This window comes from Nomascus leucogenys, chromosome 10 (genome assembly GCF_006542625.1).
Source record: "Nomascus leucogenys isolate Asia chromosome 10, Asia_NLE_v1, whole genome shotgun sequence".
Lineage (NCBI taxonomy): Eukaryota > Metazoa > Chordata > Mammalia > Primates > Hylobatidae > Nomascus > Nomascus leucogenys.
Window position 1 is genome coordinate 77,733,712 of NC_044390.1, and position 112,452 is coordinate 77,846,163.

The window sequence follows — 112,452 nt, forward strand, 5'->3', positions numbered from 1 at the left end:
TTGGGTACCTCCTAAATAAGCCCATTCAGAATGGAGAGGCTTTCCTAAATCTTAGGGTCTCCAGGTCATTTTGTAGCATTACAGTGGATTTGCTTTGTTTTCCCCTTTAAGATGTCTAAATTATTTTACTTAATTTTTGTAAAAGATTTTTGTCTTTAAATAAGTTCTTAGGCCTGGCGTGGTGGCTCATGCCTGTAATCCCAGCTCTTTGGGAGGCTCAGGTGGGAGGATCACTTGAGGCCAGGAGTTTGTGACTAGCCTGATCAACATAGTGAGACCCCCTCTCTACAAAAAATAATAAAAGGTATTAAGTGTTCATTTGTCCCCTTTATCACAATACAGCAGACAGAAGTTATCTGGCAACGTTGTGAGATGCAGCTAAAACAAAAAAGGTGAAGCCAGTGTTGACAGAGTCTGGATAGAGAGAATTCAGAGACAGTGATCTCACAGATCCCTGTGCTCCTTCGAAACACCCACGTTAGTGGCGTTGGGACGGTGCTTCCCAAATTTCCGTCCAACTCATCTGCTTGCATCGGGACATTTGTTAAAAATATTTATTCCTGGCTGGGAGTGGTGGCCCACGCCTCTAATCCCAACTACTCAGGACTCAGGAGGCTGAAGCACGTGGATCACTTGAACCCAGGAGTTCGAGACCTGTCTGGGCGACGGAGGGAGACCTCGTCTCTACAAAAAAAAATACAAAAATTAGCTGGGTATGGTGGCGCGCGCCTGAGTTCCCAGCTACTCAGGAGGCTGAAGTGGGAGGATTGCTTGAGCCCCAGAGGTCGAGGCTGCAGTGAGCCGAGATCGCGCTACTGCACTCCAGCCTGGGCGACAGAGTGAGACCCTGTCTCAAAAAAAAATCCCCCAAAAACTGATTCCTGGGTCCTGCCCTAAACTTACCGACTCAGGATGCCCTGAGGTGGTACCTGGAAATCCGTCTTTTTTTTTTTTTTTGGTTGAGACAGAGTCTCGCACTGTTGCCCAGGCTGGAGTGCAGTGGCACGCTCACGGCTCACTGTAGCCTTCACCTCCCGGGTTCAAGCGATTCTCCCGCCTCAGCCTCCCGAGTAGCTGGAACTACAGAAAATCTGCATTTTTTAAGCAAGCGCCGCAGACCGGTTGGGAACCACAGCCGGGATTTACACGCCCCTCGTTTACGCCAGCATCACACCCGCTCACTATTGCTCGCCCCTGTGCCTGCCATCGCTGCCTCACCCAGGCTCCGCCCTCCGTCCTCATCCGGGATCCGCCCCCTGCCTCATACAGGCTTGGACCCCGTCAGTCTCCTGCAGCTTCTGGCGGCTTCGCAAGCCCCTTCCCGTGATGCCCCGCGCCTGGCTGTCGCGGTTGCCGGGCAACGCGCGGTCCCGGTCGCGGGCCTCGCTGGGACCCTCTGGGAGATGAGGCCGCGAGGTCTCCCGCCGCTCCTGGTGGTGCTCCTGGGCTGCTGGGCCTCCGTGAGCGCCCAGACTGAGGCCACCCCGGCGGTGACGACAGAGGGCCTCAACTCCACCGAGGCAGCCCTGGCCACTTTCGGAACTTCCCCGTCGACCAGGCCCCCCGGGACTCCCACGGCTCCAGGGCCCTCCTCGGGCCCCAGGCCTACCCCGGTCACGGACGGTGGGTACCATGTGCCAGCTCCTGGGGTCCCCAGTGATCCAACCTCAAGGGGGCAGCCCCGGTGAGGACGTAATAATGATAGCTAACGCTTATAGAGCACTTACTGTGTGGAGACACTGCTGAGTGTTCCGTAAACGTCCGTTCTCTAAACAATAACCCTGAGAGGTAGCTGTTACTATCACTGTCAGGTAAATGAGAAAACCAGGTCTCAGAGTTTAAGTGGGACGGTATCAAACCTTTGAAAATACTTGAAGTGGTCCCAGACAACAGTGATGCAAAGAGCAATAATGAATGAATCCTTGCAGCCCAAGACGAAATTCAGTAGAGACAATGGTGGAAATTAGTGCCTAGGCTGCACTGAACTTGCACTTAAAGAGAGGCCAAAGGTCTATCTTACTAAATGTGACTATGTTAAGACCCTTGTCTGTTGACCTGAATTCTAAAAACCCACGATTCCTCCTGTGTTGAATTGGAGGTGGAAAGCTATTGAGGGAGGGGTTACGCTTACTTCTTAGGAGTCATATTTAGGGATAATTATCATTTTTTTCAGAAAATTATTGTTTAGTTCTAGAATTACACATTTAGTGGAAATATTTTATAATCTAATTTGACGTTTGGCTGGCGCCGTGGCTCACGCCTGTAATCTCAGCACTTTGGGAGGTCAAGTCGGGTGGATTGCTTGAGGTAGGAGTTCAAGATCAGCCTGGTCAAAATGGCGAAACCCAGTCTCTACTAAAAATAGAAAAAATAGCCGGGCATGGTGGTGCATGCCTGTAATCCCAGCTACTCGGGAGGCTGAGGCAGGAGAATCGCTTGAACCCATGAGGCAGAGGTTGCAGTAATTACCACTGCACTCCAGACTGGGCGACAGAGCAAGACTGTCTCCAAAAAAAAAAATTGACGTGGATGACTTCACTGAATGACTGTGACCCGTTAAGATTGAGTGCAAAACTTTGTGAATATGCCTTTTCCTGAGATGAGAGTTCATAGCAGCTGATTCTTAAAGTGGTTCATGATCTCAAAAAAAGTTTTTAAAATTTTCCGATTGTGTGAATTGAGAGTAACCCCAATAGATATGCAGTACTTTTAATCTTTTTTTCAGTCTTTCTTTTTGAGACAAGGTCTCGCTCTGTTACCCAGGCTGGAGTGCAGTGGCGTGATTATATCTCACTTAAGTCTCAATCTGCTGGGCTCAAGGGATCCTTCTGCCTCGGCCTCCAGAGTAGCTGGAACCACAGGTGTGCTCCCCCGGCTTGCTTATTTTATTTTATTTTTAGTAGAGATGAGATCTCGCTGTGTTGTTCAGGCTGATCTCAAACTCCTGGGCTCAAGTGATCCTCCCACCTTGGCCTTCCAAAGTGCTGGGATTACAGGTGTAAACAACTGTGCCTAGCCTATCCCTTCTTAAGATCTTTTCTCAAATTGATTAAGGCTCGGTATTAGTAAGTAAAAAAGTCATCAGCTGATATCTTGAACTCTAGGACTTAACTTCAGTTACTGAACCTTTATTTCTCCAAAAGCTCTCCTTTCTGAATTATGAGTAATCTGAAAGAAAAAGTACAGAGAAATATATGTGCTATTTTAATATATAAACAGAGCTCTGTTTTATATTTAAATTGTTGATTTGATGAATTAGTAGGGAAGTTAAATCAGTGATAAACTGGGACAGAATAAAGCCAAGTATTCAATGCCTGAAACTCTTTAAGGTTTTTGGACTGGATTGTCTTTTATTCATGTGAGTACTCCATCTGTTAATGCATTTCCTCTCCAAAATCAAGCTATGCTTGAAACATCGTTATTATAGCATGTGTTCAAGGCTGTTTTTCCAGTATAGGGGATGAATTTGTGCTTGTCCTCACACTTTATTCTTTTTTGGATACAGGGTCTCACTCTGTCACTCAGGCTGGAGTATAGTGGCATGATCACAGCTCACTGCAGCCTCGACCTCCTAGGCTCAGGTGATCTTCCCATCTGAGACTCCCGGGTAGCTGGAACTACAGGTGCATGCCACCATGCCCGGCTAATTTTTTGTAGAGATGGGGTTTCGCCATGTTGCCCAGGCTGGTCTCGAACTCCTGGCCTCAAGTGATTGCCCACCTAGGCCTCCCATAGTGTTAGGATTACAGGCTTGAGCCACTGCACTCTGCCAGTTGCCTGTCTTCACCTTTTTGAAGGACCTCTCTTTAGACTTGTGACAGTAATAACTCATTTGTTAACTGTTCACTGTGTGGCAGACACTGTGCTAAGCATTTCACCTATGATGTATCTCATTTAATCCTTACAACAACTCCGTGATGAGGGTACTGTTATCCCCATTTTTCAGGTGGGTAAATTATTTGCCTAATTTTAGGACACACAGCTTGTAGATATCGGAGCAGGAGGCTGACTCTGAGTGAAGAACTGGATGGAAAATTGCAGGTGGCTTCAGGCAGTGTTGGGAGAAGAGTGATAACCCTTCATCTTGAATCTGGGCTCTGTTCATTTGTACCCTGCTCTACAAGCCAGGTGTGCAGATGCGATAGGAGGCAAGAGCAGCTGAGTGCTACTTAGACCTGACAGGGGCTGAACAGCTACTTGTTGGATGATTAATTACACTCGCATCCTGGGTAGAAACCTTTTTCCTAAGTGGAGTTATTAAACACTATTGCTTCGTCCTTAGTGGTCTTATAGCTACCTATAAGGGCTTTAAGTTTTGAAAACAAAGCAAGATAGTAATTTTAAACATACAGAGAACCTGAAGCACTTTTTATTTTTTACATTAGCCTGCATAAGTTGTGTCATTTTACTAAGCACATAGAAGAGTTCTCAACTAGAGAGAAGCACTGTAAACTTTAGGGGGAAAGCTTTTGTGTCTTAGACTAAGAAATCATCGCATATTAACAAAACCTTCCCCTTCACCTCACACATTTTTTTGTGCAGAGTGCATTATACCTTTTACGGGGTACTCTTTTTTTTTTTTTTAATCACCCAGGCTGGAGTGCAGTGGCGCAGTCTCAGCTCACTGCAACCTCCACCTCCCAGGTTCAAGCGATTCTCCTCCCTCAGCCTCCCAAGTAGCTGGGATTACAGCTATGCGCCACCATGCCTGGCTAATTTTTTTGGTATTTTTAGTAGAGATGGGGTTTTACTACGTTGGCCAGGCTAGTCTCGAACTCCTAACCTCAGGGGATCCACTCTTCTCAGCCTTCCAGAGTGCTAGGATTACAAGCGTGAGCTATGGGATACATTTTTCTTTTCTCTTTTTCTTTTCTTTTCTTTTTTTTTTTTTTTGAGATGGAGTCTTGCCCTGTCACCCAGGCTGGAGTGCAGTGGCATGATCTCGGCTCACTGCAGCCTCTGCCTCCTGGGTTCAGGCGATTCTTCTGCCTCAGCCTCCTGAGTAGCTGGGACTACGGGTGTGTGCCACCACACCCGACTAATTTTTGTATTTTCAGTAGAGATGGAGTTTTACCATATTGGCCAGGCTGGTCTCGACCTCCTGACCTCATGATCCCCCTGCCTCAGCCTCCCAAAGTGTTGGGATTACAGGTGTGAGGCCGCTGTGGGGTACATTTTTCTAAAGCTCCTTTTTATCGTGAAATAATTCATACGTACAAGTAAGAATGTTGGGTGGACACTAGCAGCATTTGCTTCAGATTCCTTTTTTGTTATTTTTGTTTTTTGGCTTGAGATCTTTTTTTTTTTTTTTTGAGATGGAGTCTCACTCTGTCATCCAGGCTGGAGTGCAGTGGTGTGATCTCGGTTTACTGCAACCTCTGCCTTCTGGGTTCAAACGATTCTCCTGCCTCAGCCTCCCTGAGTAGCTGAGATTACAGGTGCCCACCACCATGCCTGGCTAATTTTTGTATTTTTTTTTTTTTTTTTTTTGAGATGGAGTCTCGCTCTGTCGCCCAGGCTGGAGTGCAGTGACACGATCTCAGCTCACTGCAAGCCCCGCCTCCTGGGTTCACGCCATTCTCCTGCCTCAGCCTCCCCAGTAGCTGGGACTACAGGTGCCCGCCACCACACTCAGCTAGTTTTTGTGTTTTTAGTAGAGACGGGGTTTCACCGTGTTAGCCAGGATGGTCTTCATCTCCTGACTTTTTGATCCGCCTGCCTGGTCCTCCCAAAGTGCTGGGATTACAGGCATGAACCACCGCGCCCAGCCTAATTTTTGTATTTTTAATAGAGACAGGGTTTAACCATGTTGGCCAGGGCGGTCTCAAACTCCTGACCTCAAGTGATCTGCCCACCTCCCAAAGTGCGGGAATTACAGGTGTGAGCCACCGTGCCTGGTTTGAAATCTTCTTTTGAAAAAGAAAACATTACAGATAAGATTGAAGGTTGATCTTACTTCTTCCCTTCCAGCAATAATTGCAACCATAAATTCATTCTCTATTTTTTTAAAAGGGTTTTCTTTTCCTTATTTGACAGAATAAAATAGAGAATTAAAAATCCAGATAATTATCTTTGTTACAAAGCGGCAAAGAAAAATCATCCTTATTAATGATTACAAGTTGACCAGGAGTGGTGGCTCACGCCTGTAATCCCAGCACTTTGGGTGGCTAAGGCCAGCGGATCACTTGAGGTCAGGAGTTCGAGACCAGCCTGGCCAACATGGTGAAACCCCGTCTTCACTAAAAATACAGAAAAAAAAAAAAAAAAGTTGGGCATGGTAGTGCATGCCTGTAATCCCAGCTACTCAGGAGGCTGAGGCAGGAGAATAGCTTGAACCCAGGAGGTGGAGGTTGCAGTGAGCCAAGATTGCATCATTGCACTCTAGCCTGGGCAACAAGAGCCGAAACTCCTTTTAAAAAAATAAAAATAAATAAAATAATTAAAAGTTGTGAAGTGGGGGGGATTCCTACCCCGCCCGCATACCTTATTGTCTAAATCACCAAAGACATTCTGAGCACCTGAGCCGGTATGATTCTTGGCCAAGGGTCTGTGAATATGAGTTCAGCTTTAAAGCAGCAGGTTATACGTGAAGAGAGGGGCAAGGTTGAAAAGCCTCTTTCCTGAAGGTTAAAGTGGGCCCTTCCTCTGAATCGTAATCTCCAGAGACGGGGCTTAAGGACTTTGGAGTTTTAAACTGGTGGTTCTTATGGTCAGGCAAATGGTTTAGGGGTGCTTGTTCTTAAACTTGTCTAATTATAAGCATCACCTGGAAAGTTTCTGAAAACTGCAAATGCCTGGGTTTCATATTCATCTTACCAAATCAGCATCTCTGTAGGCAAAGCACTAACAGAACTTTCCAAGCGAGTCAGATCATTAGCCACTTTGGGGAAACCTCTGATTGTGGGATGCTCAAACTGACTCATTTCCACTTCACAAATTTCCCCCAAAGTGCAATAGGAAAAATAAAATGGACCTTTTGTATGAAGTTGACTTATAGTTTACTGCGGTGGCAGGGGGCAGTCACCACCTGCTGATGTTGATGCTCTGGATCCTACCCCTCTTTTTTCTGCAGTTGCTGCTCTGTGTGTCTGTGACTTATCCCCAGCACAGTGTGACGTCAACTGCTGCTGTGATCCTGACTGCAGCTCCATGGATTTCAGTGTCTTTTCTGCCTGCTCAGTTCCAGTTGTCACGTAAGTTTACGTATGACACATGCAATTTTGAAAAAATTTGACCAGGATAATACAATTTGGAGAAAGGGAAAACTTTTCCAGGCTTAAAAACCCAAACCTGATTTCCGGTGTTTTGCGTTGTTCTGAAGCCATACCGTCCAAACTAATATGTAAAAAAGTAGCTATGCCTGGCAGGGCGCAGTGGCTCACGCCTGTAATCCCAGCACTTTGGGAGGCTGAGGTGGGCGGATCACGAGGTCAGGAGATTGAAACCATTCTGGCTAACACGGTGAAACCCCGTCTCTACTAAAAATCCAAAAAAATTAGCCGGGCATGGTGGCGGGCACCTGTGGTCCTGGCTACTCGGGAGGCTGAGGCAGGAGAATGGCGTGAACCTGGGAGGCGGAGCTCGCAGTGAGCGGAGATCGCGCTACTGCACTCCAGTCTGGGCGACAGAGCAAGACTCATTCTCAAAAAAAAAAAAAAAGTAGCTATCCCTTACTTGCGTTCAGCCAGGTGACTGTGCAGGCACAAGAGAAGAGAGAATATACATTAAAATAATGTAATGAAACCTCTGTGTTTGAAGATTGAATTACATTTCAATTTGAGTTGTAAACAGACAGTGGTCACATTTTTTGTATCAGTGAATTAGTATAGCCTAGGGTGAAAAGTGCAGTTTAATTTCACAGCTTTTGTTGTGGACATAGTATTTGTAACAAAAAATTAGGTAAGAAATCTTTGTACTTTTCTGATATGTAAATCTACCAGGAATTCTCACAGTTCGCATTGTATAGAACAATGAAAAATGACATTCCCAGCTGATTATAAGGTAAAGAAATAATCTGTTCTGAATGATCTCTTATAATTGAGATTTCAAGGCTTTTTTTTTTTTTGAGACAGAGTCTCGCTCTGTCGCCCAGGCTGGAGTGCAGTGGCGCAATCTCGGCTCACTGCAAGCTCCGCCTCCCGGGTTCACGCCATTCTCCTGCCTCAGCCTCTCTGAGTAGCTGGGACTACAGGCGCCCGCCACCACGCCCGGCTAATTTTTTTGTATTTTTTTTTTTTTTTTTTAGTAGAGATGGGGTTTCAACGTGTTAGCCAGGATGGTCTCGATCTCCTGACCTCGTGATCCACCCACCTCGGCCTCCCAAAGTGCAGTGATTACAAGCGTGAGCCACCACGCCCGGCCTTTTTTTTTTTTTTTTTTTTTTTTTTTTTTTTGAGATGGAGTCTCACTCTGTTGCCCAGGCTGGAGTGCAGTGGTGCGATAGTGGCTCACTGCAACCTCCGCCTCCTGGCTTCAAGCAATTCTCCTGTCTCAGCGTCCTGAGTAGCTGGGACTATAGGTGCACACCACGATGCCTGGCGTATTTTTAGTAGAGCCGAGGTTTCACCATATTGGTCAGGCTGGTCTTGAACTCCTGACCTCAGGTGATCCGCCCGCCTTGGCCTCCCAAAGTGCTGGGATTTCAGGTGTAAGCCAACGCGCCCAGCTTCAAGGCTTTTTGAAAAACTGGCAGCACTTAGAAGAGGCTCATTAATTCAGGATGGGACCAACTTAGTATTCAGAGATAGCTAATTTAAATTTAGCCTTATAGCAAGTTTTAGCAATTGATACTTGATAGGTGAACCCTTTTAAGAAGAACAATGGGTTTTTCCTGTGAGAAACTATTTTATTGACCAGCGGGATTTTGAGCCTATTTAGTATTGTAAAAATGCTCAGAGAACAGGGCAATGTAGTCAGATTAATTTTCTGGCTACCTGGCCTGTAGCATGTTTCAGTATTTGTTGAAAATCATTCTGTTTTCCTCCCTTAGTAAATACAGGAGCCTGAAAGTGAGATTTCACCTGGCCGAACGCAAATAAGGGATAGCTACTTTTTTTTCTTTTTTTTTTTGAGACTGAGTCTTGCTCTGTCGCCAAGGCTAGATGCAGTAGCGCGATCTCCGCTCACTGCAAGCTCCGCCTCCCGGGTTCACGCCATTCTCCTGCCTCAGCCTCCCGAGTAGCCGGGACCACAGGTGCCTACCACCATGCCCGGCGGCTTGGGGCTATTTTTTTTTTTTTTTTGAGACACAGTCTTGCTCTGTCGCCCAGGCTGGAGTGCAGTGGCTCCATCTTGACTCACTGCAACCTCCGCCTGCTGGGTTCAAGCAATTTTCGTGCCTCAGCCTCCCAGGGAGCTGGGACTACAGGCATGTGCCACCACGCCCAGCTAATTTTTTGTATTTTTAGTAGAGACAGGGTTTCACCGTGTTAGCCAGGCTGGTCTCGAACTCCTGACCTCTTGATCTACCCACCTTGGCCTCCCAAAGTGCTGGGATTACAGACGTGAGCCACTGTGCCCAGCCTGGAAGATCTCTTTACTCCTTAACCATTAGTGCCTAGTAGAGCTCCTGCCACATAGTGGGCCCTCATTAAGAATGAGTTGAATTGGCCAGGCACAGTGTCTCACACCTGTAATCCCAGCACTTTGGGAGGCTGAGGCGTGTGGATTACTTGAGGTCAGGAGTTCGAGACCAGCCTGGCCAAGATAGTGAAACCCCGTCTCTACTAAAAATACAAAAATTAGCTGGGCATGGTGGTGGGTGCCTGTAATCCCAGCTACTCAGGGGGCTGAGGTGGGAGAATCGCTTGAACCTGGGAGGCAGAGGTTGCAGGAGCCAAGATCACACCGTTGCACTCTAGCCTGGGCAACAAGAGCGAAACTCCATCAAAAAAAAAAAATAATAATAATGAGTTGAATGGATGAATGAATTTCTCCCTTCCACCTCTAACTGATTTCCTAGTGTCCCTTTTTGACTTCCTCTACCATTAGTCTTTTAGGCCGACACCAGGCCAAAAACCTGGAGGCTCCCCTGACCCCTGCCTCTTCCTTTCCTTTTCCTGTCTCAGCAGTCTTTCCTTTCTCCCCACCTTTCTTGAGCACCTCCTGAATGCACTTTCCTGCCTTCAAAGAGCTTACCGTCGAGTAAGGGAGACAGGAGTGGATGGCAGTTTCTACATTAAGCATGATGAGAAGGCAGAGGAATGGCATCTAACTCAGCCCACTAAGGAATGCTCCCCAGAAAACAGGAGCTGAGCTGGGTCCTGAAGGACACGTGGAAGATGGTCAGGATGGACTGAGGGGAAGGGCATTCCAGGCAGAGGGAACTGCATGGACAGAGATGGGGGGATGCGGGATGGCTTGCTTAACTGCAGGTAACTCAGTGTGGCCAGAAGAGGGGTGGGGTGAGAGGAGTGTAGCAAAGAGATCGGGGGTCGGGTCCCCAGGGGCCTTGTGTGTATGCTAAGGGGTTTGGACTCTGTCCTGAAGTCCACAGGGCCTGGGTTGTAAGAGGATCAGATTCCCATCTTATGTAATTCTGCAGCAGCATGTGCAGTGGATCACAAGGCCAAGCCTGGTGGCAAGTAAAAAGCTATTAAGCTATTGCAGATGCAGATTAACGGTTTCCCTCCCCACCTTCCCCAAAAGCTGTGACAGTGGGGCTAGGGAGAAGTATCTAGATCTGATGGTGATTCTGAAATACTGCACAGGATTGGGGATGTGGCTGACTGGAGGGGAATAAGGAGTCCCATTCTGTGGCGTCTTCCATCACTCTAGCCCTCATGGTCGTCCATCCCTGCTCCTACTTTATGAGCTCACACCTCATCCTGTCAGGCACTCACTAAAAGACCTTCAGAAGTTCTCATTATCTATAGGCTTCTTAGCCTGGATTCAGATTCATTCCCACCTTCTTTCAGAGCCTATCGCCTGCTACCAGCCATCTCAAATCCATTCCATCCCAACCTTAGTACTCAGAGTTTCCCAAAGACTATAAGTCGTTACCCAGCCTTGGCCATTGCCGTTCTTGCACTTGGATTTGCTTCCCATTCCTACTGTCTGTCTGATTTCTACTTATCCTTTAAGGCCCAGTAAAAACTGAATGATAATATCCAGTCTTGGCAAGAGTACAGGGAAATAGGCACTCTTACTACAGTGTTGGTGAGAATGTATATTGTGCCCTTCTAGAGGGCAATCTGGGAGTGTGTCTCAGAAGCTTTAAATAATGTTACCTGCCTTTTGGTTTAGCAGTTCCACTTCAGGAAACATATCCTAAGGAAACAACTGGAGACAGTCATAAAGATGTATGTATAAGGATGTCATTATAGCATTACATATAATTGGGGAAAATTAGAAACCTAAACCTAAACCAATGAGCATAGCTCGCTGCAACCTTGCTCCTGGGCTCAAGCAGTCCTCCTACCTCAATCTCCCAAGTAGTTAGAACTATGGGCATCTACCAGCATGCCGGGCTAATTTTTTCTTTGTTTTTTTGTAGAGATAGGGGTCTGTGTTGCCCAGGCTGGTGTTGAACTCCTGGCCTCAAGTGATCCTCCCCAGCCTCCCAAAATGCAGAGATTACAGGCATGAGCCACGGTAGTTGGCCTGTACCATATCCATATCTATATTGGTTAAACAAATTGGGGTATTAATAGGCTGGTATACGATGATGAAGCCACTTAGTATAATATTGTAAGTGCATATTAAGAATTATATATTAAGTGAGAAAAGCCTCAAAACAGTATGTAGAATATAGTCCCATTTTTATTATGACTCTATACCATTATCTATCTGTCTGTCCAGCTGTCTATTTTTTTTTTTTTTTTTTTTTTTTAGAGACAAAGTCTCACTTTGTTGCCCAGGCTGGTCTTGAACTCCTGGCTTCAAGTGATCCTCCTGCCATGGCCTCCCAAGGTACTGGCATTGTAGGCGTGAGCCACTGTGCCCAGCCTCTATATTTTTTTGAGACAGGTCTTGCTCTGTCACCCAGGCTGGAGTGCAGTGACATGATCATAGCTCACTGTAACCTTGCTCCTGGGCTCAAGCAGTCCTCCTACCTCAGCCTCCCAAGTAGTTAGTACTACAGACATCTGCCAGCATGCCGGGCTAATTTTTTCTTTGTTTTTTGTAGCGATAGGGGTCTATGTTGCACAGGCTGGTCTTGAACTCCTGGCCTCAAGTGATACTCCCCAGCCTCCCAAAATGCTGGGATTACAGGCATGAGCCACGATGCTTGGCCTGTATCTGTATCTATAGCAAATTGATTGGGGTTTGTCAAATCTGGGATTGGTTGAAGACTTGAAGACTTAACTCATAACTTCTTTTTTTTTTTTTTTTTTGGAGAGAGAGTCTCACTCTGTCGCCCAGGCTGGAATGCAGTGGCACGATCTTGGCTCACTGCAACCTCCCAGGTTCAAGCAATACTCCTGCCTCAGTCTCCCCAGCAGCTGGAACTACAGGCGCATGCCACCATGCCTGGCTAATTTATTTTTGTATTTTTAATAGAGACGGTTTCGCCATGTTGGCCAGGCTGGTCTTGAATGCCTGACCTGAGGTGATCCGCTCTCCTCGGCCTCCCAAAGTCTGGGATTACAGGCATGATCTACTGTGCCTGGCCCTGTACCATAACTTCTAAGCATTAAACCTTCCTGATGGCTCCACATTTTCTTATTCTCACAGTCCTTTGAAGACAGCTTTATTCTAAAGACAAGGAATTTGGATCTATTCTGCGTACTTTTAAACAATCTGAAGGTCTGCAAAATTTTATCTAATTGATGCTATCAGAGTTTATAAAGTTCATTGACATAAAAATTATACCCTGATCTATGTTCTTGACAAGATTTCCTTAAAGATTATTCTACTTGTCTCAATTTTGTTCTTTTCTGTTAGAGGAAAAAATTTTAAATGCCAACCTTTTTCTTTTTTAAAAAGAGACGAGGATCTCACTATGTTGCCAGACTGGCCTCGAACTCCTAACCTCAAGTGATCCTCCCATCTTAACCTCCTGAGTAGTTGGTAATACAGGTGCATGCTACTGTGACTGGCCCAAATGCAAAATATTTTAACACAGAATAAACTAAATAAAAATGGATTCAGCCAGGTGTGGTGACTCATGCCTGTAATCCCAGCACTTTGGGAGGCTGAGGCAGGTGGATCATCTGAGGTAAGGAGTTTGAGACCAGCCTGGCCAACGTGGTGAAACCCTGTCCCTAATAAAAATACAAAAATTAGCCAGGCATGGCAGTGCACACCTGTAGTCCCAGCTACTCGGGAGGCTGAGGCAGGAGAATCACTTGAACCTGGGATGCAGAGGTTGCAGTGAGCTGAGATCATGCCACTGCACTCCAGCCTGGGAGGGTGAGACTTTGCATCTCAAAAAAAAGGATTCATTTTTTTTTTTTTTGAGATGGAGTCTCACTCTGTCACCAGGCTTGAGTGCAGTGGCGTGATCTCGGGTCACTGCAACCTCTGCCTCTTGGGTTCAAGCGATGTTCGTGCCTCAGCCTCCCTAGTAGCTGGGATTACAGGCACACGCCACCACGCCCAGCTAATTTTTGTATTTTTAGTAGAGATGGGGTTTTACCATCTTGGCCAGGCTGGTCTCGATCTCCTGACCTTGTGATCCGCCTGCCTCGGCCTCCCAAAGTGCTGGGATTACAGGTGTGAGCCACCGTGCCCAGCTGGATTTAATTCTAATGTCATGCTTTCATAAATATCCTCCACGTAACTGTTAACATAGTACAGTACAAGCATCTGACAGTTTTTAAATAATCTTGCTAAGATTGTGTGCTTATGTCTTGTGACTTTGTATTATTATTTTTTTAATTTTCAGGGGCGACAGCCAGTTTTGTAGTCAAAAAGCAGCCATCTATTCATTGAATTTTACAGCAAACCCACCTCAAAGAGTATTTAAACTTGTTGACCAGATTAATCCATCTATTTTCTGCATTCATATTACAAACTGTAAGTATTTGACATTGATATATTTTGTGAAACTCTGGAAAATTTTTCTCAAAGTTATGGAAAAATGTCTCAGATTTCTTTTATGATTATAATTATGATTTTTTTGAGACAGAGTCTTGCTCTGTCACCCAGGCTGGAGTACAGTGGCGCAATCTCGGCTCACTGCAACCTCCACCTCCCAGATTCAAGTGATTCTCCTGCCTCAGCCTACTGAGTAGCTGGGATTACAGGCGCCTGCCACTATGCCTGGATAATTTTTGTGTGTGGTTTTTTTTGTTTGTTTGTTTGTTTTTTTTGAGACGGAGTTTTGCTCTTGTTGCCCAGGCTGGAGTACAATGGCTGGATCTCGGCTCATCACAAATCCTCCACCTCTTGGGTTCAAACGAGTTCCTGCCTCAGCCTCCCAAGTAGCTGGGATTATGGGCATGGGCCACCATGCCCGGCCAGTTTTGTATTTTTAGTAGAGACGGGGTTTCTCCATGTTGGTCAGGCTGGTCTCAAACTCCCGACCTCAGGTGATCCACCTGCCTTGGCCTCCCAAAGTGCTGGGATTACAGGCGTGAGCCACTGTGCCCAGCCCTATTATTACTATTTTTTCTTTCTTTCTTTTTTTTTTTTTTGAGACAGAGTCTCACTCTGTTGCCCAGGTTGGAATGCAGTGGCATGTTCTCAGCTCATTGCAACCTCTGCCTCCCGGGTTCAAGTGATTCTTCTGCCTCAGCCGTCCGAGTAGCTGAGATTACAGGCACCCACCACCACACCCAGCTAATTTTTTATTTTTAGTAGAGACAGGGTTTCACCATGTTGGCCAGGCTGGTCTCAAACTCCTGACCTTAAATGATCCTCCTGCCTCGGCCTCTCAAAATGCCGAGATTACAGGTGTGAGCTGCCTCGTCCAGCCCTCAGTTAGATTTAAAGCAATTATTCTATGTTTTGCTATATGTATAGTGTATATCTTTAGAGACCATTTCACAGGTAATAGGAAGTAACTTTATAGACCTATGGGCATGCACATTTTCTTTAAAAGTAATTATGCTTGTGTAGTTGTCTTTTGAAAGCTTATACTTATCTCAAAGGTGTTTATAATATGCAGACATACATAGGAATCTAGGTTTCTATATATACATGTGTTTTTTTAACTTTATTTCCTCCTGGTTTAATGGTTGAAAATCAGGCTCAGCTTTGAACATTACCTGTGGTTTCTATTTCCTTTTTTTCTTTTATTTTTACTAAGAATATTTGCATGAAAACAGGATCTTTATTTTTATCTGAGCATTTAGCTCAAATATATGTTTAGATCCAAAGTACATGTAAAATGTTATCAGGATATCAAAGATCAGAGACACATTTATGCTTTTTGTCAATTAAACTCTCATATTTTCAGAATATCTTTATAGATTTTGGTTTTGTTCTCTCGTGATTGAAAACAGGCAGATGCTCTGTGTGATTTGTAATCTGAAGTGATAACTGGCCAGTGACTGTCAGGTTCTCTGTCGTAACACCAGCCCAGTGAACATGCCAGCCTGCTCCCTTCTCTCTCTTCTGTGAACAGCACATTTTACTCCAGGACTTTCACAGTGGCTGTGTGAGAGTAGAAATCAGATTCTTTCATTCCCATAGCCATCTGGAGAGAGCTTCTCCTTACAGGTTGATACAGCAGACTCATCAGTCCAGGGGCTAGAGAAAAAGACAGATTATTACTGGCTTCTGTTGTGCTGTTTACTTGTAGGTGCTACAGACTATTACTTCCCCATTATTAGAAGAAGCAGGCTGAGTCTGGAGGTCCTGTTTATTTAATAAGCTTTAAAAAATCCTGGGAGAAGTGAATATGGAAAAATACACTTTTTTTTTTTTTTTTTTTGAGATGGAGTCTCGCTATGTTGCCCAGGCTGGAGTACAGTGGTGCTATCTCAGCTCACTGCAACCTCTGCCTGCTGGGTTTCAGCAATTCTCCTGCCTCAGCCTCCCGAGTAGCTGGGATTACAGGTGCGCACCACCATGCCTGGCTAATTTTGTATTTTTAGTAGAGACAGGGTTTCACCATGTTGGCCAGGCTGGTCTCAAACTCCTGACCTCAGGCGATCCGCCCACCTTGGCCTCCCAAAGCGTTGAGATTATAGGCGTGAGCCAGTGCTCCCAGCCAAGACACTGTTTGTTTTTTACATCAGCCTTGATGCTATTAAAAACTGTTTCCAAAACCTTTATATAGGTCATACGTATTATACATATATTTTATACTGATTTAAAATACTGTTTTTTTTTTAAAAAAACAGATAAACCTGCATTATCCTTTATTAATCCAGAAGTACCTGATGAAAACAATTTTGATACATTGATGAAAACATCTGATGGTTTTACATTGAATGCTGAATCATATATTTCCTTCACAACCAAACTGGATATTCCTACTGCTGCTAAATATGAGGTGAGCCTGAACTTGATTGATTCTTTTCATCCCATCACAAATGTCTTTCCTTGTAAGTTAATTTTCAAGGTTACCAGGAAAACTGGCTTCCTTGAGACAGAGTTGATATTATAGACTAAAAAACTTAATGTTCATGCCTACAAATCAAAGATCATGAAAATTAAAACTGAATATTTGAAGATGGATTAAAGACTTAAATGTAAGACCTAAAACCATATAAACCCTAGAAGAAAACCCAGGCAATACCATTCAGGACATAGACATGGGCAAAGACTTCATGAGTAAAACAACCAAAAGCAATGGCAACAAAAACCAAAATTGACAAATGGGATCTAATTAAACTAAAGAGCTTCTGCACAGCAAAAGAAACCATCATCAGAGTGAACAGGTGACCTACAGAATGGGAAAACATTTTTGCAATCTATCCATATGACAAAGGGCTAATATCCAGAATCTACAAGGAACTAAATAAATTTACAAGAAAAACACAACCCCATCAAAAACTGGGTGAAGGATATGAACAGACACTTTTCAAAAGAAGACATTTAAGTGGCCAACAAACCTATGAAAAAAGGCTCATCATCACTGGTCATTAGAGAAATGCAAATCAAAACCGCAATCAGATACCATCTCACGCCAGTTAGAATGATGATTATTAAAAAGTCAGGAAACAACAGGTGCTGGAGAGGATGTGGAGAAATAGGAACGCTTTTACACTGTTGGGTGGGAGTGTAAATTATTTCAACCATTGTGGAAGACAGTGTGGCAATTCCTCAAGGATCTAGAACCTGAAATACCATTTGACCCAGCAATTCCATTACTGAGTGTATACCCAAAGGATTATAAATCATTCTATAAAGACACATGCACACGTATGTTTATTGCAGCACTATTCACGATAGCAAAGACTTGGAACCAACCCAAATGTCCATCAATGATAGACTGGATGAAGAAAATGTGGCACATATACAACATGGAATACTAAGCAGCCATAAAAAAGGATGAGTTCATGTCCTTTGCAGGGACATGGATGAAGCTGGAAACCATCATTCTCAGCAAACTAACACAGGAACAGAAAACCAAACATCGCATGTTCTCACTCATAAGTGGGAGTTGAACAATGAGAACACATGGACACAGGGAGGGGAACATCACACACAGGGGCCTGTCGGAGGGTGTTGGGCTAGGGGAGGGGATAGCATTAGGAGACACACCTAATGTAGGTGATGGGTTGATGAGTGCAGTAAACCACCATGGCACATGTATACCTATGTAACAAAGCTGTATGTTCTGCACCCGTTATCCCAGAACTTATAATAATAAAAATAAAACAATATTTGAATGCTGAATAGAGGATTTAAGGTTGTTTATTCTTTGATAAACTTGTAATTTGTCTCTTCAGAGTTCTTTGTTCTCCTGAACCTTAAAATATGTAGCAAAATGCTTGAGGCATGTTGCTGAGATCATGGAGTAGATTGGTTGGTTGCCCGGTCATCTTCTCAAAATTGTATTTAGTTTTACAGATTTTGGAAGATGTGTGCTGTTTTATGTCTGTTCAGTAGTACACCTTTAAATGCGACACATATTAACTGAATGAACCTTCTTTTGGAAGCATCTTTTTAAAAGCAAAGTATAAAAGCAACATGTACTAGTTCTAAAAGTTCAAAGTATAGAGGCATATAAGTAAAAGTTGAAAGATCCCTGTATCCATTAAAATTCATACTGCAAATCACTTTGAAAAGATTGGTGTGTATTCTTCCTGATTTTTAAATATGTCTATTATAATGTATATATGGTGTTGTATAGAAGTGGGATTTATAGGTATCCACATTGTTCTAGAAAATTCCTTTTTCAGTGATAAATCATGTGCATCTTCCCATGTCAATATAAAATTTACCATTGAGCATTTTCCATGTGCCAGGCACTGTGAAGAGCTTTTCAGGCATTACTTCATGCACCCCCCTGGGAGGGATGCACCATTGTCTCCATTTACCTGATGAGAAAAACTTAGGCACAGGAAAGTAACTTGTCAGAACTAGTGATAGAGCTGCGTTGTTGTCTTGTTTTTTTTTTTTTTGAGACGGAGTCTTGCTCTGTCGCCCAGGCTGGAGTGCAGTGGCGTGATCTTGGCTCACTGCAACCTCCGCCTCTCAGGTTCAAGCAATTCTCCCACCTCAGCCTCCCAAGTAGCTGGGATTGCAGGCACCTGCCATCATGATCATCTAATTTTTGTATTTTTGTAGAGACAGGGTTTCACCATGTTGGCCAGGCTGGTCTTAAACTCCTGACCTCAGGTGATCTGCTTGCCTCGGCCTCCCAAAGTGCTGGGATTACAGATGTGAGCCACCGCACCCAGCCTAGAGCTGCAGTTTACAAAATATTCTTGGCTGGGCACAGTGGCTCACGCCTATAATCCCAGCACTTTGGGAGGCTGAGGCGGGCAAATCACTTGAGGTCAGGAGTTCCACACCAGCCTGGACAATATAGTGAAACCCCATGTCTACTAAAAATACAAAAATTAGCTGGGTGTGGTGGTGCATGCCTGTAGTTCCAGCTACTTGGAAGGCTGAGGCATGAGGATCGCTTGAACCCAGGAAGCAGAGGTTGCAGTGAGCTGAGATCATGCCACTGCACTCCAGCCTGGGCAACAGAGCAAGACTCCATCTCAAAAACAAACAAACAAACAAACCCAAAATATTCTTTTCCGTGTATGTATCTGAGCTGTTCCACTCTTAACAGACCTGTTTCCAGTTTTTGCTGTTATCCACAATGAACATTCTCATATATACATACATTTTTGTACACTTCACTGATTAAATCCTTAGGATACATTCCTATAAATGAGTTAGTTTGGTAAAAATGAATGGAAAATTTAAATATTGATACCAGATTGCCCTCCAGAAAAATTGCAGTGCTTTACACTCCCAGCTCCAGTGAGTGGAAGGAGTTGTTTCCCATACTCCTGCTGGCACTAAAGCGTTTGGATAAACTTTCAAGTTTGAGAAAATTGGCTATAAGCCTAATAGCTATTAATCTGGGTTTTGAAGATTGGAAAATAATTTTGTGGGGTTTGGTTTTGGGAACGAAGGCATTCTTTCATAAAATTGATTCATAAAAAATTGATTTTTATGATTTTAATGTATACTGTATATGTTATTTAAATAATTAATGCTAGCGAAAAATAATTATCTCACCCCTGTGTCCGGCCACCTAGTTTCTGTCTGCAGAGGCAGACTGTTATGCCATTGTCTCATGTACCCTTCCGGAGAAATTCCATGACTAAGAAGCCTGCAAATACAGTAACATGCACATACAGAAACACACATCCTCTTAAAAATGGCGACACAACTAGATGTGAGCTTCTTGAGGGCAAGGACCACATCTGTTTTTTGCTCATCACTGTGTCCCTGATGCCTGCAGTGCTGCTTGGCACATTGTGGGTGCCCAGTAAGTGTTGAATGAATACCTTAATTACACCATAATGACTGTTGGTTATTGTGTTTGCAGTACGGGGTTCCTCTGCAGACTTCGGATTCGTTTCTGAGATTTCCTTCGTCCCTGACATCATCTCTGTGCACTGATAATAACCCTGCAGGTAAGAAAGTGGCCATTCTTCTTTCCTTAGACATTTGCTGTTATTATTAGGTTGGTGGAAAAGTAGTTGCGGTTTTTGCCGTTAAAAGTAATGACCAAAATCGCAATTATTTTTGCACCAACTTAATACTTTACATTTGTAGTAGTCATAATTAAACAGGCCTCGTAACTAAAAACAGAATCTTCAGGTTAAAAGAGGCCTCAAAGGTCATGTAGTTCAATTTCCCACCCAGGGCCAGTCTTTTCTACCACATGCAGTCACTGCTTGAGCACTTGTAGTGATGGGGAACTGACTACCTGAAAACAGCTCACTCAATTGTTTAACACTTCCAGTTGTTGGAAAGTTCTAAAGCATATCAACAGCTAACCATTATTAAGCACTTAGTGTGTTCTGGGTATTGTGTTAAGTGCTTGCATGTGTTTTCCCTTAAATCCTCTCTGTAATCCCTTGAGGCCAGATTAGTGTCTCCATTTTTTAGAGCAAGAAACAGAGATGTGCAGTTTCTTGTTCAGGCTCACTCAGGCGGTGGTGGAGAGGGGATGGACCCCATGCAGTTGGCCTGCAGCCTGTGCTCCCCTATGCTCCTCTCCATTCAGGAGCCTCCAAGAGTTTGCAGAATGGCCCCCAGGCAGTGGAAGGCAGCAGGCTTGGCTCTCCCATCCCCAAGGGGCCTCACTATGAAGAAGCTAAGTAATGGATGATAGGAAAATGTATTCTGCTGAAAAGACAATCTTGCACACACAAAGAACAGTGTAAATTAAAACCAAACCAAAGGCTGGGTGCGGCGGCTAATGCCTGTAATCCCAGCACTTTGGGAGGCTGAGGTGGGCAGATTGCTTGAGATTAGGAGTTTGAGCCTGGGCAACATAGCGAAACCCTGTATTTATAAAAAATACAAAAATTAGACATAGTGGTGCACATCTATAGTTCCAGCTACTCAGGAGGCTGAGGTAGGAGGATTGCTTGACCCAGGAGGTGGAGGTGGCAGTGAGCTGAAATCGCACCGCTGCACTCCATCCTGGGTGACAGAACAAGACTCTGTCTCAAAGAAAAAAAAAAGAAAACAAAACCAAAAACAACTCCCCCTCCCCCGCAACAAAACCTAAAAACCAAACGGAGATACCATTTTCCCCTGTCAGATTGGCAAAACTAAAAAAAACTGAAGCTGTGGGGAAATAGGCACTCCACCTACATAGCTGGTAAGACTGTAAATTGGTACAACCTTGGTGAAGGGCAACTTAGCAATTTGTATCCAGATTACAAATGAATGTGCTCTTCAACCCAGCTGTTCTACTTCCAGGAGTTGATCCTACAGAAATGCTGGCCAACATGCAAAATAATAGATTGCAGCATTGTTGGTGATAGCAAAGATGGAGACAACTTAAGTGTTCATTAATAGGGAACTAGTATAATAATTATGCCACATCTATAATATAATACTAATTATCCCCAAGAAAGGAGGAGCTGCTTCATGTAAAGACAGGCCAATCTCCAAGATATATTGTTCAGTGAACAAAATGAGGGGCAGAATAGTGTATATATTGTACATTTGTTTCCAAAAGGGGGAAGAAATAATAATAAAAATATGTGTATATTTTTTACACACATATTTGCTTTTATTTCCATAGAATATTTCTAGAAAGATACACAAGAAGCCTCATGCCAGTTGCCTCTGGAGAAGGGGACTGGTGGTAGCTGGGGGGCAGGACAAGAATTGGAGGGGGATTTACTCATTATCTTTTTGTACTTTTTGAATTTTGAATCTCATGAATGTATTACCTTTTTGAAAAATAATTTAAAACATTGTAGGCCAGGTGCACTGGTTCACACCTGTAATCCCAGCACTGTGGGAGGCCGAGGCGAGAGGATCACTTGAGGTCAGGAGTTTGAGATCAGTCTGGGCAACACTGTGAAACCTTGTGTCTACTAAAAAAACAAAACAAAACAAAACAACAACAAAATTGTATATCTGTGTTGTAACTTATTTTACAGTTTTACCTAGATTAAAATTTTTTAGTTGCCATTGGAAAATTGAAAAATTTCTTCTCTTTTTTATTTTTTTTTCCTTGGGAATGTTAATGATTTCCAGCGTTTCTGGTGAACCAGGCTGTTAAGTGCACCAGAAAAATAAATTTAGAACAGTGTGAAGAAATTGAAGCCCTCAGCATGGCTTTTTACAGCAGCCCGGAAATTCTGAGGGTAAGAATTATTTTGAAGTGGAACTTACTCATTAGGTATGTTTCTGTTCTTTCTGCGCTTTTAAAATATGACAAGTACAGAATAATTTCAGTATGTGATTGATACTCGAGTTTAAATTTCTCCAGTACTTTTGTATCAGTGATTATTGAAATAATCCTTTAAATAATTTTTATTTTTATATAGTTAGCTCATATTTTGCTTTTGTTGATTTTTTTCTTTCATTCATTTTGATGGTAACCAATATCTGTCTCCTGAATAAAAACAAATCTTTACTAATAACTAAAAACTTTAGAAATCATAAAAACATCTTCATGTCTGTGACAGAAATAATCGTATCAGCCCCAAAAAGGGCTCTCTCTCAGAAACAGGCCAGAAAATAAGAGGAAATCCACTTTCTGGTTGGCAGATGACACAGGCAGTCAGGAAAGAACAGGAAATGGGAGAAGTGGGCACGATGGTGAAGGGGCCCCTTCTCTCTGGTTGCAGTGATTGAACCCTAAACTGAAGAAATGAGTGAGGCCACTGGCCCACATGACAGATGAGATGGAGGGTGGTAAGGGAAGAAGACTTTTTTCAATGATTAAAAACCATATGATAGGCTGAGGCAGGAGGATCACTTGAGGCTAAGAGTTCAAGAACCAGCCTGGGCAACATAATGAGATCCTGTCCCTACAAAAAATAAAAAAAAACTTTTGTGGCATGGTTGTGCACACCTGTGGTCCCAGCTACTCAGGAGGCTAAGGCAGGAGGATCACTTGAGCCTAAGAGGCTGAGGTTGCGGTGAGCTAAGGTTGCGGTGAGCTAAGGTTGCAGTGAGCTATGATCGCACTCCAGCCTGGGTGACAGAGTGAGACCTGGTCTCTAACAAAACAAAACAACCCCCCCCACCGCCAGAAACATACGATTATTGTCAAAGGGGTCCCCTTCCCAATTTCCTTTTTATGAGGGTTACTGGGGTAGGGTGGTTCATGGCACCATTATTTATCTGGACTTCAGTTTTTAGGATCAAATTTAACCTTTCCCTCTCCCCTCATTTTCTCTCTCCCTCTCTTGTGTAAGTCAGCCATCTAGGCTTGTGAATTCTTCTAGTTAGCTTGAGCTCACAGTTGTCTTGAAGTAATTCCTTGGGCATCCAGGTACAGTTCTCTTGGAGCACAGGTCTCTACAAACAGGTCTATTTGTCTCTCTCACCACGTTTCCCAGTGGGCCCTTCAGAAAGAAAGCTGCGGCTCTACTAGGGAGGCAAGAGCTTGTCATTGAGGAGGCTTGGGCCAGAGGCAGGAAGACCAGTTAGGAGGCTGTGGAAATCGCCTGGGCAAGCATTGGTGGCCTTCCAGCAAGGACAGGTGCAGTGAGAGTGACCAGGAGTACAAGAACTGTGCTTCCCACAGTGCTTATGGCCGTGAGACCATGTGGAAGTATACAATAATGACCCTGGAGCATGGAGCCTTCCTGAGACTAGCTTGGTGAGCTTCCACCTGGAGGAAATGAAGATAGAAGGAAAATGCAATGTGACCTCTTTGATTAGGACATAGATTCAAACACATGCAGATGGGAAGTCTTGATCAAGGAAATTCTGTTTTCTTCTTTGTGAAACCTTTAATAAGATGAATATACTCTTCAACTCAAGATCTGAAAAAGCAATGAAAATACTTCTTTTTGTTTACTTAACACAATTTTTTGTGGTTTCTTTTTATCTAGGTACCTGATTCAAGAACAAAGGTAAGAGTATTTATTTATTTTTGTAATAGAAAGTAGGATAGTTTATAATACTGTCTTATTTCTGAGCCCTTTTAAATGAATACAGTTACAATTAGAAGGGGACCTTGTTGCCAAAAGCAAATACATTTGCCAAAAAGCAAGTAGAAGTGCAGTAGGGAAACTCCTTAGTGGGAGTCACACTTCTGGGCTTTCCAGCTGCCTCTGTTGTTGTGGTTTTGTATTCTTCCATGGTTCAGTGACACCACTGTCGTGACCAGCAGTGGGTGTGATTGACTTCTAGACATTAAGGCTGTCCCTTGCTCCCTTCTTGGTCTCTTGTTAAGAAAGCTGTCCAGCTCCCAGGATGCTGCCCGTCCCACTTTGGCCAGTGGGTGTCCATACCGTGTGGGAGGCGTGCCCCATGGTGTACCTTCAGGGCTTTATTTGAGGGTGGGTTCTTTTCAAAGCCTTATCGCCCCAGCCCAGGGTTCTACTTGGTTGTGGTCAGGATGCCAGGGTCTCTTCGTGGCTATGTCAGAAGGAATGTGGATCCCTCACCCCTTATTCTAGGGTTTGCATCCTAGGCCTGCCTGTGAACACAGTCCCCATGGAGGCCTGAGTTGGTGGCTTTGTCATAGTTTCCCACCCTGTGGAATTGGCCAGCCTAGGTTCAAACCTCAGCTTTGCCATTATTTTCTTGTCTGACTGACACCGTGGTCTCCCTTTGTTGAGTGGATGGTAAGCGTCCGTGCAGAGGTGTGACACAAGGCCAAGTGGGAGAAGCACATGAGGTGCTGGTGCGGCATCTGCGCATGGGATGCACTCGGGATGGGAATACACTGGCTGTGATTGACTTCACTGATGCTCTGCCTACAAACATGTTTGAGGGAGATGTTTGAAAGGAAATAGCCATGTGACTTTGGGTCTTATAGAACGGTGTGTAGGGCTGGATCCCGTCTTCTGTGAAGGGTGGGAAACCCTATTATGAGGAATGATGGATGTTACTTGTGTTTTCAAACTTGTTTTAGTTATAGAGATCCTTTCTTAAATGCAGTCTGAAGCGGAACCCTCCCTAGAGTGTAACACAGACTGAATGTGGAGCTGTGCTGGTTGGAGCAGGGATGGGGCCTGAAGCCCTCCACCTGCCCAGTCTCCTTCTCTGTCCTCTTTGGTCCCAGTGAAGAACCCTAGGGCTCCCGGGAATGCAGTGTGAAAGTCATGCAATGGGCTAGGTCTCACCTCCCTCCAACCCCTAGAGGGTGCTTGGATATTACCACTCAAAACTGGAACCGTCTGTGGGGGCAGCAGCCCTATCAGCCTTGTTCAAGATATATGTCCTTATTTCTAACGCAGCATCCAGTATGTACTGGGCACTCAATGAGTTATGTATTTAGTGATGAATGACTAGGAAGGAGGTGGGTCCATTCAGGGTGGGAAGACCTATTATGAGGAATGTGATGGATGTTACTGGAAGGCTTGGAGCAGGTGCCGGGACTGTTCTAAGTGCTGTACATGTCCGACGTCTTTGAATCCTCTTGGCTGTCCTAGGAGGTAGGTTCAGTTACTGTCACTCTCTGGCAGATGAGTCACAGGAGATGAATGAGCTTGCCCATGGCTGCACAGCTGGGAAGTGGCAGAGCTGGGACAGGGATCTAGGTGGTCTGGCCCCAGGGACCTTATACTTTACCACCATACTGGGCCAGCTCTACTCTGTGAGCCCATGTGACAGGCTTCACACACTTTCCTTCTTTGCATCCTGTGGACACACAGGACATGGCAGACTGGGACTTCCAACTTAGGTCTGTGTGACACCAAAGGTTGTGCTCTAAAGGACAAGCACGTAAACTAATAGTAAATTTGTTAAAAATGTTCTTAAGAAGCAGATTTTAAGGTTAGAGGATCAGGAGTATAGAAACTCGTTCTAATCTCCCCACTAAGTGAAGACTGTTATGATTGCCTGGAATCATTGTCAGTATCTGTGGAGCCATCAGCGAAAGATTCCAGGGTAGCCCTGTAGTTTCATTGAGTATGTTGGAGTTCTTTACCAGTGTGTGGTTTGGGAATGGTATGTGGTGGAAGAGGAATCAAGGAAATCAGCACAGCCCTACTGTTTCCTTCTTGTGACAGTTGAGTGAGCTGTTGAGACGAGGGCAGCTCCTGCCATTGACACCAGGACTCTCCAAAGCTCATTGACACTGAGTCCTTCGGTTTTTGCCAATTCCATGCACACACCATGGAAGTGGCTCCAGCAGAGGCTGCTATGGCAGGCTATGCTCTTTCTTGGAACCCGGTGTCATTGCTGAATCAGGGGCTGCTATGCACAGAGTATGGAACCTGGGGTTGCCCTTGTGTTAAACAAGAGCTAATTGAATCACAGCCTAGGACCCCCTCCATGCTGAAACCCCTAGGTGCGGCATGTGATGCAGAGGGCCTCACACTGGCTAGCATTGCCCTTCTGCCATTCTCGTCACATGACAGCTCACGTCTTTGTTACTGAGTCATGTCACTTTCTTCTATGAGAGGTTTTGACTCACAGGTCTTCTCGGTCATGGGAGCAGACACTTAAGGACTGCTTATTTATCTCTAAAATAACTGCTTAAATACTTGGTCATTTTGAATTATAAACAGCATGGTGCATGATTGAGTGCAAGTTCAAAGTGGTATAAACAACTATTAATAGATACATGAGGCTCCTTCCTCAACAGTGGTTTCCAAGAATTGAAGTTTAGAGCAAATGACAGATTCATCCCATAGTACGAGGAGGCCCAGCTACCTTTAGAGGATGGCTTGATGCCTTGTTACTCTGCTGGTGGTGGCCATGAATGCAAAATGTCCTTTAATAGCACTGGGATAAACAAGGCTTCCCTGGTGCTGCTGAAAACGTTTGTCTGTGTCTGTTTTTTTTGCTCATAATCCCACCACCCAGAGAAACCACTGTGTGTGTGTGTGTGTGTGTGCGTGTATGTGTGTGTGTGCATGCTTGCGCTTGTATGGAAGTTGTGTATAAATTGGGCCAAATGAATATTCAGGGGTGTGTGGGGGCTTAAGGATATGTATCCTGGGCCTGCTTGTGAATGTGCATGTGTGGGTATGGAGTGTGTAGGAGTTGTGTTTTGGAGGTGAGGATATATATGTGCACTTGACAGTGTGATGGAGTTTTGTGTGTATTTGAGATATAATTCACATACCATAAAACTCACCCTTTTAAAGTATACAATTCTGTGGTTTTTAGTATAGTCACAGGTCGTGCAACCATCACCACTAATTCCAGAACATTTCCATCACCCCAAAAAGGAGCCCTGTGTTAGCAGTCACTCCTCATTCTTCCCCAGCTCTGTCCCCCATCCCCTGGCAACCACCGATCTACTTTTCGTCTCCATGGGTTTGCCTACTTGGACATTCCGTATAAATGGAATTAGAACTGTGGCCTTTTGTGTCTGGCTTCTATGACTTAGCATGTTTTTAAGATTCATCTGTACTGTGGCATGTATTAGTACTATTTTTAGGGATGAGTCATATGCCTTTGTAAGGCTAGACTTTGTATTTATCCATTCATCAGTTGATGGACATTTAGGTGGTTTTTGGTTTTAGCTATTATGATAGTGCAGCTGTGCCAACATTTTTTTTTTTTGAGTAGAAGATATTTATTTTGTAGAAATATATACTTTTCAGACCATTTCAGTTAAAACAGTAATGATATTAATGGAATCTGTCTTATTAAGGAAGTGAATCAACTCAACAAGAAGCTAAGAGTCACAGTCTATGATTTTGAGTCACCTAGACAGTTTTCCAGAGTCATCACTAACCTTGTCTTAAGACATAGCGTGTTGTCTTCATTTATCTTAAAGTATATCACAGAATCCCTGAGATAAAATTAGTTATCATTATAAAGCCATATAAAAAGAAACTAAAACTAACTAAAACGAAAAACAAAAGGCAGCCTGGGCGACATGGTGAGACCCCATCTCTACAAAACATTCTTTTAAAACTTAGCCTGGCATGGTGGCATGCATATGTGGTCCCAGCTACTCAAGGAGGCTGAGGCAGGAGAATCACCCGAGCCCAGGAGTTCAAGACTGCAATGAACTGTGATTGCATCAGTGCACTCCAGCCTACGTGACAGGGAAAGACCCTATATCTTATTATAAAAATAAAATAACTAAAAATTAAAAAATAAAAACAAAAGGAAAATATTTTCACTTACAATCTCTTTACTGGGATACAACAGCTGTTTTCATTTTTCTTTTCTTTTTTTTTTTTTTTTTTTTTTTGAGACGAAGTCTTGCTCTGTCGCCCAGGCTGGAGTGCAGTGGTGTGATCTTGGCTCACTGCACCCTCTGCCTCCCGGGCTCAAGCGGTTCTCCTGCCTCAGCCTCCCGAGTAGCTGGGATTACAGGCATGCATTGCCATGCCCAGCTAATTTTTATATTTTTAGTAGAGATGGGGTTTCACCATGTTGGCCAGGATGGTCTCAATCTCCTGACTTTGTGATCCGCCCACCTTGGCCTCCCAAAGTGCTGGGATTACAGGTGTGAGCCACTGCGCCCAGCCTGTTTTCATTTTTTAATATTTCTTTTATTACCTACTTTTTTAAGGGGAGATGGATATCACAAGTCTCCTAGCAAGAACCTGTCAATAGACAGGTTTCCAAAAGGAAGAGAGTCATGATCGTACTGGATAAATCTAAACGAATGATTGAATTTTAGTTAAATTCTTCTGAATATACTCTGCTGTAAAATGGGGATCATTTTTGAAGTGAACCTCTTAATCTAAGTACTTTCTGTTTTTGTTTCCTCTTTTTTTTTTTTTTTAATTATACTTTAGGGTTTTAGGGTACATGTGCACAATGTGCAGGTTTGTTACATATGTATCCATGTGCCATGTTGATTTCCTGAACCCATTAACTCATCATTTAGCATTAGGTGTATCTCCTAATGCTGTCCCTCCCCCCTCCCCCCACCCCACAACAGTCCCCGGAGTGTGATGTTCCCCTTCCTGTGTCCATGAGTTCTCATTGTTCAATTCCCACCTATGAGTGAGAACATGCGGTGTTTGGTTTTTTGTCCTTGGGATAGTTTACTGAGAATGATGTTTTCCAGTTTCATCCATGTCCCTACAAAGGACACGAACTCATCATTTTTTATGGCTGCATAGTATTCCATGGTGTATATGTGCCACATTTTCTTAATCCAGTCTATTGTTGTTGGACATTTGGGTTGGTTCCAACTCTTTGCTATTGTGAATAGTGCCGCAATAAACATACGTGTGCATGTGTCTTTATAGCAGCATGATTTATAGTCCTTTGGGTATATACCCAGTAATGGGATGGCTGGGTCAAATGGTATTTCTAGTTCTAGATCCCTGAGGAATCGCCACACTGACTTCCACAATGGTTGAACTAGTTTACAGTCCCACCAACAGTGTAAAAGTGTTCCTATTTCTCCACATCCTCTCCAGCACTTGTTGTTTCCTGACTTTTTAATGATGGCCATTCTAACTGGTGTGAGATGGTATCTCACTGTGGTTTTGATTTGCATTTCTCTGATGGCCAGTGATGATGAGCATTTCTTCATGTGTTTTTTGGCTGCATAAATGTCTTCTTTTGAGAAGTGTCTGTTCATGTCCTTCGCCCACTTTTTGATGGGGTTGTTTGTTTTTTTCTTGTAAATTTGTTTGAGTTCATTGTAGATTCTGAATATTAGCCCTTTGTCAGATGAGTTGGTTGCAAAAATTTTCTCCCATTCTGTAGGTTGCCTGTTCACTCTGATGGTAGTTTCTTTTGCTGTGCAGAAGCTCTTTAGTTTAATGAGATCCCATTTGTCAATTTTGCCTTTTGTTGCCATTGCTTTTGGTGTTTTAGACATGAAGTCCTTGCCCACGCCTATGTCCTGAATGGTATTGCCTAGGTTTTCTTGTAGGATTTTAATGGTTTTAGGTCTAACACATAAGTCTTTAATCCATCTTGAATTAATTTTTGTATAAGGTGTAAGCCTCCAGCTTTGTTCTTTTGGCTTAGGACTGACTTGGCGATGCGGGCTCTTTTTTGGTTCCATATGAACTTTAAAGTAGTTTTTTCCAATTCTGTGAAGAAAGTCATTGGTAGCTTGATGGGGATGGCATTGAATCTATAAATTACCTTGGGCAGTATGGCCATTTTCACGATATTGATTCTTCCAACCCATGAGCATGGAATGTTCTTCCATTTGTTTGTATCCTCTTTTATTTCATTGAGCAGTGGTTTGTAGTTCTCCTTGAAGAGGTCCTTCACATCCCTTGTAAGTTGGATTCCTAGGTATTTTATTCTCTTTGAAGCAATTGTGAATGGGAGTTCACTCATGATTTGGCTCTCTGTTTGTCTGTTATTGGTGTACAAGAATGCTTGTGATTTTTGTACATTAATTTTGTATCCTGAGACTTTGCTGAAGTTGCTAATCAGCTTAAGGAGGTTTTGGGCTGAGACAATGGGGTTTTCTAGATATACAATCATGTCATCTGCAAACAGGGACAATTTGACTTCCTCTTTTCCAAATTGAATACCCTTTATTTCCTTCTCCTGCCTGATTGCTCTGGCCAGAACTTCCAGCACTATGTTGAATAGGAGTGGTGAGAGAGGGCATCCCCCTGTCTTGTGCCAGTTTTCAGAGGGAATGCTTCCAGTTTTTGCCCATTCAGTATGATATTGGCTGTGGGTTTGTCATAGATAGCTCTTATTATTTTGAGATATGTCCCATCAATACCTAATTTATTGAGAGTTTTTAGCATGAAGGGTTGTTGAATTTTGTCAAAGGCCTTTTCTGCATCTATTGAGATAATCATGTGGTTTTTGTCTTTGGTTCTGTTTATATGCTGGATTACATTTATTGATTTGCGTATGTTGAACCAGCCTTGCATCCCAGGGATGAAGCCCACTTGATTATGGTGGACAAGCTTTTTGATGTGCTGCTGGATTCGGTTTGCCAGTATTTTACTGAGGATTTTTGCATCAATGTTCATCAGGGATATTGGTCTGAAATTCTCTTTTTTGGTTATGTCTGCCAGGCTTTGGTATCAGGACGATGCTGGCTTCGTAAAATGTGTTAGGGAGGATTCCCTCTTTTTCTATCAATTGGAATAGTTTCAGAAGGAATGGTACCAGTTCCTCCTTGTACCTCTGGTAGAATTCAGCTGTGAATCCATCAGGTCCTGGACTCTTTTTGGTTGGTAAGCTATTGATTGTTGCCACAATTTCAGAACCTGTTATTGGTCTATTCAGAGATTCAACTTCTTCCTGGTTTAGTCTTGGGAGGGTGTATTTGTCGAGGAATTTATCCATTTCTTCTAGATTTTCTAGTTTATTTGCATAGAGGTGTTTGTAGTATTCTCTGATGGTAGATTGTATTTCTGTGGGATTGGTGGTGATATCCCCTTTTTCATTTTTTATTGCATCTATTTGATTCTTCTCTCTTTTGTTCTTTATTAGTCTTGCTAGCGGTCCATCAATTTTGTTGATCTTTTCAAAAAACCAGCTCCTGGATTCATTAATTTTTTGAAGGGTTTTTTGTGTCTCTATTTCCTTCAGTTCTGCTCTGATTTTAGTTATTTCTAGCCTTCTGCTAGCTTTTGAATGTGTTTGCTCTTGCTTTTCTAGTTCTTTTAATTGTGATGTTAGGGTGTCAATTTTGGATCTTTCCTGCTTTCTCTTGTGGGCATTTAGTGCTATAAATTTCCCTCTACACACTGCTTTGAACGTGTCCCAGAGATTCTGGTATGTTGTGTCTTTGTTCTCGTTGGTTTCAAAGAACATCTTTATTTCTGCCTTCATTTCATTATGTACCCAATAGTCATTCACGAGCAGGTTGTTCAGTTTCCATGTAGTTGAGCGGTTTTGAGTGAGTTTCTTAATCCTGAGTTCTAGTTTGATTGCACTGTGGTCTGAAAGACAGTTTGTTATAATTTCTGTTCTTTTACATTTGCTGAGGAGAGCTTTACTTCCAACTATGTGGTCAATTTTGGAATAGGTGTGGTGTCGTGCTGAAAAAAATGTATATTCTGTTGACCTGGGGTGGAGAGTTCTGTAGATGTCTATTAGGTCCACTTTATGTAGAGCTGAGTTCAATTCCTGGATATCCTTGTTAACTTTCTGTCTCGTTGATCTGTCTAATGTTGACAGTGGGGTGTTAAAATCTCCCATTATTATTGTGTGGGAGTTTAAGTCCCTTTGTAGGTCACTGAGGACTTGCTTTATGAATCTGGGTGCTCCTGTGTTGGGTGCATATATATTTAGGATAGTTAGCTCTTCTTGTTGAATTGATCCCTTTACCATTATGTAATGGCCTTCTTTGTCTCTTTTGATCTTTGTTGGTTTAAAGTCTATTTTATCAGAGACTAGGATTGCAACCCCTGCCTTTTTTTGTTTTCCAGTTGCTTGATAGATCTTCCTCCATCCCTTTATTTTGAGTCTATGTGTGTCTCTGCACGTGAGATGGGTTTCCTGAATACAGCACACTGATGGGTCCTGACTCCTTATCCAGTTTGCCAGTCTGTGTCTTTTGATTGGAGCATTTAGCCCATTTACATTAAACGTTAATATTGTTATGTGTGAATCTGAACCTGTCATTATGATGTTAGTTGGTTATTTTGCTCGTTAGTTGCTATAGTTTCTTCCTAGCTCGATGGTCTTTACAATTTGGCATGTTTTTGCAGTGGCTGGTACCGGTTGTTCCTTTCCATGTTTAGTGCTTCCTTCAGGAGCTCTTTTAGGGCAGGCCTGGTGGTGACAAAATCACTCAGCATTTGCTTGTCTGTAAAGTATTTTATTTCTCCTTCACTTATGAAGCTTAGTTTGGCGGATAGGAAATTCTGGGTTGAAAATTCTTTTCTTTAAGAATGTTGAATATCGGCCCCCACTCTCTTCTGGCTTGTAGAGTTTCTGCTGAGAAATCAGCTGTTAGTCTGATGGGCTTCCCTTTGTGGGTAACCCGACCTTTCTCTCTGGCTGCCCTTAACATTTTTCCTTCATTTCAACTTTGGTGAATCTGACAATTATGTGTCTTGGAGTTGCTCTTCTCGAGGAGTATCTTTGTGGCATTCTCTGTATTTCCTGAATCTGAATGCTGGCCTGCTTTGCTAGATTGGGGAAGTTCTCCTGGATAATATCTTGCAGAGTGTTTTCCAACTTGGTTCCATTCTCCCCATCATTTTCAGGTACACCAATCAGACGTAGGTTTGGTCTTTTCACATAGTCCCAAATTTCTTGGAGGCTTTGTTCATTTCTTTTTATTCTTTTTTCTCTAAACTTCCCTTCTCTCTTCATTTCATTCATTTCATCTTCCATCAGCGATACCCTTTCTTCCAGTTGATCGCATCTGCTACTGAGGCTTCTGCAATCTTCGCGTAGTTCTCGAAACTTGGCTTTCAGCTCCATCAGCTCCTTTAAGCCCTTCTCTCCATTGGTTATTCTAGTTATCCATTCTTCTAATTTTTTTTCAAAGTTTTTAACTTCTTTGCTATTGTTTTGAATTTCCTCCCGTAGCTCAGAGTAGTTTGATCGTCTGAAGCCTTCTTCTCTCAACTTGTCAAAGTCATCCTCCATCCAGCTTTGTTCCGTTGCTGGTGAGGAACTGCGTTCCTTTGGAGGAGGAGAGGTGCTCTGTTTTTTAGAGTTTCCAGTTTTTGTGTTCTGTTTTTTCCCCATCTTTGTGGTTTTATCTACTTTTGGTCTTTGATGATGGTGATGTACAGATGGGTTTTTGGTGTGGATGTCCTTTCTGTTTGTTAGTTTTCCTTCTACCAGACAGGACCCTCAGCTGCAGGTCTGTTGGAGTTTACTAGAGGTCCACTCCAGACCCTGTTTGGCTGGGTGTCAGCAGCGGTGGCTGCAGAACAGCGGATTTTCGTGAGACGACAAATTCAGCTGTCTGATAGTTCCTCTGAAAGTTTTGTCTCAGAGGAGTACCCGGCTGAATGAGGTGTCAGTCTGTCCCTACTGGGGCGGTGCCTCCCAGTTAGGCTGCTCAGGGGTGAGGGACCCACTTTAGGAGGCAGTCTGTCCGTTCTCAGATCTCCAGCTGCGTGCTGGGAGAACCTCTACTCTCTTCAAAGCTGTCAGTCAGACAGGGACATTTAAGTCTGTGGAGTTTCTTGCTGAGTTTTTGTTTGTCTGTGCCCTGCCCCCAGAGGTGGAGCCTACAGAGGCAGGCAGGCCTCCTTGAGCTGTGGTGGGCTCCACCCAGTTCGAGCTTCCTGGCTGCTTTGTTTACCTAAGCAAGCCTGGGCAATGGCGGGCGCCCCTCCCCCAGCCTCGCTGCCGCCTTGCAGCTTGATCTCAGACTGCTGTGCTAGCAATCAGCCAGACTCCGTGGGCATAGGACCCTCCGAGCCAGGTGTGGGACACAATCTCCTACTGTGCCGTTTTCCAGGCCCGTTGGAAAAGCGCAGTATTAGGATGGGACTGACCCGATATTCCAGGTGCCGTCTGTTTCCCCTTTCTTTGACTAGGAAAGGGAACTCCCTGACCCCTTGCGCTTCCCGAGTGAGGCAATGCCTTGCCCTGCTTCGGCTCGCGCACAGTGCGCTTCACCGACTGTCCTGTACCCACTGTTAGGCACTCCCTAGTGAGATGAAACCGGTACCTCAAGCAGAAATGCAGAAATCATCCGTCTTCTGTGTCGCTGGGGCTGGGAGCTGGAGACCGGAGCTGTTCCTATTCGGCCATCTTGGCTCCACCCCCAGCTGTGCCAACATTTGTGTACAAGTTTTTGTGTAAACTTTATGTTTTCAGAGGTAACTACTTTTAAAGTTTTGGTTATATCCTCTCAAGTATTTTCTTTGTGAATGTATATATGTTTATTACTTTTGCAAATGTGGATCATAGTATACACATTGTTGTGTAGCATGCTTCCCCCTACTTGGCCATATATCAGGGGAGGTTTCTTTCCAGTTGGTTTTTATTTTAGCCCATCCTCCCTGGGTAGAGCGTCTTCAACACTCCAGGTCTTCACTCTGCAGGTCCCTATCACTGTTCAGTCCATCGTCATTCAGTCTCTAAATAAAACGCTCACCCGACGGGAAGACACTAATGTGCTGCAGCCGGCTCTCGTCAACGCTGGACACTTTAGCCTTTGCATGAATGTTGTTCTTGAGGTAGGTGCCAAATTTGGCTTTGAGAGCTTGTCTGTGGCAGATTTAAGCCTCCTGTTGCGCTGGGGTAACTGGACGCCCTCCGAGGATGCTCTGCTCAGCCTATGGTGTGGCTTTTCTTGGCTCAGCTGCCTGCTTATCTTCCTGCTGTCTCATCAAAGGACACCTCTTGTCTCCACAAACTTGGCGACTTGCCGGAATACATCAAAATATTTTTGTTGTTGCTGTTTTTGTTTTAACATGTTTCCTCTGCAGAGGTAGGCTTATTACATTCTGCTTGGACCAGCTTATGTGGAACTTCTGTAATTGGGCAGAGTGGCTCAGATGACCCTGTCTGCTTGGGGTGGTGCTGAGGGAACACCTCTCATAATCCAACTGGACAGCAGAGCAAGGCTTCAACACATGGAGAAACGGGAAAGATTTGCTATCTATGGGTGTTTTCAGTTATTCATACAGCTTCTGAAATGTAATGGAACAGGTATATTTAGAGTATCATTTTGTTTTTAGGTAAAGTACAGCCTCACATACACAGATGCAGGTGAAGTCACCAAAGCTGATCTCTCATTCCTTCTGGGGACAGTTAGCAGCGTAGTGGTCCCACTGCAGCAAAAGTTTGAAATTCATTTTCTTCAGGTAAGGTTGATCAATTTGGCATAAGTATTTAATTGCCAAGTTAAAAAGAAATAATGACTTCTCAGTGGATAAAACTGAATTTCTAAGTATTGCATCCAAGCCTTTGTAGTGAACAGAGGGCTTTGTGTAGCCTGTGCGTTTGTAATGAAACCAAGCATTCTCCTTGTATCTTTTTTCCTTTTAGGAAAAGATTCCCTTCCACATTAGCTTGTTCTTTTACAGTATGATGTACTCCTACACCTGGCAGATGTATTTATAGTTCTGAGTAGGGAGGGAGAAATTCTTTTATTGGTTGGTAATTCCAGATTTTATTATGAAAGAAGCATTTTTCTCCCTGCCATTTCCTTATTAAAATGAGAATTATTTGGGGGCATTTCTGCATTGTCTTTCAGGAAAATACTAAGCCAGTCCCTCTCAGTGGAAACCCTGGTTATGTCGTGGGGCTCCCATTAGCTGCTGGATTCCAGCCTCATAAGGGATATCCTTTTTGGTTCTGTAGAGGGTGGATTTATTCCTCTGTCCATGTGCGTGGGCTGCACTGCTCTTTATCGCTGAGGCTCCCCTGGGTTGCTTGTGGGAAGGAGAGAGCAGTCCAGGCCGAGCTTCCTGCAGGCGGCTCTGGTGGGCGGCCAGTCTGGCTACACAGCAGGTGGGCTGGGGGGAGACTGGCAGTTGGGGGTGAGACACCACGTCCTGGGAAAATATCAGTGTCTTTTTTTTTTTAAATCTCCTTTTTTTTTTTTCAGCCTGCCATTAAGCCACAAAATATGTCAGTGTTTTACAACGAAAATCTTAAGAGAGAAAAGTCGACATTTAAACGTTTTTAATTTCACATTTAAACAGACACTCCTAAACAGATTAAGTGATTTTGAAAATTTAGAATTTCGAAGGGCCAGTTTCTGAGAATTTTTCTTCTGAGAATCCATTTATTAAGGAAAATAGAACTGTTTTTTTGCCTGCTCCTGGGAAATAGCTGTCAAAATCCCAGCGGCCCAGAAAAAGTGTATTTGGGTCTCCCTCATGTCACACAAGTGACACTGTCTTCTTACCTGAGAACCAGGTGCTCTAGCACTAGGCAGTTGTCCCTTAACTGTCTGTGAATGTCTGGGATTATTCAGACCACAAATAGATACGGACAGCTTACTATTCTTCATAGCACAACTGAGCAAGACTGCTTAGCACTAGAGGGGGTCCGGACCCCAGTATTATTTGGTTACACTATGCAATCTGGCTGTAAACTAAGGTAAAAGAATCACTTGTTTCTATTTGAACTTGTGCTGATCAGAAAACAAAGCATTCTCACTTTTCCCCATTTTAATCAAATCTCTGCATCAGCTGATGAGCTCACATGAAAGCCACATATGGTATATCATCATGCATGAATAGTAGCAAAACTGTTACAATCATTTTTGTTATTAAATACGGCAAAGCAAAAATTTCAAGGCTTTGTATGTTTCTTTTTCTTTTTTTAAGAGATGGGGTCTCGCTCTGTCTCCTAGGCTGGAGTACAGTGGCGCCATTATAGCTCACTGCAGCCCTGACCTCCTGGGCTCAAGGGATCCCGCCTCAGTCTCCCAAGTAGTTGGGACTACAGGCATGCACCACCACACCAGGCCTTTTTTTTTTTTTTTTTTTTGAGACGAAGTCTTGCTCTGTCACCCAGTCTGGAGTGCAGTGGTATAATTTCAACTCACTGCAACCTCTGCCTCAGGGTTCAAGCAATTCTCCTGCCTCAGCCTCCTGAGTAGCTGGGACTACAGGCATGTGCCAACATGCCCAGCTAAATTTTGTATTTTTAGTAGAGACAGGGTTTTACCATGGTGGCCAGGCTGGTCTCAAACTCCTGACCTCAGGTGATCTGCCTGCCTTGGCCTCCCAAGGTGCTGGGATTACAGGTGTGAGCCACCATGCCTGGCCTAATATTTTTGAATTTTTTTTTTTTTTTTTTTGTAGAGACAGAGTCTCACTATGTTGCCCAGGCTGATGTTGAATTCCTGGGCTCAAGCAATCTCCCATCTCAGCCTCCTAAAGTTCCGGGATTACAGATGTGAGCCACTGTGCCTGGCCCGTATGTTTCATTTTTAAGGTTGTTTAGCATTTGAGTTCACAGCAAAAATATTTCCCCTGAGAATATTTCCTATGTTTCTCAATTTTAATATACACAGCACATCAAAACCAGTGAGAGGAAGCCTGAATATGATCTGTTTTTATCTTATCAAATATGTACATAATGTAAAATACCAAACAGCTCTGCATGGCTTGTTATAAAAATAGTTCTTACCCTCATTTGCCCCACCTTGGAGGCAACCACTTTCAACTCTTGTAGCTGTTTTTTTCAAATTCTACCCCCAAATCTTGAAATAACCTGCATATAATGCTACTTCTTGATTTTTTTGGTTTTATGAATTTTTTATTGAGTTTCCATTAAGGAAGACAAAGGTTTGGCTCTTTCCCCTTCATCCCCTACCTCATGACCCACACACTTCCCGCATCTTCCCAGGGTCATTGGATCATTATTTTGGTTAGATCAATATTTACCATTTACTTATATTATTTTTTGAGACAGGGTCTCCCCCTGTTGCCTAGGCTGGAGTGCAGTGGTGTGATCAGGCTCACTGCAGCCTCGGCCTACAGGCTCAAGCAATCCTCCTGCTTCAGCCTCCTAATAGCTGGGACCACATGTGGGTGCCATCACACCTGGCTAATTTTTAAAATTTTAGTAGAGACAGGGTCTCCCTTTGTTTCCCAGGCTGGTCTCGAACTCCTGGGCTCAAGTGCTCCTCTTGCTTCAGCCTCCCAACATGTTGGGATTACAGGTGTGAGCCACCACATCCAGCCACCATTTACATTATTAGTTCTGATCCATTTAGACCAGCATTTCTCAAAGGGAGAGGGTTCCATGGAATACATTTCCACAAGACATCAGTAGGGGTAGGTCTATGGTCCAATACGTTTGGGAAACACCAAATTAAAGTTAAAACAATGGTTCCTTCCTGTATTGCTCATCAGAGCCTTTAATAGGCAAATGTGCCTCAGGAGGGACATGGGGATGTGGAGGTTCAATGCTTCCCCAACTTTGGCCATGAAACCCTTCTTTTTTTTTTTTTTTTTTTTTTTTTTTTGAGACGGAGTCTTGCTCTGTCGCCCAGGCTGGAGTGCAGTGGCGCAATCTTGGCTCACTGCAAGCTCCGCCTCCCGGGTTCACGCCATTCTCCTGCCTCAGCCTCTCCGAGTAGCTGGGACTACAGGCGCCAGCCACCACGCCCGGCTAATTTTTTTGTATTTTTAGTAGAGACGGGGTTTCACCATGAAACCCTTCTTGTACAGATCTTCAGTGGAACACAGTTTGGGAAACATTGTTTTAGACTCATCATCTCGCAGTTCAAGATTTTGCAAAGTTAGAGACTCTTTAGCTTCTGTCAGATAATCCCTCTTTTGGAGAGCGAGAAGATAATGAAACTGGGAAGGAATGAAACTGCTAGTGGGGCTGGGAGCGGTGGCTCACGCCTGTAATCCCAGCACTTTGGGAGGCCGATGTGGGCAGATCACCTGAGGTCGGGAGTTTGAGACCAGCCTGGCCAACATGGTGAAACCCCGTCTCTACTAAAAATACAAAAAAATTAGCCAGGCATGGTGGTGGGCGCCTGTAGTCCCAGCTACTCAGGAGGCTGAGGCAGGAGAATCACTTGAACCTGGGAGGCAGTGGTTGCAGTGAGCCAAGATTGCCTCATTGTACTCCAGGCTGGGCAACAGAGCAAACTCTATCTCAAAACAAAACAAAACAAAAAACCAAAAATCAAAAATTAAAAAACAAAAAACTGCTGGTGGGCTGGGTGTGGCGGCTCACTCCTGTAGTCCCAGCACTCTGGGAGGATTGCATGAGCCCAGGAGTTTGAGGCTGCAGGGAGCTATGATGGTGCCACTGCACTGCAGCTTGGGCATCAGAGTGAGACCTTATTTCAAAAACAAATAAATAAAGGGAAGGAAAGGAAGAAGAAAATAAAGAAAAACTGCTGGTGGATGAACAACCACTCAAGCCTCATTCAGTTGACTTCTTTTTCCTTTACCAAGACTGACTGGAGCTCTCCCGTGTCAGCTCGTAGCACAGAAGGTGAAGAGCCTGCTGTGGGGCCAGGGCTTCCCAGATTACGTGGCCCCTTTTGGAAATTCCCAGGCCCAGGACATGCTGGACTGGGTGCCCATCCACTTCTTCACCCAATCATTCAACAGGAAGGTAAAGGGGAGAAGGTACAGGTTCCATGCTAGCGGTCTTTCTCTTCCAGGTGGTGTGATGAAGGCAGCCGGGGAAGCCAGCTGTTAAGGAGGCAGGATGGCCCTGAGTGGGAGCGCCGGCTGAATCTTGAATACTGATTTTTGCCCCTTGTTAGCAATGTTGCCTCTGGCCAGCAGTTTTATGGCTTTGAGCCTCTGTTTTCATCTGTGAAATGGGAACGCTAGTCATAGTGAGTGAATGGCCTCATGGGGCATTGAGAGGGTTAAGTGAGGTAACATGTGGCCCTAGGCATGGTGCCTAGTGGTCCATAAATGGGAACCACTGTGATCCTCATCCTGTTGCTACCATCATTGTGATTGTTGGTGTCCCCCGAGCCCTCTCCAGGCATCTCATGACACGATAGACGAATGTTGAGTCTTGTATCAAAAGACTGAGACTTCCTTCCATGCACGTGGCTGTCCCACCCATTGTCCCCTGGTCTACACAGGCAGCCCACACCTGAGAGTTTTCACTGCCACAGTTCCTCACAGAGTTGAATGGAAGTTGGCCATCCTACAGATAGGTTCCCGGTCACATGTGATGCTTCTGCCCACCTTTTTCTTTTGTCTTAGCAGTCAGCGTGTGGGCCGGCCCTGGCCCAGAGGCGTGCTCTCCATCTTAGCCTGTAATTGCCCAGCTTGTTCTTGTCACGCTTTCTTCAGACCTCTCATTATCCTCTCCGAATATTTCTAGCATGGGCATAATGGGGGTGAGGACTGCTCATTTCTCTGATCCACCCTCCCACCGAGGCCAGCAGAGACCCGGGATTACTCAGTCCCTGCCGTTCCACTGCGAAGTCTTGGCTCAACTCTCCCACCAGAACCAGGCACATTGCTTCTGGCTTCTTGGCCATGGGTGAAGACATGCATTTATTACTCCTCTTCAGAAGGGAAGACACGAGTTGGGAGGAGAGGCAGCAGTGCGCACATGGCACCGTCAGGGTCTGTGCTGATCCTGGGTGCTCAGAGGGCCTGCAGCAGCGGGTTTTGTACCAACTCTGCCGGCAACCCAGGTAGAGGCAGGCACGAGCACCTGCTAAACTCAGTTTCCACCAGCTGCATGCTGCATTGTCTCCTAAGAACAGGATATTTGAGAGGATTGTTCAGCCTGCGCGGTTTTTAAAGGCAGTTTCAAGCTAAGGAATTCCATCAGTGCTTTTTTCGCAGCCACCAAATTTAGCAGGCCTGTGAGGTTTTCATATCCTGAAGAGATGTATTTTAAAGCTTTTTTTTAATGAAAAAATGTCAGACATACACAAAAGTAGAATAGTACCATGGAGTCCCCACGTACCCAGCCTGCAGCTTCAACAGTTACCACATTTGCCAACTGGAGAGACTGCCAAGGCAGGAAAAAGCCATGGAAGGCCCACGGCCCCTTTTTTCCTTGGGTCAGAGGCCTTAGAGTCGGCTGCCAAAGCAGCCAACCAAAGGGGCAGCTCAGCTCCTTCATGGCACCAGCAGTGTTCCTGATGCAGATGAAGAGTTGATGTCTTTGACAATATATGGACACTGCCTGGATACCCAGATGCCACATCTTAATTGCCAATTGATGAAATTAGATAAGTGAGAAGAAAGCACTTAAATTTCCCCTCAGAGCATTTTAACATGACATGCAATCAGGTTTTATTTGTCTGCTAATAATTATTTCTCCCCCTCCATCCCTCCTACCAGTTTCTTTCCTGAAGTCTGTGAGGCAGGTATAAACAGGTAGATGAAGTTAGAGCAGTTATGGCCCTAAAGGGTCCACAGTTGGGTATCGGCACTACCGCAGTTTCAGGTGATGTCGGCCTTTTTAGAAATAGGAGGAGATGGAAAAATTACGCTTCAGCTGTTAAAAATATTTTTGGGGCATTTACTTTAAAACATGTACATTCTCTAAGCTGTTTTTATCTGAACTTGTAGAGTCTATTCATTTTCTTGTTCAGAACATTTTGTAATATGTGAAACCTTTTATAATTAAAATTCTGAACTGCAGATTAAGTCTGACTTGCAGTTGTGTAAGATTCTAATGGATTAACAGCATTTTGTTTTGCAGGATTCCTGCCAGCTCCCAGGGGCTTTGGTTATAGAAGTGAAGTGGACTAAATACGGATCCCTACTGAATCCACAGGCCAAAATAGTCAATGTAACTGCAAATCTAATTTCATCCTCCTTTCCTGAGGTAGGCCTAACCTAGTTTAAAGCCATAGGTTAAGACAGAAGTCCAGACACAACTCAAGTGTGGTAGGTGACAGGTATTACTTTGTGAAAAAGATTATAATTTAAACGATGGGGGTTCATAAAATATTTCAGCAGTCATTCTTTTACTTAGAAACACTGACGATGGTTCTGTTTATATTAGCATTCTGGTTTAGATTGGATCTTTAAAATTCTCATGAAAATTATGATATTCATGTGTTAATCAGACACCCTGGTAAAATTGTTTCTCTCATCCAAGTTAATAGACAATTAGTGCTCCAGGACCTATCAGATTCATGAACTGACAGTAGTTGAGTGAGGAAGAGAATGAAAAGTGTCTCATTGTTGTCATTCTGGGAGCACACTGGAGGGTGGGCCTTGCATCTCTGTTTGTTACAGGCCAACTCAGGAAATGAAAGGACGATTCTTATTTCCACTGCGGTTACGTTTGTGGATGTGTCTGCACCTGCAGAGGCAGGCTTCAGAGCTCCGCCAGCCATCAATGCCAGGCTGCCCTTTAACTTCTTCTTCCCGTTTGTTTGACGTAAGTGAGGAAACTACGCCTCTCCTCTGAGGTCATCCCCTTTGGAAAGTGTGCATGTGGGGCTAGAAGTCCCTAGGGGACACTGCATTTTATACTTTTTGAGGGTCTCGCTTTGTCGCCCAGGCTGGAGTGCAGTGATGTGATCATGGCTCACTGCAGCCTTGACCTCCTGGGCTCAAGCGATCCTCCCACCTCAGCCTCCTAATAGCTGGGACTACAGGTGCACACCACAACACCTGGCTAATTTTAATATATTTTGTAGAGATGGGGTCTTGCTGTGTTGACCAGGCTGGTCTCAAACTCCTGGGCTCAGGTGCTCCTCCTGCCTCGGCCTCTGAAAGTGCTGAGATTACAGGTGTGAGCCACCATGCCTGGCCTTATTATACGTCTAACCTTTGAGATTGCCTCCAAACCAGCACACTGCCCTTCTCCACTCCCTTCCCGCCTTTTTTCCTTTTGGAAATGTTATTCTGTCTGACTTTTGAATGGGGAATATGCTTAACACATAGGTCATAGACAGAACCCAAAAAGTCTTTGGGGAGATGGTAAAGAAAATGAACAGGACTTGAAGCAGCAGAGGCACAGGAGATTTGGCCAGTTCATTCATCCCCTGCTTTGAGTTATTTTAAAAATACTCAGTTCAGGTTTTTTCCTTTTTGGGTCCGGTTGAAATGAGTACAAGAAATAGCAAAATATTAGATAAAATCATGCGAGAAGAGTACACAGCCTTACAAGGGGATCTTCCCCCAAATACCATGTTAATTATAGTGGAGTCTTGGGTCTAATTGCCATTTCTACACCAGGCACTGTAGCTAGCTTGCTCTCTGACTGGCAGGCTGGTATGGGTGCCACAGGGGAAAGAATACAGTAGGAGGGTCCAGGGGAAAGAGAGGTTTATTTTATACAGTAATTGTACAGTAATTGAGGAAAAATGTTGTCAGGTGGCAGAACGCAATGGAGCCACCTAGAAGCTGGCTGATGCAGCTGGGGCACACAGAGGAGGGGCCTGGGTACCCCTTTTGGGGAAACCGAGACAAGGGAAGCTATTTAGAACAGCTTGAAAATAAGAGACTTTTCTAGAATGGGGTGGCAGCTAAAGTAGCTTCTTTTTCTTTCTTTCAGAATGCTCAGATACATCAGTTCCTTAAACATCAGTTCCTTAATATACATGTGAAATTTGAAAACTGTACATTCGGTGAGATTAAATTTTATATACAACTAGCAATTGTCCAGCTTTGTTGCTCATTATTTTCAAGCAAGGCTAAAGTGTTCAACATGAGAAAATGTGATACATTTGATACAGTGCGGGGGTGGGAATGGATGGGCAGCTCTTGGTGGTACTGGACTTCCACAAGGCCGTGTCCACCCAGAATCCATGCTGGCAGGAGGGAGGCAGAGGCATCAAACCAAACCTCTCACCAGGCAGCCCAGGAGGGGCAGCTGTTCCTCTTGTGACAGCACAGGCCCATGAGGCAGTGTCTTCTCTTTGAGGGGAGCTGGTCCGAGTCTAGTTCACTTCCCCAACAAGTCCATGCTGTCGCAATAGCTTGTTAAGTCTTTCAATTTCTTGTTCCTATTGCAAAAGCAGACAAACACTGGAATTTACTTTGAGCCTCGCCAGGAATGTGACAATCATTCAGTGAGCCCCAGGCACAGGACCACAGAGATGAATGAAAGCTACACTGTCTGTGGCATTCAGTCTGCTGAGGAGACTGCTAAAATCAGATAGGCTCCACTAAGCAGCAGTGACAGCAGTGAGAAGACAAAGGTGGGGGACGTGGCAGAGCCCTGGGATGTGGGGGTGGGCACAGCTTCAGGGAGGATGTGACTCCTTGGTTGGATCTGAAAGGACAAGGCAGGCTCAGCCCAGGGAAGGGCGCTCTAGGCACATGAGCAGCGCTGTGCTGCAAGCGGGTGCTGCAGCAGAGGCCAGCTTCCCAGATGTCTTTTTTTTTTTTTTTTTTTTTTTTGAGACAGAGTTTTGCTCTTGTTGCTCAGGCTGGAGTGCAATGGCGCGATCTTGGCTCATCGCAACCTCCGCCTCCCAGGTTCAAGCGATTCTCCTGCCTCAGCCTCCTGAGTAGCTAGGATTGCAGGCATGTGCCACCACGCCTGGCTAATTTTTTATTTTTAGTAGAGACAGGGTTTCTCCATGTTGGTCAGGCTGGTCTCGAACTCTGGACCTCAGGTGATCCACCTGCCTTGGCCTCCCAAAGTGCTGGGATTACAGGCATGAGCCACCACGCCCGGTACCCAGATGTGTCATCTTACCTTCTCAGAGCAGCTGAACTCAAGGTGTTGAATCTTGGCGGCCAATTGTACATTCATCTGTTTTAACCTTAAGAGTTGCCGTTCTGAACGTGTCTTAACTGAGATGATAATCCCTGAAATAAAATTGGGGGTCTCAGTGATACTGGTTTCTAACTTAACCACTCAGGAAAAAAATCTGTATTCTTACACCTGTATAGAGTTTGGAGGAGTGGTGACAGACACGCGAGACAGTCATCACTTTAGGGCATCAGAACTGGGAGGTCAGGGTTTCGTGTCTGAGTTACTTGGTACCCAGTTATGCAGTATCTCTCTTTAGCTGGCATGGCTGAGAAATCCTTAAAAATAATCACTGACAAGATGAGCATTAGGCTTCTTAACCTAGAACCTGTTCACAATCACATGGGTGCATAGCAGCGGTGTTCATAGATGCCACGAAAGCACAGGCTGGGAAATGCCCCCTTTCCCTATAACAGGCATCTTCTGTAGGAACTGAAAGGCTTTTTTTCTTTCCTTTGACAAGAGTCCAGTTTTTTTTTCTGTTTTTTGTTTTTTTGAGAGGGGGTCTCGCTCTGTCACCCAGGCTGGGGTGCAGTGGCACAGTCTTGGCTTATTGCAGCCTCCAAATCCTGGGCTCAAGCGATCCTCCCACCTCAGCCTCCCCAGTGGCTGGGACTACATGTGTGCACCACCACACCCAACTGATGTTTGTATTTTTTTTTTTTGTAGAGATGGAGTTTCACCATGTTGCCCAGGTTGGTCTCAAACTCCTGGGCTCAAGTGATCCTCCTGCCTCAGCCTCCCAAATTGCAGGGATTATAGGCATGACCACTGCACCCAACCTGTTTTTTATTTGCTTGACGTAAACCTGCTCATAACCAGCTCCTAAAGGGCTGAAGAGGAAGAAGGGAGGAGAGGGAGGTGAAGGGGCAGAGGGGAGGCCTCCATAACAGGAGCCACTGTGAGCTCAGGCACCCAGAGTGACTGCGCAGCCAGGCCTCGGATGTATGCCTGAGCCCCCACTCTCCATCCACAGCCTGGGAGTGCAGGAGACCTACCATTGATGATCCGGGCCACCCGCCACAGCCGAAGCAGAATCAGCAGGCCCAGAGCCTCAAACTCGTGCTTCTGGAACAGGAGGACAAGATCGAGGACGAATGAGACCACCACCACGACGGCATCCAGGATCTCAAACTTGTGGTGAAAGAACTCCAGGCGGAAGACAAATAACTTAAAGATAATCTCTATCATAAAAAAGGCCAAGATGGTGATGCTCATGTAGTGGAATACCTGAAGGGGACAAGGAACCACAGTCAGGGGAGATTGGGCCTCTGGGAGGTCAAGCTGCCCTCGCATGCACCTGCCTGGTCACCAGCAAGATAATTCATCTGTTGGACAAATCCAGATGCCCAGTGCTGGAAACACAGCTGTGAACACCACAGATGAGGCACCTGCTCTCTAAAGGGCAATTAGGCAATGTCAGAATTAAAGCATCCTCTAGACCCTTTGGACCAGCAATTCCATGGCTAAGAACTTACCCTACAGCTGAGCTCCTGCGTGCACAGGGACTAAGGATATTTACTGCAGCACTGTTTGCAGAACAAATACTTTCTGCATTGTTTGTAAGACAACAGAAATGTCCATTAGACAAAAATGTCCATTAGAAGTTACTCTTGAAATGAATGGTGGCACCTCCATATGGGGCCCTAAGGACACAGTTGTTAAAATGATTAAGCTGGGTGTGGTGGCTCGAGCCAACAGTCCCAGTTACTCAGGAGGCTAGGTGAGGCCTCCTGCCTAGAGCCCAGTTTGAGGCCAGTCTGGGCAACACAGCAAGACCCCATCTCTAAAATAACTGAATGAATGAATGGAGGCAGATCCATATGTTCCAATTAGAGTGATCACCGAGGTAGGTGGAAAGTGAAAAGCGTTCCGAGATCTTGATCTTGTCCTAGCTGGGCACAGTGGCTCATGCCTGTAATCCCAGCACTTTGGGAGGCCAAGGCAGGCAGATCTCCTGAGGTCCGGAGTTTGAGACCACCTTGGCCAACATGGTGAAAACCTGTCTCTACTAAAAAAATACAAAAACTTAGCCAGGCGTGGTGGTGCATGCCTGTAGTCCCAGCTATTTGGGAGGCTTAGGAGAATTGCTTGAACCCGGAGGAGAGGTTGCAGTGAGCCAAGATTGCACCACTGCACTCCAGCCTGGGTGACAAGTGAGACTCTGTCTCAAAAAATTAAAATATAAAATAAAATATAAAGTAAAATAACCAGTCCTCACACCAAGATAACCATTTCCAGATCTGGGGCAGGGGAGGTACAATGTGGGCAAGGACGTCTTGTGCCAGAAAGCAAGGAAGTCTTCAAAGACATCACAGAGTCATGTCAACAGGACCCAGCAGTCAGCTTGAAGAGGCTCACAGTGACAACATTTGGGACAATCTGAACATTGAAAAGAATGACTGAGATTGATTGTAACACAGTGAATAAAAAAAATTCAGTGTGGCACATACACCCATGCACACATACACACACGTGGGAAAACAGGGAAGTGCTTTTTTTATAGAAGAGTACTGACTACTAAATGTAGAAGGAAAGACAGAAAATCACCATTTTGCATTCCCTAGTGTAGTCACTGACTCAGGCAAGGATCACCAACAGATGCCAACTGGGGAAGAGGATATTTGCATGCTACCAAAGCAGTACTGGGCAGATCATTTACCACTGCAACGGGAAAAATGCCCCTGGCCAGTGGAGCAGTCCAGCATTTACTACCTAAATCAAGTGACCCAACTGAGTGGGACCCCTGGCGTGGTGTGCCTCCTGAAAATGCCACATCCAGAACATCGCCAGCCAATGAGGACTCCCTGCTGATCAAGCCCTGGACCTAACCGTGGTGTGCAGGAAATAAAGAAACAAGGCAGGAGACCTCAAAATCATCAGACAAATCCAGAACATGGGACATTCTACTGGCTGGGCTCTTCCAAGAGTCATTGTCATGAAGGAAAAAGAAAAGCAGGAGGATTTCTCTAGATTAAGAAAGCCCAGGGAGGCCGGGTGCAGTGGCTCACACCTGTAATCCCAGCACTTTGGGAGTTCAAGACCAGCCTGGGCAACACAAGGAAACCCTGTTTCTACAAAAAGTTTAAAAATTAGCTAGGTGTGGTGGTGCATGTGTGTGGTTCTAGCTACTCAGGAGGCTGAGGTGGGAGGAAGGCTTGAGCCCATGAGATCAAGGCTACAGTGAGCTGTTAGGTGCTCCTGCACTCCAGCCTGGGTGACAGAGCAAGACTGTCTCAAGTAAAAAAAAAAATAAAAAATTCCAAGGAGACATAACCAAATAGAATATTGGAATTCTCTATCCTAGTTTGAAAAAAAGTGCCATTAAAGACATTCCTGGGCTGGGCACAGTGGCTCTTGCCTGTAATCCCAGCACTTTGGGAGGCCAAAGTGGGCAGATCACTTGAGGTCAGGAGTTCGATACCAGCCTGGCCAACATGGTGAACTCTCATCTCTACTAAAAATACAAAAATTAGCTGGGTGTGGTGGCGGGCACCTGTAATCCCAGTTACTCTGGAGCCGGAGGCAGGAGAATCGCTTGAACTCAGGAGGCGGACGTTGCAGTGAGATGAGATAGTGCCACTGCACTCCAGCCTGGGCGATAGAGACTGTCTCAAAAAAATAAAAAGAGACATTTGGGATGAGTGAATAAAAGTGGTTGTTAGGTGAGACTATTGATCTTATTTTAGGTCTGATGATGCTCTCATGGCTCCATGGGAGAAAAACCTTATTAGGCACGTTGAAGTATTTAGGAGTGAAGGGTTGTGATGTCAAATGGCCAGATGGAAACGTGTGTGCATCTGTGGGGATGTATAGTGACAACGCAAACACAGCAAAATGTGTCTTTGCCATTTTTCATAAAAAGTTGAGAGAAAAAAAGACAATAAGTATGGCAGGTATGTTAATGGATTCTATTAAAAATAGAGGAAGAGAGCCAAGTGCAGTGTCACACGCCTGTAATCCCAGCACTTTGGGAAGCAGAGGTGGGTGGATCACTTGAGCCCTGGGGTTCAAGACCCAGTCTCTGAGAAACATGAAAACAATTATTTAGGAGAAAACAGATGGACAGGGAAGATTCTCCTTCTATGCCGGCATAGGAGATGTCACAGGGCTGCCTCTGGGAAAGGTATCAGGAAGAAGTTTAATATTTCCTTCTGCCTTTTTCACCACTTGCAAAGACATACATTTGCATATCAATTCCATTTTGTTTTTCCAAAAAAGGGCATGGCGGGGGTTGGGGGGGGGAAATGCCTTTTTTTTTTTTTTTTTTCTGGAGACAGTTTTGCTCTTGTTGCCCGGGCTGGAGTGCAGTGGCGCTATCTTGGCTCACTGTAACCTCTGCCTCTGGGGTTCAAGCAATTCTCCTGCCTCAGCCTCCTGAGTAGCTGCGATTACAGGCGTGCACCACCACGCCCAGCTACTTGTATGTATTTTTAGTAGAGATGGGGTTTCATTATGTTGGCCAGGCTGGTCTCGAACTCCTGACCTCAGGTGATCCACCCACCTTGTCCTCCCAAAGTGCAGAGACTACAGGTGTGAGCCACCATGCCCAGCCAGGGATGATTTTAACTCTCCTGATCTCCTCCCTTGGCACTGAGACAGGGTGTGTCCACCACCCTTTGGGTGAACATCTGGGATGGGCTTAGTAACTGAATCAGTGAATAAACAGCACATCTCCTGATGGCCCAGCAAGGGGACCATGCAGACCATCAACAGAAGACAGGAGGAATGCCCCTCCTGACCCAGAGATGGCAGAGTGGATCCACCCCACGTGCTCCAGCTCACTAGCCTAGCATCGCCCAGGATTCCAGCCATCATGTGAAACAAGGTTTCCTGCTTGTAGTAAATGCTAATCCATAATCTGGAAAGGAAGATGAAAACACCTATCAAACTACCACAGACCTTGCTACTCCAAGTGAGGTGTCAGCTGCTCCACTCTGCACCCCTTCTGTGCAGATAACACAAGCAAAACATATCAGTAAGACCCCAGAAAAGCTGTCAACCCCTACCCTGGCAGCATAGTCATTCTTGTCGGGCTCGATGATCTTCAGGTCCAGGATGAGCTCAGCAAGCACCAGGAGGGCATCCAGAACCACCAAGCAGATGATGATGACCTGTGGGCCAAGGGAAGGTGCCAGAGACCATGAGACCCACACAGAGGCCCTCCGTCTCCCATCATTAAGAGCTGGCTTGGAAGCATGTGGGTGAAACCACTGGGCAAAGCCATTAAGGATGGGAGGCTACTGCCATAGCTCGCCAGAGGCCCCACCAGGATGGAGGCTGTGCAGGGCCAGCTCCTCTCTGATAGAAGCTGCCAGCCTCCTTCCTGCCATCCTCCTGGCCTGCTCTGCCTCTAGGCGCTGCCCACCCTCCCTGCCCTCCCAGAACATCTCTGGCTCATTTTCTGACCTTTGGTCACTGTTTCTCAGATACCACCTCTCAAACCAAACTGCCCATACCTAGATGGCAACAAATAATCAGGTTTTTAATTTTTTTATTATTATTATTTTTTGAGACAGACTCTTGTTCTGTCATCCAGGCTGGAGTACAGTGGCATGATCTCACCTCACTGCAACCTCCGCCTCCTGAGTTCAAGCAATTCTCCTACTTCAGCCTCCCGAGTAGCTGGGATAACAGGCACACACCACCATGCCTGGCGAATTTTTGTATTTTTAGTAGAGACGGTGTTTCACCATGTTGGCAGGCTGGTCTCAAGCTCCTAACCCCAAGTGATCCACCTACCTTGGCCTCCCAAAGTGCTGAGATTACAGGCGTGAGCCACCGTGCCCAGGCAAGTTTGTATTTTTCTATTCCTGGGGACTGCTGTTGCTGGGGTGCTCACAGAACAGATGCTCAATAAATAATTCAACACAGCCCTGCCTTGGCAGTCTGAGTCCTGGAAGGGACCTTGGGGACTGCCGACTGCAGGTTCCTCGGCTACAGGGACGGCTGCTGTGCTTACAAACCAGCTTCTGCCCGGAGATGTGAGGTGCCTGCCCCAGCTCACGTGTGCTCACAGTGGGTGAAGAGGGTGAAGGGGAGAAGAGTCCCAGTGTCCTGGAGAATTCAGGAGAGCTGCTATGGGAAACACAGCCTGGTGGGCTTTGTGATGGGCTGACAGAGGACAGGTGGGGAGCAGTGTGGAGTGGGTGGGTGGTCTCACTGATGGCGGCTGTGGGAAGCAGCTGGTGGTGATGGCAGTCACGGTGACAGCTGGTGATGATGTTGGCGAGGGCACTGATGGCAGGGTGGAGGTGACAGCATTGGGGATACCATAATGGCAGTGGAAATGCAGCAGTGGGAGGAGCCCCAAAGGACCTCGAGTGACCCCTCTCTTCCCTTGGAAATTCCAGGCCATCACCGTCCCCCCCAGGGCCTTGCTGCTCACACTGTCAGATCAGTAGATTCTGGCCTCTGAAAAAATTAATCTGCCATTATCTTGGCAATTTCTGCAGTTTCAGGTTAAAATTAAACAAGTTCAGGCCTCTGCCAGAACAGACTATTAATCCTTTGATCCTTTCAACCTGTAGGTAATTATTTCAGTAATTATTTTATGACGTGGTTTCTTGTGAATATTGCATGGCAAATTGCTTTGTAATGAAGTTTTCACACATATTCAAATTCAGCAAGCTTAATAAAGGTGCAAGCCTTTAGTGGGGTTTTTGTTGTTGTTTTTCCTTGGTTTTATTTTGGAACTAAAGGGATCTGAGAGCTCATGTGAGGTAAAACCAAGCCGCAGAGCTACAAGGAACAGACCCAATATTCAGCAATGAAAAGGATGAGGTTCTGACCCACGCTACTATGAAATCGTCATACTAAGTGAAAGAAGGCAGACAGACAAGATCACACATTATATGATCCCATCTAATGAAATGTCCAGAAATGGCAAATCCAGAGACAGAATGCAGGTTCACAGTTGCCCAGGGCTGGGGGAGGGGGAATGGGGAGTGACTGCTAATGGGTACCAGGTTTCCATTTGAAAATGCTCTGGGGCTGGGCATGGTGGCTCATGCCTGTAATCCCAGCACTTTGGGAGGCTGAGGCGGGCAGATCACCTGAGGTCAGGAGTTCGAGACCAGCCTGGCTAACATAGTGAAACCCTATTTCTACCAAAAATACAGAAAATTAGCTGGGCATGGTGGTGTGTGCCTGTAATCCCAGCCACTTGGGAGGCTGAGGTAGGAGAATCGCTTCAACCTGGGAGGCGGAGGTTGCCGTGAGCCGAGATCGCACCATTCCAGTCCAGCTTGGGCAACGAGCGAAACTCCGTCTCAAAAAGAAAAAAGAAAAAAAAAAAAAGAAAATGCTCTGGAACTAGATAGTGGTGACTTGTACAACACTGTGAATGTGTTAAATAAATGCCACAGAATCATTTACTTAAAAATGATTGTTATGTGAATCTCACCTCAATTTAAAAAAGAAACAATGCAAAAGAAAAATGAGAGACAGACCAACCCAAGGTCACAAAACTACAATGCCAGGGTAATAACCCCGGCCTCTATGAAAATTCATCCTTGGGGCCCTGAATCTGCCGGTTCACAGGGAGTGTTGCTTCTAAGGGGAACCAGGTCACAAGGAAAATTGCTGAGAATTCAGAGAAGCTGCTTCGTTCCAAATCCTCACCCTGGCAAAGACTGCAGAGTCCGCGCCGTGGGGCGGCCAGTCCTGGGCTCAGCTCCCAGCTCCCCCATCTGCCTGGACCTTGGACACATCTCTCAATGCTGGAAGCTTCAACGCCCTCTCAGGGAAAATGGGGTGGGCCACATTTTCTACCCCAGAGCAACAATGGGAGCATGATGTGAGTGAAGTATGAAGAGCGCTTAGCACAGGGCTGGCCTGCGGTGCATGGGAATGAAAATGAAGCTCCCTGACTCCTGGGACCACTTTCCCTTGGCTCGACTCTGTCCTGTCATTCATGGCTTCCTTGGGCCCTGAATCACCCCATATTCTCTCCCTTGGTTGTGCCATCCCATGTAAGAAGGGACCGCAGTTAACTATTAATATATCAAGCACCTTGGCCATCTCAAACCACCCAAGAAAGGGATCCCAGGAGCTTCCTGGATGCCGATCCTACCTGCACAGACTACAACCCCTGAGCCTCACCACCTACTCCAGTGTGGCCTCACTGCTGCCACCAAGTCCCTCTACAAATCTGATCTCCCACCCACACACTTAGAGCTTTCAAAGGCAGCCCATGACCTGTGGATGACCTTCCCTGGCCTCTTCTCTTGCCAGTTGTCTGCTGGTGACACCCACACCCGATCCACGTGCACCCTTCTCAATTCCTGCAATGCTGCCGGTCCTCGGCAAATGAAGCCCCTCTACCTGGAAGCCTCCCACGCCATCCATCCGTGGGGCTCACTCCTGCTCAGCATGCAGGTGTCACCTCCTCTGACTCAAGTCCCTGATCAGGTCCCCCCACCCCCAGGACCTCTCAGAGCCCCCCCTCCTTCCTGTGGAGGGCTTCTCTCTATTTGTAACCAATGTGTGTCTCGGTGATGGCTCCTATCATTCCTGCCTCTCTGCAGCCTGCCAAATCCTCAATGAGGGCAAAGATGTGTCTGCCACATTTGTCACTGTACACAGCAGGTGCTCAATAAGTGACTGTTGGGTGGGTGAATAAACACCTCCACTCACTTTATGACAGGCATTCATCTTTTTCCCCAGCAGGAGTGTCTCTGGGTGTCCCAGCTCAGGGACCAGTCCCCAGCCCTAAGCCCAGGCAGGAGGGGGATATCCTGATGGGGCGGCCCAGGGCTCCGTTGCAGCTGCAAGGAAGCTGGTTCTTTCCTTCTGCTCCTGAAATTGAGGGTTTGGGATTTCAGCCCCAACAACTTAATAGCATGTTTCCTTTCCCATCACAGCCACAGAGAAGCTGGGTCGCCAGGCGCTCTGGCATGTCAGCTGGCTTGCTTTGCTGCTTTCAGCCACACAAGAGTGGGGGAAAAAAAGACCAAAATAAATTTTTTTTCTCTTTTACCCTGGAATAAAGTCAGCGATGGAAGAGGCAAGGGCTACATTTCTCTGCTTCCAGAAGAGGGACAGGGTCTATTTCAGCCACACAAGTGTGGGGGAAACAAAAAGACCAAAATACATTTTTTTTCTCTTTTACCCTGGAATAAAGTCAGTGATGGAAGAGGCAAGGGCTACATTTCTCTGCTTCCAGAAGAGGGACGGGTCTATTTTGTTTGGGGACACCTGCAGTAGCATCCCCCAAATGCCCACCTTTGAGAACTGTGTGCTTCCCTGTGGTCCCCAGACCTGTGCCCTCCCGGGACTTGAATGTGTTTCCAGGCACCCAGACATAGGCTCTGCCACCTTGGGGATGGGGATTGGGTCCAGAGAGGGCTGACCAGACTCCACTTGCATTTGTCCTTCAAAATCAGAAATGTCCTTCTAGACTGTGTACGGTGGCTCACGCCTGTAATCACAGCACTTTGGGAGGCCAAGATGGGAGGATCACTTGAGGCCAGGAATTCGAGACCAGCCTGGGCAACATAGCAAGATCCTATCTCTTAAAAAAAAAAAGCCCTTCTAAATGGCGGGACATGGCCAGGCATAGTGGCTCACGCCTGTAATCCCAGCACTTTGGGAGGCTGAGATGGGTGGATCACTTGAGGTCAGGAGTTTGAGACCAGCCTGGCCAATATGGTGAAACCCCATCTCTACCAAAAATACAAAAATTAGCCAGGTGTGGTGGCAGGCACCTGTAATCCCAGCTACTTGGGAGGCTGAGGCAGGAGGATAGCTTGAACCCAGGAAGCAGAGGTTGCAGTGAGCTGAGATCATGCCACTGCACTCCAGCCTGGGTGACAGAGCAAGACTCTGTCTCCAATCAATCAATCAATCAATCAATGGCAGGACAGTTGGCCGGGCGCGGTGGCTAATCCCTGTAATCCCAGCACTTTGGGAGGCTGAGGTGGGTGGATCACCTGAGGTCAGGGGTTCAAGACCAGCCTGACCAACATAGTGAAACCCTGTCTCTACTAAAAATGCAAAATTAGCCAGGCGTGGTGGCAGGCGCCTATAATCCCAGCTACTCAGGAGGCTGAGGCAGGAGAATTGCTTGAACTCCACAGAAAGTTCAGTTCCCTTTGCTCGTCTGTGAGGACCACCCCAGCTCTGCTTTCTCCCTGCAACCACGCCTGGAGGCTATCAGCAGTGGGCTAAGGCCAGGACAGGCAGGTATTTTGGGCATCACTCCACAAGAGAGACTGAGGCCCCCAGCGTGATGGGTCTCCATGAGGCAGGGGAGCCTCTGGCACTGAGTGTTCGCAGAGTGAATGGATGAGTGTTTTTTCTGTCTGTTTTTTACCCTTTATTTACTTTTTTTGTGTGTGGTAAAATTTGCATAACGTAAAATTTATCATTTTAAAGTTGGTGTAAAATTTAGTGACATTCAGTCCATTCACAAGGTTGTGTAACCATCACCACTATAATTCCAGAACATTTTCATCTCCTCAGATGGAAACACTCCCACCTGTGGCAGCCGCCAATCTGCTTCCTGTCTCTATGGATTTGCCTGTTCTAGACATTTTGTATCAATGGAATCCTACACTCTGGCCTTTTGTGTCTGGCTTCTTTCCCTCAGCACCATGTTTTCAAGGTTCATCCACATTGTGGCATGGATCAGCACTTCTTTGCTTTTGATGTTGGAATCATATTCCACTGTATGGATAGAACACATTCGGTTTAACACTCATCCATTGGTGGACCTTTTACTTTTGGATCATGGCTCTTTTCTCCCTGACAACTTGAGATCTGCCTACTGCGTTCCCAGCACGGTACAGGGTCCCCGGCACGTTGTAGGTGCTGGGCAAACACTTGTAGAATGAATGAGGCAGTGGCCAAACGGGCTCAGCCTGGCCACCTGCCTCACATTCCCTGATGGCTCTCCTGCCAGCTCTGGGTATCCCAGACTCCTGCCCCACCTACCTGAAACCTGTGGGAGCTGAACAGTTTCCTCAACGTGCCCCTGAAGTCAAGGGGGGCCCTGGGCGCGGGGCCAGGGGCAGGGGCAGCGTCAGGGGCTGCAGCTCTGCCTTCCTCGCCTGAGGCTGGTGTGGGTGGTTGCTGCTCCTCCTCCTCCTCGTCCTCTTCATTCTCCCATTTCTTGTAGTTGATGTTCCAGGCATGGTAGTCATCCCCCACGACCGTGAAGTGCCTTAAGAACTTGCTCATCCTCTCAGCGGGAGCCACCTTGGCCCTGCGGGTGACTGCCTAGAAGGCGGAGACAGAGAGCAAGAGCTTCAGGCAGTTGGCCACTCAGAGCCCACATGGCCCAGGCTGGGCCAGGCCACTGCAGGTGAAGATGGTCCTGGGTGCTTAGAACCCCCTGCAAGCAGAGACCATGAGGTCACGGTGGTTTCTCATGCTTTTATTTTTGGAATCCAGGGTCTCAGTGTCTATGAGGCAACAGGAAACTCCTGCCCCCAGCAGGCCTGTCACTGTGGTCTGGTTGGCAGTAACCAACGGAATCAGTACTGCAGCCCGGCCCCAGAACACCCGCCACGGGCCCATGTATGAATACCGGAAGGGCCGCCCCAAGGTTCAGAGACATTACAACCTGGAAACTGGAGGGGCCAGTGGGCAGGGCGTGGGGAGGGGAAGCCAAAAGTAAAAGTACCCAGAGTTTCATAGAGAAGTCACGAGATCCCCACCCATCACGCCACACATCCTGACGGGCGCATGGCAGACAGACATTTTCCAAGTTCAGCCAGTGCTATTCACACAGACAGTTGTTTAAAGCAAAAGCAAGTATCCCTGTGCCCTCTCTCCACTTTACCCAACTTGCCCTACCAGGTATCAAATTTACATAAAGTTAAATAATTGAAATGTATAGGTAGGAGTGCAAGAACAGGCTACATGACTACTGGAACAGGAAGAGAGAGCTTAATGTCCCTGAGGGAGCCTAGAGGAGATGGGGTGGCCGTCCAGACTCACGGGAAAGAAAGGCTGGAGAGGCTGGGACACCTGGCTTTCTCAATAGGAAAAAAAATCCATTCCCCACCTTGCCCCCCCCACAGAATATATCTGAGATGCACTTACATGAATGTGTAAAGTGTATTTAAAAAGGAACAACTTAAAAAGTCTTAGAACAAAATGCAGGCCAGTAACTTCATGAGCTTAGGATAGGAAAAGATTGCTTAAATAACAGAAAACACCACAAAATAGGCTGCGTATGGTGGCTCATGCCTATAATCCCAGCACTCATCCCATGGGCTAAGGTAAGTGGATTCCCTGAGGTCAGGAGTTTGAGACCAGCCTGGCCAACATGGCGAGACCCCATCTTTACAAAAAATACAAAAATTAGCTGGGTATGGTGGCGCATGCCTGTAATCCCAGCTACTCAGGAGGCTGAGGCCCCAGAATCGCTTGAAGCTGGGAGGCGGAGGTTGCAGTGAGCCAAGATCACGCCACTGCACTCTAGCCTGGGCAACAAGTTGAGACCCTGTCTCAAAACACAAATGAACAACACAAAAACAAACACAAAATACATAGATTTGACTGCATCAAAACTAAAAGCTTTACTATGACACCTTCCACCCCCAACACCCTACAAAGTTATAAGACATACCACAGACAGGGTTAAATATTTACAATGTATGTGATAGACAAAGAGTAACCAGAATATATAAAGAAATCTTATAAATCAAAAAGAGAAAGAAAAACTCCATGGAAAACCGGGCAGTGGACGTTAACAGGCAGGTCATGTAAGAGAAAACTCAAATAGCCAAGATGCTTATCCCCAATACTACTCAGAAAAACGCAGCGTGAAGTAACAATAGCACATCTTTTCACTCCTCAGGTTGGCAAGAGTCTTAAAGTCTACATCAAATATTGGTGAGGGCGTGAAGCAATGGGGTCTCTTGAACACTGAAGACAGAAACAGGCACCAGCACCATCATTTTGGGGAGAAATTTGGCATGATCTTGTCAAGTTGAAGTTGTGTGTATCTTTCTGAATGATCTAGTGATTCTATCCCTACATAGGGTCCAAAGAGAAACTTGGGCACATGTGCTCAAATTGGTGACATGTTCAAAAATGTTCATTGCAAATATTCACCTAGTTGGGCAGGTGTGGTAGCTCACACCTGTAATCCCCACACTTTGGGAGGCTGAGGTGGGAGGATTGCTTGAGCCCAGGAGCTGAGACCAGCCTGGGCAATATGGCAAGACCCTGTCTCCAGAAAAATAAAAAAAATTAGCCAGGCATGGTAGCATACCTGTAGTCCCAGCTACTTGGGAGGCTGAGGCAGGAGGAGTGCTTGAGCTTGGGAGGTCGAGGCTGCAGTAAGCCATGTTCTCCAGCGTGGGCAACAGAGTGAGACTCTGTCTCGAAAAAAAAAAGAAAAAGAAAAAGAAAATTTATCTACATGTGGGAGATAGAGGAATGAATATTCTCTGTTCATGTAATGGGACACTATATAGCAGTTAAAATGAAATAACTGCGTCTCAGTATGTCACTGGTGATGCTCATGTGTACCCACTCGGCAGCACTGAATACAGTAGACCAATCACTTCTTTCTTCAAATGCTTCCTTCATTGGCTTCTGGGATGCCACAGCCTTCTGGTTTTCCTCCTACCTCAGTGGTCGTTTCCTGTTAGTTTCTTTTGGCCAGTGGATATCTTAGAGGAAGACTTTACATTCAATTTTTTCTTTTTTTTTTTTTTTTTAAAAAGGATCTCACTTGTCACCCAGGCTAGATGCAGGGGTGCAATCATAGCTCACTACAGTCTTGAATTCCTGGGCTCAAGCAATTCTCCTGCCTCAGCCTCCCAGGTAGTTTGGACTATGGCACACTATAAAGTATCTGACTAATTAAAACAATTATTTTTTTTAGAGATGGGGTCTTGCTATGTTGCCCAGGCTGGTCTTAAACTCCTGGGCTAAAACAACCTTCCAGCCTCAGCTTCCCGAGTAGCTGGGATTACGGGTACATGACACGGTGTCTGGCTTACATTTAAGTATTAAGTACAACTGTATACCCAGCACCTAGAAAAATGCCTTGCACTTAACAGACACTCAAAAATACTGTTTGTTAAGCAACAATGAATCTAGCAATGTGGATAGCTCCTTAAAAATGTGGATTGTAGAAGAAAGATATGGAAGAATAAGAACAATGTCATACCACTTAAGTAAAAATGTTAAATATATGGAAAATATTATATATTGTTTTGGAATGTGTAAAAGCATGAGTGTAAACATACACAAGAATGAGATTTCTGCTTCTGGCCTTATTACACTATAGAGTAACTAATAACAGATTATCCCTCCTGCCATAACCAATTATAAAACTGGATAAAATATGTGAAATTTACTGTGATCCCTTAGAGAAGAAAAATGAATGAGGCAAACCCTACAATCATCCTGGCTTTGTGCCTGGAGGTAATTTCTGGACTGTGAAGGCAAAGACTACAGTTCAAAGCTACTGAGTCTCCCTCCCTTCGGGAATCTGCATGGCAATGTACCAAAAATAGGAAAGCTATGCAGAGGAGGAGACCCCAAAATATGGACTTTGGCTGAGTCCTAAACATCGTGTATGTGGAACAAGATTTCATGAGGCAGGGAAAAATATAACTTTCAGGAAAAAAACCCCTTGGGGTGCTGTGAGCTGAACAACTACCAGAGATTACATAGGACTGGGTTGGGAGATATGTAAATTCCCAGCAGCCAGAGTAGAGAGACCTCATTGAACACCCTAAGCATTCAGCAGAAATCCCAGAAAAATTATGCCTTATGAGTAGACCTAATCTAGCTTTATAGGAAGGGCCACGTTATACTCATCCCAACAAAGCTTAAAAATAAGCCTTGAAATGAACAAGCTGATCCCCAAGTAAATTTACTGCCTGTTGGAACAAAACTCAATACTTTATTAGGAAGACAACAACATAAACTCAACATCATAGATGCATACTGTCTAGCATACAATAAAAATTACTAGACAGATAAAGCTGAAAAATGTGGCCCACAACTAATAAAAAAAATCAGCTGATAGAAGATTAAAAATGGTTGGGCACAGTGGCTCATGCCTGTAATCCCAGCACTTTGGGAGGCCGAGGTGGGCAGATCACCTAAGGTCGGGAGTTCGAGACCAGCCTGACCAACATGGAGAAACCTCATCTCTACTAAAAATACAAAATTAGCTGGGTGTGGTGGCACATGTCTGTAATCCCAGCTACTTGGGAGGCTGAGGCAAAAGAATTGCTTGAACCTGGGAAGCAGAGGTTGCAGTGAGCTGAGATCACACCATTGCACTCCAGCCTGGGCAACAAGAGTGAAACTCTGTCTCAAAAATAAAAATAAAAATGTACAGAGATAATAGAACTGGCCAAGAAAGACTCGAAAACAGATATTACAAATATATTCAAGGATTTCAAGGAAAACATAAACTTAATGAGGGAACAAATAAAAATCTTAATAGAGAAATGGAACCTACAAAAAAGATACACATGGCTGGGCATGGTGGCTCACTTGTGTAATCTCATCACTTTGGGAGGCCAAGGTGGGCAGATCACCTGAGGTCAGGAGTTCAAGACCAGCCTGACCAACATGGAGAAACCCCATCTCTACTAAAAATACAAAATTAACTGGGCATCATGTCACATGCCTGTAATCCCAGCTACTCAGGAGGCTGAGGCAGGAGAATCACTTGAACCCGGGAGGTGGAGGTTGTGGTAAGCCGAGATTGCACCATTGCACTCCAGCCTGGGCAACAAGAGTGAAACTCCATCTCACAAAAAAAAAAAGAAGGAAAATAAAAAGATCCAGATGGATATTTTAGAACTGAAAAATATATATACGAAATGAAAAATCACTGGATGGGCTTAACAGCTGATAACATATTACCAAAGAAAAGATCAACGAGGCTGGGCACAGTGGCTCATGCCTGTAATCCCAGCACTTTAGGAGGCCCAGGCGGGTGGATCACAAGGTCAGGAGATCGAGACCATCCTGGCTAACAGGGTGAAACCCCATGTCTACTTAAAAAAAATACAAAAAAATTAGCCAGGCATAGTGGCCGGCGCCTGTAGTCCCAGCTACTCAGGAGGCTGAGGCAGGAGAATGGCGTGAACCCAGGAGATGGAGGTTGCAGTGAGCCCAGATAGCGCCACTGCACTCCAGCCTGGGCGACAGAGTGAGACTCTGCCTAAAAAAAAAAAAAAGAAAAGATCAATGAACTTAAAGACAAGGTAACAGAAAACATCAACTGGAAACACAGGGAGAAAAAAAAGCTGAAAGGAAAAATAAACAGAGCCCCAGGGACCATATCTACTAGTTTAACATAGGTGTACCTGTAGTGCATGGCCCTCCAGGAACTGGCATCTCTCCTTCCCCACCGCCTCCTCACCACACTCCAGCCACCCTTCTGTCCCTCTGATGCTCCACACTGAGCCATCATGCAGGCTTTCCCTCAACCTGGAATACTCTTCTCCCTACTCTGAGCTTCACTTACTCTTACTTATGCTTGAAATGTCAGCTAAAATGTCAGTTCCTCAAAGAGGCCCTTCCTCACCCCTAAAATCTAAATCAGTTCCCCTCCCATTTATAACCTCTCCTCCCACTTTTCCTTCGAGAACCCTTATCCTAGTTTCTAACTAGAAACTGTTTTGTGCAGCCACATATTTTTCTCCCTCCTCACTAGCATTTACCCTGCATGAAGGTAGGGTCTGTGTCCCCTGAGTCTTGTGTGACACCTGACCTTGAGCAGAAGCCCATCATGCACCTGTTGGCTGGGGGCACTGGTACCTCATCTCCCATGCTGGACTCATCTCAGCCGGACCAAACATCTCTGGACTCCCAGGGCTGGCGAGGGCCAGGATATACTGAAGCTCTCCAGGCAACCACTGGCCATAATTCCTTTCTTTTTGAGACAAAGTCTTGTTCTTATTCCCCAGGCTGGAGTGCAGTGGAGCTCAGCTCACTGCAACCTCCACCTCCTGGGTTCAAGTGATTCTCCTGCCTCAGCCTCCCGAGTAGCTTGGATTACAGGCGCTGTCAACATGCCTGGCTAATTTTTGTAATTTTAGTAGAGACAGGGTTTCACCATGTTGGCCAAGCTGGTCTCGAACTCCTGACCTCAGGTGATCCGCCCGCCTCTGCCTCTCAAAGTGCTGGGATTACAGGCGTGAGCCACTGTACCTGGCCATAATTCCCTTTTTTGAACAAGGTCTCGCTCTGTCACCCAGGCTGTGCTGTAGTGTGCAATCACGGTTCACTGCAGCCTTGACCTCCAGGGATCAAGCAATCCTCCCACAAAAGCCTCCTGAGTAGCTGGAACTACAGGCACATACCATCACACTCGGCTAATTTTTTGTATTTTTTTGTAGAGGCAGGGTTTTGCTATGTTGCCCAGGCTGGTCTCAAACTCCTGGGCTCAAGTGATCCACCCGCCTCAGTCTCCCAAAGTTCTGGGATTACAGGCATGAGCCACCACGCCCAACCCCATACTTTCCTTTGGAAACACCTTACCTGGCAGACAAGAGCAGCCTGTCCTATTTCTCAGTAGTGTGGGAACCTCAAGGTGCTTTGCAAAAACCGCATTTATATTTTACAGAAGAGGAAATTTTTCTTTCTGAAAACTTGCAACCGGTGAAGAAGCAACTTTTAGTACTTTGGGATGAAAATATCTAGGGCACTCAGCAGAGCAGAAAACATTTCTGGTTTTCAGTCAAGAGTCTGTCATGCCAGAAGCAGCAAAGTTCCAGAAAAGGGCAAAGATGGGGTTGATCAAGAGAATGTGGTGGGCCTTGACTCAGCAGCTTCATCATGCATCCCAGACTCCTAGCATTCATGGACAGACTGATCCTGCCACCACGCCCAGCTAACTTTTGTAATTTTAGTAGTGTGGCGCACAGAGCACCTGCCTCGGTGCCTGGCTCAGAGCAGCCCCCACCTCTGGAAGTGCCAGCTATGATCATCCCTTAGCAACAAAAACTCACCTGGGCATGGTAGCTCACACCTGCAATCCCAGCACTTTGGGAGGCCAAGATGGGCGGATCACTTCAGATCAAGAGTTTGAGACCAGCCTGACCAACATGGCAAAACCCCATCTCTATTAAAAACAAAAAAAATAGCCAGGCATGGTGGTGGGCCTGTAATCCCAGCTACTTGGGAGGCTGAGGCACGAGAATTGCTTGAACCTAGGAGGCAGAGGTTGCAGTGAGCCAAGATCATGCCACTGCACTCCAGCCTGGGCGACAGAGTGAGACCGTCTCAAGAAAACAAAACAAAAAACCCCAAAACTCCTCTCCTCCAGCTTCATCACCATCCTTGGATATTTCACTTCTCTGCCCACTGCCTGCCTCTGCATCCCTCAGGCTGTTAAGTTACATGAGCTGATACAGCCGCTTTGTGGCTTAAGTGACACTGAGGTGTGTTTCTGTCACTTATAACCCCAAAAGTCTACAGGTGGAGTTGCTGATGCGGGACAGCCCCACAGCTCCATCTCCAGTGCAAGAATCCTTGCTGTCCCCACTGTACCCTGATGCTCCTCTGAGGTCACCTTTCCATATTAAAGCCTGTGACTGTGGCTCCAGCCTGCCTGACTGTCCCACACTCTGACGCTGTTGAATCTGTTCTGCTTGGCAATCTCGCCCCCTGCTTCTCCTATCTCTGGCCGCCCTCCTCAGCCTCCTGCACCATGTCCCTGCCCCACACCAGGAGTCCTGGAGACCTCAGCCCTGACCCTGTCCTCGGGCCGGTGACTCTCTCTTTGGGGGTCTTAGCACACCTTTGTTCTCGGTGCCATTCACGTTCAAATCAAAGACTCCAGTCTGATGTTCAAGATCCTGCTGAGTCATTGGTTTGCTGTGACCCAACTGAACTGATTTCTTACCTTTCTTTCCCAGTCCACTCCTCCTTCCACATCCCCTAGGGCACGCTGACCTGGCTGCCCAGGCCAAGAACAGAAAATCGTCCTCGGCTCCTCCCGCTCCCTCACACCCCATCAGTTTCACTTCCTGAACCTGGCTGGCACTCCATCGTCCCCTCTCCCTCACCAGAGCCTGCCCTGACCCTTCCTCCATCTGCCTGCGGCCAGGTCCTCCTTCTCCAATGCCAACCTGACTGTGTCCCTGCTGTGCAGCGACCCCCATGCCCACAACTGCCTTGGGGATCAAGTCCCAGCTGTCTTGGCTTCCCCAGGCCCTGGTCTCCCTGCCGGCCTTATTCCTTCCTAGCACCCTGCCTCTGCCACCCTCCAGCCACCTGGAACTTGCAGTTCTAGAGAGGACCACGCTCTCTTGCTTCTAGGACCCTGCAGGGCCTGTCCCCATCCCATCTATCTTCCAGGTCTTACACCTAGATTTTACCTTCCCTGGGAGGCCTTCCTTAATTCTCCCTCACCCCAGTTGGGGGTGTACGTCACGCCATCTTAACAACCACTGGGACACTGTCCCCACCACACTGGGCTGCGAATGCTGGGAGGGCAGAGACTCTTCCTCAGTCACAGGGAAGAGGCTCAAGAAATGGTTAAGAGGCTGGGTGCAGTGGCTCACACCTGTAATCCTAGCACTTAGGGAGGCCGAGACGGGCAGATCACTTGATGTCAGGAGCTCGAGACCAGCCTGACCAACAGGGTGAAACCCCATCTCTACTAAAAGTACAAAAATTAGCCGGGCGTGGTGGCACATGCCTGTAATCCCAGCTACCTGGGAGGCTGAGGCTGCAGTGAGCCAAGATTGCGCCCCTGCACTCCAGCCTGGCTGACAGAGCGAGACTCCATCTCAAAAAAAAAAAAAAAAAAAAGAAAAAAGAAACGGTTAATAAATGAATGAATTAACAAAATCTTAGGCACTGCTCCTTCAAGGTAAACATATTGCTGACCTCTTTTACAGGTATTAGACCAGAAAAACTACCACCTGGGAGAGAAGGGGAAAGTGAAAAAGACAGACCTAGAAGCGAAGGAGAGAAAAGCATTTTGTGGATGCCTATTTTTACAGGCTCTGAAGCCGCCATCTGTGGGAGGGGGAAAGTCCCTAGTTCATTGTTATCCAACAATCGGAGAAAAAGGTACTTTTGAAGAAAGTCAGCCAACTCCCAACTCCCATGGCCTGATGTCCCTTCAGTTTCCATTTCCCTGTTCCCTCCCAGAGCTATTTTGGGGAACTTGATTTACATATTAACTACCACCCTCACCCCAAAACTCTAAGACACAATGGCAGCAACATGTATTACTATGGTTGCTTATTTTATCACACCTCATATCATCTCAGCATGCTGCTAACTTCCTTCCATGCACTATTTCATTTCAACTCCTAACAACCCTGAGGTTGAGGCCATCCTTTAGGGTCCTGGTGAGGGGGGGCCTTGTCCAAGGTCACACACTGTGGGGAACTGGAAAAGCAGGCTCTGCCCCTGGGCTCCATGACTTGGAGACTGTGTTCTAGAAAACACAGCTGCCAGAAAGCCAGGCAGCCAGTGACTGGAGAGCCACCTGCTCAGAGGGTAGAGTAGGTGGAATTGTGCACACCCTCCTAACAATTCCTGTCCCCCTGGACCCTTAGAATGTGACCTTATTTGGAATGTAGGTCTTTGCAGATGTAACTGAAGATGTTAAGATGAACTCATACTGGATTTAGGGTGGGCCCTAAATCCGGTTACTGGTGTCCTTATAAAAAGAGAAAAGGGGCCAGGCACGGTAGCTCACGCCTATAATCCTAGCACTTTGGGAGGCTGAAGTGGATGGATCCCTTGAGGTCAAGAGTTCAAGACCAGCGTGGCCAATACGGCGAAACCCCGTCTCTACTAAAAATACAAAAATTGGCCAGGCACAGTGGCTCATGCCTGTAATCCCAGCACTTTGAGAGGCCAGGGTGGACAGATGGCCTGAGGTCAGGAGTTCGAGACCAGCCTGCTCAACACAGTGAAAACCCGTCTCTACTAAAAATACAAAAGTTAGAGGGGCGTGGTGGTGGGTGCCTGTAATCCTAGCTACTCAGGAGGCTAAAGCAAGAGAATCGCTTGAACTCAAGAGGCTGCAGTGAGCCGAGATCACGCCACTGCACTCCAGCCTGGGCAACAGAGCAAGACTCTATCTCAAAAAATATAAATAAATAAATAAAATAATTAGCCAGGCATGGTGGCAGGTGCCTGTAATCCTGGCTACTGAGGAGGTTGCAGTGAGCCGAGATCATGCCATTGCACTCCAGCCTAGGAGACTGAGACTCGGTCTCAAAAAAAAAAAAAAAAAGGACACACAGAGGGTAAGGTCACGTGAAGGTCACAGAGGTCAGAATGATATGTCCACAAGCCAAAGACTGCCAGCAACGCCAGAGGCTGGGACGGAGGCCTGGGACAGATCTCCCCATTCCAAAGCCTCCAGGAGCCAGTCCTGCCAACACCTTGATTTTGGGCTTCTGGTTTCTGGAACTGGTGAGAATGAGTTCCTGTTGTTGAAGCCCCCCCAGTCTGTAGTAATTTGTTACAGCAGCCACAGGAAACCAGGACAGAGGGTGTGTGCCCGAGTTAGCCAGGATGGTCTGTAGGCCAGGTACTGTCTTTCCCTTTATCTTTCTGGGCCACACATTTCTTCTGGACTCCAAGGAGAAAGCCGGCTTCTTCAGGGCCCAAAACCACCTGGAGAAAGCCCGATTCTGCAGCCAACAACAGTGACAGCGGCTCCTTTTTCTCAGAGCCCACTGGTCACACCACCTGCTGTCGCTTGATACTTTTAATGCTCCTAGGTAGGCAGGGAGGGTAGGTGAAGTCTCTCCATTTTGCAGAAGGGGAAACTGAGGCCTGGGGAGGAGAGACTGCTTGCCTGAAGTCACACCGTGCCACACATTGTGGCAGGGTGACAGAGGCAGAGGGAAGTGGGCACTCCTGTATGCCAGCTGTTGGGCATGTAAATGGGCGTACTCTTCCTAGGAGGGTAACAGGGCAGTTCATCTTTTAAAAAAATATTTGAGTCTCTCTGATGTGCCAGGCTTGGGGACAAAGGAGGGGATTGGCCCTAAACCAATTTATATCAAAATTTTATTTCCTTTTTATTGAGATGGGATCTCATTTTGTTGTTCAGGCTGGAGTGCAGCCTCAAACTCCTGGGCTCAAGCAATCCTGCCTCATCCTCCCAAGTGGCTACGACTACAGGTGCGTGCCACCATGGCTACCTTGGTTTCTATCAACATTTAAAAGTCCTTATTACTTGACTTTACAAGAGACTCCCATGTGCACACGGGTGCTTGCTCCAGTCCTGCTTCAATAGCCCAAAACTGGAAACCACCTCAAAGTCTGTTGCCCAGGACACCATGGAAGACCCACACCACAGAGAACCACACCACTGTGTGGCAGGCCTGTAGACCTCATGCACCCACAGGGAAAGGGGTCTGCAATCTATAATTATGGGAAAACTGACAAAATCAACCCCAACTCCCAGGAGGAGAGAGGGACTAGGTTGGTGGGTGAAACTTTGCATTTTTTTCTAATAGGTTTGGCTGATACCAAACATATTAGGTATGATTTGGTTTGGCTGTGTCCCCACCCAAATCTCAACTTGAATTATATCTCCCAGAATTCCCATGTGTTGTGGGAGGCACCCAGGGGGAGGTAATTGAATCATGGGGGCCAATCTTTCCCATGTGATTCTCATGATAGTGAACAAGTCTCACAAGATCTGATGGGTTTATCAGGGGTTTCTGTTTTTGCTTCTAATTTTCTCTTGCTGCCACCACATAAGAAGTGCCTTTCACCTCCCGCCATGATTCTGAGGCCTCCCCAGCCATGAGGAACTGTAAGTCCAATTAAACCTCTTTTTCTCCCCAGTCTCAGGTGTGTCTTTATCAGCAGTGTGAAAACTAATACAGTAAATTGGTACCAGTAGAGTGGGACATTGCTGAAAAGATACCTGAAAATGTGGAACCAACTTTGGAACTGGGTATCAGGCAGAGGCTGGAATAGTTTGGAGGGCTCAGAAGAAGACAGAAAGGTGTGGGAAAGTGTGGAACTTCAAGAGACTTGTTGAATGACTTCGCCCAAAATGCTGATAGTGATCTGGACAATAAGGTCCAGGCTGAGGTGGTCTCAGATGCAGATGAGGAACTTTTTGGCAACTGGAGTAAAGGTGACTTTTGGCATGTTTTAGCAAAGAGCTGGCAGCATTTTGCCCCTGCCATAGAGATTTGTGGAGCTTTGAACTTGAGAAAGATGATTTAGGATATCTGGCAGAAGAAATTTCTAAGCAACAAAGCATTCAGTGCCTGCTGTTAAAGGCATTCAGTTGTATAAGGGAAGCAAAGCATAAAAGTTTGGAAAATTTGCAGCCTGATGATGTGATAGAAAAGAAAAACCCATTTTCTAGGGAGAAATTCAAGCCAGCTACAGAAATTTCCATAAATAGCAAGGAGCCTAATGTTAATCCCCAAGATCTTGGGAAAATGTCTCCAGGCCATGTCAGAGACCTTCACAGCAGTCCCTCCCATCACAGGCCTGGAGGCCCAGGAGGAAAAAGTGGTCTCATGGGCCTAGGGACTTGGTGCCCTGTGTCCAGCTGCTCCAGCTGTGGCTGAAATGGGCCAACATACAGCTCAGGCTCTGGCTTCAGAGGGTGGAAGCCCCAAGCTTTGGCAGCTTCCATGTGGTGTTGAGCCTGCAGGTGCACAGAAGTCAAGAATTGAGGTTTGGGAACTTCCGCCTAGATTTCAGATGTTTGGAAATGCCTGGATGCCCAGGCAAAAGTTTGCTGCAGGGGCAGGGCCCTCATGGAGAGCCTCTGCTAGGGCAGTGCAGAAGGGAAGTGTGGGGTGGGAGTACCCACACGAGTCCCTTCTGGGGCATCACCTAGTAGAGCTGTGAGAAGAGGGCCACAGTCCTCCAGACCCCAGAATGGTAGATCCACCGATAGCTTGCACCACATACCTGGAAAAGCTGCAGACACTTAATGTCAGCTCATGAAAACAGCCAGGAGGTGGGTTATACCCTGCAAAGCCACAGGGGCCCAAGACTATGGGAGCCTACCTCTTGTATCAGCCTGACCTGGATGTGAGACATGGAGTCAAAGGAGATCATTTTGAAGCCTTAGAATTTGACTGCTCCACTGGATTTCAGACTTGCATGGACCATGTAACTGTTTTGTTTTGGCCAATTTCTCCCATTAGGAACAGCTGTATTTACTCAATACCTGTACCCTCACTGCATCTAGGAAGTAACTAGCTTGTTTTGATTTTTACAGGCTCTTAGGCAAAAGGGACTTGGTTTGTCTCAGATGAGACTTTGGACTGTGGACTTTCGGGCTAATGATGAAATAAGACTTTGGGGGACTGTTGGGAAGGCATGATTAGTTTTAAAATGTGAGGATATGAGATTTGAAGGGGTCGGGGCAGAATGATGTAGTTTGGCTGTGTCCCCACCCAAATCTCAACTTGAATTGTATCTTCCAGAATTCCCATGTGTTGTGGGAAGGACCCAGGGGGAGGTAATTGAATCATGGGGGCCAATCTTTCCCATGCTATTCTCGTGATAGCAAATAAGTCTCACAAGATCCGATGGGTTTATCGGGGTTTCTGCTTTTGCTTCTCTCTCATCATCTCTTGCTGCCACCATGTAAGTGCCTTTCGTCTCCTGCCATGATTCTGAGGCCTCGCCAGCCATGTGGAACTATAAGTCCAATTAAACCTCTTTTTCTTCCCAGTCTCAGGTATGTCTTTATCAGCAGCATGAAAACAAAGTTTATCCCTAAGAAATTGCCATTTTTGGAGTGAGATCCACCCTGCAGGGAGTTAAGTGGTGAATGAAGTATTTAGTGGAGGTGGGAAGAGAAGGAACCAATATACTCATAACTGGAATCCCTGAATAAGGAAATGAGATTAATAGACTAGAACAAAGATATAATTCAAGAAAACTTCTCTGATATAAAAGAGGACTTAAAAATGCCATCTTTGTAGATAAACACTAGAAGAAATTGATAATTTCATATAATTCAACCTAATATATACCTGTTTGCTGTTTTAATTTATTATGCTATACATATGTTCACGTAGAGTTGTTAAAAAACAAACATAAAGCTGGGTGTGGTGGCTCATACCTGTAATCCCAGCACTTTGGGAGGCCAAGGCTGGGGATCACCTGAGGTTAGGAGTTTAAGACCAGCTTGGCCAATGTGGGGAAACCCCGTCTCTACTAAAAATACAAAAATTAGCCAGGTGTGGTGGCGTGTGCCTGTAGTCCCAGCTACTTGGGAGGCTGAGGCAGGGGAATCACTTGAACCCGGGAGGCGGAGGTTGCAGTGAGCTGAGATCACGCCACTGCACTCTGGCCTGGGCGACAGCGCAAGACTCCATCTCAAAAGAAACAGAAAATCAAAAAAAAAAAAAAATAATAATAATAAGTAAGTGATAAAGCCAGCACAGGAACTCAAGTCCACCAGCTTTGTTCTTTTCTCTGCCAATACGGAGAAAAAAATGGCAGAAAAGTAGATTTTTTTTTCAGCAACAAAAATGATATTTTAGAGATGGGACTGGGAGTGGTGGCTCATGCCTGTAATCCCAGCACTTTAAGAGGCTGAGGCGGGTGGATTGCTTGAGCCCAGGAGTTCAAGACCAGCCTGGCCAACATGGTGAAACTCTATCTCTACTAAAAATACAAAAGTTAGCTGGGGATGGTGGTGGTGCATGCCTATAATCCCAGCTACTTGGGAGGCTGAGGCATGAGAATCGCTTGAACCTGGGAGGCGGAGGTTTCAGTGAGCCGAGATAATGCCATTGCACTCCAGCCAGGACAACAGAACAAGATTCTTGTTCTTGTCTCAATAATAATAAAATAAATAAGAGATGGGATCAAGGTTCTGAGATGCAGTCTTACCTCCCTTAGCAGAGGAGCAAACTGAGGCCTGCAACATGGTAACCACCACCTGTCAAGTGGACAGTCCACAGACTTGCAGCCAGGTGTGCTGCTTCCTGGTCCAGGGTCTTAACGCCACTCAGGCAGGGCCAGAGCAGCTGTCTCCAGTCCTAGCTTCACTCACCCTCCCCTATAGCCCTATCCAGCACTAAGCCTGGTGCATTTCAGCAACTAAATGACCCCTGATCTGCCACCTACTTCCCCCACCCTCTGCCACTGCCCTGGCCAACCCCCTGCCTCACTTGGAGGCTGTCGCAACTCCTTTCTGCTCTCTCCTTCCCTGCTGCATTCTCCATCAGCTGCAGGAGAGCATCCCTCCAAGCTTGACTACATCACTCCCTGTGCAGAAAAGGGCCAGCCCAGTGGTCCCAAGGCTGCCTTCCTCAGACAGGCCTGCCTGGCCTCCACTGGCATCTGGAAACTTGGACTTCTGGAAAATCCCCACCATTCCCTGATAAGAGCAGCTCACTGTGCCTAGACGGCTTGTGGAAACAGCATGGTTTATGCTGAACTCCTGCTTTCCTTTGGAGAGTCTGGAACCTTTCTAAGTGCCAGGCAGAGGGTACCTCTGTGCCCAGCTCCAATGAAAACTCTGGGCACTGGGTCTCTAAGGAACTGCTCTGCTTGCAAACACTTCACACATCTTGTCACAACTCCCTGCTGGAGGAATTAAGTGTGACCCCAAGGACCTCTGCCCCCAACCCAGGAGAAGGCTCTGGAAGCTTGCACCAGGTTTCTTCTGAACTTCACCCCACGTGCCTTTTCCCTTTACTGATTTTAATTTCAATCCTTTTGCAGCAATTAATCTGAGCCAGGAGCACGTCTGCATGCGAGTCCCACGGGTCCTCCTAGTGAGTCATTGACGCTGGGCACAGGGTCTCGGGGACCCTGACACACTTCCTTATTTAAAACTTTTGGCTGGGTGCAGTCACTCACACCTGTAATCCCAGCACTTTGGGAGGCTGAGGAGGATCACTGAGTTCAGGAGTTCAAGACCAGCCTGGGCAACAGAGTGAGACTCCATCTCTACAAAAAAATCTAAAAATTAACCAGGTGTGGTGGTGCTTGCCTCTGGTCCCAGTTACTTGGGAGACTGAGAAAGGGGGATTGCTTGAGCCCAGAATGTCAAGGCTGCAGTGGGCTGTGATCGTGTCACTGCACTCCAGCGTGGGTGATACAGCAAGACCTCGTCTCTTAAAAAAAAAAAAAAAAAAAAAAAAAAAAAAAGACACCAATGCCTCCCAGAAGCCTACTCCTGTTTTGCACGCTCTATCTAGCCTCTATCTGCCCATCTTCTCACCTTCCCTCTCACCTCTCTCCCCACTCTGGCCACATTGTCTCCTTTGAGCCTTTCATACTTGGCTGGTTTCTCCAACCACAGGACCTTTGCACACGTGACTTCTTTTGCATAGAATGTGCAACCCCCTTTCACCCTGTCCTCTATCTTCTTCTTCATCTCAGCTCTCAGGAGCTGGCCAGGCCTTCCCCATCACACTCTCATGTGGCCCAGCTGTTCACAGCATGATCTCTGTGCCTGGCAGACCACAGGCTCCTGTTGAACCTACCTCCTGGATGGTGGAAGGCGGAATGAAACCCCTGAGCAAATCTCTTCTCTGTGGGGAGGCAAGAGGACTCCAGGCAGCAGGCTCAGCTGCCCCAGCACTTCTCCCCTCCTGCCCCAGGGGATCCGTGTTCTGAGGAAGGCCTATTTTTAAAATCAGGGAAGTCTTTAAATAAGTGTAGAAACTTTTCCTTCTCTAGGGTGGGGAGGAAGTCTGAGGTTCATGAAAACAACCACCGTGACAGCTGATCAGCTCTGGCAGGAGGGGCTGCTTACAGGCTGAGGGGTTTAACTGGCGGCCCAGGTTCCCCTAAAGCCATGGTCCCCAACTGTCTCCTTTTTCTATAGGGTTAGGAACCCTCCTGCCTGATAGATGAGCCGGTCAGCCTGGTGAGATGATGGCAGGGCTGCATACAGACTATATGGGACATATTTACAGGAGTAGGAAGTGCAATCATTCCAACTATCCCCAGAATACCTGCTTTTTAATATTTTCTGAGCTCTGTGCAAAGACCTTCATTAACATACTGTAAGAAGCCCATGAGGCGGGGACTACAATGTCTCTGTTTATGGATGAGGAGACTGAGAACAGAGAGGCCAGTGACTTGCCCCAGGTCACACAGCCAGGGAGAAGCAAGGCTAGGATTCCAACCCAGGCTGCCAAGCCCAGCGCTCCCTCCTCCTGTGGGACCCCTCATGAACATTGCCCAGCCCTGCACCCTCCTCACAGCTGGGGAAGCCCCATGCTGGGAAGGAAGTTTGGAGCAGTGTTTCTCAATAAGAAATCACATTTCATACCCTGCCTCTCAGTACACACTGACTTGTGTACACACATTCTATAACTAGCACTAGAGTTACCATGTGAGACGCTCTTATTTTCCATTTCATTCTATTTCATTTTTTTTTTTGAGACAGGGTCTCACTCTGCCACCTAGGCTGGAGGGCAGTGGCATGATTAGGACTCACTGCAGCCTCAACCTCCTGGGCTCAAGAGATCCTCCCACCTCAGCCCCAGAAGTAGCTGAGACTACAGGCGTGCACAACCATGCCTGGCTAATTTTTTGTATTTTTAGTAGAGATGGGGTTTCTCCATGTTACCCAGGCTTGTCTCAAACTCCTGACCTCAAGTGATCCACCTGCCTTGGCCTCCCAAAGTGCTGGGATTACAGGTGTGAGCCACTGCACCTAGCCCTGTTTCATTTCTTAAAAGGTCAACTGTAGCCCACTCAATGGATTTCAGGACCTGTCAATGGGTTGGGTTTAAAGGCACAGTTTTGGGGGGACACGCTCTGCCTATTTCCCTGGGAATGAGTGAGAGGGGAGTCTGGTCCAAGTCTGTGACATCAGTCATGTCAACCAGGAGCAGGGGCTGTGTTATTTGTTTTACAAAAGTGTAGAAAGAAAAAAGAAAAAGTTACCCAGGTAGAAATAAAGAGCTGCCACCTGTGTGACTAGGTCACCTGAGCCAATGTCTAGTGATGCTTTGGCCATGGAAACCACAGGACACAGAGCTCAGCTATCCCTCTTTCCTCCTTCTGCAGAGGGAGGGGCTGCCTAGGCCAGGCTGCATGTTGGAATCACCTGGCAGCTTTAAGGCACCCCAAAACCTGAGTCCTGGGCTCAGAGCTTCCAATTCAACCCATCTGGGTGTGGTCTGGGTGCTGCGGTGGTGAATGTACAGCCGAGGTGGGTAAGGAACCCCAGCTGCACCAGGGGCCTCTGCATGCCTCATGTGAAAGGAGCCCAGGAGCTGCAAGGATTTCTACACACACCTGGCTCTTAAGTTCCCCAGAGGTGGCTGCTGAGTGCAGTCACCTGCGCAGAGGAACAAGGTCAGCTGAGGGCTGAGAAGCTGGTTCATCCTCATGACAGAGCCAGCAGCTCCCATGTCTTAAATGCAGGCTGGAGCCAGGCACCTGGCTAAGTGTTTTCCACGCGCAATCTTGTTTAACCCTCACCTCAACTCTGTGAGGTAGTGTGATCGTTCCCATTTTACAAAGAGGAAAACTGAAGCTCTGGGAGGTGGGAGCGGGCAGAGAGGGGCTCTGAGGAGGGCCGGTGAGCCTATCTCAGCAGAACTGCAAGCCAGGTCTGCACCATGGCTACAAAACCCCACCAGTTTCTCTCCTAACACAGCTGTTTTCCTCTCAGAAACGAGGAGAGCTGACAAGCTCTAAAAGCAATCTCATTAAGACAACTTTTTCCAAAACACAATTAATTCCATAAGGGCAGATCATGAAAAGGAACATGTTCTTCAAACCAGTAAGAGGCTTATTTGCCACAAGTGGTCCTGGCCCTTTCCCCAGCCCCCCAGCAATGTCCTCCTGACAACATCCTCTCAGGTTAGCCTCTGTGTGACAACAAACAGGCTCCAGGCTCCAGGTTCCAGGCCCTGGGAGTTCCCCAAGGTGTGTCCCTGGTTCTGCATTTCAATCCCTACTTCCCTTGCTGTCTCTATGCCCTGGTATGGGCTTCTGACACCGTCCTCACCCCACCAACTCGTTCCTGCAACCCCCAGCCTCATTTGGAACCCCCAGACTCAAATACATACCCCCAGCTTGACCTGCTGCCATTTACCCTATGAACAGACCTATAGCCTTGATCTATTTATTACTATTGTGAAAAGAGGAACAAAAGAAAGGAAAATAAATTCATAACAATCCCTGCACACCAAACTTATGTATCATCTACCCATATACCTCTTTCTCTCCCACCTGTCTATATCTTTTACAATTATAATCAAAGACAGTGGGCCAGGTGCGGTGGCTCATGCCTGTAATTCTAGCACTTTGGGAGGCTGAGGCAGGTGGGTCATTTGAGGCCAGGAGTTCGAGACCAGCCTGGCCAACATGGAGAAACTCTGTCTCTACTAAAAATACAAAAAAAATTAGCTGGAGATGGTGGCACACGCCTGTAATTCCAGTTACTAGGGTGGCTGAGGCCCAAGAACCATTTGAACCCAGGAGATGGAGGTTGAAGTGAGCCGAGATTGCACCATTGCACTCTAGCCTGGAAGACAGAATCAGGCCCTATTGCAAAAAAACAAAACAAAAAAAGACAGCAGACAATTTTCTATCTTATTTTTTTACCACTATATGCATCAGATTTGCACCTGTTCAGAGGCCAGGAAACTTAACAAGGAGTCAAATGGTCTCATTATTGCATTTTGCATGTTTTTTTAACCATTCTGGATGGTTTTTAATCCAATCCTAAGACCACATTTTCTCACATTTTAACATCTCTGAAATCTGGCTGGGCCTGACAATTGATCAGTTTCAGCCTTGTGTTACTTTTTATCACAGTAAATGGCAGCACATGCTTGTTTTGCTTTTTTTCTTCATAGTACATAAAATAAGGTGCATGCACAGTGTTGTCTCATGTGCTAAGAAACATGGTGCCATAAATTGTACTTTTTCTTTTTTATGGGTTCTTTTCCCATAAGTGAGATGATCAGGCTTGAATATGGTTATTTTCAAGATTCTTGATACACATCGTCAAATTTTGTGTCTAGAACAGTGCATGGATTGACTCAGTCCCCCGTGATATGTACGAGTGAGCTGGTTTCATCATAGTCTAATCAGCATTAAGCATTTCCAAATGTTCTTTTTGGTTTGGCTAATTTAATAGGGAACTACAAATGAAGGAAAAGCATGAACAGTTCCCACTTAATCTTTCTTCCATGCTGACTCTCTTATGAAGGATACCTGGAGCTCCTGGGGCTCCTAACTCTTACAGTTACCAGGGTCATCAATTTGATGAAATACACAATCACCATCATCATCATCACATGGTCATTCTGACCCCTCACATTTGCTTCTCAGACTCTGCCCCATTCACCCCTGCTGTTGCCCTGAGCTTCCTGCTCTGCCCTCACCAGCTTGGCCTGGTCAGGCCCCCAGAACCTCAAGATGAACAGCTGATGTGAAAGTCAACACTTCCTTTCTACCTCGCCCCCAATCTTCACAACCAATGCCCCCCAAATCCAACAAACCTGCACCTCAGATAGCAAAGACACAGTCTATTTCCTACTCGAGATGGCCATAAGATACAGGAGGAAAGCATTTCCTCTGGAGTCAGGCCAGGTTGAAATTCCAATTTCTGGTTTTTTTTTGGAGATGGAGTTTTGCTCTTGTCACCCAGGATGGAGTGCAATGGCACAATCTTGGCTCACTGCAACCTCTGCCTCCCAAGTTCAAGCAATTCTCCTGCCTCATCCTCCTAAGCAGCTGGATTAGAGGTGTGTGTCATGATGCCTGGCTAATAGTAGAGATGGGGTTTCACCATGTTGGCCAGGCTGGTCTCAAACTCCTGACCTCAGGTGATCCACCTGCCTCGGCCTCCCAAAGTGCTGGAATTACAGGTGTGAGCCACCGTGCCTCTGCCTCCTAAGTTCAAGCGATTCTCCTGCCTCAGCCTCCCCAGTAGCTGGGATTACAGGTGCATGCCACCAAGCCTGGCTAATTTTTGCATTTTTGTAGAGATAGGGTTTTGCCATGTTGACCAGGCTCGTCTTGAATTCCTGACCTCAAGTGACTTGCCCACGTTGGCCTCCCAAAGTGCTGGGATTACAGGCATGAGCCACCATGCCTCGCCTAAAATCCCATTTCTGCCAGTTTCTAGCTGTGTGATCTTGAGAAGTGACTTTACTTCTCTGTGCCCAAGCCCTGTATGGGCTCAGTACTTGCCTAACATTCTGAGACCATTGTATTATCAAATCTTCCCAACAGTCCTTTAAGGGCAGGGGTGGTAAATAATCTTTTCACTATTTTCCAGATAAGGAAACCGAGTGCACCATTGCACTCCAGCCTGGGCAACAAGAGTGAAACTCCGTCTCAAAAAAAAAAAAAAAAAAAAAAAAAAAGCACATAGTTATTAACATACAGGGCTGGGATTCAAATGGTCTGATGTGGAATATCAGGCTACTTGGAGGTTTTGTGAAGTCCTTTTATAGCTTTTCATCATTGTGATTTTAAATATTTCAGTATAGTGGAAACACCTGAATAGGTGGTTCCCCCTCTCCTGTTTGAAACCCCAAACAGAATTATCCTCTCAAGGCTGGGATATCCTCTAATGCTGCAAGACCACAGAATCCATTACCTTTTCGTCCCAGGTGGCCATGTCCCTGTTGCCTCTGGATCTGAAAAATAAGAAGACATTTGTCCAGATCTATCATCTTGCTGCCATCTATCTTGGTGTGTGCTCTGTAATCCTTTCTTACAAATTAGTTTTAAGTTAGTTTAGTTTTAACTGTGCCTGAAATTAGTGTAAAGTACAAAGTGTATGTAGGAGGGCATACATCCTGGATATACAGCCAAATGAACTGAAACAGGGACTCAAACAAACACTTATTTGTACGTGAAAGTTCATAGCCTTTCACAGCATTATTCTTAAAAGCCAAAAGGTGGAAACGACCCACTTGTCCATCAGTGGATGAATGGATCAACAAAATGGGTCTATCCACACAATGGAATGTTATTCAGCCATAAAAAGAAATGAAGGGGGCCAGGTGTGGTGGCTCACACTTGTAATCCCAGCACTTTGGGAGGCCGAGGTGGGCAGATCACCTGAGGTCAGGAGTTTGAGACCAGCCTGGCCAACATGGTGAAAACCCGTCTCTACTGAAAATACAAAAATTAGCTGGGCGTAGTGGTGGGGACCTGTAATCCCAGCTACTTGGGAGGTGGAGGCAGGAGAATCGCTTGAACCCAGGAGGCAGAGGTTGCAGTGAGCCGAGTTCGTGCCAGTGCACTCCAGCCTGGGCAACAGAACAAGACTCAATCTAAAAAAAAAAAAAAAGAGAAATAAAGTACTGATACATATTACAATGTAGATGAACCTCAAAGATACCATGCTAAGTGAAAAAAGCCAGACATAAAATGTCACATATTGTATGATTCCATTGATATGAAATGTCCAGAACAGGATATGAAATGTCCAGAACAGAACAAGCAGATTGGTGGTTGCCAGGGGCTGGGGGCAGGGAAGAATGGGGAGTGACTGCTTAATGGCTTAGGGGGTTTCCTTTTGGGATGATGAAAATGTTCTGTGCAGCTAACAAGGTATTTTTAAAAAAGCAAAATGATATATTATAATTTTAATACAAAGAAAAACAGTGAAAACGTTCTGATAGAGATGAAAGCTACACACTGTGAAACGTACTAAATGCCACTGAATTATTCACTTTAAAACGGTTACCTTTACATTATGTGAATTTCGCTCCAATTAAAAAAAGACAGACATTACAGTGTTGGGGTTGCTCTGAAAACAGTAAAACCTTCTGAACACCCACCACCAGCTACATCAGTGAATGCACCTCTAAGCAGCAGGAGCTGCTAGTGCTGTTGAGTATTCACATATGGACCTGGAAAGACGCCAGCCACAGAGTAAGCAGAGGAGTCACATTACAGCAGAGTCTACAGGATGACCCCATCTAAGTCAAAAGAAATACAGATGCCTTTTTTTTGGTCCATAAGGATCACTCTTCGCAGTGGTTATCTTTGGAAGAAACGGGAGTGATCTGGGTATGGGGCTTTCCTTCTCTGCTTCTGGGAGGCGTGAACTTTTACAATGAGTAGACATTACTTTAAAATATTATTTTTAACATAGGTGATCTATGCATGTAGTAAAAAATTTAAATTATACAAAAAGATATTCTATGACAAGTCAGTCTTCCCTCTACCCATTATCCTTCCCAGAAGTGATCGCTCTGACCAGTTTCCTACGTCGCCTTCTAGAGTATTCTATGCCGTCACAAGCACATGAGTAGATACTCTCCCCCCACCTTCTATTTTTTTTTTTTGTAAACAAATGTGAACCCACATACTGCTCTGAACCTTATTTCCCTTTAGGGTGTGGTAGGCAAAATAATGCTCCCCCTCAAAGTTGCACATGCCCTAATCCTTGAACTTGTATATTACTTTACATAGCAAAAAGGATTTTGCAGACATGATTAAGTTGCAGCTCTCAAGACGGAGGGAATGATTCTGGATTATCCTAGTGAACCCAATGTCATCAGAGGGGTCTTTGATAAGTGGAGGCAGGAGAAAGAAGAGATTGTGAGGACAGAAGCAGAGGCTGGAGTCAGAAAGATCTGAAGATTCAGTGCTTTAAAGATGGAGGATGGGGCCTCAATCCAAGGCATGTGGGCCCCTCTAGAAGTTGGGAAGGCAAGCAAACAGATTCTCCCCCAGAGCCTGCAGCAGCAACACAGCCCTGCCCATACCTTGACTCGAGCCCACTGAGACCGATTGTGGACTTTTGACTTCCAGAACTGTAGCATAATAAATGTGTGTTATCTTGAGCTACCAAGCTTGTGGCCATTCGTCACAGCAGCCACAGAAGACTAACACGGTATCTCAGAGGTGGTTCTATGCCAGTGTGTCCTGTATGAAGTGCACGCCTTGTCACGGCTGCACATAAGTCCTCTGTAGGAATGTGTTTAATCCTACTAGTGATGGACACTTATGATTGTTTCCAATCTCCTCCCACCCCAGTGCTTCAATAAATAACACCGCACACCCTTTTTTTTGTTTTGTTTTGTTTTTTGGAGGTGGGGTCTCACTCTGTCACCCTGGCTAGAATGCAGTGGTGCAATCAGAGCTCACTGCAGCCTCAAGATCCTGGACTCAAGGGATCCTCCCACCTCAGCCTCCTGAGTAGCTGGGACTGTAGGCACACACTACCAAGTCCAGCTAATTTTTGTAGAAAGGGGGGTCTCACTATGTTATCCAGGCTGGTCTCAAACTCCTGAGTTCAAGTGATCCTCCTGCCTCAGCCTCCCATGGTGTTGGGATTATAGGCATGAGCCATTGCACCTGATCCCTCTATGTAACTTCTATAATTTTTTTTTTCCCCTGAGACAGAGTCTCGTTCTGTTGCCTAGGCTGGAATGCAGTGGTATGATCTCAGCTCACTGCAACCTCTGTCTCCCAGGTTCAAGTGATTCTCCTGCTTCAGCCTCCTGAGTAGCTGTGATTATAGGTGCCCACCACCACGCCCAGCTAAAATTTTTTTTTGTATTTTTAGTAGAGACGGGGTTTTGCCATGTTAGCCAGGCTGGTCTCGAACTCCTGACTTCAAGTGATCCGTTGCCTCAGCCTCCTAAAGTGCTGGAATTACAGGCATGAGCCACCGTGCCTGGCCTAATTCTAAAAAATTATTTTGAAATAAACTTTCAAGAAAACTTTAAAAAGGTTCTTTCTCTCCCCACAGTTACACACTGAGGGTGCAAGGGACTCCTAGACTTTCTCACTGGTTGACTGGCAGAGCAGCTTCTGGACCCAGCAGAGTTCAGCTTTGCATGTCCCTATACCAGCCCCCTGGGATTCTCAACCTGCTCTCACGAGAGAGGCTCAAGGGGAACTATCACCACAAGATGAGGTGAAGGGAAAAATTACAGTGCCCTAGAGATTTCCTTCCTTTGCAAGACAGGAACTAGAACTAGCACACATGCAGAGAAACACTCAGCTTCAGTAATTCAAGCAACAGAAAATTTAAAACTACCATGCCCTTCTCCATTAAACTAGCCAAAACAAATAAAAAGGATAAAACCCAATGCTTGCAGAGCTGCAGAGAAATGTGCACACATTCCTGGGGATGATTTTTCTAAATAGCTACCTGGTCACAAGAGGTAAGTGCTTCCAAAATGATCCCACCCTTGACTTGCACACCTTGGTTAGGAAGCTGTATCTCCAAGAAGCCATTTGATAGCCAAAAACATGCACAATATGGACAATGATATTTATAGCTAAGTTGAATAGTACGGCTAACACCTGGAAGTGGCCCTCAACCCTCAAGCCCTACTTTAGGGAAAAGCTGAGGAAGACAGTGGGCTCTTGGGAGGGATAATTCTGAAGTCTATGTAGAAACGGGAGAAAAAATGCTGTCAAGCAGTGAGAAGAAAAATAGGCTGATGGTTGACACATTGCCTGCAACTGTACAAAAGTATCTGAGCCTTTCCTAGGTGCCAGGCACTGATTTCCCAGGTTCTGGGAAATCCAAGGTGAAGAGGCAAGGGCAAGATCAGGATCCTGGTAGACTGACATGTTACCTGGGGAGACAAACAAGAAAGCAAGGAAATATACAAGACAGACCACACCCCCAGCTAAGCACTGGGAAGCCAGCTAGCCAGCCAGAGTAAGGGGCCAGGGAGCAGGCCGGGTCTCCTTAGGTGGGGTGGTCAGGGACAACGCGACATTTATGGTGTCCCCTGAATTACAAGGGAGTATGTCACAGATTGCAGAGAAGAGCATTCCCGGGAAAAGGAAGAGTACGTGCACTGTGCACAGCCCTTGAGAGAGCGGAGAACTTAGGAGGCGGCGGCTGGGGACAGCAGTGGAGAGGACAGTGGCTGGAGAGAAGAATCGAGAATAATCACACAGGGCCTGATCATGGAGAGGGCTTGGTAGGCGATGCTGGGGATTTGGATGGGAGTGAGGGGTCAAGCGTGATGAGGTGGCAAGAGATGCTGGGGGCCTGGACTCAGGGTGGAAGTAGGGGGTGGAGTGGCCAGATTCAGGATATGCTTTGGATTAGAACTTGTCGCTAGCCTAGACTGCGGGGAAGGGACGAGGAGGGGGGTGGTGGATGACAGCTCCCAGGGCCCAAGCCCCAGTGACTAGAAAAGGATCAAGTCTGGGGACAAGAACACTCTGGCTTTCTCCTTCTTGCTAAACCAGTGTCAGGGAGGGCAGGAGCCACAGAGCAGCTCTGAACCTTGTGCAAGCCTCAGCCCAGAGATTTTCAAAACCCTGCCCTTATCAGCCTTTCCCTCTGGGGAGTCAGAGCCAGAGAAGTTGCCGCCCCCTCGCCTTGGTCTTACTCAAGCAGCTCCTAGTTGCTGGTGGGGCTGTCCGGAAATCCTTCAGATCTCAGATAGCCCTGAACAACCTGAAGTTAAAGGTGCCCAGGACAGAGAAGTACTCTCAGAGGGGCGGGACGGAGGGTGGAGGAGGCCCTGGAACCATGAACTTTTGGTAGTAACCTGGTGCCAGGGGCTAAGCCTGTACACCAAGCATCTTATGTCATCTTCTCAGCAATCCTGCGAGGTAGGTACATGCTTAACCTCATGGGACAGATGCGGAAACTGAGGCACAGACAGGCCAAGTCACGTAGCTGAGCCTGCAAGATCCCCCACACCCAGCACTGGTAAAAGTGGTGGGGGCAATGTTCCTGGAGGGAGTTCCAGTGAGGAACTGCTCTCCCCCTCTGTCTTGGCGTTTACCCTGGCCCCAATCTTGTTCCTCAGCATCTCTGTCTCCAACAGGTGGGTGCTTTTAAAGTGTTTCTAGGGAAGGGTTTGCTGCCCCGGGGCTCCTCCGTCAGGGATGGCTGGGCCTGCTCATTGCAGCCTTCTCCCGGGACACCCAGCACTGCCTCTGCCCCTACTTCTCTCTCACAATCTCTCGGGAGGGCAGCGGGGCAGGGACGATGCATCCGAGGACTTAGGGGACACAGACCTGGTTGTGAGTTCTGGCTCTGCCTCCTTTGGCTTTGTGACCCAAGGCAAGGGGCTTGGCCTCTGCGTCTTGGTTTCTTCACCTGTTAAGAGGGAGACGACGATGGTCACCTGCGGCTGCTGCGCGGAGTGTGAATAACTGAAGACACCTGGCCCAGGGCGGCGCGCACCACCAACTTTCTGGGATTGGGGGGTCACTAGGGCCGGCGTCTCCCGCGTCTCCCTCCCATGGACTCCAGTCCCCGCCGAGGGGAAGCACTGCCCGCCCGCGCCGCCCGCGCTGGGACACCCCAGAGTCGAGGGGAACCGAGGACTGGGGTCCTGCTGGGGCTCCGCGGCGAGGCCTGGACAGCGGAGATGCGGGGGGGTCCCCTCTTCTCGGAAGGATCGGGCACTGGGGGTCTTGTAGAAAGGGCTGCACGCCAAACGGGGTACGCCCCCCGCCCGGCCCGAGCACTTACCCGGCGCCCCACCCGCCCGCGGTCACCGCTGCGACTGGGAGCCTCAGAGCAGGTCCGGCCAAGCCTGTCCCGCCCCGCCCCGCCCCGTACCGTACCAGGCCCCGCCCCCCGCCCGGGCCGCCCCCGCCCCCGTCCCCGCCCCCGTCCCCGCCCCCACAGCCCGCAGACCCCCAACGGTCGGCGGGCTTCTAGGCCTCGGCCTGGGTCTCAGTCCCCTTGTCCCTGCCTGTGGTCAGTCCACCCGTTCGTCCCTACCTCCCTCATCCCGGCTGCCTCCCACCCCGCAGGCTGGGCCTGTCCTGGGCCTCCCGCAGTTACAAAGGTCCCGTCCGTGGGGCCGAATCGCGGATCACGAGAATCCTGCCCCGAGCCAGCCTAAGGGAAGAGTGGGCGGGGGAACCACTTCCTTCCGCCGCCGGCTGGAGCGGGGCGAATCCACCCCGCCAACCCCTTTCGGGGAGCTTCTGCTCCTTCCCACCGTCTCCGGGCCACCCCTGCCTCTGGGTCTCCTGATTCCTTGGCCTCGTGCCCTGCACAGTTTCTGCCATGCAGGGGTGGAGGGTGGGCAGCACGCTCTAACGAATGAGCAACCTCTCAGCCCTCAGGACTTCCCTTGGTCGAGGGCGCTGAGGCTGCTCATGGGATGGTACTGGCAAGAGGGAGCCTTCCCGCGTGCAGCCCCTGCCTGTCCTGGGCCACCTTGCTCCTGGCCAACTCCTACGGCCCCGCAGGCGCAGGCCCAGCTCTGAAGTCCCTCCCCTGTGGGCCCTCCCAGCACCCTGTTCACACAGTCGAATCAGTTCTGTTAGCTTCTGTCTTCCCCTAGAGACCATTTGTCCCAAACATCCTGCAGAGCCGTCTTCTGCACACCTCTCCCTTCCGGTTGGGTCAAGGCTGTGGGGAGAGGCTCACCTCCTTGGGGTTGTGTTAGTTTCCTCATGCCGCTGTAACAGATCACCACAAACCTAGTGGCTTAACACAAATGTGTTATCTTACAGCCCTGGAGGCCAGAAGTCTCAGATGGGTCCTACAGGGCCAGAATCAAGGTGTGGGTGGGGCTGTGCCTTCTGGAGGCGCCAGGGTAGTGTGTTCCTTGCCTTTCCCGGCTGGAGAGGTGCCTGTGATCCTTGGCTGCCTCAATCCGACCTCTGCCTCCATGGTCACAGCGCCTTCTCCCTTCTAAGGAGCCCTGTGATTATATGGGATCCACCTGGATAATCCAGGCTAATCTCTCCAGCTCAGGATCCTTCACGTAGTCACATGTGCAAAGTCCCCTTTGCCACTTAAGGCAACGTCCAGGTTTGGAGGGGTTAGGATATGGATATCTTGGTAGGGGGGTGCATTCTTCTGCCTCCCATAGGGGTACTGTCCGCTTCAACTGACTCGGCTTTCCCCAATTCTGCTGGGCAGCTGGCTTTCTTTTCTTTTCTTTTTTTTTTTTGGAATGGAGTCTCACCGTGTCATCCAGCCTGGAGTGCAGTGGTGCGATCTTGGCTCACTGCAACCTCCGCCTCCTGGGTTTAAGCAATTCTCCTGCCTCAAGCCTCCCGAGTAGCTGTGATTACAGGCCAACATTACCATGCCTGACTAATTTTTGTATTTTTAGTAGAGACGGGGTTTCACCATGTGGGTCAGACTGGTCTCGAACTCCTGACCTCAGGTGATCTGCCTGCCTTGGCCTCCCAAGGTGCTGGGATTACAGGCCTGAGCCACTCCACCCAGCAACAGTCTCACTCTGTGGCCCAGGCTGGAGTGCAATGGCATGATCTCGGCTCACTGCAACCTCTGCCTCCTGAGTTCAAGCAATTCTCCTGCCTCAGCTTCCTGAGTAGCTGGGATTACAGGTGCCTGCCACCACACCTGGCTAATTTTTGTATTTTTAGTAGAGATAGGGTTTCTCCATGTTGGTCAGGCTGGTCTTGAACTTCTGACCTCAAGTGATCCGCCTGCCTCGGCCTCCCAAACTGCTGGGATTACAGGCGTGAGACACCATGCCTGGCCTGCAGCAGGCTTTCTTTCTTTTTTTTTTTTTTTTTTTTGAGGCGGAGTCACGCTCTGTCACCCAGGCTAGAGTGCAGTGGCACGACCTCGGCTCACTGCAAGCTCTATCTCCTGGGTTCATGCCATTCTCCTGTCCCAGCCTCCCGAGTAGCTGGGACTACAGGTGCCCGCCACGACACTTGGCTAAATGTTTTGTACTTTTAGTAGAGACGGGGTTTCACCGTGTTAGCCAGGATGGTCTCGACCTCCTGACCTCGTGATCCGTCTGCCTCGGCCTCCCAAAGTGCTGGGGTTACAGGCATTAGCCACCGCGTCTGGCCAGCAGACTTTCTTAAAAACATTTTGGTCAGATCTCCTGACTTCTCAGTCATGTATTATTACAACAGTCCCATGCCAGTTCCTAAGGCATAGTCTGGTCCATTTTCAACTTCAACTTCCTTATATTTTATTAAAAATTCTCTTCCTCCCTCAGGGCCAGCTAGACAGAGTGGAGAGGATGTGGGGACTGCTCCCAACAGCCCCTCCTCTGTGTTCACTCCCCTCTGGTTGAGGAAGGGAAAAGGGAACAAGTACCCTGTCCCCTAGTTGCACACCTGGAAGTCGCAGTCCTCTGTCTTAACATCTGGTCTTGCCTGTAGTTAGACCGTTAGTGCAGACAGGTGGTGACCTCAACAGGCCCTGCTAAGGCAAGGCCCTGGCCTGGCTCAATCCTCTGGCTGCCTTCCCCAATCCCTTCCCCTACAGAGGCATCGCTCAGTCGTCTCCCCGGGTGCTTGCCTCTGCTTCACATTGCAGAGGTCCTGGGAAAGTCTGCAGCTCCCAACCTTACCGATGGCCCGGAACCTGGGGCCACCAGCAGGGACCTATATCCATACTTTTTGGGAACCAGGATCCCAAAGGAGCACTTCAGCAAGTCTGGAGAATTTGGTGATATTCTCAGCATTGTTATGTTCACTGAAATCCTGCTACTGCTTAGGCATTTCAGTGGACAGGAAAAGATCTCAAATGTGTTACACTGTTATCTCCAGGTGCAGGATTTGACCCGCAGTAGGTACTTTACATTCCTATTGCATAAATTAATGAGTATTGAGCATAATAAGATTGGGGTGCCCTCCATCATTGCTACTATTCAACATTTCATTGATGATCTCAGTCAATGCAATAAAACAAGAAAAAAGAAATACAAAGATTGAAAAGAGAAAGACTATCATTTGCAATCGATGTGATTGTCTACCTAGAAAATCCAAAAGACCTAACAGACTAACACGTGACCTACTGTGTGGTAGGCTCTTTCAAGGTACTAAGTGTTAGATGAAAGAACAGCCTTTGTTCTTAGTGAGCTCCTATTTTAGTTGGGAAAGTGAGGCCAACAATACTTAGGGGAGAAGGCCAGGCATGGTGGCTCACACCTGTAGTCTGAGCACTTTGGGAGGCTGAGGCGGGAGGATTGCTTGAGCCCTGGAGTTCAAGATAAGCCTGGTGACAGAACAATACCCCATTTCTACAAAAAATGTTTTAAAAAATTAGCTGGGTATGGTGGTGTGCCCCTGTAGTCCCAGCTACTCAGGAGGCTGAGGTGGGAGAATCCCTTGAGCCCAGGAGTTCAAGGCTGCAGTGAGCTACGACTGTACCACAGCACTCCAGCCTGGGTGACAGAGCAATACCCTGTCTCTTAAAAAAAAACAAAAACCAAAACCAAAAAAAACAACTTAGGGAAGAGTAACCTGAGGTCCACAGAAAGAATCCAGGAGGTGGGAAAAAAATTGTCTTTATTTTCATTAACCTCTAACTGAAACGTATTATTACTTTGTTTGTTTGTTTAGAGACAGGGTCTCACTTTGTTGCTCAGGCTGGAATGCAGTGGCTCGAGCACAGCTCACTGCAGCCTCAAACTCCCAGGCTCAAGTGATACCCCTGTCTCAGCCTCCCAAGTAGCTGGCACTATGGGCACATGCTACTGTACCCAGCTAATTTATTATTTATTTATTTTTATTTTTTGTAGAGATGGGGGTCTTGCTTTGTTTCCCAGGCTGGTCTCAAACTCCTGGCTTCAAGCAATCCTCCTGCCTCAGCCTCTCCAAATTTTTTTTTTAAAAATTGAGATAATAGACGTGAGCCACTGGCCTTTGACTGAAATTTAATATTTCCTTCAATTATGAATGTAGGTAACAAATTACAGTTGCATTAAAAATATCACTAACTGGCCAGGCGTGGTGGCTCATGCCTGTAATCCCAGCACTTTGGGAGGCTGAGGCGGGTGGATCACCTGAGGTCAGGAGTTTGAGACCAGCCTGGCCAACATGGTGAAACCCCGTCTCTACTAAAAAGTACAAAATTAGCTGGGTGTGGTAGCGCATGCCTGTAACCCCAGCTACTTGGGAGGCTGAAGCAGAAGAATCGCTTGAACCCAGCAGGTGGAGGTTGCAGTGAACTGAGATCACACCACTGCATTCCAGTCTGGGCAACAAGAGTGAAACTCCATCTCAAAAAAAAAAAAACAAAAAAAAAAACCCACTAACTTTGTCATCAGTCAAAATCACAGATGTTTTTAAACCACAGTATAGTTATTGGAGATATCTCAAAATATAACTTATATGTATCATTACTTCAAAATTATAGTAGTTACTGAGCCAGCTGTTCTTATAGTTTAATGTGTACTATAAGAACTTCATCTATTTATTACAAGTAAAAAAAAAATTCAAAACTTCAATGCAAGATAGCCGGCATCATTTGTAATACAATGCATTCGTTCTGTTTTATGCATTGAAAAACATTACTCTTGGAAGAGGTGCAGAAGCTTCCCCAGATGTCAAAGGCCCCAGATTACAAAGATTAGGAACTGTGTTAGATGAAGGACTTGTTCCGGTTTGGGCAATACCAAAGCAGTTCTCTTACACAATGCAGTCCTTGCCCCACCCCCGGTCCTCCGCATTCCTTACCAAGCAGTGAGCCCAGCTTGCTTGAGTTTTCCGGGTGTCCTGCCTTTTGATGTTCATGGAGCGTGTACTTACTTATTTAGGGATGGGGTCTTGCTCTGTTGCCCACGCTGGAGTGCAGTGGTGCAATCACTACCCACTTCAGCCTTGACCACCTGGACTCAAACTATCCTCCCGTCTTAGCCTCCTGGGTACCTGGGACCACAGGCATGCATCACCACACCTGGCTAATTTTTATTTTTCTGTGGAGACAGGGTCTCACTATGTTGCCTAGGCTAGTCTCAAGCTCCTAGGCTCAAGGGATCCTCCCACCTCGGTCTCTCAAAGTGCTAGGATTCTAGGCATGAGCCACCGCGCCTGGCCACATGGAGCATTTTGAGGAAGATCTGAGTACAGCCCTGGGGGACTGGGCCATCCCTGGGCTCCAGCACAGCTGGGGCTGGGCCAGGGCAGTGGCCAGCTCTGGCTTTGCCCAGCAGGAAGAGAGAGGGCTGCCTCTGCTGGTTTTGGTTCCTCCAAGGCAGTTTTCAACGGCTGCAGTTGATCACTTCCCTTCCTAGGGCAAAAGCCCTGTCCTGGCTCTGGTAGAGTGTGAGAAAACGGACAGAGGGAGAGAAAAGTAGATGAGTCCTCAGCCAGGGACAGGTGGGGGTTCTGTTGGGATTTCTCAGAGTGACATCTGTTGTTTAGGCCCAGAGGTGCCTTTCCCAGCAGATAAGATTTATCTACAGCAGCGACGGCCACACGACGGGATCTGCACAAGGCCTGGGCACCGACGCCTGATGACGCAGCTACGTGAAAAGGGCACGGTCACCTCTGACTCTCTTCTCTGGCACTCGGCTCAGCCTTCTGCCTCACAGTTCAGAGTCACACAGAAGAGTAGGAAGAACACAGGCATTGCATCAAAGAGGCCTGGGTGTAAATCCTGCCTCCATGCTTTCCCTTGCCCGCTGGGTGATCTGTCATCAATTCAGCAAAGAGTTTCTGAGTGCCAACTACGTGCTAGGCAGAGAATACAGAGTTGAGTAAGACAGGCAGGTCCTGCCTGCCCTCATTAAACTTGGTCTATATAGGGAGGCACACAAATACTAAACGACAAATTACAAAGTGATAAGTATTGAAAAGGGGCTGGGTGTGGGGGCTCACGCCTGCAATCCCAGCACTTTGGGAGGATGAAGCAGGCAGATCACTTGAGGCCAGGAGTTCAAAACCAGCCTGGGCAACATAGTGAGACTCTCTCTCTCTCTCTCTCTATATATATATATATATATATACACACATACACACACACACATATATATAAACATTTCTATAATTATAATTGTATAATTATAATTTTATAATTACATATATTTTGTTTATTTTTTGTATACACACACACACACACACAAAACCTAGCCAGGTGTGGTGGTGCATGCCTGTATTCCCAGCCACTCAGGAGGCTGAGGCCAGAGGATTGCTTGAGTCTGGGAGGTCAAGGCTGCAGTGAGATGTGATCATGCCACTGCACTCCAGCCCGGGTCACAGAGTGAGACCCTGTCTTGAAAAAAATTAAGTATTGCAAAGGAATGAGCTGGGGCTTGTGGTGGAGGTAACAAAAGGTGGAGACTGAGATGTGGATCCACTGAGGCAGGACGGCAGGGAAGGGGTCTCTGAGGAGGTGATATTTAAACGGACACTGAAAGCTGAAGTAGAAGCAGCTATAAAGAGAGAGGGAAAACCTTTTCAGAAGAGAACAGCATGTGCGAAGGGCCTGAGGTGGGAAGAGCTTGGCCTTATGAGGCCAAAAGGAGGCCAGGATTGTGGACGCACAGAGGAGGGGGAAGAGAGTCATGAGAAGTAAGGCTGGGGAGGAGGCCGGAGGCCCACAGAAGGGGCTGGAGTCCATGCAGAGCACAGGAAGCCATGGGAGTTCTAAGCAGGGGAGGGACCGTTTGATTTTTTTTTTTTTTTTTTTTGAGATGGAGTTTCATTCTTGTCACCCAGGCTGGAGTGCAATGGCGCGATCTCGGCTCACTGCAACCTCTGCCTCCCAGGTTCAAGCGATTCTCCTGCCTCAGCCTCCTGAGTAGCTGGGATTACAGGAGCCCGCCACCATACTCAGCTAATTTTTTTTTTTTCAGTTGAGATGGGGTTTTGTCATGTTGCCCAGGCAGGTCTCGAACTCCTGACCTCAGGTGATCTGCCCACCTCCACCTCCCAAAGTGCTGGGATTACAGGCGTGAGCCACTGCGCCCGGCCAGGACCATTTGCTTTTTACAAAAAATGTGGTAAAACACACATAACATAAACGTTACCATTTTAACCATTATCAAGTATACGGCTGGTGGCATTTAGTACATTCACAATGTTGTGCAACCTGCACTACTATCTAGTTCCAGAACCTTTTCATTATCTCAAAAGGAAACACTGTCAAAGGCCCCATACATGGTGGCATGCACCTGGAATCCCAATCACTTTGGAGGCTGAGGCAGGAGGATTGCTTGAGCCCAGGAGGTGGAGACCAGCCTGGGCAACAACATAGCAAGACCCCATCTCTAAGAAAAAAAAATGGAAACCCTGTACCCATGAAGCAGTTCCTCCCATTCCCATCTCCCTCCAGCCCTAAGAACCTGCTAGTCTACTTTCTATCTCTATGGATTTGCCTGCTTTAAATGGAATATCATCATATATGGTCTTTTGTGTCTGGTGTCATTCATTGAGCACAATGTTTTCAAGTGTCATCCATGTTGTAGCATGGTCCTTCATTCCTTTTATGGCCAAAGAATATTCCACTATATGGGTCTACCACATGTTGCTTATCTTTCCATCCACTGATATGGTTTGATTAAAAAAGATAACTCTGGTTGTTGGGTGGGGATTAGATTACAGGGAAGATAAAAATGGAAGTGTAGAGGAGAGATCAGGATGGCTCGGACAAGTCTGTTGGGAGTAGGGAAGGAAAAAGGGGCATGATTCCAGATCCATGTGGGAGACAGAACGGACAGGTGGGAACTGTGGGTGGCCTGGAAGGGGCAGAGCACCGGGGTGCACTGTGGTGCCCTCCATCGAGCAGAGAAGCCCGGGAGGGGGCCAGGTGGAGGATGTCCCCAGTTTTGATAATGTTTTGTTTGAATTGTCAAAGTGGAGGTGTCACCTGGGCAGTGGGATCTGAATCAGGAATTTGGCAGAGAGGCTTGGGGCGTCATCAGTGCACAGCTGGTATTGACAACAAGGCCCAGGCTGGGATCCCCTTCCAGAGTGTTGACAAAGGGGTTCAGGACCAAGCTAGGGCCTGGGCAGGTGAGGAAGAGGCTGCAAAGGAGACAGAAAGAGTAGCCAAGAGATAGAAGGAAAAACCAAGGGTGTGTGGGATCCTGGAAACCAAGAGAGGAGCGTTTTGAGGAAGAGGAAGGAATAAGTGGTGTCATATCAGATGGAAACTGATAGGGTGAACAGCGCAGAGAGGGAGGGAGTGGAGAGGAGATACAAAAGCACTTGAAGGGAGCAGAGAAATGGGAGGACAGCTGGAGGGGCCCACACTGGAGTCCCCCCAAGACTAGCACAGCACCTGGAATGCAAGAATACACATTGATTCAGTTCTTACTATATGCCAGGCACCATGCTAAGCATCTTTTTTTTTTTTTTGAGATGGAGTCTTGCTATGTCACCCAGGCTGGAGTGTGGTGGCACGATCTCAGCTCACTGCAACCTCCGTCTCCCAGGTTCAGGTGAGTCTCCTGCCTCAGCCCTGCCTAGTACCTGGGATTACAGGTGCACACCACCACGCCTGACTAATTTTTGTATTTTTAGTAGAGATGGGGTTTCACCATATTGGCTAGACTGGTCTCGAACTCCTGACCTCGTGATCTGCCCACCTCGGCCTCCCAAAGTGCTGGGATTACAGGCATGAGCCACTGCGCCTGGCCATTAAGCATCTTGTCTCCATTTCACAGCTAAGGCTGAGACTCAGAGAATTATTCACAAGGCCACACAGCTGGTAAGAGGCAGAGCTAGAACATGAACCTGGCTCCCAATACAGGATTCTCAGTGGGATCCTTCTCTGCCCGCAGAGAGAGAGTGGGTGCTGCTACTGTTCGTGGGTCAAGTTCTCCAGTCCTTTAGGATCTTTCTTGTCTGCTTTGTATTATTATTTTTTTTGTTGAGTCAGGGTCTCACTATGTTGCCCAGGCTGGTCTTGAACTCCTAGCTTCAAGTGATCCTCCTGTCTTGGCCTCCTAAAGTGTTGGGATTACAGGCGTGAGCCTCTATGCCCAGCCTTTCCTGTCTGTTGAAGTGGGTGAGCTTAACATTGGGAAGATGGAGGCAGAAGACACTAGAAATATGTTCTAACTCACTTTAGTGAGCAGAACCTCACACTCAAGGGTTTAGCAGCATCCCCTTGTTCCACCTGCTGGTTGCTGGTGGAAAGTGCTCTCCACACCTCGGTTCCGCCCTCCAGGCCAACTAGAGGCTCCCGCAGCCACTGCAGCACTGGAGCAGAGCCGCCCTGGGAGGACTCCTGGCGTCTCCACCACGGGAGTCTACATTGAATTCCCCCGCACCCCTTGCAGTTACCCGTTGCAGCAGAGGTCATGTGATCATCAACTGCTCTGGCCTGGGGGACCTGAGCGCTGTCTGCAGGGACTTCCAGGAGTTTCCTCCTCCTGCCTCTCCTTCCTCTGGACAAGACCCGGTGCTGAGTCACTCCGTCCACTGGCCCTGGGCAGCCCCCACTTCCCTCCTTCTGTTTTTGAGAGGAGTGGACCTGTTTACCCGTTGTTGGGTCAGGGTGTCTGGTGCTTACTGTCAAGAATACACAGCCAGCCAGGCACGGTGGCTCACGCCTGTAATCCCAACACTTTGGGAGGCCAAGGCGGGCAAATCACTTGAGGCCAGGAGTTCGAGACCAACCTGGCCAACATGGCAAAACCCCATCTCTACTAAAAATACAAAAATTAGCCGGGCATGGTGGTGGGCATCTGTAATCCCAGCCAGTTGGGAGGCTGAGGCAGAAGAATCACGCGAACCCAGGAGGTGGAGGTTGCAGTGGGCTGAGATTGCTCCACTGCACTGCAGCCTGAGCAACAGAGTGAGACTCCATCTCAAAACAAACAAACAAACAAACAAACCACTTACAGCCCCTGGCCAGACTTGACCTTTGCTGGGATTTGTTGGGTCTTGGCTGCAGCCCAGGGCACATTTCATGTTCTCGGCACACTCGCTGGGTCCCTGGTGGAACTGCTCATCCAGGCATCCCCCTCTTCCTGCCAAGGGGTGGGCCTGGGACAGGAGCCAATGGGAGAGAGACAGAGCCATGGCGAATGGCCACATGCACTCCCGTTGGGGTGGGCTCCTGCAGCAGAGAAGCTCCTAGGCCCCCCACTCAAGCCAGGGTTTCCAGGCCTCCGTCATTCTATGGGGGCCCCACTGCCTTCCAGCCGTCTCCTGTTTGCTCCAGTCAGCCTGAACTGGTTTTGTCGTCTGCAGCCTAGGAGCCCAGGCCAGGAGCTGAGGGAGAGACAGAGAAGATGAGGTCCTTGCTGGTAAGGGACACACTCGAAGTGCGGGAGGCAGAGCCGAGAACAGCTAGATCGAATGTGAGGCTGAAGAGTGAAATGGCCAGTGATGATGATAACGGGAAGATAATAACAGCGCCACTGCCCCTGCCCCTCCTCTCCCGGCCGTGTGCCAGGCGCTGTGCCAGGCACATGACACACATCTCCTCTTCTAGTCTTCACAATGGCCATGAGGTAGGCCCTCCGATGAGTTAGGATTATGTTCTGTGCAGTAGAAAGTCCAAAATATCAGTGGCTTAAACAAGCCAGCGCTATTTCTCATGCCACAGGCTGGAGGCATGAAGTCCGGGGCTGTAAGGTGCCTCCGTTCCACAAGGCGGCAGGGACCCCCGCTCTGCCAGGCCTAAGGGCCTTCTTCCTCCTGGTCCAAGAGGGCGGCATCTGCATTTCAGGCAGGAGGACCCAGGAGGGGGCGAACAAGATTGGGACCATAGACACGTGCCGGCCACCTCTCCGAGTGGGCCACACGACACTGCTGCTCCCAGCCCGTGGGCAGCACTTAGTGCCATGAACAAGGGAGACAGGAAGTGTGGCCTTTATATAGGGCACCACATGCTAGCTAAAAAGTCTGCGATTGTTGAAGAAGTGGAGAAGAGATCTTTGGGAACCTGCCAGTTATGGTACAGATAAGAAAGACAAGGCTCAGAGAAGTGAAGCTGTTTGTCCTCGTTGCCCAGCCATGAAGCGGCAGGGTAGGACTCCAATGGGATTTAAACTCTGAATCACACAGAGGACAGCAAAATCACAGGGAGCCAGAGGAGGTCTTTGGGGCAGTGGCGTTTAAGCTGGGTCTCCTGGGCTAGGAAAAGGGGAGAAAGGACATCGTAACAGCCAAGTTCTAGAAGAGTGAGTATCTTTTGAAGAAAACCGCTTTTCTTGGGGTGGCATTTCTGGGCCACTGCCTATCTCCAGCAATGGGGAGTTCACTTCCTGTGAGGCAACTCACTGTACTTGGGAATATTTCGATCTCTCTCTCTCTTTTTTTGTTTGACCGGGTCTCACTCTGTTGTCCAAGCTGGAGTGCAGTGATGTGATCATGGCTCATTGCAGCCTTGACCTCCCAGGCTCAAGTGATCCTCCCACCTCAGCCTCCCAAAGTGCTGGGATTACAGGCACGAGCCACCACACCCGGTCTACTTGGAGATATTTATAATTGGAGTTTTCCCTCAGAGAGTGTGACTGCTGTCTTCTGTTTTTCCCTGCTCGGCATCTCTTTCCCTTCTTCCGGTACCATCTACTGTCCGATAATTTCAGTCCAGGTGGTTTGAGAAGCTGACCTCACTAGGCCAGTGGGGCTCAAGAGTGGAACTCCAGCTGGAACTCCTAGTGGAGAAGTCTCAGCTGGGACTACTATTTGCAAGGACGGATGGGCCCAGCCCCGTGGGGCATCACATGGGGAAGGACCACCTGGAAGTTAGACCAACACAGAGCAGAGAGCAGGGCCACAGGATGGAGAAACAGAGGCCGCATCTGGTCTCACTGAGGACTTGTATCCAGCTGTGCCCAGAGCTACCCTGGACATGTTAGTTTTACAAGCCAGCAGATTCCCTCTGCGCTACGACCAGTTTGTTTCTGTCACTTTCACCTGAAGAGCGCTGACTAATGGAGGTAGAGCACTCCAGCCTGTTTTTATTACCATCTAGGGGGAGCTGGGGAACACCTGTGTGTTTTATAAAAGTACTAGGGCCTAGAGCAGTGTTTTTCCAAGTGCAGGCCACAAAAAAACAATACCAGCATCACTCTGATACGAAACTTGATGAAAATGCACATTCCTGGGCCCCAACTTCCAAATCAGAATCTTGGGCAGTGAGGCCCAGGACTCTGCATTTTGTCTAGCACTCCAGGAGATCTTCAGGGCACCCAATTTGAGAACCAGTGGCTGAATTAGGTGACCTGGGATCCGATCTAGCTCAGAGCCTTCCCTTAACTTGGATATTAAAACAGGTCCCTGGGCTGGGCGAGGTGGCTCACGCCTATAATCCCAGCATTTTGGGAGGCCAAGGTAGGCAGATCACTTGGGGTCAGGAGTTCAATACCAGCCTGGTCAACATGGTGAAACCCCATCTCTACTAAAAATATAAAAAGTAGCTGGGCATGGTATCGCACGCCTGTAGCCCGAGCTACTGGGGAGGCTGAGGCAGGAGAATCACTCGAACCTGGGAGGCGAAGGTTGCAGTGAGCTGAGATTGTGCTATTGCACTCCAGCCTGGGTGACAGAATGAGGGTCTGTCTCAAAAAAACAAACAAAAAACAACAAGAACAAAAAACAAACAAACAAACAACAACAACAACAAAAAAACACACACACAGGTCCCTGTAGCTTTTCTTTTTTCTTTTTTTTTGAGACGGAGTTTCACTGTTGTTGCCCAGTCTGGAGTGCAATGGCACGATCTGAGCTCACTGCAACCTCCGCCTCCTGGGTTCAAGCGATTCTCTTGCCTCAGCCTCCCTAATAGCTGGGGCTACAAGTGACTAAAACTTGGTCTAACACATCACAGGCACACATATATGCTTGTAAATACAAAGTAATGATCTAGAAGAAGACAGAAGAAACCAAGACTGAGGAAGTCTTGGCATCAAAATGGCCCTGGTTTCTGGTTCTAGATCAGCCCAGGCCCCCCACCCCTTCTGGTCTGGGCCTGGTCTATGTGGCCCTGAGTCAACCTTTGGTGGGCATGCAGGTACTTACCAGGGGCTTGGGGCCAAGTGGGGCCATCTGTGACACAGGGTCATGAAGTTAGGTGCTTGCAAATAAGCATTTCAGATGAGCCAGTCTACTTTCAAATGCTGTTGGTGTGAGGGAGGCAGCGTTCTCTTTGGAAAACAGGAGGGCAAGACAATACAATAAACTATTTTATTTATTATTATTATTATTATTATTTTTGAGACAGTTTTGCTCTTTCACTCAGGCTGGAGTGCAGTGGCATGATCTCGGCTCACTGCAACTGCTGCCTCCCGGATTCCAGCAATTCTTCTGCCTCAGCCTCCCAAGTAGCTGGGATTACAGGTGTGCGCCACCATGCCTGGCTAATTTTTGTATTTTTTTTTTATTTGAGATGGAGTTTTGCTCTTGTTGCCCAGGCTGGAGTGCAATGGTGCAATCTCGGCTCACTGCAACCTCTGCCTCCCGGGTTCAAGTGATTCTTCTGCCTCAGCATCTCGAGTAGCTGGGATTACAGGCATGCGCCACCACGCCCAGCCAATTTTGTATTTTTAGTAGAAACATGGTTTCTCCATGTTGGTCAGGCTGGTCTCGAACTCCCGACTTCAGGTGATCCACACGTCTCGGCCTCCCAAAGTTCTGGGATTACAGGCATGAGCCACCGCACCAGGCCCAGTAAACTATTTTAAAAAATGCAAGGCTTGGCACAGTGGCTCCCAGCACTTTGGGAGGATCATTTGAGCCTGGGAGTTTGAGACCAGCCTGGGCAACATAGTATGGGCATGTCTCTACAAAAAAAAAAAAAATTAAAACTTAGCCGGATGTGCTGGTGCATGCTTGTAGTCCCAGCTACTTGACAGGCTGAGGTGGGAGGATTGCCTGAGCCCTGAGGGTTGAGGCTGCAATGAGCTGTGATCCCACCACTGCCCTCCAGCTTAGACGACAGTGAGATCCTGACTCTAAAAAAAAGGAAAAAAAATTAAAAATTAAAAAAATTTTAAAAAATCATCTTGTGGCAATCCAAGCAGAAATATTTATACATAAAATGGTATCTAAGACTTCAAAATAACCATATTGGGGGAGTGCCGTGGAGAGGAAACAAATTTGGCTCCAACTTGATGCCTGTTAAAGCTGAATGATAGGTACGTGGGGCTTCAGAAGTACTCTTCTACTTGTGTATATGTTTGATTCTTTTCCAGAGTTAAAACAAATAAAAAGGATCGCCCCACTTTGTTTATTTATTCCTCCCCCCCTTTTTTTTTGACAGAGTTTCACTTCATCGCCCGGGCTGGAGTGCAATGGCATGATCTCGGCTCACTGCAACCTCTGCCTCCCAGGTTCAAGTGATTCTCGTGTCTCAGCCTCCCAAGTAGCTGGGATCACAGGCGTGCGCCACCATGCCTGGCTAATTTTTGTATTTTTAGTAGAGATGGGGTTTCACTATGTTGGCCAGGCTTCTCTCGAACTCCTAGCCTCATGTGATCTGCCCCCCTCGGCCTCCCAAAGTACTGGGATTACAGGTGTGAGTCATCGCGCCTGGCCTATTTTTCTCTTTTTAAAAATGTATTGTTTCTCTTATTAAAAATTTTTTGAGACCTCTTCACTTTGATCGACAATTTGACTGCATGAAATTTATTCAACAGAGATCACCTAAGTTGAACATGTGTACACCTAAGTATGGGCCAGGATATTCACTCTGGCATGATTTATAGTAGCAAACAAGGGCAAACAACCTACAAGTCCGTCCATAGGGGGTTGGTTAAATAAATTATGATAAAGCCATACAAAGGAATGTTGTGTGGCTCTTAAAGAAGAAGAAGGTAGCAATATGTACACATAATACAGAATAATCCCCAAGATTTATTATTTAGTATAGGTTAATATACTTACTTAAATAGAAATGTAGAAGTATATACAAAAAATAGTGTGGGCCAGGCATGGTGGCTCACACCTGTAATCACAACACTTTGAGAGGCTGATGCGGGCAGATTGCTTGAGCCCAGGAGTTTGAGACCAGCCTGGGGCAACATAGCAAGACCCTGTCTCTACCAGTAATTAAAAAAAAAAAATTAGCCAGGTGTGGTAGTGCGTGCCTGTGGTCCCAGCTACTTGAGAGGCTGAGACGGATCACTTGAGGCCAGGAGTTGGAGGCTGCCGTGAGCTATGATTCTGCCACTGCACTCTAGCCTGGGCATCAGAGTGAGACCCTGCCTCTAAAAAGAATAAAGTTAAAAAACAAACATAGAACACACCTCCCCAGGTAAACAAATGCAGGGGTAGTAGGTAAAGCACTGTTGCTATAAATGAACAGCCACACCTGGTGACTAGTAGGCCCACAGGTATCCCCCTGGGCTGGGTTTCAGGGATGGGGCCCTGCCATTCCTTCTGGCACAATCCTAGAGCTGGCCTAGGGTCCACTGAGCTCACTTGCCTCTTTTGGCCCCGATGCAGTGGGCACTCCTCCACCTGCACATGTTCACCTCCAGGAGGCAGGCTGGGAACAAAGCTCGTTACAAAGAACAAACGTTTCCAAGTAAACACTGTCAGCTGTGCTGGCATAAAACAGGTCCCCATATCTGATCATATGGGTTTTTTTCCCCACGCACGTTTTTTCTATTGTACTTTTGGCTTCATGCTTCTCTATTTTCAACGAAGTGAAGAAGAACCTTATTTCAATAAGCTTTTTGAAAAATTAGAATCAGGGGCTGAGTTGAAAAAAGAGAATGAAATAGAGCTCTACAATGTATTAATATGGGAAATCTACAAGACACAGTAAGTAATGAAAACAATGATTTGATGTCATTTGTTAGGAAGATAGGTACTCATACACGCTGGCACAAAAAACAAACAGGGATAGTTTCCTCTGGGGAGGGATCAGGGGCAAAGGGACAATTTAATTTCACATTTTAAAGTGTCTGCATTTTTGTTTTAAAAGACTGTTTTCCAGCCTGGGCAACATGGAGAGACCCTCACCTCAGGCTTGGGAGGCTGAGGTTGGGGGATTGCTTGAGCCTGGGAGGTTGAGGCTGCAGTGAGTCGTGATTGCACCACTGCACTCCAGCCTGCGCAACAGAGCAAGACACTGTCTCAAAAAGAAAAAAAATTGTTCAGAGTGCTTTTATGTTCATGGCAAAATTGAAAGGAAGGTACAGAGATTTCTCATATACCTTTTGCCCCCACTCCATGCATAGGAGTATTTGGATCTTTAAAACATGATTTACATGCTATTATATTTATTAAAACATTAATTAAAAATGTTAAAATATGCTAAAAGAAAAGAAAAGAATCTGGGAGGCTGAGGTGGGAGGGTAGGAAGATTGCTTGACATCAAGGCCACCGTGAGCTGTGAGTGCACCAGGGCAATCCAGCCTGGGAAACAGAGTGAGACCCTGTTTCAAAAAGAACCAGTAATTGATTTGTTGACTGTATGAAATTACTTTCCTGGCTGGGCGCGGTGGCTCACGCCTGTAATCCCAGCACTTTAGGAGGCCGAGGCAGGCGGATCATGAGGTCAGGAGATCAAGACCATCCTGGCTAACACGGTGAAACCACGTCTCTACTAAAAACACAAAAAATTAGCCAGGCGTGATGGTGGGCGCCTGTAGTCCCAGCTACTTGGGAGGCTGAGGCAGGAGAATGGCGTGAACCTGGGAGGTAGAGCTTGCAGTGAGCCAAGATCATGCCACTGCACTCCAGCCTGGGCGACAGTGAGACTCCGCCTCAAAAAAAAAAAAAATGAGAAAAAGAAATTACTTTTCCTTCAGTTTCCTAATTGGCTCTGTGTTACTTATGGAAAGCTTGTGGATCTCTGTGGAACAGAATTTCCTAACTGTGCTTTTAGCAAACTATCAACTACATGATGGTAGGAGGATGGAGTTCTTGTTTTGTTGTTACTGTGTTTTACACCTTTCATCAATGCTACCTGGATTTGGTGGCAGGAAATAGTCAAACAAGAAAAATAATACCTAATATTTGCTGCCTATTATGTGTCTGGGTTCTTTCCATGTATTAATTTATTCAGTCTCAGAGCAACCATTGATATAGATGCTGCTACCCCTATTTTTTTATTATTATTATACTTTTAAGTTCTAGGGTACATGTGCACAATGTGCAGGTTTGTTACATATGTATACATGTGCCATGTTGGCTTGCTGCACCCATCAACTGGACATTTACAGTTAGGTATTTCTCCTAATGCTATCCCTCCCCCAAGCCCCAACCCCCCAACAGGCCCCTGTGTGTGATGTTCCCCTCCCTATGTCCATGTGTTCTCATTGTTCAACTCCCAGTTATGAGTGAGAACATGTGATGTTTGGTTTTCTGTTCTTGTGTTAGTTTGCTGAGAATGATGGTTTCCAGATTCATCCATGTCCCTGCAAAGGACATGAACTCATCCTTTTTATGGCTGCATAGTATTCCATGGTGTATATGTGCCACATTTTCTTAATCCAGTCTATCATTGATGGGCATTTGGGTTGGTTCCAAGTCTTTGCTATTGTGAATAGTGCCTCAATAAACATACGTGTGCATGTGTCTTTATAGCAGCATGATTTATAGTCCTTTGGGTATATACCCAGTAATGGGATCACTGGTTCAAATGGTATTTCTAGTTCTAGGTCCTTGAGGAATCGCCACACTGTCTTCCACAATGGTTGAACTAATTTACAGTCCCACCAACAGTGTAAGAGTGTTCCTATTTCTCCACATCCTCTCCAGCACCTGTTGTTTCCTGACTTTTTAATGATCACCATTCTGACTGGTGTGAGATGGTATCTCATTGTGGTTTTGATTTGCATTTCTCTGATGACCAGTGATGATGAGCATTTTTCATGCATCTTTTGGCTGCACAAATGTCTTCTTTTGAGAAGTGTCTGTTCATATCCTTTGCCCACTTTTTGATGGGGTTTTTTCTTGTAAATTTGTTTGAGTTCTTTGTAGATTCTGGATATTAGCCCTTTGTCAGATGGGTAGATTGCAAAAATTTTCTCCCATTCTGTAGGTTGCCTGTTCACACTGATATTTTATTTTGCTGTGCAGAAGCTCTTTAGTTTAATTAGATCCCATTTGTCTATTCTGGCTTTTTTTGTTGCCATTGCTTTTGGTGTTTTAGTCATGAAGTCTTTGCCCACGCCTATGTCCTGAATGGTATTGTCTAGGTTTTCATCGAGGGTTTTTATGGTTTTAGGTCTTACATTTAAGTCTTTAATCCATCTTGAGTTAATTTTTGTATAAGGTGTAAGGAAGGGGTCTGGTTTCAGTTTTCTGCATATGGCCAGCCAGTTTTCCCAGCACCATTTATTAAATAGGGAATCCTTTTCTCATTTCTTGTTTTTGTCAGGTTTGTCAAAGATCAGATGGTTGTAAATGTGTGGTGTTATTTCTGAGGCCTCTGTTCTGTTCCATTAGTCTATATAGCTGTTTTGGTACCAGTACCATGCTGTTTTGGTTACTATAACCTTGTAGCATAGCTTGAAGTCAGGTGCTGCTATCCCTGTTTTAACCAGAGGAAGCACTGAGGCACAGGGAGATTAAGGGATTTGCCCAAGGTCACACACAACCAGAATGCAAGAGTCAGGATTCCCACCTGGGCCACTGGCTGCAAACCCCAGGCTTTAACACTGCCTGCAAAGTCCAGGCTTTAACCACTGCCCAGTATGGCCTCTCAAGAGAAGCAACAGCTTCCAGAAGCTGCCCCTGTGGGCTTCTGTAGACTGGGGTGCCAGTGTAACCAGCTATATGAATCCACCAACTCACTACAGAAAGGGGTACCCTGCTTCTGTAAGAGCTAGGTTGAGCTGCATAGTTTGCAGAAAACCTTATTATAGTTTTGAGTTAGTTTCCTACTTCTTTATAACAATTGGCTCTTAAAGGAATAGAAAGCTTAAATGGAATCTCACCCATCTATCTATATTGTTTAGAAACTATTAGCAACTCAGAAAGTTCTCTCATGGCTGAAAGATATATATGACTCCAACATTTATTCATCAAAACAAACACATGCACAATGAAAATAATAGTTATTACCAATGGGATCTGCATTACTCTTGGCAAAACAACTTTCTCCTGAGAATTCACAACCAGGATCTGCAGGTTTGTGGCCTAATTTCATGAGACTTGTATAATCTGAAAAATGTCAAGTGGGTCTGGGCATGGTGGCTCACACCTGTAATCCCAGCACTTTGGGAGGCCAAGGTGGGCAGATTACTTGAGGTCAGGAGCTCGAGAACAGCTTGGCCAACATGGTGAAACCCCATCTCTACTAAAAATACAAAAATTAGCCGGGCATGGTGGCAGATGCCTGTAAATCCTGCTACTCGGGAGGCTGAGACAGGAGAATTGCTTGAATCTGGGGTGGAGGTTGCAGTGAGCCGAGATCACACCATGCACTCCAGCTTGGGTGACAGAGCGAGAGTCCGTCTCAAAAAAAAAAAAAAAAAAAAGAAAAGAAAAGAAAAGAAAAATGTCAAGTGAGGATTTAAAGAGTCTAGGTTGATACTGCCCCAGTCTACCAGCAGAGGCAAACTCTGATCTTCTCTGGAGGAGCTCAACTTCAGTTCAGGCCGCAGAGAATCCCACGGATAAAGATGTGAAGAAAATGGGCAACTCTGTCAAAAAATCACAATACACACAGAGAAACAACTATGAGGAACAACAGAAACAACAGATGATAGAAACATTCAGAAGAATGGCAAAACCCCCCACAAAAGCCCACAAATGATAGATACAAACCCACAAACACTTCAGATATTGGAATAATCAGATAGAACATAAAATAACCATGTTTATTATATTTAGAAAAATGAAACTTTTTTTTTTTTTTTTTTTTTTTTTTTTTTTTTTTTGAGATGGAGTCTCCCTCTGTTGCCCAGGCTGGAGTGCAGTGTCGCGATCCCGGCTGACCACAACCTCCACCTCCCGGGTTCAAGCAATTCTCTGCCTCAGCCTCCCGAGTAGCTGGGATTACAGGCATGCGCCACCATGCCTGGCTTTTTTGTATTTTTAGTAGAGACGGAGTTTCACCATCTTGGCCAGGTTCATCTTGAACTCCTGATCTCGTAATCCACCCGCCTCGAGCTCCAAAGTGTTGAGATTACAGGCATGAGCCATGGTGCCCGGCCAAAAAGTGTCAGACCAGAAGGCCATGGGGTCAAATAATTTTTTTTTTTTGAGACGGAGTCTCACTCTGTCACCCAGGCTGGAATGCAGTGGTGTGATCTTGGCTGACTGCAACCTTTGCCTCCCTTGTTCAAGTGATTCTCCTGCCTCAGCCTCCCCAGTAGCTGGGATTATAGGCGCCTGGCTAATTTTTGTATTTTTAGTAGAGATGGGGTTTCACTATGTTGGCTAGGCTGGTCTCGAACTCCTGACCTCAAGTGATCCACCTGACTCAGCCTCCCAAAGTTCTGGGATTACAGTCATGAGCTACTGTGCCCGGCCAAATTTTAAAAGTTTTAAAAAGATTAGCAAGAAATAATAGACAATGAAGAATGACCAAGTGGATTGTGAAAAACAAAAAACTCCCCCCCCCAAAAAAAATAAGGGAAAACAAAAAACCCAATAGAACTTGAGATAAAACTGTAGTAATTAAAAATTCAGTGCATGGATTAGATTAAGCACAGCTGAAGAAAAAATTAATAAACTAGAAGATAGAGCTGAGGACATTATCAAGAATGCAAACCATAGGGAAAGAGATGGAAAAAAACAAGATGTTAAAGTGAAAGACAGAATGAGGTCTAACACACATCTCATTATATTTCCCAAAGAGAATAGGAAAAAGTGCAAAGATAACTTCTAATATTAATAATGCGAATTAAGGCCAGGTGCGGTGACTCAGGCCTGTAATCCCAGCACTTTGGGAGGCCAAGGTGGGCAGATCACCTGAGGTCAGGAGTTTGAGCCCAGCCTGGCCAACGTGGTGAAACCCTGCCTCTATTAAAAATTTCAAAAATTTCCAAAACAAAAAAAAATTTTGTTTTGAAAAACAAAAAAAAATTTTGTTTTGAAAAACAAAAAAAAATGTTGTCTTGAAAAACAAAAATTAGGCTGGGCGTGGTGGCTCATGCCTGTAATCCCAGCACTTTGGGAGGCCGAGGCGGGCAGATCACGAGGTCAGGAGATTGAGACCATCCTGGCTAACATGGTGAAACCCCATCTCTACTAAAAATACAAAAAATTAGCTGGGTGTGGTGGTGGGCGCCTGTAGTCCCAGGTACTTGGGAGGCTGAGGCAGGCGAATAGCATGAACCCGGGGGGCAGAGCTTGCAGTGAGCAGAGATCACGCCACTGCACCCCAGCCTGGGTGACAGAATGAGACTCTGTCTCAAAAAAAAAAAAAAAAAAAATGCTTGCTTAGTGAGGTGGCTCATGCCTGTAATCCCAGCGCTTTGGGAGGCTAAGGTGGGCGGATCACTTGAGCTCAGGAATTCAAGACCAGCCTCGGCAACAAGGCAAGACCCTGTCTCTCTAAAATATAAATAAAAATTTTTAGGCCGGGCACGATGGCTCACGCCTGTAATCCCAGCACTTTAAAAGGAGGCTGAGGCAGGTGGATCACTTGAAGCCAGGAGTTCCAGACCAGCCTGGACTACTATTTTTAGTAGTCTCTACTAAAAATACAAAAATTAGCTGGGCATGGTGGCATGTGCCTGTAATCCCAGCTGCTCAGGAGGCTGAGGCAGGAGAATTGCTTGAACTCAGGAGGCGGAGGTTGCAGTGAGTGATGGTGCCACTGCATTCCAGCCTGGGTGACAGAGTGAGACTCTGTCTCAAAATAAAATAAATAAATAAATAAATAAAAATTTTTAAATGCTGAAGGAAACCATTTACAGAAATACATATATTTTTCTTTCTATGAAGCTCAAAAATTGCCCGGTACTGTGGTTTGCACCTATAATCCCAGCTACTTGGGAGCCCGAGGCAGGAAGATCTCTCGAGGCCGGGAGTTCCAGACCAGCCTAAGCAATAGAGCGTGACCCTGTTTCTACAAAAATAAATAAATTGGCAAAATTTAACAGTATATTGCTTAGGGACACAAACACAGTGAAGAAAAGTAAGGAAGTGATTACTTTCAAATTCAAGATAATGGTTAACTCTGGAGGGAGATGGGTAAGTCTGTAACTGGGAAGGTACGCAACATGGGCTCTTAAGCTATTGGTAATAGTCTACTTCTTAACCCAGGTGATGGGTACGTGGGTGTTTTATGTATTCTTTTGTATTAAGGCATTTCATTTAAAAAATACACTAGCCAGGGGCGGTGGCTCACGCCTGTAATCCCAACACTTTGGGAGGCCGAGGCAGGTGGATCACCTGAGGTTGGGAGTTCGAGACCAACCTGACCAACATGGAAAAACCTCATCTTTTCTAAAAATACAAAATTAGCTGGGCATGGTGGTGAATGCCTGTGGTCCCAGCTACTCGGGAGGCTGAGGCAGGAGAATTGCTTGAACCTGGTGGGTGGAGGTTGCAGTGAGCCGAGATCACGCCATTGCACTCCAGCGTGGGCAACAAGAATGAAACTCTGTCTCAAACAACAACAAAACAACAATAAACCATTAAAAATACAGTCACATGCCACCTAATGAGTTTTCAGTCAATGATGGACTGCATATGTGATGGTGGTCCCATAAGACTATAATACCATATTTTTACTGTACCTTTTCTATTTATATATGTTTAGATACAGAAATACTTACCATTGTGTTATAATTGCCTACAGGGTCCAGTGCAGGTTTGTAGCCTGGGAGCAATAGGCTCTACCGTATAGCTTATGTCATCTAGGTTTGTGTGGGGACACTATGATGATTTGCACAATGATGAAATTGCCTAATGACACACTTCTCAGAATGTATTCCCATCGTTAAGTGACATGGGACCATATATATTATATAAAATAACATATAAAATGACAACATACCTTATAGATACACACACATTGAAAAACAGATACACAGACCGGGCGTGGTGGTTCACCCATGTAATCTCAGCATTTTGGGAGGCCAAGGCGGGTGGATCACCTGAGGTAGGGAGTTTGAGACCAGCCTGGCCAACATGGAGAAACCCCATCTCTACTAGAAAAATACAAAATTAGCTGGGTGTGGTGGCATATGCCTATAATCCCAGCTACTTGGGAGGCTGAAGCAGGAGAATTGCTTGAACTTGGGAGGTGGATGTTGCAGTGAGCTGAGATTGTGCCATTGCACTACAGCTTGGGCAACAAGAACGAAACTCCATCTCAAAAAAGAAAAAAAAAAAAAAAAGAAAGAAATGAAAACCAGCTAAATAACTTGGAAAATGGTAGTTACATGTTGACTTCTTTTTTTTGGAGATGTAGTCTCACTCTGTCATCCAGGAGGGAAAGCAGTGGCATGATCTTGGCTCACTGCAGCCTCCACCTCCTGGGTTCAAGCAATTCTCCTGCCTCAGCCTCCTGAGTAACTGGGACTACAGGCGCACGCTGCCACGCCTGGCTAATTATTTTGTATTTTAGTAGAGATGAGTTTCACCATGTTGCCCAGGCTGGTTTCGAACTCCTGAGCTCAGGCAATCTGCCCACCTCGGCCTCACAAAGTGCTAGGATTACAGGTGTGAGCCACCGTGCCCGGCCACATGTTGACTTTCTACTTGGAGAATACTTGGATTGAACTTCTTATCTATTTGGATCTTAGAAAAGGCATCCCCAAATCAGGGAAGGCTCTACCTAATAAGTTGTACTAACATCTTACCAATGCTCGTCTACAAACACAGGCCTGTATGTAGCAGCCAATATTTTTCTGTTCGGGGACAAGCAGCCCCCAGCCCCTGCTTTTAACAGAGCTGTTCTGATTTTATTCATTTTACATGAGACCTCCAATATGATTTTGTTTGATGGGTTCCACCTGTCAAAAAAGTTCGAACAGCATTGTCTTGGAGAAATTCTGGTTTTCTGGAGTTGAGAATGCAGATCACTTTCTCAAAACTTTCTTTCTTGTGCCAGGCACAGTGTCTCAGACTTTGGGAGGCCAAGGCAGGTGCATCACCTGAGGTCCAGGGGTTCGAGACCAACCTGGCCAACATGGTGAAATCCTGTCTCTACTAAAAGTACAAAAATTAGCTGGGCGTGGTGGCGGGCGCCTATAGTTCCAGCTACTCTGGAGGCTGAGGTGGGAGAATCGCTTGAACTTGGGAGGTGGAGGTTGCAGTGAGCCAAGATTGTGCCACTGCACTCCAGCCTGGGCGCCAGAGCAAGACTCCAACTGAAAAACAACAAAAACAAAAAAACTTTCATTCTAGCAGGATTATATTGACCTCAGCAAGATTATGGCTTCTAAAAATAAACGTGTAAAAACACAGCATTCATGGCGACCAAAATGTGCACCCAATGAATAATTTGCACTGCAGCAAATCTTGATTGCCTGCTTGCTCTCCTCTCCTCAGTCCACCCTCCTAAGTAATACCCAGTGGCCCTACAACAGTGAGAGGGACATGGGGCAGATCTGAAACCAATCTAAGCCAAGCTAGTGAGTAAAATCCAGCTAACCCTCTGATCCACGCTGAATCTGGGTCCTTCACTTACTCTGGACAGCCTCCTGAGTGGGGGACCATGTGAGTCTATGATCTGTCCATTCCACCTCTCAATCTGAAGGGCAAGCACTAGAGAAGATATGTGGTGTTTGTGGGTCAGTAATCAAAACTTGGGAAGGCCTGTAATCCCAGCACTTTGGGAGGCTGAGGCAGGCTAATCACTTGAGGTCAGGAGTTTGAGACCAGCCTGGCCAACGTAGGAAAACCCTGTCTCTACTAAAAATATAAAAATTAGCTGGGTGTGTGGCACACACCTGTAATGCCAGCTACTTGGGAGGCTGAGGTGGGAGAATCACTTGAGCCTGGGAGGTGGAGCTTGCAGTGAGCCGAGATTGTGCTACTGCACTCCAGCCTGGGCGACAGAGCAAGACTCTGTCTCAAAAAAAAAAAAAAAATTGGGAAGTGATTTCATTATGGTAACTAACAGGGGCTGCTTGAGGAGCTCGTGGAGCTGGTGAATGAGCAAAGCCCCATCAGATGGTAAAAATCTTCTGCCAACCTCAGCAAAAACACCCTTTATCCCACCCGCTCCCTCTGCCACACCTACCTAACTTGCCAGGGAAGGGTCAAGACAGTCTGTCCAAGAATATAATGACTAGTTTACTGTTCTCTTGTTCACCAGCTCTGAACAACTGGTGTGTGGGATGGTCCTCTCTGGGAGACATGGTATTTGATACTGTGCTAATTGGGTGGCTAGAAGAAAAAAGGAATACGCATTTTTAAGTGACATTTTAGAATTGTTTCAAGAGTTGCACCAAATATGCATTTTGGCTGAATGAATATTAAAATCAGGATTTGGTGGTCATAGCTAAATATCGCTATTAGGGAACTGATTGTTTGGAACACAGGAATGAATTTGAAATTCTATCAAAAATTATTTTTTGAGACACGGTCTCACTCTGTTGCCCAGGCTGGAGTGCAGTGGCGTGATCTCAGGTCATTGCAACCTCCGCCTTCCAGGCTCAAGCGATCCTCCCACCTTAGCCTCCCAAGTAGCAGCGACCACAAGTGTGCGCCACCATGCCTGGCTAATTTTTTGTATTATTATATTTTTAATAGAGATGGGGTGTCACCATGTTGCCCATAATGGAAAAAAATTTAATTGATACCATTTAATTATTACAATCATCAGAATTCTCCCAAGTTTGACGCTGGGCTGGTATGCTTTTTTTCTTTTTTGAGACAGAGTTTTGCTCTTGTTGCCCAGGCTGTAGTGCAATGGTGCGATCTCGGCTCACTGCAACCTCTGCCTCCCAGGTTCGTGATTCTCCTGCCTCAGCCTCCTGAGTAGCTGGGATTACAGGCATGTGCCACCACCACGCCAGGCTAATTTTGTATTTTTATTAGAGACTGGATTTCTCCATGTTGCCCAATCTGGTCTTGAACTACCGACCTCAGGTGATCTGCCTGCCTTGGCCTCCCGAAGTGCTCAGATTACAGGCGTGAGCCACCATGCCCAGCTGGTATGCTACCTTCTTAGCACCACCCGTTGCTTTACTGCTCCTGCGGTATCTGCACGTTTGTAATACTAAATAGATGCTCACTTTGAGGTTGGTGGAAGGGCAAGTTGCTTTTTGGCTGGTCCTACCACCAAATTGCTTGTTCCATCCCAATAGCAAGGTAAAGACTCACGTCTTCCTTCTCAATTCCTAGACTTAAAAAAATCTGGTTGATGCCAGTGACTTTACACAACCCCACAATCTCAAGCTTTGGGCAGTGCCTCAGGATGCTTTGAGATGCACTTAAAAGACTTGCTGTACTGATTCACTCCCAATATTTTGCATGCCTTATATTTTAAAATTCTTACAAACTTTTGTTATTTCAAGTGTATAAAGTTCTTGAACTTACGTAGGTAACATTCTATTTCCCTATTACTGCAAACTTTCTTAGTTTTAACTTTTTTGTTTTTTTGAGATAGAGTCTCGCTCTGTTGCCCAGTCTAGAGTGCAGTGGCAGTCTTGGCTCACTGCAACCTCTGCCTCCCAGGTTCAAGCGATTCTCCTGCCTTAGCCTCCCGAGTAGCTGGGATTACAGGCCATGTGCCACCACACCTGGCTGATTTTTGTATTTTCAGTAGAGATAGGGTTTCACCATGTTGGCCAGGCTGGTCTCAAACTTGTGACCTCAAGTGATCCCCTCAGCTCGGCCTCCCAATCACGCTGGAATTACAGGCATGAGCCACCGCACCCAGCCTAGTTTTAACTTTCTGATTACAAAACTGTTTACATGATTAACTGAAGTGCTTTAATCCTCTAACATATTTATCTATCAAATAACTGACATAATTCTCACAACTGAAATACTTACCTGTGTTTGAAGTTATTGGGATACTTGTAATACATCTGGATGACAAGTCCATTGGAGCTACAGCTGATCAGATGGGATGGCAGTCATCTCTGTGATCACACAACTATGAACAACAAACTAATTCAGGGATGCACTAATGCAAGTACTCATTCTATTTGAGTCGTAGGCTGAAGGTGTTGATAGTCCATCATTTCCACTCTTCTGAAGCTCACACATCAGCAAGGATGAATGAAAAGTGACTTCTGCCTGCGCCTGGCCTACGTTTTCCTAAAGTTCCTGTGTGTTGCCATTGGTTTAAATCTTAGAGCTACTCGTTGGTCTTATACCAGGGCTAATGTTTCCTGAATGCTTATGAGTAAGGCAAGTTGTAGATTTTTGGTGGGCTAATCCTCACAATCCCATTGCTTAAGTATTCTAGTTATCCCTATTCTGTGGGCGAGAAGGAAACCAAAGCCTGGGGCAGAGGGTGCCATGTTCTTCCAGCCTGGGCTGATGCATACATCTGATTTGCAGGACTGAAAAAGTTCTTACTCATCAAAACCACCCCTGCAGATTCAAGCCAGCTGGTACATGAGGTTGAGTTTTGGGTCTTTTCCTCCTCAAGATAGGAAAACGGAGACATAGCACTTCAAACCCACTTTTTTGTTTGTTTGTTGGAGACACAGTCTTGCTCTGTCGCCCAGGCTGGAGTGCAGTGGCGCGATCTCCGCTCACTGCAAGCTCCATCTCCCAAGTTCACGCCATTCTCCTGCCTCAGCTTCCCAAGTAGCTGGGACTACAGGCGCCCATCACCACGCCTGGCTAATTTTTTCTATTTTTTTAGTAGAGACAGGGTTTCAACGTGTTAGCCAGGATGGTCTCTATCTCCTGACCTCGTGATCCGCCCACCTCGGCCTCCCAAAGTGCTGGGATTACAGGCGTGAGCCACTGCACCCGGCCTCAAACCCACTTTCTGGAAGTTTGCTTTAATGTCTTCTATAGACCCAAACATGAGGAAGACATCCCTTCTTTGTTCTGATGCAGATCCTCAGCTTTGTCCCTTCTACTACTAATTTCAGGCGATACTTGGATTACGTGGCCCTTGTCTCCGTGTCTCAATTCACATGGTGAGTCTGCAAACTACCGAAATAAACCTAAGATTTTTCATGCAGCACTTCCCTGCAATGGTTCCTTTGTGTTTTTTGGTATCATGATGCCTTAACTTGGTAGCTTGTATCTTCACTTCCCAGCAAACTGAATTCCCTTTCAAACGCTCATCACGGTCCCACATTGAGAAATTTGATTGATACTCCTTTCCATCAGTTTAAATCATGTGCCTTCTTCATGGCTCAGCATTCAGTAATTTTTTCCTAGTCCCTCTGTTCCATATCCCATTTATGTGTATGTTATTTGAGAACTCTGGCCTTCAAGGTACTTCAAGAACAAGGGTTATATGTGGTATCTGTGCAGTCCACTGCAGCTAGATGTAGGCAGGCCTAGTTTGTGTACCAAATCAGCAATTTCTATACGACGGTATTACATAGATGATTGAGCGACTAAGGATGCCTAGCACCTGCCTTTCTGGTTTTGTAATGGTGCTGTCATCTTGTGACCAGGAATACTTGACAAAAACAAAACAGAACAAAAACACTTACTAAAATAGTATCACACTAATAATTACAACTTCCTCTTTCCTAGTTACTTCTTTTGCATAAGCTGAAAACATCTATGATGGTGTTCCCTTATGCAGTAAATGCTCAGACATACTTAGATATCCATAGCTTGGTATCAGGTGCAAAGCAAAGCAAAGGTAAGTGACACTTCAAACTCAGCCAACCGAGATGTGCAAAGACACGAAAGAACTGGCATCGATAAGACAACAAAAAGCAAACATTTAGCAAATACCACAGAGTTGAGCATTCTAAAGACACCACACAACTTCACTCAAGATTCACAATGTGAGATGGCTACTGCTATGGACGTTTCATAGCTAGGAACACAGTGGCTCAGCATTCAGGTCACTCACTCAAATCAGGTAGGAGGGGCCAGGACTTGGGTTATCACACACATCTCAAGTTCTGCTGTCAAACAGATTTCAAATTGAGTCTCTCCTAAGGATCTCAGGTCCTAAAACCAAAGATTAATCTTGTCTTCTTCTTGACCAATGTTCCTTAAGAAAATTTT

General features: G+C 46.5%; 2 protein-coding genes across 6 annotated transcripts; one reads left to right on the forward strand and one right to left on the reverse strand.

Moving 5' to 3' along the window:
* The first annotated feature begins 1,253 nt into the window (after nt 1-1,253).
* On the forward strand, nt 1,254-43,849 carry TCTN1 (tectonic family member 1). Of its 4 annotated transcripts, XM_012510096.2 has the most exons (15): nt 1,254-1,623; nt 7,073-7,193; nt 13,829-13,959; nt 16,233-16,384; nt 19,892-19,979; nt 22,069-22,178; nt 23,880-23,900; nt 34,866-35,000; nt 35,505-35,630; nt 36,023-36,108; nt 36,733-36,873; nt 39,702-39,864; nt 41,938-42,063; nt 42,480-42,624; nt 43,747-43,849. In XM_012510096.2, exons 1-14 carry the CDS (start codon nt 1,404-1,406, stop codon nt 42,621-42,623), a joined length of 1,764 nt encoding a protein of 587 aa, XP_012365550.1. In that variant the 5' UTR covers nt 1,254-1,403; the 3' UTR covers nt 42,624; nt 43,747-43,849. The 4 variants fall into 4 exon arrangements, with proteins under 4 accessions (XP_012365550.1, XP_030677239.1, XP_030677241.1 ...); XM_030821379.1 differs by lacking the exons at nt 36,023-36,108; nt 36,733-36,873 and having other exon boundaries at nt 39,702-39,878; XM_030821381.1 differs by lacking the exons at nt 36,023-36,108; nt 36,733-36,873; nt 39,702-39,864.
* On the reverse strand, nt 43,737-83,337 carry HVCN1 (hydrogen voltage gated channel 1). 2 transcript variants are annotated; one of them, XM_030821382.1, is made up of 8 exons: nt 83,267-83,337; nt 82,807-82,888; nt 77,447-77,486; nt 55,888-56,172; nt 49,962-50,066; nt 45,951-46,182; nt 44,896-45,008; nt 43,737-44,197 (listed from the first exon to the last, which is right to left on the reverse strand). In XM_030821382.1, exons 3-8 carry the CDS (start codon nt 77,465-77,467, stop codon nt 44,132-44,134), a joined length of 822 nt encoding a protein of 273 aa, XP_030677242.1. In that variant the 5' UTR covers nt 77,468-77,486; nt 82,807-82,888; nt 83,267-83,337; the 3' UTR covers nt 43,737-44,131. The 2 variants fall into 2 exon arrangements, with proteins under 2 accessions (XP_030677242.1, XP_030677243.1); XM_030821383.1 differs by having other exon boundaries at nt 82,159-82,888.
* Between the last annotated feature and the right edge of the window lie 29,115 nt (nt 83,338-112,452).

Coding starts and splice junctions, on each gene's coding strand:
- HVCN1 (XM_030821382.1), bottom strand. CDS start 77,467: ATGGCCACCTGGGACGAAAAG. Junction 56,173..77,446: donor TGGCCACCTGGGACGAAAAG/GTAATGGATTCT, acceptor TCCGCCTTCTAG/GCAGTCACCCGCAGGGCCAA. Junction 50,067..55,887: donor TCAGCTCCCACAGGTTTCAG/GTAGGTGGGGCA, acceptor CTTGGCCCACAG/GTCATCATCATCTGCTTGGT.
- TCTN1 (XM_012510096.2), top strand. CDS start 1,404: ATGAGGCCGCGAGGTCTCCCGCCGCTCCTGGTGGTGCTCCTGGGCTGC. Junction 13,960..16,232: donor CTGCATTCATATTACAAACT/GTAAGTATTTGA, acceptor TTAAAAAAACAG/ATAAACCTGCATTATCCTTT. Junction 19,980..22,068: donor CACTGATAATAACCCTGCAG/GTAAGAAAGTGG, acceptor AATGATTTCCAG/CGTTTCTGGTGAACCAGGCT.